Source organism: Malus sylvestris, chromosome 15 (assembly GCF_916048215.2).
Source record: "Malus sylvestris chromosome 15, drMalSylv7.2, whole genome shotgun sequence".
Taxonomy (NCBI): domain Eukaryota; kingdom Viridiplantae; phylum Streptophyta; class Magnoliopsida; order Rosales; family Rosaceae; genus Malus; species Malus sylvestris.
Window position 1 is genome coordinate 9492619 of NC_062274.1, and position 113608 is coordinate 9606226.

Consider the following 113608-nt stretch of genomic DNA (forward strand, 5'->3'; position numbering starts at 1 on the left):
TGTTTTGCGCATATTGAAAAATCTATCATTCTAAAGATAGCTTTTCATAAAAATAAAAAAGAAAAGGACAATATATTGATTCTAGAAAGTAATAACTTAACTCACTGATTATAAGTTTGCAAATGTCATTAAATAATGAGAACTGTTATTAGCACTCTAAAAATCTTATTTTACACTCCTCACAAGTGTATTTTTCTTTCTAATTATAGAAAGTTTGGAGTGCCCAATGAGATTTTTGGAGTGCTAATAACAATTCCCTAAATAATAAGTAAAAACAGATTCAAGCATAACCTTCACTAAATAATCAAAAGCAACTCAATTTTAAACAACCAAAAAAGAAAAAAGCTTCAAAAAATCTACATTTAAAGTTTCACTTGAACATATAGCATTATTATATAATAAAATTGAAAGAAAAAAAAACTTTTTTTATGGTGTTGTTATTGACACTCCAAATATCACATTGTGCACTGCAATTTTTTATATTTAGAAAGAAAAAAAATTACACTTATAAGGAGTGAACAATGAAATTTTGAAGTACTAATAAAATCAATTTTTTTTTTAAATACCACTTTTACATAGAAATTTTTTTTTTGAGCAAATGGTAGCATCTACACTAAGGTGGAGGGGTAGGCTATACCTCACAATGGACTAGCAATCATATGATTCAAATTGCCTTTGGCGAGATCGAACTTAAGACTTCTCACTTACAAGTGAAGAAAAATACTATTAGACCGTAATACTAAGTGACTATCACATATAAATTTTAGATGGCAAAAATTTTTAGTAACCCTTCAAATTTGGGGCTTTGTATGATTTTACCTTTCGCTCTCCCACAAAAACCGCTTTTGGAATTGGTCGCCGGAGGAGAGTGCACCACGTCCTTACCTCCACACAAAACATACTCACTGCATACGGTCCCTTCTTTGTTAGGGTTTTTTTTTTTTTTGGAACTTTAACAAAAAGCTCCCGGTACTATTCACTTTAACGAAAAGTCACATTTTCAAACTAAAAAGTCAATCTTGATACTATTTACTTTACCATTTATTTTATCTTTATCGTTAAAACTCAAAGTTTTCAAGCTATTTTCATTAATGGTTTTTTTTTGGTTGGGCTGTGTTAAAATAGCAGATTAAAGAACAGAAGCCTACATGCTACATTGGGCCCAATTACGTGTTCGGGTTTAACCGTGCGGGTATTTATTACAATCGGGCGAACCCGAAACGAAAGAACAGAGGAGTTGCGGTCTGGAAACTCTGGAATCGAGCGCGTCTGCCTGAGTGAGGAGAGAGAGATGAAGATAGCGTGGAAGAACAACAAGAAGCGGCCTCTGGGGATCGTATCAACTTACCCAAATCTCCCTTTCGAGCGGCAAAACGACGAACCCAGCAATCAACCGCACCCAGCAGAAAAGCCCAGCAATAATATTCAAAACAACACAGAGCTCGGCAAGCTAGCCGATGAGAGCGAGCCTTCCGACGCTGCTGAACTCTTCCACTCCTTTCAAGCTCAGGGAACTAAGCTCGCCGAGGTAATAAATATTAAAAAACCCAGTTATTTATTTATTTATTTTTTGGTATTATGCATTGCAGAAGGAAAATGTAATTGCCCAAGTTATGTTCTTTGATATGTAATTTCGTTTTGATGTGATAATTGATGGAACCCAGATAACCAATTTAGTCTGCCTGCTCAATAACTGTGATTGTTAGAATTATGAAGATTTTTGTAGCTGCCCAAATTGTTGAAATCGAAATTTGATGAAAGGAAAAGTGTAAAAGTGGGAAAAACTAGCTGCCGGATTCATAAAACATGAAAGTTTTCAGCTAGTGATTCTTAGTAGTAGATATAACCTTGTCGAAGTGGAGTGGCAAGCACTAAGCAAGTAAATAAGCTCGACAGAATTCTTAGTTAGTGTTTGCTATTGCATATTGTTATGGGAAGGATTTGACACTACTTACATCAGAAATCGACTATATCAACACAAACAAAATCTTGAATTGCATATAGAAACAAAAGAAAACGAAGCACTTATATGCTCGTGGTTGAGATATATGAAGAATGGTTATTTGGTCCCTTTTGTCTGTAGGTGAGGACATGGTCTTTTCACGTCGAATACAGTAGTTTGATTATTGTAAGCGATAGGTACTCACTCCTGGCCCTTTTCAGTTACTGGCCGAGTGGCATATAATATTTTAGTGACTAATTTCTTGCTAGAGGAAGAATGCAGGAAAAACAAAAGAGAAATCTTCTCATTATGTACAAGATATTACACGTATGACTAAGATCGTGGTGTGAATGAATTTCTGCTGATTCCTGATCTGGATGATTTAATGGCATTTTCTCACATTAAACTGATGTTTGAAGGATGGGAAGTACCGTGAAGCATTGGGAAAATGGGAGGCTGCTCTTATGTTGAGGCCTGAAAATGCAGTTTTACATGAACAGAAGGCACAAGTATTACTTGAAGTTGGAGATGCATGGAATGCGGTGAAGACAGCGACTCGTAGGTTTCCCTTCTATCTCCCTTCGGGGTATATTATTTTCTATATTTGCACCAGTATGTCTAGTTCTTAATAGGTACATATACGTGATATGACTATTTTGTTCTCAGGTTGCCGTCAAACATATATTTTGTTTCCACGTGCATTATTTGGTTCCAAAATCTATTACACTCTTTTTCTTTCTGCACTTTTGGGTCCTCATTCGCTAAATTATGTTCACACTTTCCAGAAGCTGCACGCACAATATACTTTTTTCAAGCTTAATTTTATGCGTATTGCAATTTCTCTGGTTCAATTGCAACTGCTTTATTGTACTTATCTGTTGATTAAAATTGGCAGGAGCTACTGAGTTGGAGCCTTCATGGGCTGAGGTATGTCAAAATTTTATACTTCTGAAATTTTTGTCACCTTATTATTTGTTCATGTGCCAGTGCCAAGTTATGATGGTGCTCATTGCTCTAGGAAAATTGGGAGGGGAGATTTTCATTTATATGCTTTGTAGAACCTTTGATGCAACTAGCATTTTAAATTTGACTCCTCCCATTAATTCTTTTTCTTTCTGATAAATTTTGTTGTAATCTATGTGTGTTGCTGATGAAAGAAGACAAAGGTTTAGCCGTCATCCTTAATGGTCCCTGAAACTTAGATCCGTGTCGATGGGTACTTTCACTTGCTATGCATGCGGTGATAATTGTGGCTGATGCTTTTATGATTCATAACTAGGCAATTTCCTCTCATATTTCCTTTGGTTGTTTAATGATTTTCTTTTGGCCTAACTTCACTTGCCATCATATATTCAGGCTTGGGTTACCCTTGGTAGAGCACAGTTAAACTTTGGGGAGCCTGATAGTTCCATTCAAAGCTTCGACCGAGCATTAGCCATCAAGGTATCGTTTCACCCTTTGAAGAAATTATAATTTGTAGTTCTCAAAGCTTCTTACGCTGTTTTCTGATGCGTCTTTGAGCCACTGACCTTAGGTGGAGTCTGATACTGCAATATTATGTGCTAACCTAATAAACCCTGCAACTTATTCGTCTTCGTCATGAGTAATTTTTGGTTTTTTCATTGAAATAGGGATTTAGTGGATGATTGTTTTTAATGCATATTAGTTAAAATGAGTTGAGTATTGGGTGCCAATTCTATGTCTGCGAATCATAATACCCTAAGGAAGAAACACTGTCTGCACGATCTATAATACCTGTTCAAGCAAGAATCTTTTCCCAAACTAAAAAGCTTACATTTCAAAATGCGTAAGGGATGTGCCATTATCATCTTACTTTTTCATTACTTATAAGTATTTTGTCGTTCACTCATATTTGATTGTTTGATTGAATATTGAGGTCATTATATCAAATTCAATAGGGTGCTAACACACAGAACTATAATTTTTTGGTATAAATCTCTATATATTTTGTGTTAAGAATATAAGTTCAATTTGAACTGTATGTACAGCCTGATTCTGAGGAGGCTCGAAATGACAGACATACTGCAATGCAACTGGTGACAAAGCGAAAACAGCTCCATTCATCAGGTTTAAGTCCTACGAGGAAACGTTATGCAGTTGGTGATAAGGCATGAAACCTCCCTAGTCTGGAGTGTGTATATAAAGAGGAAAAGTGAGACTTCAACTTCGTTTTGGTTCATGTTTGAATTTCTCCCCCTCCGTCTGCGTCTCTGGTTAGCAGGAATATATCCTTTATGCATCTTGTACCTTATGAAAGTGAATATAAATAATTCTAAATTTTAGATTAATTACAAAACATTAAACTATGTTGTTCTTAACAAACAACACAGCTCAGCATGTTTCAAAATTTTAAGAGAGGAAGCATTCACCAGTTGAAACAAAGTCATAACATGTTTCAATGTTTAGTTCCTGAGCCCGACCGTACTATTACCGGACTTTTGGAATTGGACTGTACTTGTTACTAGATTTGGTTAAACCGCCTCAATAAACTATTTTACTTCGGATTTTCTCTGGTTTTCGGTACCAAGACGAGGCTCCAGAGAGAGATGGTTGCGGTCGTTACATTACTGAATGGTGCCAACAAAGTGTGCGTTTGTGTGTATGTAGGTTGCACATTTTTTAACTTGTAAATGAAATGATTGTGCTATGAGTGGGATACTGGTTCAGTTTAGTATTTTCCTGTACGTCAAGTAAATACTGTTTGAAAATCACTTCTTTTTCTTGAAATGCTTGTCAATTCTTGCAAGTTGAGGCTTCCACCCGGGCTTTGCATCATCAGTTAAGTCCTTATGAATCCTAAGCGGGCGTGGAAGTTTAATCAACTTTTGCTTATCAAACTCATCAATAAACATTCAAAATTAGGAATCTATATTGTAAATAGCCGGTTAGAACGTATTTCGTAAACAGGTGAGAAACTTATCTACAACTGCGATGCCACTCTAAATCCATCGGTGCAATGAAGTTCATCTCATTATCTAGGCATAATGCTCACATAGATGATTAGGTCAAAAACCAAACGGAAGCCAACTGAAGAAGATATGAACAACTGCATTTTCATGTTTATAACCCCAATATGTATTATTTCCAATTAATTAGTATAAACGTGTGTGTGAGTTTGATTATGCGTTTGTATTGAAAATTACATTATTATATGTCTCAGCGTAAATAAACAAGTTATTCAACAATTTCACACATCTTCACCTATCAAGAGAAATATTATATACAACCATAAACATAACTTAAGTATTACAAATTAATTACAAGAGAAATACTAAGGAGACTCTTTTAAAAATGGAACTCTCATGGACTCTCTGCCACCTTATGTATTTGGCATAATGTTTTATAATGTTAATATGAAACTTAACGTTAAACTCTGAGATGATAGAGAGTCTATGGAGATTCCTACTTTGAAAGAGTCTCTTTAGCATTTCTTTAATTACAAATATGCACATATGCCCACCAAAATTTATGAAAATTTAGGTTTAATCTTCTAAGTAGATTGAATCTATATGAACCTCGTCCATATATATAATAACATAATGCTTAAGTACTCGCTAGTGAGTACTTTATTTATTTCCCATCCAATATTACCTCCGACGGAGTTAAATGAAACTTCTCATAAATTAACTAATATATATAAATATTATATACCTCGTTGCTTTCACTACCAGATGACAACGATGGCGTTCAAAAGTTTCTCACGAAATTAACTAATATTTAATAACGCCGTACGTCGCTGTGTTCATTACAAGATTACAACGACGGATTCTCATGAATTAGTTACACACACACACACACATATATATATATATATGCTGTTAAGAAGATTTTTTCAAACCCTGTATATATTTTATTACGTTGTTTCAAACCCAGTAAATATTATATATATGCTGTTAAGAAGATTGTATTTTCTTGGTGGAATTGACGAGCAGCCACCCACCAACGATGGCGTATTTCCTTCGTCCTCCATGCTGGTGTAATTTTGTTTAAGTTAACGAAGCTCTTCCGTTTGACAAAAACAATAAAAAAAGGTGGATTTTAAGGATCAACCTATGGAACTCTAGTATATCCTTGGCTCTTGAAATTCAAAGGGAACATGTTCGTCCCTGTAAATAATAAACAAAGCCAACTGGCAAGTTGTGATTTTGGTCTTTGTAGTTTTGGGAACTATGGTACTTGTTCAACTTCCGCAACTAATGCTTTTTAGTTTGCCAATTCCAGTTAGAAGATATTACATGCGTAGTGCTAGTTTGGTAATATTTTTAGGTCAGTCGGATAACTTATATATATATATATATATATATATATATATATATATATATATTTTTTTTTACTATCTAGAAATGCATGAGAACCAAAAAACAAAAATTGACAAAAAATTTAGGTTATTTTCACTTATTTTCATTTCATACTCGTTCATTTCTCTCGCTCCATCTCTTTCAGCATTCTTTTGCCACTCCTTTTACCTCAAAGACAATAAAAAACAAAAACTAAAAACATACTGGTTACCAGAGCCACAATTTAAGTGGAAGAAGTGTATATGAAATGCAAACTAGAAACAATTTTAAGTAGGTTTTATGTTCTCAAGTTTTTGTTTCATTTGTATCTACTTCATTTCCCCCCCACATCCCTCCACCACCCTCTTTACATCGTTTAGTCACTCTTTATATATATTTTCTAGTTTCTTCAATGTGTTTCACCATAATCACCAATCTAAACAAGCATTAGAACAGATGGTAGAGTAGATCGAATAACAAATGCAGACATAAAGTTGACAACAAATTTCAAGCATAAGGGCCCGTAATACCATGTTTGAGCTTTTTAGTTTAAATTCTTTCGATAAACATAATATTAAGTTTTGATTATAATCTTGAAATTTTATTACTTTAATGTTTTGTTTGCAATTAGAATTACTAGCAAGCCAATGGATTCAGGTAGTGTATAAACCAGTTTATTCAAAGTTTGGGTTGTCATCTTTCAGTTTATTCTATCATAAAGTGTAAGAAGTAGTCAATCTAAGGGATATTCTCTTGACATGTGTCATAAGATTAGGCAATTAGTTAAGGGTTTGTTATATCTGTTAGCTTAGTCTGTAAGCTACCTTAGTTAAAACTTACATATATATACTACAATGTAAATGTACTGTGTAAGAAAGTGAAAAGATTAATACGAACAAGATTACTTCTCTCTCTAAGTTCTCTCTCTCTCTCTCTCTCTCTCTCTCTCTCTCTCTCTCTCTCTCTCCGTTTCTGCATTCTCTACTGCACTCATCTTCTCTACTGCAACAGATCACTCTTGGTTAACATGGTATCAATCGCCGTTCAAGCTTCATCAGCTCTCTCATCGATACAGGCGTAAAGACTTGACGGTTCTTCGATCTTGTAATTTTTTTTGCTTCCGCTACTGCTCCAATCTTCTCGTGCTACCTTCTTGTTCTTCGATCGCATGTTCTTTCTTTCTGATTTAGGGTTCTGCATATCTAATTTTGGGACAATTTCTTCGCTTCAAGTTGTGCACACCAACTGTTTGTGTTTTGTTCTGTGTACATCATTTTCTTGAAGATTAAACAATGGTGACCACCAATCAGTTACAGATATTGCAATCTCCTAATACTTCTCTAATTTCATCGGTCTCAACCTCTGTAACCATGAAATTGGATGATACCAATTACTTGACGTGACATTTCCAAATGCAGCTTTTACTGGAAGGTCATGGAATTATGGGGTTTGTTGATGGTTCTACACCATGTCCATCTCGGTTTCTTACTCCAAATTCTGGTGATACCGAACTCTCTTCTGGACAACAGTCTGATCAGTCTTGTGCTTGCAAGGAATTTGATGAATATTTAGTTTAGAGGATGCATGATAGAGCATTGATGCAGCTTATCACAACTACTTTATCACCACCAGCCATTTCCTGTGCGATTGGAAGCACAAGTGCTCAGGACTTGTGGACTCGTCTTAGGGAACAATTTTCTACTGTTACTCGGACAAGCATATTTCAGATGAAATCTGAGTTGCAAACTATCAAGAAAGGTACTGATTCCATTAATGTGTATCTTCAAAGAATCAAATAAGCTAGGGATTATTTGTTTGCTGCTGGTGTCTATTTTGAAGATGATGATATTGTGATCTTTACGCTTAATGACCTACCATCTGAGTATAATACAATCAGGTCTGTGATAAGGGGGTGTGAATCTGTAATTTCTCTGAAAGATCTTCGGTCACAATTGCTTGCTGAAGAAGTGATGATTGAGACTCTTCATACTGCTCCAATGCTTAATGCATTAGTGGCTCATTCACCTAATTTTACTCAGAGACCTTTAAATTTTCAGTCTCCGGTGCAATCTGGCCGACCATACACTTACTATAACTCCAACTCTGGTTACAAATCTTTCAACAATAAGAACAAGGGCAGATTTAATTCGAATAACATGTTCAATCACTCAAAGCAAGCTTTCAATAATGGTAATCCTGGTTATGGAATCCTTGGTTCTGCTCCACAGTTTGGCCATCATCCTGTCATCCCTTGTCAAATTTGTGGGAAAACAAATCATTTGGCTGATACTTGCCGATTAAAAAATGTATCTCACGGGTGTCAAATTTGTGGCAAGAAAAATCACATTGCTGCTCCTTGCAGATTCAGAGGTGCATCTCAATCTCATGGTTGTCAAATCTGTGGGAATTCAAATCATAGTGCTGAGTTCTATTTTCAGAAAGGATCCTCCTCTCCAATGACTGCAATGTATGTCAACAATGCTTCTGGGAGTTCAATATCAACTCAATTGCCCTATGCACCACCTTAACAAGTTTGGATTACTGATACGGGTGCTATAAATCATATGACCACCGATTTGAATAATCTTTCTCTTGCTACATCATATCCATTTCATGAGACTATTCAAACAGCCAATGGTGAAGGTTTATCCATCTCTCACATTGGCTCTTCCACTCTTCAAACTCCACTGTAGTCATTTCAATTAAAATATGTTCTCTATGTTCCAAAGTTGACACAAAATTTGCTATCTGTCCATCGAATATGTTTGGATAATAATTGCTGGTTAATTTTTGATGCCTTTTGTTTCTGGATTCAGGACAAAACCACATGGAGGATTTTGTACAAAGGGCAGTGCCGTAATGGGTTATATCTGATCATTTCTCCAACACATCCAGTTTCAACACAAAAGGCTTATGTGGTTGCATATATTGGACAACAAGTTACATCAAGACTTTGGCATCACAGATTAGGTCATCCCTCTAATACCATTGTATCTCAGATTCTTAGAAAATCAAATGTCTCTCATACCTCTGATTCTTTACCTATTGTTTGTTCTCCATGTCTTGAAGGAAAAGTTAGTAAACTTCCATTTCCCGTGTCTTCATCCAAATCTGTAAAAACTTTTAAGATAATACATAGTGATGTTTGGGGCCCAGCTCCTTGTATTTTTATTGAAGGCTTCAAATACTATGTTACTTTCATTGATAAGTGTACTATGTTTTGTTGGATTTTCCCAATCTGCAATAAAAGTGAAGTTGGCACTACATTCTCTTTCTAGCACTTTGTTGTCAACCAATTCAATGATTCTATTAAAATGTTTTAGAGTGATGGTGGAGGGGAATATATAGGCAAACCATTTCAAAATTTTCTGGTGGACAAAGGCATTATTCACCACATGTCTTGTCCACATACCCCAGAACAAAACGGGCTTGCCAGGAAACATAGACACATTATCGAGACATCCATTACCTTATTACAAACAGCTTCTTTACCACCTTCATTTTGGTCCTATGCTTGTCAAGCTTCGGTCTATCTCATTAATTGGATGCCTTCATCAACATTGGAAAATAAATCACCTTTTGAGGTCTTGTTTAACTCCATTCCTGAGATTAATCACCTTAGAGTATTTGGTTGTTCATGCTATCATTTGCTTAAACCTTATAATCATACTAAATTGCAACCTAGAACTACAAAATGTATTTTCTTGAGGTATGCCTCAAAGTATAAGGGCTATATCTGTTTTGAGGTTCACAAAAGAAGAGTGTTTATATCTTGTCATGTTCTATTTGATGAGACAAAATTTCCATACATCACTCTGGTTTCTCAGTGCTCCAAAGTACGTACTCCATTGCCCATAATTTTCACATCCACACCTGTGTTCACCCCCAATCTTAATAATGTTATTGTCACACCTCAGTCTAACTCTGTGCCTACTATACTATCGGTCTCTCATACACCAAGCCTAGAATCTGTGCCTCTACCAGCTACAGTTAGTTCTACAAATTTGCATGATCACAGTTCTGCAACTTTAAGTGATTCAAGCTCCAGTTTCTCTACTGATACTCCACCCATTACTGGCACTGCACATCAATCATCTCCTTCACTCTCTGTGGTTCCTGAATTTCAGGGAGAACAATTTCAAGTGATTTTATCCATACCACCATTAAATATTCATCCCATACAGACTCGGTCTAAGAATGGCATTTCTAAAAAGATTGCTTTACTAGCTTTTGTTCATGAAAATGGTGGTGCTGATCTTACCAAAGTTGAACCTGCCACATATAAATCAGCACTAAAATCTCCAGTATGGTTGGCTACAATGCAAGATGAGTTGAGTGCTCTTCATACTCAAGGAACCTGGTCTCTTGTACCTCTTCCTCCTTACAGAAACTTGGTAGGCTGCAAGTGGGTGTTCAAGATTAAAAAGAATGCATATGGTTCTATAGGGAGGTATAAAGCTCGTTTGGTTGCAAAAGGGTTCAATCAAGAGGAAGGTATAGACTATGGCGAGACATTTAGTCTCGTGGTTAAACCAACTACTGTGCGGTTAGTGCTTGCTTTGGCTGCTCATTTTAATTGGAATATTCAACAACTTGATGTGAAAAATGCTTTTCTGTATGGTGTACTACAAGAGGAAGTCTTTATGGCTCAACCTCCTGGTTTTCTTGATTCCACTCATAGTGACTATGTTTGTAAGTTACATAAGTCCCTATATGGTCTCAAGCAAGCCCCAAGGGCTTGGAATGACAGATTCACTCGTTTCTTGCCGACTTTGGGTTTTAAATCCACCTATAGTGATTCCTCTTTATTTGTTAAAGCATGAATAGTACAGTTGTGATTCTCCTTTTATATGTGGATGACATTATCATCACAGGGAATGCATCTCAAGCAATATCAGATGTTATACATGCTCTTACTCAAAAGTTTGATATCAAAGACCTTGGACCTTTGCATTACTTCCTTGGTATTCAGGTCGTTCATAAGAAGGATGATTTATTCCTCTCTTAGGACAAATATGTTACTGATTTGCTGATTAAGTCTGGAATGGAATTGTTTAAACCGTGTGTTACTCCTTGCCTACCTTACAATAGATTGTTGAAGGATGATGAGAAGCCCTACAATAATCCAGCATTATATAGAAGCCTTGTAAGAACACTACAATACCTCACTTTTACTCGACCTGATATTGCATTCGCTGTGCATCAGGTTTGTCAGTTCATGCAGTGTCCTATGGAAGCTCACTTTGTGGTAGTTAAACGAATTCTGAGGTATCTCAAGGCTACTAAAGGTTGTAGACTTCATTACACCAAAGGAGGATTGGATTTACAAGCATTCAGTGATGCTGATTGGGCAGGAGATCCCAACGATAGGCGATCCACTATAGGGCTAGTTGTTTTTCTTGGCTCAAACCCTATCTCATGGTCCTCCAAGAAACAAAATATTGTCTCTCGCTATTCCACTGAAGCTAAATATCGAGCACTGTCTACAATGGATGCTGAGATTGATTGGATTAAACAATTGTTGTAGTTTCTGCAAGTTCCTATTTCTGGAACACCTACTCTATATTGTGATAATCTCTTAGCCATTGCTCTTATGTGTAATCATGTCCAACATCAGCGAACAAAACATATTGAAATTGATGTTCATTTTGTGAGGGAACGGGTGGCAAAACAGGTGTTGTTGGTCTAATTTGTTTCTTCACTTGAGCAGTTTGCTGATATATTAACTAAAGGATTATCTGCACCTTTGTTCAAGACTCATTGTGACAATCTTAGACTCAGTTTCACTGTCCCTGAGTTTAAGAGGGGATGTAAGGAGTAGTCAATCTAAGGGATATTCTCTTGACATGTGTCATAAGATTAGGCAATTAGTTAAGGGTTTGTTATATCTGTTAGCTGAGTCTGTAAGCTACCTTAGTTACATATATATACTATGTTGATGCACAAACCGGAGGTCTTGGTACAATGTAAATCCGACCGTGAATCTGCAAGTAATGTAAATAACACAAGATGTATCGTGGTTCACCCCAAGGTTTAGGCTACGTCCACAATGATTGTATTTATCTGAGAGTATTTGTGAGGAAGAGAGTGAGAGCTTTGCTCTAGATCGGAGAAACTTAGGGTTTATGAGGGTGATGAGGCATTTTTATAGAATAAGGGCTTCTCCTCTAATTACATATTTGCCATTTCCTTTATTACATAATTATATTTAAGTCCCCTGAGTATTTATATGAGGTCTAAATACGAGGCCCTAAATATGGTATAAACAGTAGTCCCCCAAGTCTTCAGTCAAAATAGTCTTTTGGTTGGAGACTTGAAATTCAGTCCATGTGTGAGCCGAAATAATTAGATGTTGTCTTGAATTGATGCTCGATATGAGGCGGTGCTCAATCTGAAATGACGCTCAACTAGAAGTAGCACACACTGCGAGGCTGCTCGGCTCGTGGCTTATGTTGCCTTGGTTAGCTCAGCATGTAGCGTTTGAAGGTGAGGGAGTCCCTTTTATAGAATAAGGGCTCACTCCTCAATACATGAATGATGGGCTAGAGTTGATGCTCTCTAATGATGGTGAGGGAGTCCCTTTTATAGAATAAGGGCTCGTTCTTCAATACATAAATGATGGGCTAGAGTTGATGCTCGCGGCGAGGCGGTTGCTCAGTAGGCGACGATTTTCTCTAATGATGGTGAGGGAGTCCCTTTTATAGAATAAGGGTTTGCTCCTCAATACATAAGTGATGGGTTATGAGTGATGCTTGCGGCGAGGCGGTTGCTCAGCTGGTGGCGTTGCTTTCTAATGATGGTGAGGGAGTCATTTTTATAAAATAAGGGCTCGCTTCTCAGTACATGAACAATGTGTGCTCTCTAATGACAGTGAGGGAGTCCCTTTTATAGAATAAGGGCTCACTCCTCAGTACATAGATAATGAGCTAAGTCCCCCAAGTATTTTTCATGAGGCCCAATATATGGTACATAATGTAGTCCCCCAAGTCTTCGGTCAATAGAGTCTGTTGGCTGGAGACTTCAAATTGAATCCATGTATGGGTCGAAGTGGCGGTTGTTCGGAGGCGGTATTTGTATACCTTGCACTGAAGCTTTGTAGGTGATGCTTTACAAGTGAAGCTTTGAAGCTGGAGCTCTGTAAATGAAGCTTTCGAAGCTAGAACTTTTGTAAATGAAACTTTTGAAGCTAGAGCTCTGTAAATGAAGCTTTTGAAGTTGATTTGACATGAGTGATGCTCATGAATGTTTGATTGACATGAGTGATGCTCATGGATATTGACATAAGTGATGCTCATGGATGTTGACATGAGTGATGCTCATGGATGTTGACATGAGTGATGCTCATGAATGTTAACATGAGTGATGCTCATGAATGTTGACATGAATGATGGTCATGAATATTTATGTATGATTGTCATGAGTGATGCTTATGAATGTTTATGTATGAATGACTAGGCGTACTTTTGATCACTTGGTTGGTGGTATGAAGAGGAGTACAGGTTGTACATTTCATCACCTGGTCGGTGGCATGGATGGCTAGTTGCCAAATTAGAGTACTGGTTGTACATCTTATCACCTGGTTGGTGGTAATAGCGGCGGGTTGCCGAATAATTGTGGAGTACTGGGCGTACTTTTGGTCACCTGGTTGGTGGTAATAGCGGCGGGTTGCCGAATAATTGTGGAGTATTGGGCGTACTTTTGATGACCTGGTTGGTGTTATTTTGGGCTTATGAGCCTTCGCCCTTTACACAACATTCCAGCCTATTTATTTTGGGCTTTGCCGTTTTTTTATTTTTTTTATTACCCTCTGATGGGGTTTATACAGATGTCTCCGAAAGATAAGAAAAATAAATCATGTCATACATCTGCCAAGGAAAGTAAATCACATCATTCTGGTGGGGTGTTTATTCCTTGCTTTTGCTTTCTCTTTTCCCTTTTTGGCAGATGGCAGACAACGCTTCCGTATTGGTTGAGGAAGTGTGCAAGCAATTATCAGTTATCACAGCTGGGTTTCTAGGGTCATCCTTGAGAATATTTCTTTCAACCTTGTCGACAAGATCTGCACTGATATAAGCAGCTTTGGTATATATGCTTCATCCTTTTTCCTTTGTTTGAACACAAGCTGGTGTACTCCAGCCGTAAAAGGGAATGATTCCACATGTTGCTGACACTTGAATTTTTTCAAAGAGATCCCAAACCTATCCTTTACACATTTCCTGTGATAGACTCACAGAGCATGAGACCACTTCCTCGGGGTAGGCAATTTTATGGCGAACAAGACATTCAACCAATTTCTTTGCGCCATAAAGAAACGGCAACGAGCACCAGGATTCAAGAATGCCCAATTCCACTCTTGTGCTAACCCAGTCCCTTACATGATCCTTTAAACTTTTGCCGTTGGAGGCTTTCTTGGACGGGCCTGCCAAGGGGCGGCTCCGGCGGAAAACCCTGATTGCATGACCATTGCTGACCTCGCCATTGTGCAAAGTCAGGAGCCTGAGCCTCCGGTCCCAATCGCAGTCAACGCCTAGGGTCTTGATTGAACCCTTATCCGGTGGGTCAGTGAGCAATTTGAAGTTAAGGCAGGTAGTGAGGGTTAGAGAAGCTGAGAGAGAAACAATTCCGAGGTCTAGCATTGTTTCTAGAGAAAAGAAGAATCTTTTAACAAAGGAAGAGGAATTGTATGCATTGGGGGACTACTTGTGGGGTTGATGGGGTTGAGCTTCTTGGCGTCGGTGACGCCGCTTCTGCTTATTTTCAGCCCACTTCTGTTTTTTGCTGGGTTTGTGTTTGTCGGAGTTTTTGGCTGGGTTTGCTCTGGCTGCTGCTCTTTCTTTCTTCCGCCTAGCCCTTCCGCCCAGGTCGTTTGACAACTCTGAATCCATTTCCAGATCGGAGCCCAATTTTGGATTGGTTTTTGGTGTGCAGAGTGTTGGGGTTTGATTTAGACTGGGAAAGAAGTTTGCATTATGTGGGATTGCACTGTAGCATTGTACTTTTTTGAGGGATCAGTTGTTTTAGAAACGTGTAAAGGGCTCAACTTTAAGAGCTTCAGTAACACAAGTGGAGTACTAGAAGCCGTCTCATTGTTCCCAGATTTCAAAGATGGCTCTTCGGACAGTGGCTCGAGTGCGATATTGAATGAAGATAACAGTCCAAACTTGACTATGTCTTCATCTGGCATCCTCCAAACCATTACCTCATCAAGTCTCTGGCTTTCACTTCTCTCAAATTCAACTGCTCCTCGTCCTCCTCGCTGTCATCATCGTCGATGAATTACTTTCCGTTCCAGAAGAGCTACTAGCCTTTGGTGAAGGTAGATGAACACAATATCTTTAGCAGTGATGAGGCATGCAGCTTCTTCTCTGATGAGCAAGCACCTTCACTTCAGTGGTACTGTCAGAGAGCCCACAGGGGTCCGAGGAGGGAGATTTGCAGGACCGCCCAGGAGGCGAGCTCGATGCTGCGAATTTTGAGGCCGGAGAAGAAGATGAAGATGAGGATCTGGATGCCGACGGCTTCGGAGAACAAGAACTAGGAGACGATGACGAGCAGGGGGGAAAGAATGAGGACAAGGCCGCGGAGGAGGTTTCCAGCTTCGATAGCCACCAGTATAAAGTAAGGGAAGAAGCTCCAGGAGATGAGCAGCGTCTTGTCCAGGTCGGCGACGATCGACTTGTATGATGCCGTTTCATCCACGTTGCAGGCCACAATCGACGAGAAGCTCCGTCGTTGCTTCTGCGACGATATGGTCTCTCTCTTACTCTCTCACTCTCTTCACATAGATCATGGGCGTTTGTGATTCAGTTGGGAAATCAAATAGCGGTCTGATGGAGTTTAATCTAAGCAAGAGAAGGTGGATTGGAAAGTAAGTGGAAAAGCACTGGCAGTGAGGAGGACAAATTAGAATATTGGTGTGGTGTTTGGTTTTCTTGGGTTTTTTTTGTGCAGATTTTGCATATTCAAGTGGAGTGTGGTGAGGTCTCACGGTGGTGAGATGAAAAAATGAAAGAGAATCGACATACCTTTTTGTGTCGATTCCCATAGACGGCGCCAAATGTTGATGCACAAAACCAGAGGTCTTGGTATAACGTAAATCCGACCGTGAATCTGCAAGTAATGTAAATAACACAAGATGTATCGTGGTTCACCCCAAGGTTTGGGCTACGTCCACACTGATTGTATTTATCTAAGAGTATTTGTGAGGAAGAGAGTGTGAGAGCTTTGCTCTAGATAGGAGAGACTTAGGGTTTATGAGGGTGAGGAGGCCCTTTTATAGAATAAGGGCTCCTCCCCTAATTACATATTTGACCTTTCCTTTATTACATAATTAAATTTAAGTCCCCCGAGTTTTTATACGAGATCTAAATACGAGACCCTAAATATGGTATAAACATACTACAATGTAAATGTACTGTGTAAGAAAGTGAAAAGATTAATACGAACAAGATTACTTCTCTCTCTAAATTCTCTCTTTCTCTCTCTCTGTCTGTTTCTGCATTCTCTACTGCACTCATCTTCTCTACTGCAACAGATCACTCTTTGTTAACATAAAGTTGGAGATTTTTCCATCCTCTAGTGGATTCTAATTTTCTAATCTTGAAGGTTATCATTTGTTTTAGAAACATTCTCTTAATTTCTTACTTTTTTAATTACAAATGAGCATCGGAATCATGTGATGAGAATTAAAATCATACTTTCTGAATGTGTGAAACTCAATCGTTCACTCACATCTCTCGTGTACCCAATCACAAAAAAAAAAAAAAAAAAAAAAAAAAAAAAGGCGAAAAAACTGTGCATCATATGCATCAGATTCTCCCCTCACATAGAGAACTCCCAGTATATTAAAATGAGAGTTCATCTAAACTACAAAACCAAACCTCTTAATCTGCTAATGGAGTATTTCTTTACCGCCCAAAACAAAAAGCTCAAGCAAGAGGTTGATGTATTATCCTTTTCGAGCCAGACTAGATCTCTTCTCGGTGAGAAAATTTTCAGTATTTCTAGAATATGGATTGATACACTACTTATCATGACATAATGTGTACAAATCATATTTAAAGTACACTGAAAATTTTCTCGTTCTTGGCCAAACAATCTAATCTATGTTTGACCCTCCCTCATTGAGACAATAAGTGCACCAGAAATAGATCGTAACCTTAACTTGTTTTCTGTTACTATAATACTCTAGGGACCAGTTAATTGATAAAGATTCCAGATTTCTCAGCTTAATAAGACAAACCCTTGCGACCTTATCAACCATTTTACTTCATAATAGTTTATTAATATGCTTCTTATGATCCCGGGTCTTGGAGCTTGCAACAAAACGGATACCTTAATTTCTTTTGTTAATGTCTCAAAATCTTACAATAATGCATGCATATTTGCATGTACTCCAAACCAAATACAACAGAGTCTTATTGATTATATGAAAAACAAAGTCTATGGACTAGCCGTACATATCTGGGCCCTCTAATCCAAAGACTATTATTCTTATGTATATAAACTGAAATAATCGCAATAACTGTGATCGTGAAATACTTATTTGACTGGAAGAAAACTCGATCAGTTGCAGCAGGGGTGTCTATACACTGGTCATGCAGTACTCTTATCTCATCACATGAAATGCATAACCAATGTATGAATCGTTTCATGCAAGTATTTAGCATCTAATAGATTCACTACGCAGCACGGCTGTCTCGACAGTGAGTCCCGGTCCGATTCCAATCACGACACCCCATTCCAAACCTTCACCAGTAGTGGTTTTGCCTTCCTCAATCGACTTATTTCTCATCTCATCCAAAATAAAGTGCACAGTTGGAGCTCCCATGTTGCCATACTCACTCAACACATGCCTTGTTGCCCTAAGCTTCCCTTCCTTCAAACCCAATTTCTCCTCCACCTGGTCTACAATGGCAGGTCCACCAGGGTGCACACTGAAAAACAAGGAGTTCCAGTCCTTTTTCTTCCCATCTACCTTTTCAAAAGTTTTAGTCATAAAATCCACAACATTTCCACCAACGAATTTGGGGACATCTCCTGATAAATAATAATTAAACCCCATTTCACGAATGTTGGCCACCACACCATGCTCTGAGTTTGGTAGGATCGTTTGCCTACAAGCCACGATTTCAAATAGTGGCCTCTCAATTTCACGCTCTGGATTGGCCCCAACTATCACAGCAGATGCTCCGTCAGCAAAAAGAGCTTGACCCACCAATATGTCAAGGTGGGTGTCAGTGAGTCCGTGGAAAAACACGGTCGTGATCTCGGCGCACACCACAAGGACTCGTGCGCCCTTATTGTTCTCTGCGAAGTCTTTGGCCATGCGGAGGACTGTCGCACCAGCATAGCAGCCAGCTTCATAGATCATGGTTCTGGTGACGGATGGATCAAGGCCGAGGAGCTTGATTAATTGGAAGTCACAACCTGGCATGTCAACGCAAGAAGCTGTGCAAAAGATGAGGTGGGTGATTTTTGAAATGGGCTGGCCCCACTCTTTGATGGCTTTCAATGCTGCTTCTTGCCCTAGCTTTGGGACCTCAATGTTACAAATGTCTTGGCGCACATCGAGTGATGGGGCTCCATAGGTGTATATGTTTGGGTTAGCTTTCAACATCTCTTCTGTTAGATGCAAGTAGCGCTTCTTTGTTCTTGATTTCTCACCTATTAATTAGTAAATTAAGTTAGGATATGCTTTATATCATTCTTCATCAAATAATACAATGTAATCTGAAGAAAACCTGCAACAAAAAAAATGCACATATATACAATGGCGGATCCAGGAAATAATATTAAGGGGGTCAGTAAGAATAGCGCGTAGCGCGCAAATTTTTTTATACCAGAAATAGCATGCATATTGCCATTTCATCGAGTTTTTGTAGGCTTGAAGTCATTTGAAAATGCATACTACAGACATGTTAATGTATGCAAGGGGCAATTCCCAAGATATTCACGAACATTTATCAGGTTTTGGTAGGTCTGAAGTCGGTTGGAGGGCAAGTATGAAGCCAACTTTAATCTTCAAAATGGCAACACTCAAGGTATTCATGGACATTCACCGAAGTTCGGTGGGTCAACACCTAAGGTATCTATGGAGGTTCATCGAAATTCGGGGGGTCAGCTGACCCCTCATGCCCCTTAATGGATCCGCCAGTGCATATATATATATATGTATATATCTTTCACATGTCCAAGATGACTATTTTCTTGTGCTAATAACAGTATGCTTTGAAATAAACACGCCGTGTGGCGCCTTGGGTTTGGGATATCATCCATTTTAACCTCATAATATGATAGAGTTGGAGTTTACAACTCAAGATCAAAGTCAATTCATTGAGAGGTAAAAATCTTTCATATGATTTCATGCATGATATGTTTTATTAGTCATAAAATATAAGGTAACCTGGTGGATGCTCATTATATATGTGCACGAGTAGTAAAAAGTACACTTACAAATGCGATCGAACTTCTCTCTTAAATCTGTTCTGTGCTCATTTTTGGTAACTCGAAACAAGAAATCAGGATAATCCTTTTGGTGGTAGACGTTGGGTGGATTTGCAGTGCCAATGGCTAGGATTTTGGCATGTTGAGGCTCATTCTTAACCAAAGGCGCCATTAAGCTAGTTAAAGAGCAGATATAAAGTAGGGATTTGTTGAAACTTGAAAAGAGAGGGGAATTGAAAGGTTGCGATAAAATGAATGGCACTACCCCATTCCTTATATAGCAATTAGAGAACCTACTAACTTGTGGAATCTTCAAGGTTAGGATATTTTAAAATGCACATAAATACTATACAATTCATTATTTCTCTTGGGAGGGTCCAACATGTTACAATTTGAAAGTTTCAAACTTTTGTATACACGCACGTAATTCAATGTTTTTATTTTTTTTTATTTTTTTTTAGAATATGTTGGCGTCTATTTATAATTAATTTTATAGTATTATAAAATATGTTTTGATTCTATCATACATATATATGTGTGTTTGTCTATACGACAAAATGGTTGTACTCACATGTGAGAGAAATTTTTAGTTGTAATGGGAACACGGATGGTACACCACGTGTTTTTATGTAAGTGGTGGGAAATATTATTTTTTAAGATATTAACATTTTAACACACATATCTCACTATTTATATAACGACACGTGGTGTATCATTCCGTGTGACGGTCGCACTGCAAAATCTCTCCACATGTGGAAGGGGTTGGTGGAAATCTTTGGATTCAAGCTCACGGTGCTCCTCTGGAATCTGCAACCGATTTGAACGGAATATTTAATAGAGTTTGATGAAAATGATTATTGTTTTACTGTTTTACAAGTTCAAGAACTCACACTCTAATTAGGTTAAACTTCATGATTCATTGCTCTAATTTTTTTTTATTGTGATTATGAAGTGCTCTTGACATTTCAAAACATCACTATCCACTCCTCCAGAGTGAAAAAAAAAAATGAACAAGAGTTAGATGACTTTTTCTTATTACGACTAGCAACAATTCTTTAAGTTATCATATGAATTATTTTGAGTGAGTGAGAAAATAAATTATGGTAAAAAATAGGCCAAGGTTTTTTTTTATGGACAATAATAGGCCAAAGTTCAAAGGCTTTGCATTGTAACAAAATGAATTACTTTCGCACCAAAGGCTGCGGAACAAACATGAGACTTTGGAGAAATTTTGAGGAGTTCCCTGCACTTGTTTTAGGTGTTGTTTCCTACGTGTGAGAAGTTAACATCTAAATTTATTTAATTAAAAAGAAAGAAAAAAAATTTAAGTATCAACTTTCTATTGGCGAGAACACCACATAACAGAAGTGCTAGGAACTCTTAAGAATTTCTTGAGACTTTGAAAGGTTGATTAATGATAAGGAGAACACTTTATTTTAACCACCGTATATTACATGTAAATGTCATTATAGTCTAGTGATATTCTTCTTCACTTGCAAGTGAAAGGTTTTAGGTTCGATTATCGCCAAATGTCAATTTGAACCTTATTATTACTAATCCATTGTGAAGCTTAACCCATTCTCATATTTTCTTAGTATAGATAATAACTTCTGTTTAAAAATAAAATGTCACATCATTAAAATTAATGAGGCAATACTTTAATATGTATTTTATTTTAAGTTAACATATATAATTTATTCCAACAAGTCTTGCTTCTAGTTTCATCTCCAACCCCGTCAGCCACCCACCCCCATCCCCATCGTAATCGATCTCCCCGGTGAACCACTTTGGTGCCTTTTTCTCTTAACGCTATGTTCCTTATCACTTCCATTTGTTACTCTCTCATTAGATAGTCTAGGTTTTAAATAATTGAAAATGCCTAGGGATTTTTTAGACTGAACACCAACCCATGTATCATGAGGAAATAACATTACGTCAAATCGAGGGACTGCAAGAGAGAGAGTAGCCTGCAAGGGCTGACGCCGGCGACAGAGGGTAAGAGGAAGGCAGCTGATGGGTTGGAACAAGGATTTTCTCCTTTTTTTTTTATTCCTCTCCTTCCCTCTCCCCTTGTTTGAATGCTCATGATTTCATCTAGTAAACAGAGAACGAAGAAAAAAGTAAAGAGAGAAGGAAGAAAAAAAACTATGAGAGAAGGGGAGGGAGGGGAGGGAAAAAGAGAGGAGCGAGTTCCCATCCGATGGATTGGCCAAGGTTGTTGGGGACATCGTAAATGGCAGGAAGGTTGGTGCTAGGGTTTTCCACGCTTTGTTTAGAAATTGCGATTAAAAAATTAAAACAAATTTAATCACATAAAAATGACTTCCCATGCCTCATAGATGATTTATAATTATGGTTTAAAAAGATGATAGCCCTGCTACTTAGTATTACGGTCTAAATGTATTTTTCTTCACTTGTAAAGGAGATGTCTTAGGTTCGATTTTTGTCAAAAACGAATTTGAATCACATTATTGCTAGCTCTTCTGAGACCTAACCCACCACGTTCCTTTTAGTGTAGATAATATATTTTGGTAAAAAAAAAAAAAAAAAAAAAATTGTAGCTCTAGCATTTTTATCTTGAAAAAGGAACGCGGTCCTCTTTCAACTTGTAATGAAGCACATCTCTATTTGTTTTTATTTGTTTCTTTAAGCAAACTTATTCAGGACAATAACTAACTGTGAGATGTTTTAGTATTAAATACTTGTAAGTATTGTAGTTAATTTCACACTTTTTCTCGTCTATTTCACTACCAACGTTTCAAGTACCTAATTTCGTGCAAAAATAGAAAAAAATTAAACTCAATATAGTGAAATAATTTCCTCCACCCACCCTTAAAGTGAATATATATCGTTGCATAAAAAAAATTGTATACTTTCTTCTATCCACCCCTTTAAGTAGATATGTCATTGTAACATCCCACATCTATGTATATTCTCATCTCTACCTAGCACGAGACTTTCTAGGAACTCACACGAGAACTTCCCAGTGGGTCACCCATCATGGGATTGCTCTCGCGCGAACTCGCTTAAATTCGGAGTTCCGATGGAACCCCCTAAGGGGGTCCAGGGGAGTGGATCCTGTAAGCCTTATATGTATATTCTCATCTCTACGTAGCACGAGGCTTTTTGGGAGCTCACTGGTTTTGGGTTCCATTAGAACTCCGAAGTTGAGCGAGTTCGCGCAAGAGCAATCCCATGATGGGTGACTCATTGGGAAGTTCTCGTGTGGGTCTCCAGAAACAAAATCGTGAGGGCATGGTCGGGGTCCAAAGCGGACAATATCGTGTTACAGCAGAGTCGAGCCCGGGATGTGGTGAGGCCCGGGCAGGGATGTTAAACACATTAAGTATGGCTATGTGATGTCACTATTTCACTTGGTGTTATTATTTTGTTTAATTCATAACATGTGGATCGATGTTACCATTTCACTCAAATCATAAAGTATTTTTTATTTATTTAAGTCTAAGAGTTAAGTATATTAATCATGCATATCGTTGATTCTTATTATGGCACATAAAATAATACGAGGCCTGATTAGATATTCCAATAACCATAAAAATTTATCCACCAACTAAATATTATAATCGCATGAAGCACCACGACACCACAAATTGCACTCCCCGCCTTACAATGTGATTCCATAGTCCGCCATCATATGTATAATTTTACTTTGACTTATTCAGCTACCGTTTGTACCACTACATGCATGCATATAAGATAACATCTCTTTTTATATCAGTATAGAATAGCGCCGTTCTGATAACGTAATGCATCTTATTATTGTTTTTTTTTTTTGAGTACATTGATATTTTTACACTAAGAGGAGTGGGAGTTCGGTTAAGCCATACGATGAGCAACCTAATTTGATATCGAATTCATCATTCACGAGATTCGAACCTAAGAAAGTGAAAAGGAATACCACTAGACCGTAGCACTAAGTGACATCTTACTACTGTTTGTTAATTTTCTAATTTATATAAATATATAGGTGCTTGGCATTTTTGGAAGTTACCTTATTTTGAAATATATGACCATAATGAATATTAAAACCAATTGTAGTAGGTACAGTCCATATTGAAAACGGTAGGTTTAGAGTGCTGGCACTAAATTTCTCTTATCATATTGTTATGGTCTTTAGTTTGAAACGTCTCGTTTTGATTTTCTTTTTCAACGGCCTTTCCCGGTGGCTTACTCTTTTATTTTTCTTTCTTCATTTCAGTCAATCGTCGATGCAATTTTTGGTTCTGATGCAAAAGCAGTGGCTGTACTAAAACTTCCAGCACGTTTTGAAATAATTAAACAAAGACTTTCATGTACATTTGACAAAAATACATTCATATGTAATGTACACCAATTCTTCAAATTGTTAACCAGATGAATGTACTGTGGACAACAACGGGCAAATATGGCTATCTCTCTTCTAGTCTGCTTAGTCAAAAACATTATATTCTTTTCTTGTATGATAAAAATTTAATATTTGATCAAACAAAACAAACAATTTGCCTCGCAAGTCATGACCACCAACCCAAATCTCATTGAAAGGCAGAGTCATGCATAAAGAAAAAATAAATAGAAGAGGATATATATGCAAAAGTTTAAGAAGGAAAATTGTTAAAATATTCCTTGTTGAATAGAGGTCCGGTCTTAGGATTTTTTTTTTGACCTCGAGCAACACAAGAAAAATTTTACCTACGTTGTGAAACTAATTTAAAAAGTGGGTGAGAGAGAGGGAATGATAGAAAGAGAGAATGTATTATGTGTATGAGAATCGTATTCATCTCTTTGTTTTATACCTTTATCTCTACTAATCACTACTAATTAATAAAACACTTATTGTCAATCAAAATCCTATGAAATTACTAGTTTAACTCTCTAATTAAAATAGAATATGAATAAGAAATATGGGGCAGAAATGTAATTTCACTCAACCAAATTTTGTTGTTTTTTTTCTTCAAAGCCTCACCTACAAGTAATCCTAACAAATCTCTAAACTACTCCCACATTCTCTATCAGGGCGCGCGCTTACGTAACCGTAATCAAAATAGAGGAATTGGATTAAGGAGGAATTGAATTGAGGAGGAATTGGATTGAGGAGGAGTCAAAATTGGATTCCTGTTGAAGCTGTTTATTTAAATGTTCTGGAATCGAAGTAAAAATGAAACGAAATTCATATAAGTTGTTTACTAATTCACCTGAATCGGAATAGAAATTAATATGATTACTAAAATGCCCTTATTCTTTTTGTTTTATTTCTTTCCCATATTTTTTTAATAATATTTTCATTAGTTATTTTTATTAATTTGATTAGAGTGAAGAGTTAAAATGGGAGAGAGAGGGAGTTGTTTATATGCTGGAAATGGTGAGGCGGTGAGTCAAGCAAACAGACTCTCATAATCACCACCCTCGCTTTCATCTTCCCCAACAGAAGGTAAAAACTCCTCTTTCCCCTTTACCCCCTCACTTTCATCTTTCCCACTCAACCTCCCCATAATCACCACCCCTCCTACCTGCCAAGTATTTCAATTTCAAGATTTTCTAGGTTTTGAGTGATTTCTTCACTGGATTTATGGGTTTATTATCTGGGGTTTGGGTTTTGTGAGACAGTGGCAGAGGAGTAAGGCATGGCTACACGGGGAGATGGAAGGTGTGGCGCAAACGATGAAGGTGAAGTGCATGAGCGATGGAAAGGAGTACTGAAGGTGAAGGGCATTTTGGGAAGAATGATTTGATTCCGGATGAAGCCTTCTCCTCGGAATCCAAATACTACCTTCGTCCAGGTAATCCAATTCTGGCAATATCAGGAATTGAATTCCTGATTTTACGTGGGGCCCGCAGAACTGTGCATTCAACTTAAGTTGGTAAACGAAGGAATAATCAGGAATGAAGAATGACTCCCATTCCGCCATATCCTTTCCCCTTATGTAAACACGCCATCACTCTCTTCATCTCTCCTTCTATTTCAAAAACAAAAATAAAAAAATTTCTCACACACTTTGTGTGTGCCCATATGCTAGTTTATATTAATCATGATGATTTTTCTTGCTTTGCAAATAATACAAACCTATGAGAATTTGATGTAAAAATCCTATTGAAATTCTACTTGACGTTTACACAATCACATTCCTAATTAATAATTATGTTCATAACACTCCCCCTTAAGTGTTTACAACTTAAAAAGTAGTTGTTGCAATAATTGCTACTACGGGTCTCATAGTAGGGGGTGCATATCAAAAGAAAAGTCTCACAAAAATCTTGCTAGGTAATACAATGGGTCTTAAGGAGAAAAATGAGTTATGTCAACGTTTCACATCTTTAGGATGACCTGGGGTAGTGTTTGGTACGCAGACGGGATGGAACGGGACGGGACGGGACGGAACGGAACAGGACGGGACGGGACGAGACGGAATAGATGATGTAAATATTGAAAAAGATAAGGAGAAATTTTGTCATAAAATGTTATAAATTTGTGTTCCACGGATGTGGAACGGGTCGTTCTAGGGGGAAGAGGTGGAACGAAAAATCAGCCAAATTTCGTCCCATGAGACAACCCGTTCCATAGTTTTTAGGCGCACCAAACGTGGGACGGAACGACTCATCCCGTTCCTTCCCGTCCCGTCCCACGTACCAAACGGTACCTTAATGCATGCAAGGGTATGGACAACCGAGTGTAAGTGCCTCATTAAAACCTCATCGGGTTATTAAATACCCTATGGAAAAAAGTGCTCTTAATTGTAGGAAAAGATTACGTTAAGATCATTAGAGTATACTTCAGGATTCTCTCATTGAGTTTGACAAAACTCCCTAAGATAACTACCAATAATGCAAATTTGAAAGTTTACACAATCTAATTCCATGAGCAAGTTTCTAAAAAGTATAATTCGGCAATGACTTCGTGAATAGGCCAGCAAGATTGTCTTGGCATCAGATCTACTTAACTTCGTTATTTAGATGTTGTTGCTGATGAGTGAAGAAAAAACTTCGGAGCAATATGCTTGGTATTGTCGCCTTTGATGTATCTTTTCTGTAATTAGTTGATATATGCAACGTTGTCTTCATAACTCGTTGCGGGATCATCAATAATGGAAGAAAAATCACATGAGGTTCTTACGTGGCCAGTCACACCCCTCAACTAAAAGCATTCACGCGATGCTTCATGTAAAGCATGAATCTCAATGTGATTTGAAGACACAGTAACTAACTCTTGTTTAGTTAATCTCCAAGATATTGTGGTATCTCCAATGGTAAAGACATAAATTGCTTGAGAATGTGTCTTATATGAGTCAGATAAATAACCAATGTCAGCATAACCAACAAGGATGACATCATTTCAAGGATGAGGGAGGTTGGATGATCGGCGATGTGTGGGGATAGAATAAGCACATATCCATTGTACCCCTAAGGTAACGTATGATGTATTTAACATATGTCTAGTGTCTATGTATGGGTACATTGTTGTATCTTGTCAAAAGATTAACAACAAATGAGATGTCTGGTCTAATGCATTGAGTCAAGTACAATAAAGCTTTGTTTGCACTTAGGTAAGGAAATTTAGCCCATGAGAGTACTTGAAGGCTTCACTTTAACTTCATTAATGCAGTGCAACACCTTTTGGTTGTAGCTCAATTAGTGGGCCAATATACCATCCGAATAATGCTTTATCTCCAGACCAAGAAAATATCTAGTTTACCCGAAATCTTTCATCTCAAATTTCGGCTTTAGGTGTGTGACAATTTTCTCAAACTCTTAAGGAGTCCCAATGAGATCCAGATCATCGACATAGACTGCAACAATTGCAAATCCGGAATATGACTCCTTAATGAATACGCAAAAGCATAACTTGTTATTCACACATCCTGACTAATCAAATACTTGCCAAGGCGGTTATACCACATCCTTCTGGATTGCTTTAATCCGAAAATCGAATGTCTTAAATCTAATAGAGAGTGTGTAATGTGGTCAGAAACTATTTAAGGCAGTCAATACAAAGTCCTTGATTGTAAATTAAGGGTATAGATGGAAAGATAAATATAGTTTTATAAACTTTAAATATTTAATTAGTGGAGTCGACATGTTAAAATTTGAATTGGGAATATAAGTAGAGAATGGTAAATGGACCAATTATGAATTTTTGTATTTTGTTTGAATAATACTAAGGACCTGCAAATGGAGGACCAACTATTAGGTCGTAAAAAGTAAGTGTGATCAAATATATTGAACTCATAAATAATGATTTCTACAGTGGGATGGAAAATTTAAGTGTGATATTTATAACCTAGTGGGTTCTACATTTTGTAAAATAGTATGGCTCTTACAGTTATTGAACTCACACTAATATATAATAGTGTTATAAGTATCAAACTCAAACTGTTTGTTTTTTATAAACTAGTGTGAAGGACCTTAATAGACAAACCCTCAGTTCAAACATTATTCTTACAATAATGTATGCATATTTCGCATGAAACTCGAAACAAATACAAAACCATCTCTTATTATTTACATGAAAGATAACATATTTTGAGATTTAAAAAAAAACCCCAAAGTCTATATGAGAAATGTGGTTCTCTGAAAAATAATCCATCAAGCAAAAAACCATCTCTTATTATTTGGGGTTAATATTACACTTTGGAATAAGGGTCAAGGGACAAAACCCCAGCAAAGCAACAGACATACAACATAGGAAAAAAAGGAAATAACAAAGCCCTCCAACTTTTATTGTTATGCATATGAATTAATTTTTTTATTTCCAGATGCATATTAATTAATTAGTCCCAATATAGTCTGATCATCTGACAAGTAGGGGAGAAAACTGAGTCGGTGTATACACCGGTTGTGTCATACTCTCGCGCATACATAATTGGTGTATTCATGAACCGTTCCATGTAGGTTTTTAGCATGTAATAGATTCACTGCGTAGTACGGCTGTCTCAACAGTGAGTCCTGGTCCGATTCCAATCACGACACCCCATTCCAAACCTTCACCAGTTGTGGATTTGCCTTCCTCAATCGACTTCTTTCTCATATCATCCAAAATAAAGTGCACAGATGGAGCTCCCATGTTGCCATACTCACTCAACACATGCCTTGTTGCCCTAAGCTTCCCTTCCTTCAAACCCAATTGCTCCTCCACCTGGTCTACAATGGCGGGTCCACCAGGGTGCACACTGAAAAACAAGGAGTTCCAGTCCTTATTCTTTCCGTCAACTTTTTCAAAAGTTTTAGTAAGAAAATCCACAACATTTCCACCAACAAATTTGGGGACTTCTCCTGATAAATAATAAGTAAACCCCATTTCACGAATGTTGGCCACCACACCATGCTCTGAGTTAGGTATGATTGTCTGCCTGCATGCCACGATTTCAAACAGTGGCCTCTCAATTTTAGGCTCTGGATTGGCCCCAACTATCACAGCAGATGCTCCGTCAGCAAAAAGAGCCTGGCCCACCAATATGTCCAAGTGGGTGTCAGTGAGTCCGTGGAAGAACACGGTCGTGATCTCAGCGCACACCACAAGGACCCGTGCACCCTCGTTGTTCTCTGCGAAGTCCTTGGCTAGACGGAGGACAGTTGCACCAGCATAGCAACCAGCTTCGTAGATCATGGTTCTAGTGACAGATGGGTTAAGACCGAGGAGCTTGACCAATTGGAAGTCGGCACCTGGCATGTCAACACAGGAAGCTGTGCAAAAGATGAGGTGGGTGATCTTTGAGATGGGTTGGCCCCACTCTTTGATGGCTTTCAGTGCTGCTTGTTGCCCTAGCTTTGGGACCTCAGGGTTCAACATGTCTTGGCGCACATCGAGTGATGGGGCACCATAGGTATATATGCTTGGGTTAGCCTTTAGAATCTCTTCTGTTAGATGCAAGTAACGCTTTCTAGTTCTTGATTTCTCACCTGTTAATTAGTAAATAAGTTAGGATATATTTTATATCCTCATCCTTATGCATCAAATAATACAATGTCATTTGGAAAAAAAAAACTTACACATGGCATCGTATTATTGGATTGGAACGTCACAATTTCTTGTACAAAATACATATATATATTTAGTTAAATATGTCTAGAATGACTACTTGCTTGTGATAATAACAATACATATTTTGAAATGAACACGTCCTGTGGCACGTTGGGTTTGGGATGTGATTCACTCTAACCTCATAATATGATAGAGTTAGAGTACTTACAACTCAAGATCAAAGTCAATTCATTGAGAGGTAAAAGATCTTTCATATGATTGCATACATGATATGTTTTATTAGTATGTATTACTTGTAAAAAATATACTTACAAATGCGATCAAACTTCTCTCTTAAATCTGTTCTGTGCTCATTTTTGGTGACTCGAAACAAGAAATCAGGATAGTCTTTTTGGTAGTAGACGTTTGGTGGATTTGCAGTGCCAATGGCTAGGATTTTGGCATGTTGAGGCTCTCCATGATTCTTAACCAAAGGCGCCATTGGGCAAGTTGAAGAGCAGATATAGAGTAGGGATTTGTTGAAACTAGAAAGAGAGGGGGAGTCGAAAGGTTCCAATAAAATGAATGGCACTACCCCTTTCCTTTTATAGCAATCAGAGATGCTACTAACTTGTGGAATCTTCAAAGTTTAGGATATTTTAATGCACATATATTTTCACACCAATTAAGGCTGCGGAACATACATGAGATTTTGAAAGGTTGAATATATTTCCGCCAATTTTGTGCTAGATAAATGTTAAACTTTCTCAAAAGTGAGATTCTTCATGTACTATCTGTCAATTCATATTTTTTGCCTAATGTTTTATAATGTGGCACGTGAATTAACATTAAATTTTAAGGTAAAAGAGAGTTCATAGACAATCTCACCTTGAGAAAGTTTCATTTTGAAAAAGTCTCATTAGCATTTCGCTTTGCAATCTTTAAAGAGTACGGTGACCATTTTATTTTGATCACCTTTACATGATTTGCGAGATGTCATGTAAATGCTGCATCACTAAATTTAATGAGTTAACACTTTAGTTTATATTTTATTTTAAATAATATGATTTATTCTAAAAAATAATTTAGAGAGTCTTTCTTCTGCTTCTCATCCCCAACCCAACCGTTAGCCACCAACCCCGATCCCACCAACCCAAGTACCATTAGGAAATGACATTGTGCCAAATCAAGGGATTGTAAGAGAGAGGGAGAGAGTAGTCGCCGGCAAGTGGTGACACCAGAGACAGGGGATGAGGAAGGCGGCTGATGGGTTGGCGTTGGCCAATGTGCTTGGAAGTACATCGTTGACCGCGGGAAGGTGGGTTGCTAGGGTTTTCTGCATGCTTTGTTTACAAATTACGATTTAATTAAAAGATTAAAAGATTAAAAAAAATTATATATATATATATATATATATATATAAACGATATTATCTACATTAATAATGAAGCACATCTCTATCTTTGAGCAAAAACTTATTCACCACAATAAGTAATTACCTATTGGTGATTGTACTAAATACTTATAAGTATTGTAGCCTCTCATCCTTTCTCTCCCCTATTTCATTCGCAACGTTTCAACTATCTAATTTTGTGCCAAAAAAAAAAAGTTTCAACTCAAATATAGTGAAATGCTTTCCTCCACGAGTAATGTTATTCATACCATGTTTTTATATCACATTTTTATAACACATTAGGTGGCATCTGATGTGGACAGCCACATCATTTGAAAAATTTGCAAAACCCAAGGAAATGAAGGAGAAAGACTCCTCGTATACTACAATCATCATTTAATCAACTAATTTTTCTTAATTATTAGTTTATTAAATAATGAACTAAATTTAAAAATCTGATTAATTCAAATGATATGGCTATCCACATCAAATGCCACTTAAGGTGGTATGAAAATGTGGTACAAAAACATGATATGAATATCATTACTCTTCCTCCACCCACCCTTAAAGTAAACATATCGTTGCATTAAAAAACAAATAAAGTAGTAAAATACTCTCTTCCATTCACCTCATAAGTAAATACATCGTTGCATTAAAAAAAAATATAGTGAAATACATATTATTGTAATTGAATTTAAGATAAAAGAGTATCTTGTTGAATTGTATATATTTATAAATAAATATGAAAAATATAAAAATATGACAATACAGCTACAATGTAATAAGGAACTAGGAAGGCATCTTCTTATTAATTTTAAGTTTAAACATACAATATTAGACAAAGTTGAGGTTTTGGACTACAACAGCAACAAATTGTCGATCCACAATAACAATTTTTTGGTCTGGGTTACATATAAAAAATGATTAGTGGTACTCCTAACCCTTCCCAGGGTCAGCATATTTATAAATAAATATGAAAAATATAAAAATATGACAATACAGCTACAATGTAACAAGGAACTAGGAAGGCATCTTCTTACTTATTCCATGTTAGTGTAATATTTTAAGTTTAAACATACAGTATTAGAGAAGTTGAGGTTTTGGACTACAACAGCAACAAATTGTCGATCCACAGTAACAATTTTTTGGTCTGGATTACATATAAAAAATGATTAGTGGTACTCCTAACCCTTCCCAGGGTCAGCATATTTATAAATAAATATGAAAAATATAAAAATATGACAATACAGCTACGTGTAATAAGGAAGTAGGAAGGCATCTTCTTACGTATTCAATGTTAATGTAATATTTTAAGTTTAAACATACAATATTAGAGAAGTTGAGGTTTTGGACTACAGCAGCAACAAATTGTCGATCCACAATAACAATTTTTTGGTCTGGGTTACATATAAAAAATGATTAGTAGTACTCCTAACCCTTCCCAGGGTCAGCATATTTATAAATAAATATGAAAAATATAAAAATATGACAATACAGCTACAATGTAATAAGGAAGTAGGAAGGCATCTTCTTACGTATTCCATGTTAATGTAATATTTTAAGTTTAAACATACAATATTAGAGAAGTTGAGGTTTTGGACTACAACAGCAACAAATTGTCGATCCACAATAACAATTTTTTGGTCTGGGTTACATATAAAAAATGATTAGTGGTACTCCTAACCCTTCCCAGGGTCAGCTAGATTGGTGAAGTGCATGTAGTTGGAAAAATGAGTTAAGAATTATTAAACTAGGTTGGTATTTTCTTCGGTGATGATAATCCTATGTACATATGCAAAATGAATAGTCGTACTCCTAACTCTTTCTAGGGCAGCTGGATTGGTGAAGTGAAAGTGGTTGGAAAATTGAGTTAAGAATGATTAAACTAGGTTAATGTTTTAATTCTATCTAAGAGCAATTCCACCCCAGTGGAATTTGCCCAGGACCCAGCACAAAAACAAGGCCAGCACCCTGTCAACCAAGTCCACCCCCTCAACTTGACTGGTACCCAGCCCGAGCTGGGCTTTGGCCCAGCCCAAACGAGACTGAGCAAGAAGCTGGGCAGTTTGCCTAGCGCGTGCGCTTCACGGAGGCGCTAGCGCGAGTGCCCGACAAGATTTCAGAGGGCGGGCCCGCGTGCAGGCGCACTCAGTTCCCCCCCGAGTTGGCGACGTGGCTCCCTTTGTGCCGTTGGATTTCCAACGGCTAGTTTTCTAGACCGTTGGATTTCCAACGGTAAAAAAATTTAAATTTTACTTTTAAAATATACCGTCGGATCAAAGATCAATGGTCCACGTTTTTTTTTCACAAAAAAGTAAAAAAAAAAAAAAGGCCCAACGGTCAGAAATAATCGTTGGCCACGTGGCAACTCCCTGTCTCTTGGATTTGAATATTTTTCAAATCCAACGGTCCAAATTAATTAACTATATTAAAATTCATTAAAAATTATTAAAAAAATACAGAAAAATTATTAAAAAATATAGAAAATTTTGAAAAATGTTAAATTTTTTCCTATAAATACCTAACCCTCATCTTCCACCTTTACACCACATTTCAATATTTTCTACACTTTCTATACTATCTACATTTCAATATTTTCTACACTTTAAGAGAAAAAAATGTCTTCGTGGAAGCTCATTGAAGATATTACGTTGTGTGAATGTTGGGTTCACACTACTCATGACCCAATTACGGGTAATGAGATGGATAAGCGAGAAATGTGGAGTAAAATTACGAAAGCATTTTGCGATGTACATGAAGAAAACGCCAGAACTAGTCAAGGTCTTCAAGGTCGGTAAAATTCTACCTGTTGTGCCAACAACCTTTGTTGTTGCTCCTGCAACTGTTTATACACCCTTCTTGAAGAAGACATTGTAATAAGAACTCAAGATTTGAAAACGATGAACAAGGATTCTGAGCTAAAAAGAAGGATTGAGCTTGGTGTGAGGATGGATGTAGGGATGTAGGGTTTATATGGACAAAAAAAGAAAGGATGAAGTTCTGGACAATGCCACGTGGCACTACGTGATTGGTTGAAAATCTTATCGAAATCTTGGCTAAATTATTGTAAACCGGAAGTGACACGTGGCGTGTCGGGATTGGTCGAAAATATTATCGGAAATCTATCCACAAAATAGTACATTCAGATAATGACACATGGCATGACGTGATTGGTTGAAAATCTTATTGAAATCTTGGCTAAATTATTGTAAAACGGAAGTGACACGTGGCGTGTCGGGATTGGTTGAAAATCTTAGCGGAAATCTATTCACAAAATAGTACGTTCAGATAATGACATGTGGCGTGACGAGATTGGTTAAAAATCCTATCCGAAATTAAAACTATTTTATTTTTTTATTCTTTTAGACAAAATTTAAAAATATTTTAAATGGGTTGGGTGCCAGCGCATTTTGTAGGGATGGAGATCGTTTGTGCCAGCGCATTTTTTCACTAGGTGCCAGCGCATTTTTTTAGAGGTGGAGATGCCTTGGCCTATTACTGATCATTGGAGTCTGTTACTGTTCATTTGAGTGGATAAATGCGTTGGGTGCTGGCGCAAAGTCCTTAGGGGTGGAATTGCTCTAAAATGATAAAGCAATTAAACACACAAAATAAAATTATATGGTACCCAAAATAACATTGACGAAGTAAAAAATAGGTACAACCATGTGATGTTACTATTTCATTTGGTATTATTATTTTACGTGTTACTATTTTTGCTTAAATCATAACACATATTTTTTTAAGCCTAGAAGTTGGATATATTAATCATGCCGTTTACTCTTATTACAACACGAAGGATTGATACACCGCTGATTTGTTATCTCAATAGCTAAAAAAATTTCTCCACCAACCAAATATTAAACACGTCAAGCAGTAGACAGTTTCTCCATACACACCACGACAGCACAAATTGCACTCTCCACCTCACAATATGATTTCATAGTCTCATATGTATCTTACTTTGACTTATTCATGCACCGTTTGTTTGACTACATGCATTGCATGCATATAAGATAACATCTATTTTATGTCGGTATAAAATATCGTAGTTCTGATAACGTAAAGCATCTCACTAGGTTAATTTTCTAATTTATATAAATAGTATACCTATCTAAGTGCTTGCCATTCTTGGAAGTTGCCTTTTTTGAAATATATGACAACAAAGAATATCAAAACCAATTGTAGGTACAGTGAGTCCATATTGAAAATGGTAGGTTCAAGGTGCTGCCACTATATTTCTCTTATCATATTGTTATGTTCTTTAGCTTAAAATGTCCCTTTTTTTTTTCTTTTTCTACGGTCTTTCACGGTGGCTTACTCCTTTTTTTCTTTATTTCAGTCCATGTGAGACTTTAAAGAGTTTTCACGGTGGCTTACTGTTGTTAAGGTTCTTCCAAGTTGGTTTTAAGAATTATAATTTTTTTTAGTAGGATACTAAACATGTTCTAAAAATTTTACTATCCTTTGTGTGAGTTTACAAATTAATTACAGTGTATTTTTGCTCACCACTTCATGTGGCAGTAATGCTTATTACTCTATTTATCATTGTTGGATGAGTTTAAATTTTGAGATTTGTGTTTATTTACTATATTGATCTAAAATGTAAACTTATCTAATGGTGGTAAATAAGGTGGTGAGCAAAAATATTCCCCTTTTTTGTCACCACCCTAAAGTGGTGGTAATGCTCACCCCCTACTCATTACCATTGGATGAGTTTAAATTTTGAGATTACTATACAAATCTCGATTTTTTTAGCACGACGATATATTTTACGCTAAGTGAAGGGGGAGTTCAGCTAAACCACACAATGGGCAACCTAATTTGGTATCAAATTCGTCATCCATGAGATCCGAACCTAAGACCTCTCAAATACAAGTGAAGAGGAATACTATTAGATTATAGTACTAAGTGGCAACAGATCTCTAAATTTAAACTCATATAACGATAAGCATTACCATCACTTAAGAGTGATGAGCAAAAACATTCCCAAATTAATTAATAGTTAATAGTAATTTGACCCTATTATTCCACATTTTTTTGCAAAAATATTCTTGATCAGGTTTTTTTATTTTTATTTTTTTTAAACGATATTATCTACATTATGAGGGAGCGAGCTAAGCCTCACAATGGGCTAGCAATAATGTGGTTCAAATTCACCTACTGTCTAGTGGTATCCTCATCACTTGTAATGGGAGGTCTTAGGTGCGATTCTCGCCAAACGCGAGTTTGAACCACATTATTGCTAGCCCATTGTGAGGCTAAGTCCACCCCCTCCCCCATACACCTACTCCAACCCTTGGAGTAAAACTCCAATTTTATGTTCTAAACTTACCCCAACTTACTCCATCCCTTAGGACATAATATGAGTTTTAACCCAAAACCACTTCCAGGGCAAGTTTAGCCCAGGATTTCCCCAGGTTAGTAGGGTTGGCCCACTATATATGTGTATTTTTTGTAGTTTTATATTTATTAATTCATTGAATCCAACAACTAAGATCTAATATGATCAAATTCAATGGTAAAAAAAAATCTAACGTCCAAATTTAAATCCAACTGCTAAAGTAATTATAAAAAATTCTTTTATGTGTTTCATGTTCTTTTATATTGTTCCACGACTTTTACGGTGTTGGTTAAGTGATTTTTCAATATTTATCGGAATCTAAATATTTTTAGGTTAAATGTTCATAAAATTAAATTAGTATAGTCTACATAATTTTTTTTTTTAAAGTTACTTTAAAAAAAAACTATCCTAAATTTATTTTTTAATAATCTCGGGCTAAAAATTTAACCTAGAAGGATTGGAGGAGAAAAACTGTATTTGGGTTAAAAATTTTAAATTTTAACCCAAGGGTTGGAGATGGTCTTAGTGTCGATAACATCGTTTGTTCAAAAAAAAAAACTTAATTTTCTTTACATCATAACATATTTTTCTAACGAATGCCTTATGACTAGGCTCCACCTAAGCAAATTACCTATTTGAGACTGTTTGTCATATTTAATATTTTTCGAGTTCCCTAAATTACCTTAAATTATATTATTATAGCATTTATGTTGATATGAAAATTAAAATGTAAAGCTTTTTTATTTGCTTGTAACGTGTATAGTGGCTTTGTAATTGTAACTAATGTAGGAATAAATTCAAAAAGTGTTTTGTGAGACCATAATTTTTAGGGTTGAAGTAAGACTAATCGGAACACGTACTTATCTAAAAAATTCGGTCATGGACTCAACAGCTTTGGATTCTCATAGTTATTAAACTCAAAGTATAACAATACTATTATAAGTATTAAACTCAAGTTGTCTAATTTTTATAAACTAATGTGGAAGACCTTAATAAGACAAACCGTTGGTTGGAACATTGCTCTTACAATGATGTATGAATATTTCTCATGAAACTCGAAGCAATTACAAAACCCCATCTTTTATTATTTACATGAAACATTTTTTTTTTTTTTTTTGAGATTTGGAAAAAAAAATACCAAAGTCTATATGAGAAATGAGGTTCTCTGGAGGATGATCAATAAAACAAAAAACCATCTCTTATTATTTGGGGTTAATAGTACACTTTGGATAACGAGGGGACAAAACGCCCAGCGAAGCAACAGACATTTTTTTTTAACAGACGTAAACATGGACAGAAAAAGCAGGAACAGACAAAGCAACAGACTGCATAAAAAAAAGAGGAACAAACAAAGCTCTCCAAATTATACTCTCTCGCATACACAATCAGTGTACACCGTTCCATACAAGTATTTAGTATGTAATAGATTCACTACGCAGTATGACTGTCTCGACAGTGAGTCCCGGTCCGATTCCAATCACGACACCCCATTCTAAACCTTCACCAGTTGTGGCTTTGCCTTCCCCAATCGACTTATTTCTCATCTCATCCAAAATAAAGTGCACCGATGGAGCTCCCATGTTGCCATACTCACTCAACACATGCCTTGTAGCCCTAAGCTTCCCTTCCTTCAAACCCAATTGCTCCTCCACCTGGTCTACAATGGCAGGCCCACCAGGGTGCACACTGAAAAACAAGGAGTTCCAGTCCTTATTCTTTCCGTCAACCTTTTCAAAAGTTTTAGTCAGAAAATCCACAACACTTCCACCAACAAATTTGGGGACTTCTCCCGATAAATAATAATTAAACCCCATTTCACGAATGTTGGCCACTACACCATGCTCTGAGTTAGGTATGATCGTCTGCCTGCATGCCACGATTTCAAACAGCGGCCTCTCAATTTTAGGCTCTGGATTAGCCCCAACTATCACAGCAGATGCTCCGTCAGCAAAAAGAGCCTGGCCCACCAGTATGTCAAGGTGGGTGTCAGTGAGTCCGTGGAAAAACCGGTCGTGATCTCGGTGCACACCACAAGGACGCGTGCACCCTCATTGTTCTCTGTGAAGTCCTTGGCCAGGCGGAGGACAGTCGCACCAGCATAGCAACCAGCTTCATAGATCATGGTTCTGGTGACGGATGGGTTAAGGCCGAGGAGCTTAACCAATTGGAAGTCGGCACCTGGCATGTCAACGCAAAAAGCTGTGCAAAAGATGAGGTGGGTGATCTTTGAGATGGGCTGGCCCCACTCTTTGATGGCTTTTAGTGCTGCTTGTTGCCCTAGCTTTGGGACCTCAGGGTTCAACATGTCTTGGCGCACATCGAGTGATGGGGCTCCATAGGTATATATGCTCGGGTTAGCATTTAGAATCTCTTATGTTAGATACAAGTAGCGCTTTCTTGTTTTTGACTTCTCACCTGTTAATTAGTAATTAAGTTAGGACATGTTTTATATCCTTGTGCATCAACTAATACAATATAATTTGAAGAAAAACTCACATATGATAATGTACTATTGGACCGAGATGCCACAATTTAATTAGTGTAACATGTCTAAAGTGACTATTTTCTTCCGTTAATAACAATGTATCTTTTGAAATGAACATGTCGTGTGGCGTGTTGAGTCTGGGATGTGATTCATTTTAGCTCATAATTTGGTAGAGTTGGATTTTACAACTCAAGATCAAAGTCAATTCATTGAGAGGTCAAAAATCTTTCATACAATTTCATGCATGATATGTTTTCTTCCTACATATAAATATAAGGTAATCTCGTGCATGTGCAGTATAAATGTGCAGGAGTAGTGTTTGTAAAAATTATACTTACAAATGCGATCGAACTTCTCTCTTAAATTTGTTCTGTGCTCATTTTTGGTGACTCGAAATAAGAAATCAGGATAGTCTTTTTGGTAGTAGACGTTGGGTGGATTTGCAGTGCCAATGGCTAGGATTTTGGCATGTGGAGGCTCTACATGATTCTTAACCGAAGGCGCCATTGAGGAAGTTAAAGAGCAGATTTAGAGTAGGGATTTGTTGAAACTTGAAAGAGAGGGAGAAGTTGAAAGGTTGCGATAAAATGAATGGCAATACCGCATTCCTTATATAGCAATCACAGATCCTACTAACTTGTGGAATCTTCAAGGTTAGGATATATTTTAATGCACACATAATATTCAACTCGTGATTTCTAGTGGAGGGTCGACTCTTAACCACATTGAAAAAGTCAGCAAAGAGGGTTCCGGTAAGCATATCAGTCACTCCAAATTTGGAATCTTCAAGGTTAGGATATTTTCTCTTTCGACCCCAACGTAAGTTTACAGTTTCCACTACCCAGTTTCGTCCAATAGAAAGTTTCAACTCAATATAATAAGGTACATAAAATATATATGACAATATATGAGGAAGCCATCTTACGTACCATGCACATGTTAATATATTATTTTAAGTTTTTATTAACATACTATGTTGGAAGTAGAAGTTGAAATTTTAGACCACAAACAGTAACAAATTGTCCGTCCAAATTAGGCTTCCTCTAACATCTCTTGGCCTGGGGAAAAAAACATTATGTTCTGTTATATACATGGAAGATCTAGTTCTACCCCAAGCAGCTTACATAACAAAATACTTTTTGTATCTCAGCTTGCTTGATTTACTCGGGACATAGCTCGCACCTCACCCCAAAAGGTTACAAAATAAGTTAGGAAAAAAAAAAAAAAACCTAGCTACAATAGTTCTGGAATCAACTTCTCGATATATTATTTTCTCTTTTGTCACAATTATTTCTCAATGGTATGTATAATTAGTGATATGTAAAATAAATGGATGGGATTAAAAAAAATCTAACAATAATGAAAATCAAATTTAACAGCTAAAATACTCATAATACTAAGATGCATAATATTGAAGACGGACCTCTTTTGTCATGTATTTTAGCTCGTTTTCTGGAGTTGTACATACACGAATAGTCGTACTTCCAAACCTTCTCAGGGTCACCTTGAGTGGTGGAGTTAAGGTGGTTAGAAAAATAAGTTAGAATTAACATAGTTATTGCTTTCATTATATCACCACTTAGTATAACAGTCTAGTAAGTGAAAACGAAAAATCTAACCAAATTATTATGATCTGCCAATGTTACGACTTAGTCCTCTCTCATATCCTTTAGTGTAGATAATATCGTATATATTGGACATTTTAGGTCCCCTTTGAAATTAGAGGCAATGTATTATGGTAGTTTAAGTGCTAGAACTAAGGCCATCTCCAATTGAAGGAGGGCCATAGGGCTCTCTTTAGCCTTATAGCCCTCCAAGAAATTATATTTTAATGAACAGTGTTAGGCCATATTTCATACCATCTCCAACCGAGGGGGCCAAATGGCCATAGGCCAAACATAACCTTGTGACCAAAAACCATCTCGAACCAAGGGTGCCAAATGGCCATGGGCCAAACATAATTTATTATTTCAATTTAAAGACTACAACAACTTAAATTTAAAAACTACAACTTAAATTTAAAAACTACAACTTAAATATTAAAAACTACAACTTAAAAACTACGGCTAGCTTAGGTATTTATAGGAAAAAATTAGAATTTTTTTTTTTAAATTTTGTTCGGAAAAAAAAAATTTCAAATCCAACGGCTACTAGCGTCATCATTTGAATTTTGGGCCAGCCGGTTGGCCTGATTTGGTGTTTTTGGCCCGATGGGGTCCACGAGCCATTTGGCCTAACCCTCGGTTGGAGACGGTTTTCGTGTCATTTTAGGCTATTTTTAGCCCTATGACCCTCTGACCGGATCGGTTGGAAATGGCCTAAATATCTCTTATCATGATGTTACGGTTTCAATCTTAAAATTTTGTCCCATGTAAATTTTTCTTTTTGAATGGTCTTTCATCAAGGCCTACTACTTTCTTTTATTTTTTTTTCTTTCATTCCTTGTGATATTTTTTAAGCAGAACTACACAGATGGACCTTTTGATGGTTATATTTACATTGAGTTTTTGGATTGTGTTTTTTTGTTTGTTCATCCATTGTATTATGATAAATAATTCAATATTTTATAATTATAAAAAATGCACGTTTTCAAGAAGATAAAAAAAAAGATTGAAATAACTTCCATGCACGTTTTCAAGAAGAAAGACTTTTCATGTACATATGACCAAAAGAATTGGAAACAAATTCCTACATCAAATTTTCAAGTTATTATAAGCTAGAAAAATGTACTACTTGGACAATTAACGGTGGCTTACTCTAATTCAGCATTACTAAGACATTTTTAGAGAGAATTCATGATATTGCATTATTAGACTGAGACGTCATGTGGTAGTGAATTCATTTCATGTAAGTGTTCCTCTAAATTTTGGCCCAACTAGAACTTTAGACATTGAATTAAAAATGCGGGAGTATTAGTCCAATTATCCTTTTGGGTAGTGTTGTAAGACCTTCCGTCTATTTTGTAATAATAAGCCACTTACCTTTTACATGGCGGCTTATTTGAAATTTGAGTTTTATTTCATTGTTTAAATTAGGTGAGTGTCGTTAAGAAAATAGGATTTGCAAGCACCTATCTCTAAAGAATCATTCTTCTCAACTATTCTTAATATAGAATTCAAATACATCTTGCACAACTTATAAATTTACAAATTCTGTCGAAAAAGAACTAACATGAAATTGATTCATCACCACATCACGTCCTGATTCATATAAGTTATTCTTCTGCCACGGTAGGAGGGAGGGATTTAGGATTTGATTAATGTGGGGAGATGTACAATGTCACCTGCATCGGGCCAACTGCAAGTGGAATTAGATCATCCCTTAAGCAACTACGTTGACCGTGCGAAGTTGCATGTACCCAAGACTCTACAGACAGAGACAAACCAATTCGACGGGAGAAAATTCAAAATTGTTGTACGGATGACAAATCTGACTATCGGATGGATGCAAAGACTTGAACATTTGCATATATTTGTGGAATTGAGGTAGAAAGAAACGGCAAGGAGTTGGGGACATGTGAATATCCACAATGTCCGAAGGATAATATGAGGTGATAAGCACTAATCTTATTTAGCTTCTAGTTTAGTCTTTATTTATAAATATTAGAGAAATATATATTGAGAGATGAATAAGAGCAAAGGAAACTCTCCAAAAATTAAAAAAAATAAAATTCGATTCCAACTGTTAATCTTTTAAACGATATTAGCAGTTTAGAATCCTAACGGTTCAATTTTGATTTAAAACTGGACAATTGATGTGTGCATTTAAGTAAAGGAAATGTTGACGCATCGAGTCTATCCACCTTGGCCTGCCCTAATCGATGTTGTGCATTTAAGTAAAGGGAAATTTGGTCAAACAAAGCTAGATGATCATATATTTGTGGAAGCAAGTTTCTTTATTTTCTGGTCAAAGGAAGTAACTTGTATTAGATAAGAAAAGGTAATAAAGCAATCCAAAAAAGCCAAGTACACTACAACAAAGAAGAACCGAATACGAAGTTCCAAAAAAGAGGCAACCCACCCCAACAACAACAACAACAACGACATCGATTGAAGGACACCGCCTTTCACAGCAGTTGTTTTTTAATGATTCTAGTGTTTAGTGTTGTCCTAGCACGAGTTCAATTCCAAGCTTCGTGGACGTTTCTTTTATTTTTTATTTAAACAGCACTTTGTATTAGTTTGTTGTTATCGATAAAAAAAATGCCTTTCAGTTTAGTATTTCAATTATTTTTCCTTTCTTTTTCGGCGGCCAGGGTTTTCTTTGTTTTCTAGGTTTTTCGTTCTCATACAAGTCCACAGGACTGGCTGGCTGCCCACTTACCACGATTTTAATATTCCGTGGTCGTAACATTTTCATATAAGGCAAAAAAGTCGGATACATGCCGTTTTTTATCAAGATATCCGGTTTGGTTGTACGAATTAGACTAGTGATGCCAACTGACCGAAACTACCAAAATATAACAACATAAAAACAGTTATTATTAGCTAAAGAAAGTGACTGGAAGTTTCAAATTGTAAGAAAAAATGTGTGTACATTACTTATCTTAAGCGCCGGGCACCCGCGCTTTGACACAAATTGAAATCATGTTGTCAAACGGTAGATTGTCCAGGGTGCATGCACGCACTCAAGTAACCATATTTTTCTACGTCCTTCATTTCACCCTTTTTATCGTTTGGTCCCCCTAACTTCTGGATTTAAGTCCTTTTGTTACCATATATATTATCGGGTGTTTCAGAGACATATTTTGACACAAGTTTTTAGGGGTCTTACGCCGTATTTATTTTAATTATCCAACCGTTTATCTTCTATATCTTCTCTCAAATATTATCTCTACAAAAAAATCACTCAAATCTGAAGTAATATGACCATTCGATAATACTTTATCATTTTTTCACAAAATTTATTCAAATTTATTAAATTACACTTCTTGAAGTTCTAATTTACTTTCATATTACTCTCTAACGTATTTACACCTATAACTAATTACTTAAAATTAAAAAAAATTTCATAGATTAAAAAATTGCATTAAACATGTGTCAAAAATATGAGGAAGCAGATAGTCCATGAAGAGTCTCATTTTTAAAAAGGTCTCCTTAACATTTCTCTCCCTTAAATTCCAGCAGCCATCCCCATAATATATTGAAGCCACTATCCTTTTAATATTCCACAAAAAAAACCGCTATGGATCATCTTCCTCCCTTACAAGCAGCCATCCCATAAAATATGGAAGCCACTAACCTTGAAAGATTCCACAACTAACGATCTGATTGCTATATAAGGAACGGAGTAGTGGCTATCATTTTACTCCAACCTTTGAACTCCCCCTCTCTTTCAAGTTTTAACCAATCCCAATTCCATCTGCTATATCTTTAATGGCGCCTTTGGTTAAGAATCAAGTAGAGCATCAACATGCCAAAATCCTAGCCATTGGCACTGCAAATCCACCAAATGTCTACTACCAAGAAGACTATCCTGATTTCTTGTTTCGAGTTACTAAAAACGAGCACAGAACGGATTTAAGAGAGAAGTTCGATCGCATATGTAAGTGTATAATGCATGCATGATATATATGATACCACATATTTATACATTGTAACAAAACATATCATACATGAAATTATCTTACAATATGTAAGGTTTTTTATTTATTTTTTATCTCTCTATGGAATACTAATTGATCATGGGTTGTATACTATATTTCTAGCCTGTTATGAGGTTAAAGTGAATAATATCCCAACACCAACTAGTGTGTTCATGTCACAATATATGTTGTTAATTATGTTATAACGATACCTTGGTACTGTATCATGCTGAGAGAAACTCAAACATAACATTATATTTTGACTGTTACCTTATTTTAATGGTTTGCCTCAGACGCATAAGGATGTAGAACTTAACCTAACATAAGTCTTAATTTACTAATTAACAGGTGAGAAATCAAGAACAAAGAAGCGTTACTTGCACGTAACAGAAGAGATTCTACAGGCTAACCCAAGCATATATACCTATGGAGCCCCGTCACTCGATGTGCGCCAAGACATGTTGAACCCTGAGGTCCCAAAGCTAGGGCAACAAGCAGCACTGAAAGCCATCAAGGAGTGGGGCCAACCTATCTCAAAGATCACCCACCTCATATTTTGCACAGCTTCTTGCGTTGACATGCCAGGTGCCGACTTCCAATTGGTCAAGCTCCTTGGCCTTAACCCATCTGTCACCAGAACCATGATCTACGAAGCTGGCTGCTATGCTGGTGCGACTGTCCTCCGCCTAGCCAAGGACTTCGCAGAGAACAACGAGGGTGCACGTGTCCTTGTGGTGTGCGCTGAGATCACGACTGTTTTTTTCCACGGACTCACTGACACCCACCTTGACATACTGGTGGGCCAAGCTCTTTTTGCTGACGGAGCATCTGCTGTGATAGTTGGGGCTAATCCAGAACCTGAAATTGAGAGGCCACTGTTTGAAATCGTGGCATGTAGGCAGACGATCATACCTAACTCAGAGCATGGTGTGGTGGCCCACATTCGTGAGATGGGATTTGAGTATTATTTATCAGGAGAAGTCCCCAAATTTGTTGGTGGAAATGTTGTGGATTTTCTGACTAAAACTTTTGAAAAGGTTGATGGGAAGAAGAAGGACTGGAACTCCTTGTTTTACAGTGTGCATCCTGGTGGGCCCGCCATTGTAGACCAGGTGGAGGAGCAATTGGGTTTGAAGGAAGGGAAACTTAGGGCAACAAGGCATGTGTTGAGTGAGTATGGCAACATGGGAGCTCCATCTGTGCACTTTATTTTGGATGAGATGAGAAACAAGTCGATCAAGGAAGGCAAATCCACAACTGGTGAAGGTTTGGAATGGGGTGTTGTGATTGGAATCGGACCAGGACTCACTGTTGAGACAGTCGTGCTACGTAGTGAATCTATTGCATGCCAAAAACTTGCATGAAACAATGAGTACATTGGTTATGCATCTTACGTGTTGCAAGAGAATACAGCATACCCACCCGTGCTGCAGCTGAGTTTTCCTTCTGGTCTGATAATCATTTCACGATCACAGTTATTGTGATTAATTCTGTTCACATACATAAGAATAAGTCTCTTTGGATTAGAGGGTCCAGATATGTACTGCTAGTCCATAGGCTTTGGTTTTTCATTTAATTAATAAGATTGTGTACTTTGTATTTGGTTTGGAGTAGCCGCAAATATGCATGCATTATTGTAAGATTTTGAGACACTAACAAAAGAAATTAAAGCATCTCTTTTGTTGCAAGCTCCAAGATCCGGGATCATGAGAAGAATAATAATACACTGACATGGAATAAAATGGTTGATATGTCGCAAGGGTTTGTCTTATTAAGCTGAGAAAACTGGAATCTATACTAATTAAAATAATTAGGTGGTCCCCAGAGCATTATAGTGACAGAAAACAACGGTTTACGATATGACTCTGATGCGCCTACTGCCTCAATGAGGGAGGGTCAAACATAGAAAAGATTGGTTGGCTATGAAGGGGATTTTTCAGTGTACCAAAATGATGGACCGGTATACAACGTACGATGATATAAGTAGAGGAGCACTTTGAATAAAAGAAAACTCTCTTTCATGATAGACCCTTGATCAACCTTGACTCTTAAGCTGTCATAGAAGTCGAGAGAGAATATGAATAAGAAGGAAACAATACTATTTTCATCATACCCTTTGTATCTTACAATTCCTCCTATATAGCTACTGACCACAACAGCCTTTACCAATTACAACAAACTAACAACTTTTACAACTAATACAATCTTATTCACTAATATGACGACACTTGGCACTATCTCAATTGACATACAACAACCATTTATCCCCCAGATTCCTATCATTTCAACTGTATTATGAAGAAAGTTGAGGTTCTACCATAAAATCAATTGACAATATAGGGAGTAGCTAACCTCTTATAAGCCTATACAAGGTCCTTGACTCATTCTCAACACGCCCCTTACGTGTGGTGAATTTTCAAGTCTAACACGTGTACAACATAACAGGGTGATGTGGAGTGCATATGGCCGTTTGGCTTTACACGTGGGACAAACGGCTCTGATACCCTGAAGAAAGTTGAGGTTCCATCATAAAACCAATTGGCAATATAGGGAGTTGCTCAACCTTTTATAAGCTCATGCAAGGTCCATCCTCCCATCAATGTGGGACTTATTCTCAACATATTATAACACGTACTACATAATGTATCAATTCATGTTCCAAAAATCTTTGAAAGTTTTCTCACTAAGAAAGGGTCTAGTTTGGCTTTAAGAGAAATACTTTATTGATAACAAAAAAAGAATAATGCTAGGTAGATCATTTATTGAGACTAAATTTACAGGCCATGTGTAATACCCTGAAAATTTTTAATATATGAAATAGTTATTCATAATTATGAATATGTGGGAAAAATAAAAAATAAATCGATTTATGATTATGGAAATAGAATTGGGAAATTTTAAAGTTTTGTTTCCGACATTTTATATTATTCATTGAGAAATTATATTAATTTATTTGAATCTAGTTTTAAATTAAACTAGTTACGAAGTTTGAAGTTGGAAATTAATTATTTAAAATCCGTCAACCTTTTTAGGTCACAATTTATATTTGAGAATAGAGCTCGACCTCACGAACACGTGGGCACAAACTGTTTGTGAAACGGAGTTATAACGAAAGAGTTATTAACGTTTAAAGTTAGGGACAAAATGGTAAATTGGTCATTAATTTGGAAGGCTCCAGATTTCTGGAGAAATCTGATCAGTCACGTGGACATCTGGGATTAAAAGGCGAGGAGGAATAAGGAGGGAGGAGGACCAATGAGGGGGAGGACCAAAGGAAAGGAGAGAAAGGGGAGAAAGATGGGGAAACCGGGTTTTTCCCCCAACTCGTGACCCGACCCGGCGTAATCTCCCAACTCCGATCACCATTCATGACAAGGTTGGTGTCAAAATGACCCTTACCTCGAGAAACATCGATTCGCTTCCATTTTCATTCGAAAATGTAGGAAAATTGGGTGGATTTTAGGTGAAACCCGTACGGAGGGGTGCACAGGTTGGGCTTAAATTCGCCACGATCTGAAACTAACTCCTCCCATTTACACTACCAAAACACTCTCCTTAAACCCAGGAACAAATCTCATGATTTGGTTAGGGCGTCAGAGTTGTTTTAGAGCCGAATCACGAACACCCAAAAATAAGGGTTCCGACGGTTCGTGGACAATTTGAGGTGTTTCCCGGCCAAATTGGCTTTGGCCACAGGTATGAAAGTTGTTCTACTCATTAAGATCTACTTGACTGTAAAATTTGGAAATTTTTGGAAAAAGTTGATTTTCCGGCGAGTCGGGGGGCCGACCGCCACCCGCGGCGGCGCGTGTGGCAGCGCCTGGCTAGTGGGCTGACTCTACCATTTTTCATGCTAATTTTGATGTTCTGAATCCATAGTTTATATTTCACATGGTGAAAATGTTTGGACTGAATTTGTGATTGTTGGTCACTAAGATGTTAAAGTTAATGGGAAGTGTATGTGAACTACGAGAGGCTTGATCCCGCTCAAGGATACGTAGGCAGTCTAACAGTGTTAGATGCAGCCTTAAATACCCGAGAATTTTATTTTTAGTTGAGAATTATTCTTAGATCGTAAATTTATTTAAGTGCAGTAAAGGTAGTAAATTGACAAATATAATTGTTATGCTTTGTTAAGAGAATTCAGGTTATAGAATGTGTGGAATTAAGGAACTTAATGGCCTATCTCCGATAATTATTGCCGAAAATAAAAATTTCCGTGGCGGGGTGTTACACCATGTGATGTTTCACCAATAAAAAAAAATAAATACGATTAACCAACACTTAAGTAATAATCTAATCATCAACAATTACGTCTTATAATTTACAAAATATTGTTTAAATAGTTGATATCCACAACATTACCCTTAAAAAACATCTGAAAACGATGACATCAATCTTGCTTAAGCATTTCGTTGTCGGGGGTGAAAAATATACTTTATTAGCAAGTAATGAGGTTTGTTTCTGTAGTTTAGGTGAAGTCTCGTTTTAATATCTTGGGAGTTCTTTATGTAAGGGGGGAATCTATGCATATAACGCACAATTTATGTGGCATATCTTTTATTTGTGATTGATATAAACTAAGAGGAGAGAGAGAACAAGAAAAGAAAAGGAAAAATCATAATCACTCATCAACAATAAGAAACAATTTGCAGCTGTTGAGGTTAATCCACCAAAAGCATTGGCCATCTTAACTCTGGAATCTGAATATTTGCCAATTTCATTCTAGTCCAGCCCAGTTCGTTAGTCTGCTTACTTGACGGAATTTGCATCCGCATATGCTTGTGAACAAACTTATGTCATATATCGTCATGAGTTTGACGAAGAGTGTTGAGATTTTAAGATTTTATTAGCATTTCTTATTAGCGTTTGCTTCAGAGTTTACTATTTATTTAAACAGTACTTTATATTAGTTTGTTGTTATCGATTAAAAAAATGCCTTTCCGTTTAGTATTTCTTTTCCCTCTCTTTTTCGGCGGCCAGGGTTTTTATTGTTTTCTAAGTTTTTCGTAATCTTACAAGTCCACAGGACTGGCTGACTGCCCACTTACCACGATTTTAATATTTCGTGGTCATCATATTTTCATATGGGGAAAAAAAGTCAGATACATGCCATGTTTGATCAATAAATCCGGTTTGGTTGTACGAATTAGACTAGCCAACAGACCGAAACTACCAAAATATAACAAACTAAAACGGTTATTATTAGCAGAAGAAAGTGACTGGAAGTTTCAACTTGTAAGAAAAAATGTGTATACATTACTTATCTTAAAGCGCCGGGCACCCACGCTTTGACACAAATTGAAGTCATGTTTTCAATATGGGGTGTGTCGGAGACATATTTTGACACAAGTTTTTGGGAGGCTTACTTTGTAATTTGTTTTAACGATTCAACCGTTTATCTTTTATATCTTCCCTAAAATATCATTTCTACAAAAAATCACTCACATCTAAAGTCATATGACGGTTTGACAATACTTTATCATTTTTTCACAAAATTTATTCAAATTTTTTAATTTATGTTTCCTGAAGTTCTAATTTACTTTCGTATTACTCTCTAACGTATCTACCCCTATAATTAATTACTTAAAATTAAAAAACTTTATAGATTAAAAAATTACATTAAACATTATAAAAACATTGTCTAAAAAATATGAGGTGTTAAAAAGTCCACGAAAAGTCTCACTTTTGATAAAGTCTCCTTGACATTTCTCTCTCTTAAATTCCAGCAGCCATCCCCATAAAATATTGAAGCCACTATCCTTCTAATATTCCAAAAAAAAAACCCCTGTGGATCATCTTCCTTCCTTACAAGCAGCCATCCCCATAAAATATGGAAGCCACTAACCTTGAAAGATTCCACAACTAACGATCTGATTGCTATATAAGGAACGGAGTAGTGGCTTTCATTTTACTGCAACCTTTGAACTCCCCCTCTTTTTCAAGGTTTAACTAATCCCAATTCCATCTGCTATATCTTTAATGGCGCCTTTGGTTAAGGATCAAGTAGAGCCTCAACATGCCAAAATCCTAGCCATTGGCACTGCAAATCCACCAAATGTCTACTACCAAGAGGACTATCCTAATTTCTTGTTTCGAGTCACTAAAAACGAGCACAGAACGGATTTAAGAGAGAAGTTTGATCGCATATGTAAGTGTATAATACATGCATGATATACATGATACCACATATTTTTATATTGTAACAAAAACTTATCATGCATGAAATTATCTTACAATATGTAAGGTTTTTGACCTCTCTGTGGAATACCAATTGATCTTAGGTTGTATACTTTGATTCTATCTTAGGTTGTATACTCTGATTCTATCTTGCTATGAGGTTAAAGTGAATAACATCCCGATAGCAACGGGCGTGTTCATGTCAAAATAAATTATGTTAATTTATGTTATGAGGATACTTTACTACTATGTCATGCTGAAAGAAACTTACAAATGACATTGTATTTTGACCAAGAATCTCATTTTAGTGGTTTAAGGATATATAACCTAACCTAACAAAAGTTTTAATTTACTATTGAACAGGTGAGAAATCAAGAACAAGGAAGCGTTACTTGTACCTAACAGAAGAGATTCTAAAGGCTAACCCAAGCATATACACCTATGGAGCCCCATCACTTGATGTGCGCCAAGACATGTTGAACCCTGAGGTCCCAAAGCTAGGGCAAGAAGCAGCATTGAAAGCCATCAAAGAGTGGGGCCAACCTATCTCAAAGATCACCCACCTCATCTTTTGCACAGCTTCTTGCGTTGACATGCCAGGTGCCGACTTCCAATTGGTCAAGCTTCTCGGCCTTAACCCATCTGTCACCAGAACCATGATCTACGAAGCTGGCTGCTATGCTGGTGCAACTGTCCTCCGCCTGGCCAAGGACTTCGCAGAGAACAATGAGGGTGCACGCGTCCTTGTGGTTTGCGCAGAGATCACGACCGTGTTTTTCCACGGACTCACTGACACCCACCTAGACATACTAGTGGGGCAAGCTCTTTTTGCTGATGGAGCATCTGCCATGATTGTTGGGGCCAATCCAGAGCCTGAAATTGAGAGGCCACTATTTGAAATCGTGGCATGCAGACAGACGATCATACCTAATTCAGAGCATGGTGTCGTGGCCAACATTCGTGAAATGGGGTTTAATTATTATTTATCAGGAGAAGTCCCCAAATTTGTTGGTGGAAATGTTGTGGATTTTCTGACTAAAACTTTTGAAAAAGTTGACGGAAAGAATAAGGATTGGAACTCCTTGTTTTTCAGTGTGCACCCTGGTGGGCCCGCTATTGTAGACCAGGTGGAGGAGCAATTGGGTTTGAAGGAAGGGAAACTTGGGGCAACAAGGCATGTGTTGAGTGAGTATGGCAACATGGGAGCTCCATCTGTCCACTTTATTTTGGATGAGATGAGAAAGAAGTCGATTGAAGAAGGCAAAGCAACAACTGGTGAAGGTTTGGAATGGGGTGTTGTAATTGGAATCGGACCGGGACTTACAGTCGAGACAGCCGTGCTGCGTAGTGAATCTATTACATGCTAAATACTTGCATAAAATGATTCATTCATTGGTTATGCATTTCACGTGATGCGAGCGAGTACTGGATAACCGTATACACACCCCTGCTGCAGCTGAGTTTTCTACCTAGTCAAATAATCATTTCACGATCACAGTTTTTGTGATTATTTTGTCATTTCACATACATAAAAATAAAAGTCTTTGGATTGGAGGGTCCACATATGTACGGCTAGTCCATTGACTTTGGTTTTTCATTTAATTAATAAGATTGTGCACGTTATATTTGGTTTGGAGTGCCTGCTTATTATGCATGCGTTATTGTAAGATTTTGAGACATTAACAAAAGAATATTAAAGTTTCGTCCCAAAAAAAAGGCTTAAATGTTAAAATGGTCCTTGTGTTTTAGTCATTGAGTCAATTTAGGCCCTGTGTTTTCAATTCGGTCAATTTGGTCCTTGTGTTTATCTCCGTTAACCAATTAAGGACATTTTATCCAATTTTTGAAAAAAAAAATTTATAAATTATTATAAATTATTATCAACTTATTTATTTAATTTAAAATATTTAAAAATGAAATAAAATTAAAAATTAAAAAAAAATCTCCTCCCAACTCTCCGACCTCCTCCCTAACATTAAAATAAATGGGCCTGATTTAATAATCCGGTGCTTATTTAATACAAGGCTTAAATGTCAAAATAGTCTCTGTGTTATAGCCATATAGCCAATTTAGTCTCCGTGTTTTTTATTTGGCTAATTTAGTCATCGTGTTTGTCTATGTTAGCCAATTAAGGACATTTCGTTCAATCTCTTTTAAAAAATTCATAAGAAAAATTATATGAGATATAGTTACCTTTTCTCTTTACAGAAAAATGAAAGTCAATGAGAAATCACACATATAAGAGATAAAACTTCCAATCTGAAAAATGGTTAAGGTTGTGACATAGAAAAGAGAGGGGGTAATGTTAGGGAGGAGGTCGGAGAGTTGGGAGGAGAATATATTTTTTTTAATTTTTAAATATTTTAAATCAAATGAATAATTTTATAAATAAGTTTATAATAATTTATATTTTTTTTTTTCAAAAATTGGATAAAATGTCCTTAATTGGCTAACAGAGATAAACACAAGGACCAAATTGGCCAAATTAAAAACACATGGACTAAATTGACTCAATGACTAAAACACAAGGACCAAATTGGCCAAATTGAAAACACAGGAACTAAATTGACTCAATGACTAAAACACAAGGACCATTTTAACATTTAAACCCAAAAATAAAATAGAATATTAAAGCAGCTTTTTGTTGCAAGCTCTAATTAAGCTCTGGGATCATGAGAAGAATCGCAAGGGTTTGTCTTAATAATAAGCTGAGAAAACTGGACTCTGTATTAATTAAATTAATTAGCTGGTCCAAAGAGTATTATAGTAACAGAAAACAAAGGTTTACTATCTGATTCTGATGCATTTGTTGACTCAATTAATTAAGGAGGGTCAAACATGGATTGTATTTGGTTGGTTAAGAAGGAGAAATATTCAATATACTCAAAACTTGGATTGGTACTCAAGGTGTGATTATATAAGTAGAGAAATACTTTGAAGAGAATTGTTATTAGCATTTCAAAAATCTCATTTGGTACTTCAAACTTTCTATAATTAAAAAGAAAAATACACTTGTGAGGAGTGTAGAATGAGATTTTTGGAGTGCTAACAACAATTCTCCACTTTGAAAAAAAACAAATTTTGTAGTTATTTTATGACAATAGGAAATAAGCATAATTAATCAACATTTAAGTAATACTGTAATCATTAACAACTACATCATATAATTTATTAAAATATTATTTAAATAGTGGATCTCGTAGCTTTACCCTAAAGAAAACCATCTGAAAAGGATCACATCAATCTTGCCCGAGCCTTTTGTTTTCGGGTGGTAAAAAATATACATGATTAGCAAATAACTAGGTTTGTTTTTGTAGTTTAGGTGAAGTCTCATTCTAATATTTTGGGAGTTCTCTATGTGAGGGGAAAAACTGATGCATATCCACAATTTTTTGTGGCATATTTTTTATTCGTGATTGGTATAAACTAAGAGATGAGAGAGAAAAAGAAAAGTAAAGAAAAAATAATAATAACACTAAACGATAATAAGAAACAACTTGCAATTGTTAGGACTAGGACACCGAAAGTATTGGCCATATTTACTCTGGAATCGTCAGTTCGTTCCAGTCAGTTCAGTTAGTCAGTATGCTGGTTGACAAGATTTGTATCCGCATATGTTCGTGGACAAACTCATGTCATATACCGTCAAAAGTTTGATAAAGAGTGTTGAGATTTTAAGGTATTTTTAGTATTTTACTTATTAGGATTTGTTTGAGAGTTTACTATTTAATTAAACAGTACTTTGTATTAGTTTATTATTATCGATTAATGAAGGGATAATGATAGAAAGACTAAATTTACAAACTAAATTATGTGTGACCAATAAGAATAAATAAATTTATCAACGTTTAAGTAATAAATCAATCATCAACTTTCATGTCCTTTAATTTTTAATTTTTTTTTTATAAATTTAATCTTCATCGCATTACTCTTAATAAAGTACCTTTTCCATTTAGTATTCAACTCTTTTCCCTTTGTTTTATATATATATAAGAAAGAAAGGAAGAAAAAAAAAAAAAGCTGTTTTCCCTGTCTCTTTTCGGCGGCCAGGATCTTTTGTTTTGTTTTTTTTTTTTTTTTGAAGAATTGAGCTTAAGAAGAAAACCCAAGGCTAAGAAGCCAAACAGAAGCAAGAGAGCCTACAGCGAGGCAAACACAACGAAGTTAAGCACCAAGTAAAGCAGTGAGCGGGGATACAACTACCGACACAATCACTAAGAGAAAGTGTCACCCCAAACCCACCACAACTTGCTAATGAGGACAAGGAAGACCATCATTACATAAAACATGAACTAACGAAGATGGGGGTTTGTCAACCCACACAAAATCACACATCTTTTTAAGACCAGCTGACGCAATAACATCCGCTGCCATATTGGCTGATCTTGGAACCCAAGACCAGCGACAGTTCTGGAAAGCCGAACCCAAACTTTGAGCCCTAGCCAAAATGGGGAAAGCCTCCCAACTGCCATTTGCAATAGAACCATTTAAACAGGAAATAGCCTGAAGAGAGTCAGATTCAATGATAACAGAGCTGAAACCCAACGAGGCACCCAATTCACATCCGCGCAGAATCGCAAAAGACTCAGCCACAAAGGAAGAATGAGCCAAAATAGAAGACCTAACCGCTGCCAGAAAAAGCCCACCGTCTTGCCTAGCAACCACCCCCGCAAAACCCTTCCGGGAAGACTTAGACCAGCTAGCATCCATATTGATCTTAACAAAAGGAGAAGAATGAGGACACCACCTGACTGCAGCATCCTCCCGAGAACCCGAGACAGGCCGCGCAACACCCAAATAGGACACAGCATGCAAAAAATTCCCGAAAGCGGTCGACAACGAAAAAAGAACCTTAGAAGGGTTGATAGAAACCTGATTAAACAAAAAATCACATCGAGCTTTCCAAATGAACCAGCAAGTAAATGCAACGTAGGCCTGGAACCACTTCCTATCAGCCGAAGATCCCCTAGGAGAAGAGAACACTGTCAGCAACCAAAGGGCCCACGAATCAATACCGACAGCGTCAACTTTATAGTTCAAAGCTCCACCAAACCAAACAGCCGCCACCCAAGGACAACGAAGAAAGACATGCTCCACAGTTTCATCAGCACTCCGACATAGAGGACAGGAGGGAGAGGGGGATAACCTCCTTTTAAAAAGAGCCATACCAGTAGGCAAGCCAAGATGCAACGAAACCCATAAGAAGTGCCGAATTTTGGGAGGCACATCCAGCTTCCAAATACAAATCCACAGATTTTTAGAAATCTAGCGAACCGCCGGCAGACGATGATCCTTGACAGCAATAGAACGAATTTGAAGCCACCTGTACCCCGATTTCACAGAGTATTTACCATTCCGGTTAGCAGCCCAAACAAGCCGGTCATTCCATCTCGAGTCGCCAATAAGCGTTTCCTGAATAGCCCTTTGATCCACCATAGATAGGAACGGTCTTAGAAAATCAAAATCCCATTGCCGGGAAGAGGAGTCAATGAGGGAGCTAACCCGTAAGTTAGGCGTAACTGAAACCTCACCAAGCGGCATAGGGTGCCCCGAATGAAGAAAGGGCAACCATCTATCCACCCAAACCCTCACATCTTCCCCACCCATAATTTGCCAATGAGATCCGCTGGCAAGAAGCTCCCTGCCCGAGAGAAAACTGGACCAAGCCCATAACGCCCTAGCCCCTTTGTTAGCCTCCCAAAAAGAGCAATGCGGAAAGTACCGGGCCTTAATAACCCGAGCCCACAACGAATTCGGCTCAGTAATTAACCGTCAGCACTGTTTAGCAAGTAACACATCATTAAATTCTTGAAAATTTCTAAAACTCAGGCCACCCATATCCTTAGAAAGGCCTAAAACCTCCTTAAACACCTAGTGAATCTTTCGATCATTACCATGGCTTTCCCACCAAAACCTCGCAACCAAGGCATCCAATTCCTGACAAACAACAGCAGGAAATTTAAAAATGCTCATAGGATAAGCAGGAATGGCCTGGACCACAGCCTTAATTAAAACTTCTCTTCCCGCTCGCGACAACGCATTCTGCTTCCACCCTTGGAGCTTCCCCAAAATTTTGCCCTTCACATAAGCAAGGCCACGCTTTTTGGAGCGACCCCAGATGGCAGGGACACCCAAATAAGTGCCAGGATGATCCACCACAGACACACCAAGAATGCCACCCAAATTGGCAGCCACCACCTTCGGAACATTCGTCCCAAAATAAATATTAGATTTCTGCAGATTAACTTTCTGCCCCGAAGCTTCACAATACCTTTCAAGAATAGAGAGTAAATTCCAACAATACTTTACCTCCGCTCTAAAAAAAAGAAGAGTATCGTCCGTAAAAAACAAATGAGAGATAATTGGCCCCGAGACACCAATCCGAACTCCCTCCAGCCTTTTATCATCAACCGCTGCTTGAATCATGCACGAAAGAACCTCCCCCAGAATAATAAACAAATATAAAGATAAAGGATCTCCCTGCCTGAGACCCCTAGAAGGAGCAAACTTATCACCTGGCTGCCCATTGAGAATGACTGCAAAATTAACAGAAGAAACACATCTCGTAACAAGCTTTCTCCACATACAATAGAACCCCATTTTCTCCATAACCGCATCAAGAAAATCCCATTCTACTCTGTCATAGGCTTTCTGCATATCCAATTTGATACCCATTTCAAACTTCCGTTTCGCTGTCCTCCCTTTCAAAAAATGGAACATTTCATGAGCAATTCCGATATTATCTTGAATTTGACGTCCCGCCACAAAAGCATTTTGGGAGGGAGATATAAGCATTGGAAGAATCACCTTTAACCGGTTCGCCAAAACCTTGGACAACACTTTGTAAGAATAATTACACAGGCTAATAGGCCAGAACTGCGAAACCGTCTCAGGGTGTGGAACCTTTGGGATCAGGACAATATGCGTAGCATTAAGAGTAGACGGACTACTCGTTCCCTGCATCAACTCCCTCACCAAAGCACAAACATGCTCCCAAAAGGATTGATAGAATATACCTTGAAAACCATCCGGTCCCAGCGCTTTAAGACCACCCATTTTAAAGATCGCTGCCTTAATTTCATCCTCGGAGACCGGCTTAAGAAGCGCCTGATTCATATCCTCTGTCACCCTCGGGCTAATACATTCCAACAAAGATCCCCAATTCCGGGCTCCTCCAGAAGTAAACGTTTGCATAAAATGATCCTCCACCAACTTCCGAACACAACCAGGTTGCTCCACCCAATTCCCAAGCTCATCCTTAATTTTGATAATCTGGTTGCGTCGTCTTCGTTGCAGAGTAGAATTATGAAAGAATTTTGTATTTGCATCCCCATCACGAAGCCATTTAACTCTAGACCGCTGCATCCAATAACTCTCCTCATGAGCCCTCAATTCATCAACAAGCTGAGTTTTCTGCTTAATGACGTCAATATTAGAACGCCAATCCCTTTGAAGCTCCTGCAACTGATGAATGAGCTCCTGAATCAGCTGACCCCTCTTCTTGAATTTATTACGGCTCTACCGTATGAGACTGGATTTGCAATCGTTTATTTTCTTTGTCCACCTCACCAAAATCTCACCCGAATCCGGCCTATTCCAGCAAGAGCTTACCACCTGATTACATTCATCCTCCTTAGCCCAGAACGCCTCAAACTTAAACGCCCTACGCCCCCGAACACTCTCCGAATCAGATTGAATAATGAGAAGACAATGATCAGACCCCATAACCGTCCCATGCGTAACCAAAGAATTAGGCCACAAATCCTGCCATAGCCCGTTGATCAAAGCCCGGTCAATCCGTTCCTCCACTAGCTGACCATGGCGCGTACCGCGCCAAGTGAAAGCAGGACCATTAAAGTCCAAATCCCACAAATTAGTAGCCTGCATGAAATTCTCCAAATACCTAGGTCGATTGTAGAGGACCTCCACACCCCCGGACTTCTCATGATCCCAAAGAAATTCATTAAAGTCCCCGGCACAAAGCCACGGAATATCATAAGGTGTAAAATAATTCGACATCCAATCCCAAAAAGCAGCCTTATCCTCCTTGTAAGGAGTTCCATATACTCCAGTAATCCGGACCCAATTACTGTCTCCATCCTTTCGCAAGATAACATCAATAATATGCTTAGAAGAAAACAGAGTTTGCACCTCCACAGAATCATCCCACCACAAACTTAGCCCACATGCCCTGCCAACCGGAGAAACATTGAAACCATTCAAAAAACCCATACGTTGCCTAACACCATATAATCTATGATCTTTCATTTTAGTTTCAGATAAAAAGATCATAGAGGGTCGTTTGTTTCTAATAAGACCATGAAGGGCCCTAACTGCCGTGTCCGACCCTAGACCGCGGCAGTTCCAAAACACCAGAATCATGGCGATCTTGCGGCTGTTGAGGGCCAGCCGCCACCACCCCGAGCCAGATTGCCCGCACATGCAGCCAAAACACTGCTCTCTTTCTCTCCCGAGACTGCCTCCACATGATCCCACAAATCGCGTGCTTCCATAGTGCCTTCATGTAACACTGCTTCATCATAGCGAACCCTATCAACCAAGAGACAACTTTCCTTTAAGCTCCTGACCTGCACCAATTCCACCATCTTACCTTGTCTATCAGCGTCCGGGTTAGGCCCTCGAGTTTTCTTTTGCGGGGAGGGTATTAATTCCATACTCGAAGGCTTAACTCCTCGCTTGATACCACCAACCTCATGACACAAAAGGCTTGAACTCTGTCTAGAGTTACAAACCTCGGTCCCCGTTAACCCCTCTAAATCAATAGCTGGTAGAGTATCAGAATATGCCTCACTGACATCCCGAATCCGAACCGAAGGTCCTCCTTCTCCACCCTGAAGAGCCACTTAGTTAAGAACTGGCGAGAAACTCCCACCGCCACAATCCCATCTGAGCTGACAACGAAGCTGAGGCACAACCACCTGAAATTGACTAGAAGGACATGTTTGTCGCTGAACTCTACGCCATTTCTTCTTGTCACGGGTGTGAGAACCATGCTCCCCTGCATTCACCCCAGATGTGTCTTGCCTACTCGGGGCCTCACTGTGGATCGGACGCTGCAACCTCAACTCAGGACGATCACTGCCCCTAACCATTCCAACCATCCTCCTTTCAGCTACTCCCAAATGCGTCGGACGCACGGGCTCCACAAAATCGCGCACTGGGGGAGCTTTTATCCAATCTCCATAGCCCTCCGCCCCACCCATGTTCGCTGCATAGGAACACTCCGTATTAACATGATTCATACGCCCACAACGATAGCAAAAGTCTTGGAGCCTCTCGTACCGAAACTCAACCCAAGTCTCACGGTTTACCTCCATTTTCAACCAACATCCAAGAACAAGCGGGTTCTCCGAATTAACTAACACTCTAACCCTTAAGAAACCACGAGCTTTTGCTGGATCCTCCATCTCCAAATAAACACCAGCAGTCCTAACGAGTCGAGTAACATTCTCCTTGGAAACCAAACTTAAAGGGACACCACGGATTTGAACCCAGAAAGGAACAGTCTTCATGTCTACTTCCTCCAGAGCGAGGTCCGGGGGCCAAGTTTTCACCACAAAATTCTTCTTCATGACTGCCCACGGCACCTGCGCCAGGATTTTATTAGCCATACTCTGATCCTGAACCGAGATAATGAACAAATTCTCTCGGACCCATTTAATTCCCACTTCACCAAGTTCCTTCCACGCCGAGTTAAGAATGTTTCTAATACCCCACCGATTCAATGTTCTCTGCGTCAAAGCCATACCAACCAGTTTAACACCAATCTCCATCGTAGACAGATCCAGCGAACGATCCAGATGAACAACAAGCTCATCCACACCTTGATTTTCCATAAATATCAGACTCCTCACCTTCGACAGCTTCAAAGATGCCGCAGAGTACTTGGAATACGCAGAAAAAACCTTAGGAACACTCGCCGGTAACAGGCGTATATCTTTTATCTGTCTCAAATCTTCTTTAAGAACCAAAGGAAGTACAATACCATTGGCATTAAAAGCATAAACCTGAACATACCTACCATTTGGGGGCAAAAGGGGGTGAACGCCTTTAAAGCTGCCAACCAAAATCTCAATAGACCCATAAATACAGTTCCAGCATTCAATTCTATGAGATCTAATTGTACCCATATTTATTCCATCCTCACAGAGCCCACGTTTTTTCCGGACTACCATTCCCACATCGAGACCAGCCGTACAGAGGAATAAAACCCCAACCCCCAAATTGAACAACCAGTGTAACCCTAACCCCCAAATAAAAGAATGGAAGGGATAAAAGCCCTGCCCACTCTCCTCCATACTAACCCCCCCCAACCAGAAGAAACACGAACCCCAATCGAAGAGAATCGAAGAAGAAAGGAAAGCTCCACCAACCCCACTTTGTCAAAACCCCAACAAAAGAGCCCCTCTCATAAATCGCCCAAAAAGTGATCCACCACCACCCAAGACGAACACAGAAACAGCAAGGAGAGAGCAGCCCAATCCCGCACGACGACACGCACAACGGCGGATTCTCACAGAGGAGAAAAGGCTCTCACGACGGAGAGAAAAAAAATCTAAGTTGAAAAATCTTATCCAGATAGTTACTTTACACGGGTCTTTTGTTTTTTAGTTTTACGTTCTCTTACAAGGGCTGGCTGGCTGCCCACTTACCATGATTTTAATATTCTGTTGTCATAAATAGTAATGTACCCCAATAACGCAAATTGAACATTTTAAAATATGCACATTAATTTATGATACTGCTTGGAACTACATATATGCACATATAAATAGTAAAAAAAATGGAAAACTAGATTTTAATCTTTAAATAAGATGAAGTTTAGAAACATGTTTTATATAAGATTAAAAATTGATTTTAGTCCCTAAACTCTATTTAATGTCAACATATGTATTCAATTTCTCTCTTTTTTATTTATATTTTATGGTGTTCATAAATTAAATTTTATGAAAATATTATAAATTTTAATCTCATTAGGGTAAGTATCTTATATAAGAAAATATTTTCGTAGAGATTTTTCGGTACACTTATGTAACATCCCACATCGCCAGGGGAGTGATCCTTAAATATATATTCACATCCCTACCTAGCAAGAGGCTTTTTGGGAGCTCACTGGCTTCGGGTTCCGTATGAACTCCGAAGTTAAGCGAGAAGGAGGCCAGAGCACTCCCAAGATGGGTGACCCACTAGGAAGTTGCTCGTGAGTTCCCAAAAACAAAATCGTGAAGGAATGGTAAGCCAAAAGTGGACAATATCGTGCTACGGTGGTGGAGCGGGCCCGGAAAGTGGTCCACCTCAGGTCGACATGTGACAAATGGTATCAGAGCCAATCCATGGTCGAAAGTGTGCCGACGAGGACGTCGGGCCCCTAAAAGGGGTGGATTGTAACATCCCACATCGCCCAGGGGAGTGATCCTTAAATGTATATTCTCATGCCTACCTAGCACGAGGCATTTTGAGAGCTTACTGGCTTCGGGTTCCATAGGAACTCCGAAGTTAAGCGAGAAAGAGGCCAGAGCACTCATAGGATGCGTGATCCACTGGGAAGTTGCTCGTGAGTTTCCAAAAACAAAACCGTGAGGGAATGGTAAGCCCAAAACGGACAATATCGTGCTACGGTGGTGGAACGGGCCCGGGATGTGGTGGACCCAAATCAGGATGTGACAAATGGTATCAGAGCCAATCCCTGGCCGAAATTGTGCCGACGAGGACATCGGGCCCCTAAGGGGGTGGATTGTAACATCCCACATCGCCAGGGGAGTGATCCTTAAATGCATATTCTCATGCCTACCTAGCACGAGGCTTTTTGGGAGCTCACTGGCTTCAGGTTCCGTAGGAATTCTGAAGTTAAGTGAGAAGGAGGCCAGAGCACTTCCAAGATGGGTGACCCACTGGGAAGTTGCTCGTGAGTTCCCAAAAACAAAACCATGAGGGAATGGTAAGCCCAAAGCGGATAATATCGTGCTGCGGTGGTAGAGCGGGTCCGAGAAGTGGTCCGCCCCGGACCGAGATGTGACACTTATGTTTTTGCATATTTTCTTATGTGCCACTAATTTATTATAATATATTTAGGTACAAACATTTCGGTACACTAGATTAGTATAATATGTTTAAGTATGGACATTTCGGTACACTAATTTAATATCATATATTTAGGTATAGAATTTTCGGTACACTTGTGTTTTTACATATTTTCTTATGTGCCACTAATTCACTACAATATATTTAGGTATGGACATTTAGGTACACTAATTTAGTAAAATATATTATGATATGGACGTTTAGGTACACTAATTAGAGGAAGTTAAATAAAATTAATGAATTAAAATGTGTATAATAATAAATTTAAAATTTAAAGTAATGACATTAAATAAGATATCTATTTTTGTTTTATAATAGAAATTTGAATTAAGTACACATTAAATGACTAAAATCAATATCCAATCTAACACCAGATTTTTATTAAATTTTAATCTTTTTCAAGGATTAAAGTTCAAAAACCCCTAAAAAAATTCAGATTCATGCATGTTTGATCAAGAAATCACGTTAGTTGTACAAATTAAACTAGTGGTGCTAATAGACTGAAACTACACAAATACAACAAACTATATATATGGGAATTGGATCCTCTCCTAAGCACAAGCTCAGGATCCTGCTAACCAGTCCACGTGAGCCGTTGAATTCTGATCAAATGGCTACAAACAGAGGGTCATTTTAAAAGTTATAATCATTGTAGTCGTTGGATCAAAATCCAACGGCTCACGTGGGCTGGTCAGGAGGATCCTGAGCTTGTGCTCAGGAGAGGATCCAATTCCATATATACGAATAAGTTAAAATGAGTAAACTACAAAAATTATTAATGTAAAGAGAGATTTTAATTTTATTAATGAGAGCTACAAATTTTGGGTTCATACCTACGAGTCTACGACTTTTGTTCTTTTTTTTTTTTTTTGAAAAAGTATGTTTACTACTACGCCTACATTCTAGTGCATACACATTTTTTCTTACAAGTTGAAACTTCCAGTCACTTTCTTCAACTCCAATTTTCAAACATGGCGTAGTTTTAGAGGTTATTCAAGGGGAGAAACAGAGGGGGGTTACATGGTTAAAGTACGATTAGCAGTTTTTTCGAATATCGAAATTCGGGATGGATGAGATTATTAACGGAATATTATGGTTTTACTGGAACTCAGGAAGCTGTATACATTGCCTAATCCATGTTGTTCATCTAATGGGAAGGATACAGAGTGTCTCGATAGGCTAATTAATGAAGAGGAATAGGTTTTGGCATGAAGTAATGGAAGTAAGGCTCTTGGATGAAGATGATTTCGTTACGAAAATCTTACAAATTAGATGGATGTGAGTTAGGAATGATGGTTACTTATACTAGACTATCATACTTTTGCTTCACATTTTCTTGTTTAAGATATATTCATATTCACGTTATTATGGTCGTTACTTATTTAAAACAAAAATTTATGAGATCGAAATTGTCATTACATATTATTGTATATAAGTTATTCAATAATAACTTTTAATGTGGATGTATCCAACAATATATGAGGTGCTAATAAGAAACCCTTTTAAAATTTACAATAGATTGAAAGATTTCTTCTTCGTAACCACTATAACAGAACACATGACAAATTTAAAAGAGAAGTTCAAACACAATCCAAGTGGAATTCTACAATAATGCGTATGTAATGATGTATGTATGTATATACATAGAGAGAGGAGAACTCAATTTAAACACTATTTTTGGCTTCTCAATATTCTTATTTATTTTTTGCTATTAAATTGAATAAATTAATTAAAAAAAACAACAAATAAGGTTAATAAATGGTGCGCATCAAGAGAAAAATGGTGTGTTTATCATTTTCTAATGCTTGCATTAAATTACCATATCCATATCATGCATGAAATAAATTGAATGCATCTAAATCTCAAAGTAAAACCTCACATTTTGGATTATGTTTTCGCAATATATATGGAGAGATTTTACCCACCTCCAGGAAAGTATAGTTTTATTTAAACTAATTAAGATTTTGGCCCTCTACATACATTATCAACTAGTGTTGAGTTGTGCCAGTCGTATAATGCTTTATTGAGTTTAGTCTTCTTTTTCAACTCATCGTATTTTAATGTCACATCATTTCTCTCTCATTTTAGTATAGATTAATAAAAAATATAGCGTACAATAAAAAAATTAATTTTAAATTACATATTTTAATTCCATCATTTTACTGAAGTCAAGTGGATTATTTGGACCAAAAATTCATGCGTATCCAAAACATCTGTAATCGCGGGATGTTTGACTAAAGAGTCAAGGCTTTTTTTTTTTTTTTTGCTCGGGAACGTCTTAAGACCGGACCTGTTTTCTACGAGGGATATTCGAACCAATTTCCCTTTTTAACTTTTTCACCTGCTTTGGGCCCGTAATCAACTTGTATATTAACATAATATACAACTTGACATGAATCTGCCCATCGCATTCAATGAGATTTCGGTTGGTGGTGCACTGGTCATGGAGAAGGAACTTGCGAGGAAATGTCTTGATTTGGTTTTGTTGAATAAAATATCAACCGCATTATCAAAAAATAAAACAAAAGTATGATGTTTTGGACTAAGCAAAGAGTAAAGGCTGCACGTCTACTAGGTGGCCGAAAGTAAACCACCGTCACTTGTTCCAGCAGTACATTGAACTATCAACCATCATATCTTATAATTAAAACAGAAGTATAATGTTTTGGACTAAGCAGAGAGTTAAGGGCAGGCAGGTCTGCTGGTGGCCGAGAATCTAGTCCATCACAAACCTTTTCAAACTATAAATAAATAAATAAATCAATGCTCCAATTTCTCATTAATATCTACATAAAATATACAAACGTAGAACATAGGTTGTCAGACCCAAGTGTTCGTTTTTTTATTTTCTTATCAAGACTTCTATGCATTATGTAAACGAAATGCTAAAAAGACTTTCTCAAAATGGAACTTTTTATGAACTTTGTGCTACCTCACACTTTGAAGTTTATTCCTTTCAAAGAGCATCTCCGAAACTATACAAAGCGCCAAGCTATAAATAATTATACACTCAGTCTGTACAAGCAGATTAGCAATGAATTTTTTATAGCTGATAGAAAATGCAAAATGTTTAAAAATAAAAAGTTCACTTTTTGGTTGGCCAAAAAACTTTCTGCTCTGCAAGATGTAAAATTCTTCGCCGCAAAAAGTAAATAAATATGTGAATTTACATCCTACTTTCACATCTTAGGAGGCGGGCTTGCGAATTAAAGAGAGAAAAGTGAATGTAATTCTAAGTTTTTTTTTTCTTTATATAAATTGAGATGTAAATGGAAATGTACATCTCAAATTTATATTTTTTTTTATTCAAAAAGATGCTTCAACTAACCCTATTCTTCTCACTAAATAGCCAGAGCATCTTTAATATAAAAAATGACGATGTAAGTTCTATGTAGTTTTTAATGTGTTCGGTTTCGGGGCACTTTGAAAATCTTTCAAGACTTATGTTCACAGCTTAGATTAATCGGACGGGATGATATGCCATGCTTTATTATACAAATTGAGAAAAAAATTATTTTAAATGTCTCTCCACTTGTATAATTATATATAATATAGGTACTATATTTCAGACACATTGAAAAATCTCTCCAAAAGCACCAACACCAATCCTTCCACTCCACTCTACCCATCGAAACGAAAGAACCAAATTCACTTTCTCCTTTGTGGGTTCTCTCTCTTTTGTACCACATTTGAAACAGCGTTTGAAGGAACTTGGAAGTTAACTTCCAAAACTTTCACAAGTGATATGTAAAAGCAACAGAGGCAGAGCATATCGAGGGTCCTCAAATTGAAATACAAATTTAATCATATGAAAGGGTGGTGTCAAAGTTCCGAAAGGTTATTTAATATTTCGTCTTAACAGGTGGAGTTGCTCTAAGGGATACATAAAACAAAAGTTCAGCTTGCAGTGCATTATTGGAAAAACTAGCACGCTCAAGCGCATGCAGAAGGCATTTTGTGAATCACCGCGTGCTACGTGCGACTTACATGTTTTAAATGTATTTATATGCGTAAATTGACAAAAAAAAAAAGTCAAATATTTGAAGTAAATGAATAATCTTAGATCATGCTAGAAGAAACCCCTCATAAACCAATTAAAGCAGCTGAATCCACATAATAAAGTCGGTCTCTATTGAATTTATATTAAGAATAGAGAAAAAAATATTTAATAAACAATTGATTAAATCATATTATTGCTAGCTCATTGTGAGACTAAGTCCACCCCATCCCCCTTAGTGTAGATAATATCGTTTGTTAAAAAAAAAAACAATCATTTGACAACTAATTTAATCACATTATTATCCAGTGCGTAAGACCTTTTTTTATAACCAGCATTACACGTATCTTAAGATGTTTTGCATGTGTTTAAAAATAGAGAAAATAATATTTAATGAAGAACTGATTGAATCACATTATTGCTAGCCTATTGTGAGATACCAATTATTTATTAAAAAAAAAACTGTACGAAAAAAAAATTATTAAAAAACACTGTTAAAATAACGAAAAATACCTCTACTATATTTAATGCATTATTTTGTATTGCTTTTGAAGTTTTTTGTTTGAAGGCTTGGATCAAGAAATAGTCCAAATTTTTATCAAACCTCCTGCATTATTGGAAGTAGTATGACCTTTTGCTAAAAGATAGGGCATGGATCAAGAAATAGTCCAAATTTTTATCATTTCATACAAATTTTTTAGTCATTGGAGAAACGTCCAAAGTGGCATTTCTGTATTCGTTTGTGGTGAGATACCACTTTATCGTTTCTTGTCGAGAAAAAAAATGTATCATCTTTTAGCATGTTATCATCTCAGCCCATTTTTTTTATTTTTACAAATTGCCCACCATGAGAGATTGTTGGTAACGAGGCCCAAACCTAAAATTTGGATTAGCGTAGAAAACAACTCTTACCAACTTAAACAATCACGTTGATAGAGACTTTGAAATTGTATAAAACAGTAGCTCAAAAACAAAAAAAGGTCGTACCCAGTGCACAAGGCTCCCGCTTTACGTAGGGTCTGGAAGAGGTGAATGTCGGCTAACCTTACCCCCATTTATGGAGAGGCTGCTCCCAAGTCTCGAACCCGAGATCTACCGCTCATGAGCGAAGGCACTTGCCATCGCACCAAATGCGACCTCTAGCTCAAAAACAAAAACAAAAATAAAAAACATCACAAGTTTATTTCTTGGATGAAGTCCATGTCCACCAAACAGAATCTCAATGAAGAGCAGATTCGTGCATAAAGAAGCATTTGCAAAAGTTAAATCAAGCATCATGTACCAAAACATAAGACCACAAGACAAGAAAGACCCGACAAGGAGCTTAAAATGTTCAAAAAAGTGTTCCATTAGTTATCGAAATTTGATCAACTTTCATCGTCTTACAACATAAGCGCGGAGAATTACATTCTGATACCTTTCAAAAATAACTACTTACAAAAGTAGAAACCACCAGTATGTTCAATGGTGGCTGTTAAAATGGTCATTTTACCAATCTGCCGTCCTGTTTTCTCAAACTGTGCACTTCTAGCAAGAACGAAACTAAATTTACAGCCATTTCGGAATCCTGTCTTTCGCTGAGTTAAGTATCCAAAAGTCAGCAGAATCTAACAGAGTTTACAACCTACCAAAATATTGCCTCCAACGCAGACTTGTTAGCCATGAGATAGACCTACAAAAATCAAATCCGTTACTCAAAGAAAACATGTCATTCCCTGAAAACCGTCTCATTCTCATTTACTCTTCATTATCTAGAGTATGGACTGCACAGAGAAGGACCTCCATTCCCCCTCTACCTTGTTCTGATTCCCTGTCATCCCCTTTTTCCTTCAACTTCTTTAAACCTTCACAGTTCGCTCTCTGTGTCTTTTCTTTCTTATCATAAGCCTTTCTTGCCTTGCGTATGGCCTTAATTCCGGTATCACATTTTTTGCAAAACCATTTTCCAGCTGGAATGGAAGTGCGTGGTGGTTCCATGCAATAGAGGTGGTACCCGTGATCACAACCGTCACAAAGCACAATCATATCATCATCTTTATCAATGAGACAATTTCTGCATAGGCAAGAATAGCAGTACCAACAGGGGCCGTAAGATCTTAACTGGTTAGTTGTCAGACACCTCACATGGTAGTATTTCTTGGGGCAGTATGGATGACCACATGTCCTCAAACTATCATTGGTTTTTACCTCAAGTCCACAAGTTTTGCAAATTGTTTTGCTTTCTTCCGATAGCTGGATTCCATCATCTGCACTCCATTTTGAATTTTCACCTGTCTCATTGATTGTTTCTTCTTCTGTAGAAACACTTTCACCTCCAACTCCATCAACTACAGTCTTGGCCACGTTCAACTTCTCACACACGACACAGTTCTCATGGGGTGATCCAATACCACTTGCAGTGCACCTACTACAATACCAACTTGGAGGAATTTCTTTGACAGCAGGCTCAATGCAAGAGATATGGTACATCTCCTCACATGAATCACATACTAAACAATCCTTCCCATTTGCATGGCATCCGCAGCACCTGCAAGTGCATGCACTGTGCACACCACAATCCTCTGTTTGCTCCAGTTTAGCATCAGGGTCAGATCCCAAGTGGTAGAACTGTTTTAAAGTGACAAACGTTAGTATACTACTAAAAACAGCTGATCAATGCCTTGAAATAAAATCGTAAGCATGATAACTGAGATGCATTTAACCAGACATGAAGTAGATTGACAATGAAAACCACATAAATTGTTTTCAGAATTCTTTAGTTGTCAGGTGACTCCATTCTCATCACAATAATTAAACAAATCACTGTTTTCACATATCCCAGAAGACATGAAACCTTAAATATGCTGAGAGGGCAAAATCCTACAAGTGACAAGTATGCAAAAGGAAAATAGGCAATAGTTAGAAAAGTGAAAGAAACAACTAGCTTAAAAGCATAAAAACATAAGAATATTAGGAGATTTCTGAAAACGTTTCCTAAATTTCTATTTCCAAGGCACCACATTTCATCAGATGTCTCTGATTCAGTAAACTCAATTCTATGTTAAAATTTGAAAACTCTTGTACCTCATTTTTTCCATATTTCAATGTATTGCGGATTGAACCTCCCACCTGAGATGACAGATAAAATAATTTGTGAGATCAGGCTTACAACACCACAGAGTGAACATACAATAAGTTATTTCTAGAAGTAATAGATTTCTTTAAACTACATCTTCAGGTATTTGGACTAGACATCTCTTCAACTGAATCACCTAACCTGTTCATTGTAAGAAGCCCTAGACATGTCCGAGAGGTTTCTTGCAAGAGAAATCAAGTCCGTACCGATCACTTGAAGTTTTCTCCATACCTGTAAAATATTCAGGTTCGGAATATGTAATTGACACACCAAAAAAAGGCGGAATATGATGAGACAATTTAGACTTTAAGACATAATTAGTGAAACAGGTGGGAGAATTTCAAAGTGTATATCATTCACACATATACATGTCAAAAAGAAACAACAATTAGAATCATATATCATGTATATCAAGCATCAGAAAGATGGTCATTCAAAAGGAAAGCAACCAAAAATGTTCACCTGTCTCCAGGTACCTATGCCTCACCATGACACATACATTAGCCAATAAAATTTAAGACCACCAAAACGTTGCAAAAAATTTAAAACTAATATCCAAACCTCGCTTGTACAAATAGTTTTCTGGTACTTTCTAACATTTACAGAATCTTTTTCACTCATAAATATGCCAAGTGATGGGATCAAAATTTTCATGTACCAGATCATTTCACTATCAAAATCACCTTTTAAAGAATTAGAGTCGATGAGTGTTTTCACAAAGCAGGATTTTAGAGTTTGTATTTGTATAGCAGTAAATCTCATTCCATCAACATGATACGCCTTACTAAAGCAGAGTATCCAATTGACTGTTCTTTTCAGCACACATTAAATTCAGAGACCATAATATTTAAAGAGATTTCACCAACCAATACCTTCAACTTGAACCAAATAACGAAGAGCATCCTGAAAATACGTCAATCATATGTTCATAATCATCCCAAAATGGTAACCATATGAAAGTATTACTTTTAAAGTTATCTGTCGTACCAAACATGCTTTGAATCATTAACCACATATTATCACATTCACACCATGATATTAAGCAAAATATAAGCATGTATTATCATGACAGCTATAACATAAGACTATCCAACTTGCCTGTTGCATATCATTTGAGAAGAGCATTGGAGAATGCTCATAATCTCCCCCTTTCATCCTTGAGTTTATGAGACTAAAGTCGAAAACGCTGTCAGCCTTGATTCCTTGAAAATTTTGCAGCAGGACTTTGCACAATGAGGTGAACGTTTCGGAAACTAAAACATTATAAAAAGCACGCTGACACATCGCTGTAACTGTATGATGGTTTGATTTATTTGAAAATCCATTCGATACAACACCAGCATTCATGCTGGCTGCCTTTTGAGATCCATTCAATATAGACTGTGTCAGAAAACAGCATCGGTGCCTATCCTCATGATCACCAGATTCCTGCAAAACAATAAATATAACAGAATTTAAAAATCAAATTATCTTGAAACTCAAAAGTATGAAAGCAATGGCCAATAGCCTATAAATCTGGCTATTATATGTAGAACACACGAACTCTTGGTTGCAGCACAAACCTTAACTCGCGTTGTGTGATCAATCTCTCGAAAATGTGCAAGTGCTTCTCGGATGCACACTTGTACACCACCTTCATCATCGCCTAATGACTGATACATGTTCTCCAGCACAGCTTCTGTACAGTTCCTCTCTGAGCATGCATCTGAACTGTTCATTCGAACATGGACTTGCTCACAAGAGTTACTGTGTATATCTGTGCCCACTGGTTCCTTTAGACGCTACAGAAATCAAACATGTTGAATGAGAAAAAAAAAGACCAAATAGTCCCATTGGCTGGATTGAAGGAAATGTAACCGAAGACATACATATATCTCTATGTGTGTATATACAACTTTTTATTCCAGGACAGCATAGATTACATAACATTTGTAGCACATTGTAGCTAAATTAGCCATATTGTAAAGCACCACAATGAGGTATTCGTGATCCAGGGAAGAATGCTCATACATTGCTCCCATTGTTAATCACAATTTTCAAAGCTTCAAGTAAAATGATTAACCCTTTATAAATCACAAAAATTCAACTTGCAATCGATAAATTCTCTTTCACAATTACCCTGAAAAATAAACCTCTCTCATTTTCCTCCTATTAGCAGTGCCCCCTAAATAGCCTAATGAGTTCTCAAATGCGTTAATGAGAAAAGTAATATGTGGTCCTCCCTAAGTCTTCATTGTTCCGAGTTAAAAACTAAACTTTAAACTCATTGGGCGCTCAAAATTTATGAGCCTTGTTATAATTTTTACATAAGGATGTGATTCATAAGCTAATTTTTCTGTCTAAACTAAGTACAGCTTACCAGTGCTCAAGTCAAATTCCGTTAAAATTCAACACAAAAAATTACAGGGGAGAAAGGAGATCAGCAAACATACTAGAATATTACAGTCCTGCTTTACAAATTGTCTAAGTAATAAAGAATATGGTTTTTGTCAACATGAAATAATAGCGCAGAGAAAGAGCTACAGGAAGCACCTGGTTTGCCAATTGACTCGATGATTCCACATCAGCTCCCCCACCATCCTGTGACTTGCTATCCCAACTGAACCTCGCCTGCCTCCGCCTCTTGTAAGTTCGAACACCCTCACTTGCGCCAGAGCTGCCTTTGGCAATGTCAGTAGAATTCCCAAAACCAAATCCATTGGATTCACTCTTCAAGCATTCAACTTCCTTCTCGCATTCCATACTACCACCATTGCTTTTACCTTCTTCAACTCCCATTCCGAATCAAACCTACTTTTCTCACACTTCACAGTGCGAAAAATAGGGTTTCACAGCAGCAACCTAGGTTACAAATTCCAATGTTTTCAGCACTTGGAAAATTTCAGAAACCCAAAAAATGAAAATACCAGAAGACATACAAACCAAACCGGTCACAGTAAAATCCCCCATTGTTTGGTAGCCGAGAAAAATACAAAACTTCAAAGTCTCTAGCTTTCAATCTCTTAAGAAACAAATCTAAAATTCAACTAAGCTAAACCAACCCAAATCTTCGAATCCTTAGTAAAACGCAATTTGTTGCTTACATCGAGCAAACTGAGAATTTAAAGTTCAAGACTTGGTTTTCCTTTTCCTTTCTGTTCATACACTTTCTCGGCCACCAAACAGAAAACAAAACTCACAAACAATACAAAGTGCAAAAGAGAGAGAGCGAGAGAGAAGAAAGCTGACCTGAGGGAACAATTTGGAGCACCCAAAAGAGAATCGAAACCCTAGAAATCTGAGGAGGAGCGGGATGTTATGACTTGTGGGAGACCTGGTTCAGTAAGATGAGATTACAGATTACTCTCTTATCTGGGAAATTTTTAACACACGGAAAGAGTTTGCGACTCGGACTGTAGAAATAGGTTATTGAGTGTTTTTTTTTTTTTTTTTTTTTTTTGTGTGTCAAAAGAGGTTATAGATTTTTAAATAAAATTTTTAATTGTTTTGCGTGTTGTAAACAGTGGGTATGTTTGCCCACATGTGTATAGTAATATGTATAGTAAAGTTTCACTTGCTAATAGTAAATTTTGTAAGTTTTCGTTGAGGTGGCTCTATAAATAGAGCACTTCGGTTGTTCAAAGTGTGACGAACATCAAGAAGAGAAAATGAAGAAATATAATACTCTCAGTATCCCTCATTTTATAATATCTGCAATACTTTTGTCAGTGTGATATTTTGCACCACTTCGTCTTCGCTCTTAGCAAAGGTTATTTATCTATTTTTGCCTATTTATAACACGTTATTAGCACGACTCTCTAATCATTTCTCATTTTCTCTTCGCCAAAAAAAAAAGAAAAAAAAAGTTTCCTTTAAGGATTTTACTGTTCTTCTTCTTCCTCTGCCTCAACTGCTGGATATACCCTCGCGAAGAATTGTTTGCACCATGTTTACTTCTGGTTCTCAAACTAACAGTTACTTATATCTGTGATTTCTTGTTTGGTGTAGATATTGACTACTAACCCACTGATTATTTATGCAATCCAAGATGGTGCGGTACTATCGCCTATTTTGGACTGCAAATCTAATTTTATAGTAATTTTAGGTGGTGTGGAATAATCACCCACTATGCTCTGATATTTAAATTTTATCGTAATTTTAGGTGGTGCGGTATAATCGTCCACCCTGCTTTGCATATTTAAATTTTATCGCAATTTTAGGTGGTGTGGAATAATCACCCACTTTGCTCTGTGTATTTAATTTTATCACAATTTTAGGTGGTGTGGAATAATCACCCACCTTGCTCTGCATATTTAAATTTTATCGCAATTTTAGGTGGTGCGGTATAATCGTCCACCTGCTTTGCATATTTAAATTTTATCGCAATTTTAGGTGGTACAGTATAATCATCCACCTTGCTCTACATATTTAAATTTTTCTGCTGTTTAAAGTGGTGTGAAATAATCGCATATCCTATACCTGTTTCGATGAGAATGGTGCAGTACAATTGCCCTTCTCATTAATCATGTAAATCTCGAACCTGAAGTTTCAAGTACTTATCATTTTGGCCTGAAGATCAAAAATTTGTAAGAACCAGAAGTTCTAACAATATATTCCTCCAGAACATATATTATTGCAAGTTCTTACACACATCATTTTTCTTTCGGAAAAGAAAATGGCAAACTTGGCAAAGCTTGATTTTGCTGCCCTGGACATTACTGGAAAGAATTACCTTACCTGGGTACTGGATACCAAGATCCATCTGGAAGCAGCGAATCTTGAAGATACCATCAGGGAAGAGAGCAGCTCATCCTCTCAAGATCGAGCGAAGGCCATGATTTTTATTCGTCGCCATTTTGATGAGGCACTAAAAAGCGAGTACTTAACGGTTGAAGATCTGTTAGCCCTCTGGAAGGCCTTGAGAAACAGATACAATCACCAGACAACGGTGATTCTTCCAAGAGCTCGCTATGACTGGACTCACCTAAGGATCCAGGATTTCAAGTCAGTGGCTGAGTACAATTCGGCATTGTTCAGAATTACCTCTCAGATGAAGCTCTATGGGGATACTATTACTGAGGAGATGTTATTAGAAAAGACTTTCAGCACATTCCACGCCTCTAACATGCTTCAGCAGTAGCAGTATAGAGCGCGAGGCTTCACTGAATACAACCAACTGATATATGTGCTCCTGGTAGCTGAATAGAACAATGAGATCCTGATGAAAAACCATAATTCCCGACATATTGAATCAACACCGTTCCCAAAAGTGAATGTTGATTCCCTTTAAAGGAATACCATATCCTCCCGTGGCAATAATTACAAATGAGGATGTAGCGACAAGCGAGGCCGGTGGAATGGGAAAGGCAAGAACCATGGTGTCCAGTTTCACAACCAGGTTCCAAGGTATAATCCAGGCCCGAGCTTTAAAAATACAAATCGGCAAAAAGGAAAAACTCATATGAACACTCCTAGAAATCCTGAAGGAGTTTGCCATAGGTGTGATAGCAACGAACATTGGGCGCGTACTTGTTGCACCCCAAAGCATCTGGTGGAGCTGTATCAAGCCTCCTTCAAGGAAAAGGGTGTCGAGATCAATTTCTTCGACCAGGCTCAACCAATGGAAACCCCTGATCCGGTGACCAATTTATCAGGACAGTTAAACACAACTCATCTGGATGCTACATACTTTATTAATGAAAGAGGGAATGAAGTTTATGGGTCCGATTGAATTATTTATGTTTAATGTACTCTTGTTATTTGTACTTGTGATTTAATGCTCGCATTTTCAATTCAATAAAAGTAGTATACCAGTATGAATAAACTGCTTTTTCTTTACTCAAAGAACATGGATAAAAATTATGGTTATTCTTAAAACAAGATCAATGGCGGAGACTTTTGTCTTGCAAACAACGCAACCACGCATTCAATACTTCGAGATCGATTTGGTACTTGCAAAAGTAAAGGTAACAACAATATCAGGGCAATCAGATGTAATTGAAGACTCAGTAAAAGCCCAAATTATGTTACCAAATGTAACAATATTGTCCATACATAATGCATTATACGTTACTCGATCCATTCGAAATTTGTTGAGTTTTAAAGACATACGTCTAAATGGATACCACATTGAAACGAAAAGTGTAGAAAATTTGGAATATTTATGCATTACCTCCAATGATACCCAGAAGCGTATATTAGAGAAGTTGCATGGTTTATCGAGTGGATTGTATTATACATACATAAAGACAGTTTAGGCATATACTATCATGAACCAGAAGTTCATTAATTCAAAGGTTTACATGCTTTGGCATGACCATCTAGGTCATCCAGGATCTACCATGATGCGTAGAATCATTACCAACTCTAATGGACATCCATTATTGAGTAGACACATTGATGTCTCAAATGATAACCCTTGCAAGGCTTGTTCCTAAGGGAAGTTGGTAATTAGACCATCACAACTAAGGTTGATGATGAATCCCCATTATTTTTACAAATAATTCAAGGAGATATTTGTAGACCTATTCAACCACCTTGTGGACCATTTCGATATTTTATGGTTTTGATTTATGCATCTACCCAATGGTCACATGTTTGTCTATTGTCTACTCGAAATGTAGCTTTTGCGATACTTCTTGCTCAGATAATTAAGTTGCGAGCACAGTTCCCAGATCATCCCATTAAGTCCATTAGACTTGATAACGCTGGTGAATTTACATCTCAAACCTTTGATTATTACTGCATGGCACTGGGCATTGATGTTGAACATCCTATTCCTCATGTCCATACTCAAAATGGTTTAGCAAAGGCATTTATCAAGCAGCATCAATTAATAGTCCGCACTCTGCTCATGAAAACAAAATTGCCAGTCTCTGCATGGGGACATGTCATCTTACATGCAGCATCATTGGTTTGACTGAGACCCATAGCCAACCACCAAAACTCATAAATATAACTCATGTTTGGACAGCAGCCAAACATTTCACATTTACGAGTTTTTAGTTGTGTTGTTTATGTGCCTATTACACCGACACAACGAACTAAAAAGAGGACCTCAACGCAAACTGGAAATTTATATGGGTTTTGATTCACCATCTATCATTAGATATTTGGAACCTTTGACTAGTGATATGTTTACAGCTCGTTTTGCTGATTGTCATTTTGATGAGATAGTTTTCCTATCGTTAGGGGAGAAAATACCGTTCCAGAAGAACGGCAAGAGCTAACATGGATTGTTCTCACCTTATCTCATTTTGATCCACGAAGCACTCAATGTGAAAATGAAGTGAAAATGATCGTTCATCTTCAAGGTATTGCTAATCAAATGCCAGATGCATTTAATGATGCTTCAAAAGTGACAAAGTCGCATATACCAACTGCAAACACACCTGCAAGAATTGATGTCCCTGTTGGACAAAATAAAATGGCAGCGAATGATTCATCCAGTGCACGTCTGAAGCGTGGTAGACCCCTAGGTTCAAAAGATTCAGCCCTTCGAAAGAGAAAGATGATGGCACAGTTGAACCCACATGAAATCATTCGGGAACAGAAAATGAATGATAAATCCACAATTCATGATTTTGTACTTCCAGAAAAAGAAAATGTCATTGATGAGACACATGTCCCTAAAGAGACAGAAGTACATGAAAGCAAAGAAATATCCATAAATTATGCATGTACTAATGAATTGTGGGATCGAAATGAAATAATCATTGACGACATATTTGCATTTGCAATAGCCACTGAAATTACATTTAGCAATGACATTGAGCCCCGCTCTGCTGAAGAATGCAAATAGAGACAAGATTGGCCTAAGTGGAAAGATGCAATCCATACAGAATTAAATTCCTTGGAAAGGCGAAATGTGTTTGGACCAGTAGTCTAAACCCCTCCTGGTGTAAACCCCGTGGGTTACAAATGAGTATTCACAAGGAAACGCAACGGAAAAACGAGATTGCAAGATATAAAGCAAGACTCGTTGCACAAGGTTTTTCATAAAGACCTGTAATTGATTATAAAGAGACGTATTTTCCTATAATGGACGCAATTACGTTTCGTTACTTAATAAGTTTGGTGATTTCAGAAAAAATTGACATGCGACTTATGGATGTTATCACCGCGTATCTATATAGAGAATTAGATACTGATATATATATGAAAGCCCCATAAGGACTTAAGTTGCCTGAAACAACTAACAAACCACGAGGTATGTTCTCAATCAAATTAAGGCGATCACTGTATGGGTTGAACCAATTTGGGCGAATGTGGTATAACCGTCTTAGTGAGTATTTGATTAAAAAAGGATATGCCAACAATGTCATATACCCTTGTGTGTTCATTAAGAAATCAAATACTGAATTTGTTATAGTAGTAGTATACGTCGATGATATAAACCTAGTTGGAACCCCTGAAGAGCTCAATAAAATTGCTGAATATCTGAAAAGCGAATTTGAAATGAAAGACCTTGGGAAAACAAAATATTGTCTCGGTCTGCAGATCAAGCATTATGCTAATGGAATTTTGGTCCATCAATCAGCTTACATTGAAAAGATACTGAAGCAATTTGGCATGAACAAGGCTTATCCACTTAGTACCCCAATGGTCATTCGTTCTTTGGACATTAAGAAAGATTCATTCCGTCCAAAAGAAGATGATGAACTGGTCCTTGGTCCAGAAGTATCATATTTGAGCGCAATAAGTGCTTTATTGTATTTAGCACAATGTACTATACTAGATATAGCTTTTTCAGTTAACTTGTTAGCCAGGTACAACTATGCTCCAACAATTCGTCATTGGAAGGGAGTCAAAGATGTTCTACGATACCTTCGTGGGATAACAGATATGGGTCTCTTCTACTCAGACAAGCCCACAAATGATCAAATCCTTGTTAGATACGCAGATGCTGGTTTTCTCTCCGATCCGCATAAAGCCCACTCACAAAATAGATATGTGTTCACTAATGGAGATACTGCAATTTCATGACAATCAACAAAGCAAACGCTAGTTGATACATCTTCCAATCACTCGGAAATAATTGCTTTACATGAAGTAAGTCGTGAATGTTCTTGGTTAAGATCACTAATCCATCACATCTGGAATTCATGTGGTCTACCTTTAAATACACACACTCTAACTGTCATCCATGAAGAAAATGCAACATGTGTCACCCAGATGAATGAAGGATTCATCAAGGGTGATAAGACTAAACACATATCTCCAAGATTTTTCAATGCACATGAGCTTCAGAAGGGTAAAGTTATTGAAGTCAGACAAATCTGTTCCAATGAAAATTTAGTAGACTTGTTCACCAAATCTCTACCAAAGTGCACATTTCAGAAGTTGGTGCAGGGAATCGGATTACGTCGGCTTACAAATTTGAAGAATGCGGAATCAGAGGGAGATACAATTCAGGATGAGCATCCATGATACATGCATGTTGTACTCTTTTTCCTTCAATTAGGATTTTTCCCACTTGGTTTTTCCTATCAAGGTTTTAACGAGGCAACATAAGTATGCTCAACACCATCCGGGTAAAGTTGTACTCTTTTTCCTTCGCTATGGTTTTTTTTTCCTGCTGGGTTTTTCCAAGCAAGGTTTTAATGAGGCAATTGATGTTGATATGTGGGCATCCAAGGAGGAGTGTTGTAAACAGTGAGTATGTTTGCCCATATGTGTATAGTAAAGTTTCACATGCTAATAGTAAATTTTGTACGTTTTCGTTGAGGTGGCTCTATAAATAGAGCACTTCGGTTGTTCAAAGTGTGACGAACATCAAGATGAGAAAATGAAGAAATATAATACTCTCAGTATCCCTCATTTTCTAATATCTACAATACTTTTGTCAGTGTGATATTTTACACCACTTCGTCCTCGCTTTTAGCAAAGGTTATTTCTCTAATTTTTTGCCTATTTATAACATTGCGCATATAAATGGTTAAAAAAAATCTCTAAATTGAATAGTTTTGTGCATATAGAGTTTTTAGGTGATCATAAGGAAAATAAATAGTCTAATTATAATGTTCGGACAGTAAAAATATATTATTTGTAAATAGGGAGAAGTAAGTCCCTTATGTGAGGGACACCAGCATTATCCTTACTTTTTTTGTTTGCTCATTATATATTTGTATTTTTAATCATTATTGGCTTTTTTTTTTTATGTTTGTTAAAACTCTACTTTGTTCTCATTTTGCTTCTTAAAACTTAAGTTGCGCTACTTTATTCCCTAGAAGTCCATTTTCATCTTAATTTTGTTATATTCTGTCAAAAGCCTTAAAAATCTATTAAATGTTTGACGTGGCATGAGTGAGGCTCACCTACTTGTTAATATGTTTGTCGCATTAGTGTTGCATCAACTTAAAATATTTTTATAAATTAAAAAAAAAAAAGAAGAGTGCATGACGGGTTTTATGAAAAATTAAAATGAATGTGTAAAACAATATTTCAAAGTGGCTATGGCAATTTCTTTTAGGTCGACGTTTGTTGGTTATTTACAACAACTTCTTGTTGCGTGGAACTTGTAAGACCGTCTCGTCAATAATTTGAAACTATTTATATAATTCGTAAAGTAATCAAGTCGTGGCACATTAGTTCATATTAGATGAAAAAAAAAAGAAGCAATCAATATAGATTTATTGATTTCAAAATTTTCAAACATGATACGTCATTAAAAATTGGGATGCCAATAAATCAAATTGTTTTGAAAACTCAATTCCTTAACTTTAATGATGAATTTGATACCAAATTAAGTTTACATTATGTGACTTAGCTGAATTCTCATTTTCTTTAATGTAAAATTATATCGATGTACTCAAAATTAAAAAAGAAAAAGAAAAAGTAATTATATAGATTATTTGACAATTATGGTTTATGAGAGGTAAACTGGCGACAACATTAATCACTCTCTTGCGACAACATTAATCATTCGACTTCGCCACTATCTCACTCAGTCTTTCTTTAATTTCATCCGACGGAGACGATGAAGTGCATATCGTGCCTGGAGCACTACGAATCCGACGACGCCGGCACCTGCAAGGAGTGCTACGAGGAGGCCAACGAGACCGAGGAGGAGCTCAAGCGCGAGATCGACGACCTCAAGGCCAAGGTCGCCTTCCTCCGCATCACTCGCTCCCTCCCCACCTCCTTCTCCGACGTCGTTTTGGTTGCCTCCGAGGATGCCTCCGCCGGCTCCCCCGTGCCCGTGCCCGCCCATAAGGCCGTTTTGGTCAGTCCCCATTCAGATTTACCTTGTTTTTGTTGTGAACTTGTTGGTAGCTTTGTGATTGTGGGTCTTCGAGCTTGCGCACAAGTTGTTTGCTTTATTGCCTGAATGAAACGTAGGTACTGGAAAATGGTTAATTTGAGAAGAGAATTTACATTCAAGTTCCTATTTACTAATTTCTTTTGGGAAAAGTGTTCTCCTTTTCAACAATTCCATCATTTGGGTAAGTCTTGGGATTTTCATCAATTGGTAAATTTGGTTTTAACTATTTAGTTGCATTATATTATAGTCTGATTAGAAATATTGTTCTAATGACTCAGTTTGATTATATATAGGGTGTTATGAATCTATGACTCAGTTCATATATCATTCATTGAGAGGCATTAAACAAAACTTGTTTGATTATATATAGGGTGTTATGAATCCGTGAGCATTGTTATTCCATTTGTGTTTGATGTAGTTTATTGTTCATGTGGAAAGCTTTATGCTTTGAGTAGATCAAATGTTCGTGGGAAATATAGCTCTGTTTTAGCGTTTCCGTCTTTGAATTTCTTTCAAGCATTTGGTCGCTTTATCCAGGTGAGCCGTTCTCCGGTGTTCAAAGCCATGCTTGAGAATGAGATGGAAGAGAGCCTGAGTGGCACCATCAAGATCAGTGATGTGTCCTATGACGCCCTTCGTGCCTTCGTCAGCTACCTCTACACGGCAGAGGTATGCCTTGACGAGGACATGGCGTGTAACCTCCTAGTACTGGCTGAAAAATACCAAGTGCAGCATCTCAAGGTCCATTGCGAGAAGTTCTTGGTGTCAAAACTGAACTGGGAAAATTCTGTTTTGAGCTACACCTTTGCGCACCAGCATAATGCGAAGCATATCATTGACTCAGCATTGACATTGATCACAGACAACATGGACAAGCTTACTACCCGGGAGGAGTACGTGGAGCTAGTGGAGAAAGATCCACGACTTGTAGTCGAAATCTATGAAGCTTATCTCTCTAAACAGGTGAATACTGCTGCCCAGAAGGATTCTTCCATGAAGACATAGGTGCTCGTTATCCCGACCTGAATCTAGGATTATTCTGTGAAGATATGATCATACGAGTTTCAAATTGGTCTTCTCGTTTCTTTGTATAATTAAGTAGAGGAACTAGCTAGTGAAGATACAAATATCAAGTGGTAAACTGTTTGTGGTAGCACATGGTGCATTTTGGCGTGGGGCATCACTTTACTAATCTCCAAGGCCCATGGCATCTGCCTTTCTCGCTGTGTTTTCATTGGCTTCTCTCTCTCTTTTGAACTTTCTTTTTTTTTTGTTGATGCAATGGGTCACATTGGATACGAAACCGGCATACGCAACACAATCGGCTAGTCATGATTAATTATCAAACAAACCATACCAAAAGAAATATTATTATACCGTAGTAGTAGTGACATTTCCTCAATGCCATTAGCTAGGACGGGCCCACAACCTCATTCTTAAAACTTTCCACAAGTTGCACAATAATTGAAGTGGCAAGACTAGTACTAGTAGAGAGTCTACTTTTGTCTTTTGGTCAATATAGTGGAGTTGAGGTTCGCATTCGTGTTTGATCATCCACTCGGAAGAATGCGAAGGCAACGGTTCATTTGCAAATCCTGCGAAGGTAGTTCCGGCGGACATGGCGTCGGCATGTACTGCAAGGGGTGCTACATGGAGCTCAAGGATAAGATTGAATTTCTCAAGTTGTGCTCGCCGTCGCCGACCACTTCTACTACTACGTCCACTGGCGGATCCATTAAGGGGCATGAGGGGTCAGCTGACCCCCCGAATTTCGATGAACCTCCATAGATACCTTAGGTGTTGACCCACCGAACTTCGGTGAATGTCCATGAATACCTTGAGTGTTGCCATTTTGAAGATTAAAGTTGGCTTCATACTTGCCCTCCAACCGACTTCAGACCTACCAAAACCTGATAAATGTTCGTGAATATCTTGGGAATTGCCCCTTGCATACATTAACATGTCTGTAGTATGCATTTTCAAATGACTTCAAGCCTACAAAAACTCGATGAAATGGCAATATGCATGCTATTTCTGGTATAAAAAAATTTGCGCGCTACGCGCTATTCTTACTGACCCCCTTAATATTATTTCCTGGATCCGCCATTGACTACGTCCCTGGCAGCTTCCTTCTCCGACGTCGTTCTGATTGCCTTGGACTGTGACAACTGCTCTTCTGAGCCTCCGCTGCCCGTTCAGGCTCATAAGGCCGTTCTGGTTAGTATCATTTTGCCAACCTTATGCTGTTTTACTGAATGAAGATATAAGCATGTCTAAGGGACGTTTGCTGCTGCTTTTCTAGAAAGCACTTAGGCTCATAAGTGCTTTTAATAAAACTAGTGTTTCTCTTAAATTTTCAAGTGTTTTCTAGAAAAAAAGCAATTACTTGGACAAGTTGCTTTTCCAAAGGGCATATTTGTCAATTTACCCCCCAACTTGTCTAGAGTTGCCAATTTTATCTTTGAAATTTAATTTAAGCCGATTAACCTTCTGAATTTTTATAATTAGACAATTTTCCCTTTGAACTCTAATTTTAGCCAATTATCACCGCTAAACTTTTATAAACAGTCAATTTTATCCTTGACACTAGATTTTAAAAAATTTTATCCAATTTTCCATTCATTTTGATCATACAGACAACACTTGACAACTATACGGAAGCAAAAAGAATGAAAAATTGAATGGATGAAAACATGATGAAATTTTTTTAAATATAACGCTAGAGAAGAAATTGGCTATTTATAAGATTTTAGAGAGGTAATCAACTACAAGTTAAAATTTAGGAGGAAAATTAGGGGAACATTGGTCAATTATAAAAGTTTAAGGAGGTAATAGGCTACAATTAAAGTTGAGGGGAAAATTAGAATCTCACTTGTCTAAAATTAAAATTCAAGAAAAAATTGAAACACTTGAGAGTTTTCATACCCAACGCAATTAGGAGTTTTTATTGTCGTAAAGCACTTTTAAAGCATTATCAGCATTTTTAAGATTGCTAAAAGTGTTCTTACAATCAAAAACGTTTTTAACTAAGTTAGGTAAAAACATTTAGAAGCACTAAACAATTTCAGATTTAGCCGGTTTTTCGTGTGGATAATCTTTGAAAGAGAATTTAAAAACTGAACGGTTCTATTCGATCAACGAATCAGGTGAACCGCTCTCCGGTGTTCAGAGCCATGCTTGAGAATGAAGAGATGGAAGAAAGTCGGAGTGGTACCGTTAAGATTGCCGATGTGCGCTACGATGCCCTACAAGCTTTTGTCAACTACCTCTACTCTGCTGAGACATGCCTTGACCAGAACTTGGCATGTGACCTCCTAATACTGGCTGAAAAATACCAAGTGCAGCATCTCAAGCACTACTGCCAGAAATTCTTGGTGTCCAAGCTCAACTGGGACAATGCGCTTACGACCTACACCTTCGCTTGCTGCCATAACGCGGAGGACATCATGGACGCGGCCTTGGAAGTGATCACAGACAACATGGACAAGCTCACTACCCAGTTGGAGTACGTCAATTTGGTGGAGAAAGATCCCCAACTCGTCATCAAAATCTACGAAACTTATCTCTCCAAACAGGTTAACACTGCAGCACGTAGGAATCCATCAGTCCGCAGAGATTCTTCGAGTGGGAGTGGGATTGGGGGAGGGTCGAGCGACGGGGGAGGGAGTGGGAATGTGAGTGTGAGTGGGGGAGAGTGGAGCGACAGGTATTAGCTTTTCTTTCCCCTGTGAAAGTCTTTGTGAGAGGTTTCATTCTCATCGATTTACGTCGGCGCCGGCCCATGGTTTTGCTGTCTAATTTGCTTTTGTGGTTAGTTTTTGTTTTCAGCTTTGTCTAGCTTCTCCTAAGCCTACAATTTCCCTTCCCCTTCCCTGCAACCTTCACAATCTCTTCCTTCCTTTTCTGGTTTTGCCTTTGTTCTCACCATTCTGAGCCCATTTCTCCAATCGCCCGTTTCCTCCCTTCCCATCCCCTCCATCATCTCCTCTTTTGGCTCCATCAGCTTTATCCTCAAGTCTTAACGAATACCGCCTCTGTTTGCCGCGATTTGTCGCGAATTTATGGGAGGGTGTGTAGAGCTTTGGCTCGGGGATCACACGACCACCCTTGTTGGCCCCTGTTGGACTTTTCAGTTGTTCACCCTTGCCGGTGATGTTAAGGTCTACTCCGGCGTGCCTTGTTGGTCTCGTGCTGGTCCATGGAATATGATGCGGCCTCTTTCTTCACAATTTCAGGTTTCTTCATGGTGTGATCCTTTTTTATCATGGAGGGAGGCGGACCGTTGTGCGGATTTTCTGGTGGCCATCTGCAGTTTAGGAGGTCTTTTTGTGTGGTTTGTTTGTGTGCTGGTCTCCAAGGTTGGGCTTGAGCCATTTTCTTTATGTGTTTGTGCCCCATTTTTTTTTTTTTTTTTTTTTTTTTTTTTTTGGTGCTTTACTTGTTTGGGCCTTTGTTGTACTTATTTTGATTGGTAATGAAACTTACCTTTTATCAGGAAAGAAAAATAAAAAATAAAAAAACTAGATGGCTGTATTTTTTTTTTTTTAAGATAACTGTAATTTGTCATTATTATTATGGTCTAATGATATTTCTCTTTACTTGTAAATGAGAAATCTCGTCAAAGGCGAATTTGAACCATATTATTGTTAGCCCATTATGAGGTATTAACTCACTTCTCCACTCCTTTACTATAGATAATATAGTTTGTTCAAAAAAAAAAAATTAAAAAAAAGATGGCCGTAATTTGAAAAATCCATGATTAAAATTTGGATGTCAATAATGTTTTGAAAACTCAATTCCTAAACTTTAAGAAATCAGTTGGAGTACGTCGATTTGGTGGAGAAAGATCCCCACCTCGTCATCAAAATCAACGAAACTTGTCTCTCCAAACAGGTTCATACTGCAGCATATCGTAATCCTTCTTACTGGGACGTTGATACTACTGCTGCATCAGACTACAGAGAAGCCTCCACTGATGACTAGATCCGGGAACCACACAGCCCCGCCCCTTCACCGCCGGTAGATATTTTGCTGCCTAACTAGACGGCCGTAATACTTTATCGTAATCGAAACACTGAAGCTACTCTTCATTTCTATGTATATTTATGCAGGTCATGGGCAATAAGTTAAAAAAAAGAAGCGAGATTGTTTATTTGTTCTTGCTAATCTTACAAATTACACAGCATAAAACAATGGCAATAAGTTAGTTGCAGTGCCTTCTCTTCAATGGTGCGATTTCAGGTAGATTTCCACCCTTTTACAGAAAAATACATCGACTTGTTTGCACCCGAATCCGATCAAAAACGCTTGTCGCCGATTAAGATCTTCCAGCTTGCATGGGGTCCTTCTCCGGTGTCATGTAGCGCAGGCACCCATCCAACGGCGCTCGTGATTTCTTGAAGCTCAGCAATTACAGATACCGAGTCACGTATGTAAACGCGTCTGCCAGGCCTCAGTATTCGATCCATCTCGAGCTTGATGGTTGAAATATTACACCTGTTCCCAACACAAGCAGGTTAATTGAAAATATATCTACTCTGCACCGCATGTAGGCAGACAAACAAACAAACACAATAGGCTAAAACTAAAGCACAAATTTACACCTCGTTTTCTCAATAGAGAAGAGACCGGCTGCCTGTATCAAATCGTATGTTCTCGGATAAGTGTCAAACGGCGTGTCACCTCCTAGTACTGGCTGAAAAATACCAAGTGCAGCATCTCAAGGTCCATTGCGAGAAGTTCTTGGTGTCAAAACTGAACTGGGAAAATTCCGTTTTGAGCTACACCTTTGCGCACCAGCACAATGCGAAGCATATCATTGACTCCGCATTGACATTGATCACAGACAACATGGACAAGCTTACTACCCGGGAGGAGTACGTGGAGCTAGTGGAGAAAGATCCACGACTTGTAGTCGAAATCTAAGAAGCTTATCTCTCCAAACAGGTGAATACTGCTGCCCAGAAGGATTCTTCCATGAAGACATAGGTTCGCGTTATCCCGACCTTAATCTAGGATACTTCTGTGAAGATATGATCATACGAGTTTCAAATTGGTCTTCTCTTTTCTTTGTATAATTAAGTAGATGAACTAGCTAGTGAAGATACAAATATCAAGTGGTAAACTGTTTGTGGTAGCACATGGTGCATTTTGGCGTGGGTGGCATCACTTTACTTAACCTCCAAGGCCCATGGCATCTGCCTTTCTCGCTGTGTTTTCATTGGCTTCTCTCTCTTTTGAACTTTCTTTTTTCTGTTGATGCAATGAGTCACATTGGATATGAATCCGGCATACGCAACATAATCGGTCAGTCATGATTAATTATCAAACAAACCATACCAAAAGAAATATTATTATACCGTAGTACCAGTGATGCTCCCTCAATGCCATTAGCTAGGACAGGCCCACAACCTCATTCTTAAAACTTTCCACAAGGTGCACAATGATTGAAGTGGCAAGACTAGTACTAGTAGAGAGTCTACTTTTGTCTTTTGGTCAATATAGTGGAGTTGAGGATCACAATTCATGTTTGATCACCCACTCGGAAGAATGCAAAGGGAACGGTTCTTCTGCATATCTTGCGAAGGTAGTTCCGGCGGACATGGCGTCGGCATGTACTGCAAGGGGTGCTACCCATCAAGGATAAGATTGAATTTCTTAAGTTGTGCTCGCCGTCGCCGACCACTTCTACTACTACGTCCCTGGCAGCTTCCTTCTCCGACGTCGTTCTGATTGCCTTGGACTGTGACAACTGCTCTTCTGAGCCTCCGCTGGCCGTTCAGCTCATAAGGCCGTTCTGGTTAGTATCATTTTGCCAACCTTATGCTGCTTTACTGAATGAAGATATAAACATGTTTAAGGGACGTTTGCTGGTGCTTTTCTAGAAAGCACTTAGGCTCATAAGTGCTTTTGCTAAAACTAGTGTTTCTCTTAAATTTTCAAGTGTTTTCTAGAAAAAGCAATCCCTTGGACAAGTTGCTTTTACAAAAGGCATATTTGTCAATTTACTCCCCAATTTGTATAGAGTTGTCAATTTTTCCTTTGAAATTTAATTTTTACCGATTAACCTACTTTTTATAATTAGTCAATTTCTCCTTTAAACTTTAATTTTAGCCAATTATCACACCTGAACTTTTATAAATAGCTAATTTTATCCTAGACGCTAGATTAAAAAAAAATCATCCAATTTTTCATCCATTTTGATCACGTATACAACACGTGACAACTATACGGGAGCAAAAAAAAATGAAAATTTGAATGGATGAAAACATGATGAAATTTTTTAAAATCTAACACTAGGGGAGAAATTTGCTATTTATAAAATTTTAGGGAGGTAATCAACTAAAGTTAAAATTCAGGGGGAAAATTAGGGGAAAATTGGCCAATTATAAAAATTCAAGGAGGTAATTGGCTACCGTTAAAGTTCATGGGAAAAGTGGAAGTCACTTGAGAGTTTTCATACCCAACACATTTAGGAGTGTTTTTTATTGTCATAAAGCACTTTTAAGACATTCTCACCATGTTTAAGACTGCTAAAAGTGTTCTCACAATCAAAAGCGTTTTTAACCACGTTAGGTTAAAACATTTAATTTAGAAGCACTCACTTGGACTAGCTAATGTCACAAAACTAATTTGGCTTATTGGTGGTTTGTTTACGTAACTCCGCCGTGTAAGTTTATCTTACATTGCCGGTCCCAAGCCCGGATAAAGGAGGAGGGGGAGGGCGTCAGGTAGTCGACAGCCGGCACTCCATGATCACGTCGAATCCTTATGAAAATGAATCCAGAACGAAATCGCGCTAAAGCTAGGGCGTCACCCGTAAGTGGCGCGCTGTGTGGCCCGAGCACAGTGATAAGTGAGCAAGGGTCGCTGTATCTCCATCGGCACCCGGATGCAGTGTTAAATGAGCAAGGGGGCTATAGAAACTTCTTTTCGAACGACTCCACTCAAAGTTGTTTGGGAGCATATGCTCCTATCAACTTTACACGGGACACACAAAAAAAGTACTTTGATCCTATTAGACGAGGAAGGGTGAAGAAGCTAGGACAGAAGGGTAGAGTTCAAGAGAGCAAAATGCGTTTAGGAACGTGGAATATAGGAACCTTGACGGGAAAATCTATGGAAGTAGTAGAAGTTATGGTGAGGAGAAGGATAAATATTATGTGCCTACAAGAAACTAAGTGGGTTGGGCGTAAGGCAAAGGATCTAGAAAACTCAGGGTTTAAACTATGGTATTCGGGCACAAATAGAACGAGAAACGGTGTTGGCCTCATCGTGGACAAGACCTTGACACAAGATGTTGTAGATGTCAAGAGGGTAGGAGATAGAATCATGGCAATCAAGATTGTAATAGGACAAGAACTTATCAATGTGATTAGTGCGTACGCACCTCAAGTAGGGTTGGATACGAGTTCGAAGGAGAAATTTTGGGAAGACCTTGGAGACTTGGTGCAAGGAATTGCTCAGACGGAGAAGTTATTTATAGGAGGAGATTTAAATGGACACGTGGGCAGGGAGACAGGCAACTATGGAGGTTTTCATGGTGGCCATGGTTTTGGGGAGAGAAACAAGGATGGGGAAGCTATCTTGGATTTTGCAATGGCATATGATCTCTTCTTAGCCAACACCTTCTTTAAGAAGCGGGAAGAACATGTGATCACCTACAAGAGTGGGTCGTCAAAAACACAAATAGATTTTCTTCTAATGAGGAAAAGGGATCGTATAACTTGTAAGGATTGCAAAGTTATACCAGGAGAGAGCGTGGCTAATCAACATCGCTTGTTGGTGATGGATGTACATATCAAAAGAGTGAGAAAAAAGAACAAGACTTGGAAGTGCCCAAGGACTAGATGGTGGAATCTAAAAGAAGAAAAACAAGCTATTTTCAAAGAGAAAATAATCACCCAGTGTGTGTGGGATAGAGAGGGGGAAGCTAACCAAATGTGGGATTCCATGGCTAGTTGTATCCGAAAAGTAGCAAAAGAGGTATTAGGAGAGTCCAAGGGCTTTGCCCCACACCAAAAGGAATCTTGGTGGTGGAATGAGGAGGTACAAACAAAGGTGAAGGCTAAGAAGGAATGTTGTAAAGCCTTATACAAGGATAGGACCGATGAAAATGGTGAAAGGTATAGAAAAGCGAAGCAAGAGGCGAAGAAAGCTGTGAGAGAAGCTAAGTTAGCGGCTTATGACGATATGTATAAACGACTAGATACCAAAGAAGGAGAGTTGGATATCTATAAACTAGCTAGAGCAAGGGAAAAGAAGACAAGAGACCTAAACCAAGTGAGGTGCATCAAGGATGAGGATGGAAAGGTTCTTGCTACAGAGAACGCGGTTAAAGACAGATGGAAAGGTTATTTTCATAATCTTTTCAATGAAGGACATGAAAGGAGTGCTTCTTTAAGGGAGTTGAGTAACTCAGAAGAGTGTAGAAACTACTCTTTTTATCGTAGAATCCGGAAGGAAGAAGTGGTTGTAGCTTTGAAGAAGATGAAGCATAGAAAAGCAGTAGGCCCAGACGATATACCAATCGAAGTGTGGAAAGTTTTGGGAGAGACAGGTATAACATGGCTCACTGACCTTTTCAATAGGATTTTGAAAACGAAGAAGATTCCAAATGAGTGGCGAACGAGCACTTTGGTGCCTATCTACAAGAATAAGGGCGATGTACAAAATTGCATGAACTATAGGGGTATTAAGCTAATGAGTCATACAATGAAGCTCTGGGAGAGAGTCATTGAGCATAGATTGAGGCAAGAGACATGGGTTTCGGACAACCAATTCGGGTTCATGCCAGGGCGCTCAACCATGGAGGCAATCTATCTCTTACGAAGATTGATGGAAAGATATAGAGATGGGAAAAAGGATTTACACATGGTCTTTATAGATTTGGAAAAAGCGTATGATAGGGTCCCAAGAGACATTCTTTGGAGGATTTTAGAGAAGAAAGGAGTACGAGTAGCATATATCCAAGCTATACAAGATATGTATGAAGGAGCAAAGACTGCCGTAAGAACTCATGAAGGACAAACCGAAAGCTTTCCCATAACTGTAGGATTACATCAAGGCTCATCCTTAAGTCCTTACCTTTTTGCGTTGGTAATGGATGAGTTAACAGGACATATTCAAGATGATATTCCTTGGTGTATGCTTTTCGCAGACGATATAGTGTTGATAGATGAAACTCAAGAAGGGGTAAATGCAAAGCTTAACCTTTGGAGAGAAGTGTTGGAATCTAAAGGTCTTCGCCTAAGCCGATCAAAGACAGAATATATGGAGTGCAAGTTCAGTGCAAATGGAGGCCAAAACGAGTTAGGGGTGAGAATCGGAGATCAAGAAATACCAAAGAGCGACCGTTTTCGTTACCTAGGATCTATCTTGCAAAAGAACGGAGAATTAGATGGAGATCTCAACCATAGAATACAAGCTGGATGGATGAAGTGGAAGAGTGCATCCGGCGTGTTGTGTGACCGCCGTATGCCACTGAAGCTCAAGGGAAAATTTTATAGGACGGCAATAAGGCCGGCGATGCTGTATGGCACAGAATGTTGGGCGGTGAAGCATCAACACGTACACAAAATGGGTGTAGCGGAGATGAGGATGCTTCGTTGGATGTGTGGGCACACGAGAAAGGATAAGATTAGGAATGAGGATATTCGGGGTAAAGTAGGAGTAGCCGAAATTGAAGGAAAGATGAGAGAAAATCGGTTACGGTGGTTTGGACATGTGCAAAGAAGGCTTACTGACGCTCCGATTAGAAGATGCGACTATGGGACAGAGGTTCAGGGCCGAAGGGGTAGAGGAAGACCCAGGAAAACTTTGAGAGAGACCCTAAGAAAAGACTTAGAGTACTTGGATCTAACGGAGGACATGACACAGGACAGAACACAATGGCGTTCTAAGATTCATATAGCCGATCCCACTCAGTGACTTGGATTTTCCAAGTCTCCAACCGAGAAGTTGTCCTCGCTCGGGAAATTAAGGGAACACTACCTCAACCTACATGCTCCACTCACAAAGCTCCAACATACAAGCTTCAACAAAAGAAAATTCAAAGAACTTAGCGAAGAAGGCTTTGGTGATTTAACACAATACGTTGAAATGAAGGAAAGCTTATTTATTGATATCCCCGATAAATTACAAATATGTACATATACTTAAGTCAAAATAAACAAACAAGAGGGAGCCTTCACAAAGGTTGCTTAGGAGAAGTCTCGGCAGTCGGTAGAGCCCCAGAAAGAGAAGGCACCGGAAGGGGATCATTCGGAGCCTCAGTACTGGGCAGAACCCTAGAAGGAGGAGGCATCAGAGGTTGATCATTTGGAGCTTCATTACGCGGCACAGCCCCAGAAGACGAAGGCAATAAATGCCTTTGGAACAAACCCACAAATCTTTGATGATCAAGTAAAACCTGACCATCAGATTCCTTCATCTGGTCAAGCTTCCTCTTCATGTTTGTAGCATAGTCATGTGCGAGCCGGTGCAACTGTTTATTCTCATGCTTGAGCCCTCTAATCTCCTGTTTGAGACTCATCACTTCAGCCGCCAATGATTCAACTTGGCGGGTTCGAGCAAATAGGCGTTGGGCCATATTAGACACAGAACCTGCACACTGAACACTAAGAGCCAGAGAATCCTTAACAGCCAACTCATCAGACCGTTTGGAAAGTAGTCTGTTATCTTTGGGAGTGAGAAGGTTCCTGGCCACTACCGCAGCGGTCATATCATTCTTCATCACGGAATCCCCAACGGTAAGAGGACCAGTAGGGGAGACGAAGGATGGGCGCCATATGTTGTCTGGAGAAGGCGAGGCTGCCTCTTCAACAAGGTTCAAGTCAAAACGACGGTCGGAGGGGCCAGACATTTTCAAAGGTGTAGAAGAGAGAAGAGGTCGGACAAATCAAGATCTTAGAAGTGCAAGAATGGAGCTTCTACTGGTGGATATTCAAGTGTGCTTTGGAACTTAATGTCAGCCTCTATAAAAATCTGCACTCGACTAAGCTTCAGAAATCGAAGAGGCGTTTGCTTTCTCAAAAGCTGGGTTGCTCAGAGACCACGAGGGTCGATCTCAGAAATCGAAGAAGCGTTTGCTTTCTCAAAAGCTGGGCTGCTCAAAGACCACGAAGGTCGATCTCAGAAATCGAAGAGGTTTGCTTTCTCAAAAGCTGGGCTGCCCATAGACCACGAGGGCCGATCTCAGAAATCGAAGAGGTTTGCTTTCTCAAAAGCTGGGCTGCTCAGAGACCACGAGGGCCGATCTCAGAAATCGAAGAGGCACCAACTTTTCCAGCCTTGTCAGCACCTGTCACACGCACATTCAGCTTTGCGGAAATTATGCGCATTCTGTCGAAGATTTCTGGCGAAGTAGAAAGCACATGAATCGTACTGTTCAATCATCCACTTCCCACACGCAACAGTAGCTCATGGGTACCACATATAACTTTGCCAAAGTTCTCTGACAAAGTTGAGACTACTTTTCCAACCTTGTCAGCACCTGTCACATGCACACTCAGCTTTACGGAAATTATGGGCACTCTGTCGAAGATTTCTGGCGAAGTAGAAAGCACATGAATCGTACTGTTCAATCACCCACTTCCCACACGCAACAGTAGCTCATGGGTACCACATATAACTTTGCCAAAGTTCTCTGACAAAGTCGAGACACGTGAAGCTTGCAACTCTCACTACATCGCTCTGACCAAGAAGGGTAAAAGAATAACAAAGAAACAACACTAACAAAGTTTAGACACATAAATTTTGAAGGCTTAGCTACCATATTATTACCCACAAGGGTAAAGGAACAATACCACTGCTGGATAATTGGAAAGTCTCGGTGTGTCAACCTCTGTGCTTCATGGCAAGGTAGACTAGCAAACATGCCCAACCTTTACTCACATTCGAGAAAACACTCCCAACAAGATTGCTTGCCCCAAAATCGAAGAGGCATCGCCCTCCGAATCTCGAGAGCCAGACTCCCAACATGATTACTTTCTCAAAAATCGAAGAGAGGGTAAAGGAACAGTACCACTGCTGGATAATTTGAAAGTCCATGTGTGTCAACCTCTGTGCTTCGTGGCAAGGTAGACTAGCAAACATGCCCAACCTTTACTCACATTCGAGAAAACACCCCTAACAAGATTGCTTGCTCCAAAATCAAAGAGGCATCGCCCTCCGAATCTCGAGAGCCAGACTCCTAACATGATTACTTTCTCAAAAATCGAAGAGAGGGTAAAGGAACAGTACCACTGCTGGATAATTGGAAAGTCCCAGTGTGTCAACCTCTGTGCTTCGTGGCAAGGTAGACTAGCAAACATGCCCAACCTTTACTCATATTCGAGAAAACACTCCCAACAAGATTGCTTGCTCCAAAATCGAAGAGGCACCGCCCTCCGAATCTCGAGAGCCAGACTCCCAACATGATTACTTTCTCAAAAATCGAAGACACCGCTCTCCGAATCTCGAGAGCCACACCCCCAGCATGATTGCTTTCTCAAAAATCGAAGAGGCATCGTTCTCCGAATCTCGAGAGCCAGATCCCCGACATGATTGTTTGTTCGAAAACCGAAGAGGCACCACTTTCCCAACTTCAAGAGCCGGATCTCCTTGGATAAAGCTTGTCTGTAATCTTCACACGCAACATCAGCTTTCCAGATACCACTGACCACTTTTTCAAAGTGCTCTGACAGAGTTAAAACTTGTGAAGCTGGCAGCTCCCACTACCGTGCTATGACCAAGCAGGGTAAAGGAATAGCATTATTACTTGATGTTAGGGAGACTCCTATATATGTCGACCCCCATCCCCAACGGACAGGCAGACCTGTAAAAATGCTCAACCCTTCCTCTTATCTGAGAGGGCACTCCCAACGAAGCCTTTCGAAATATTCAGCTTTCTTTCCCCCCGATAATACCTCTGTAAACAAGCTATACTAGAGCAAGAATATCTCATATCATCAGGGTTAAAAGCAAGAGTATCCCATATCATGCTTTTTCCCTGTCTTTTCCTTTGGCCTTGTTCTTACCTGCAAGACAAGGAGAAAGAGAGCAATCAGTTAGCACTTGGAATCAAGCTTCCAGCCAGGAACTGACTGCCTGGAACCCCCTACCCTGGCATTGCTCTCGAGTACTCATCTTCAACATCTTATGCTTCCAGGGAAGATACCGCATCTGCCTGAGGAACAGATAGGGCAAGTGAGAAGGATACAAGGAAGCATGTGGAGACAAGCGTAACAGCACACGTGCCGATACATCCACTACTCTGTCAAAAGCAAAAGTATCCCATATCAGCAGGGTCGAACGTACTCTAGATTTGATGGACTTGTTTTGACCCTCAAATTCTTCAGTCGGCCTTATACTTTGGAGGAAACCAGAAAACCCTCCAGCCCAGTTCAAGAATAAGCCTGTGGAAAGTTACTTCTTCAAAAGCAAAAGTATCCCATATCATCTCTTCTCATTTTTCTTCTCTTTATCCTTCATGCTGCCTGCAAGATAGGGAGAATGTGAACAATCAGCCGGAGCTCTGATTGCTTACCTTGTCTGTTATCTCTTTCAGCAGATCCCCTAGCTCGGCGACTTGGGGGACTCCTACTACATGGTTTGTATCGCGCTTGACCAAGCCTGAAACTACAAGTAAGCTTCAAGTGACATTGATACATTACCTTGTGCATCTCCACCAGTTACAGATACCACCCCTGGATGGAGGAAGAGTACTTCCAGAGAAGATTCCACATCTACCTATGAGACAGATAAGGAAAGTCAAGACGATACCACACTCCGGTACTTAGAAGTTTCGTGGTTACGAGATCATTCTCCCACAATATTTCCTAATGTCCTTTGTACTAAATCATTCACTTGTACTCCCTAAAGGAGAGTTTGAACCTATGTACTTGTGTAAACCTTTCACAATTAATGAGAACTCCTCTATTCCGTGGACGTAGCCAATCTGGGTGAACCACGTACATCTTGTGTTTGCTTTCCTATCTCTATCCATTTATATACTTATCCACACTAATGACCGGAGCAATATGGCGAAGATCACAAAAAGTGACCGTTTTCGCTACCTAGGATCTATCTTGCAAGAGAACGGAGAATTAGATGGAGATCTCAACCATAGAATACAAGCTGGATGGATGAAGTGTAAGAGTGTATCCGGCGTGTTGTGTGATCGTCGTAGGCCACTGAAGCTCAAGGGAAAATTTTATAGGACGGCAATAAGGCCAACGATGTTGTATGGCACAGAATGTTGGGCGGTGAAGCATCAACACGTACACAAAATGGGTGTAGCGGAGATGAGGATGCTTCGTGGGATGTATGGGCACACGAGAAAGGATAAGATTGGGAATGAGGATATCCAAGGTAAAGTAGGAGTAGCCAAAATTGAAGGAAATATGAGAGAAAATCGGTTCCGGTGGTTTGGACATGTGCAAAGAAGGCCTACTGACGCTCCTGTTCGAAAATGTGACTACGGGACAGAAGTTCAGGGCCGAAGGGGTAGAGGAAGACCTAGGAAAACTTTGGAAGAGACCCTAAGAAAAGACTTGATTACTTGGATCTAACGGAGGACATGACACAAAACCGAGCGCAATGGCGTTCTAGGATTCATATAGCCGACCCCACTTAGTGAGAAAAGGCTTTGTTGTTGTTGTTGTTGTTGGTGGTTTGTTTACGTGTTTTGGAAAGATTTTGGTAAAAGTGACTGAAGTAGCTATGGCTATTTTGTTAGGAGGTGCTCTTAGGTGTAGAAATGGCTAAACAATTTCAGATTTAGCCGGTTTTTCGTGTGGATAATCTTTGAAAGAGAATTTAAAAACTAAACGGTTCTAATCGATCAACGAATCAGGTGAACCGCTCTCCGGTGTTCAAAGCCATGCTTGAGAATGAAGAGATGGAAGAAAGTCGGAGTGGTACCGTTAAGATTGCCGATACGCGCTACGATGCCCTACAAGCTTTTGTCAACTACCTCTACACTGCTGAGACATGCCTTAACCAGAACTTGGCATGTGACCTCCTAATACTAGCTGAAAAATACCAAGTGCAGCATCTCAAGAACTATTGCCAGAAATTCTTGGTGTCCAAGCTCAACTGGGACAATGCCCTTACGACCTACGCCTTTGCCCACCGCCATAACGCGGAGGACATCATGGACGCGGCCTTGGAAGTGATCACAGAAAACATGGAAAGCTCACTACCCAGTTGGAGTACGTCAATTTGGTGGAGAATGATCCCCAACTCGTCATCAAAATCTACGAAACTCATCTCTCCAAACAGGTTAATACTGAGTTACCCGAAAAAAAAAAAAAAAAAAAAAAAAAACAGGTTCCTTCCATTTATTTTGACTTTTAGTAACCATACAGCCGAGGTCTTGGAGTCGGATTTTCTCTTCTCTTATTTCTATCCGCTTCCCTTCCCTCTCATCCTCTCACACTTTTCTTTTAATCTTTTTTTTTATTTATAAAATATTCAAAACAAAATGTTTAAATAAAAGAGGAGAGAGACGAGGAGGAGGGGAGAGAATCCTCCTCCCCAGCCCTCCCCCCCGGTTGCCCTTTTGCTGCCTAAGTACACGGCCGTATTATTTTGTGGTCCCGGGTTCTCTCCCCTCTGAGAGCTTTTCTTTCCCCCGGTGAAAGTCTTTTTGAGAGGTTTCGTGGTCATCGATCTGCGTCGGCGCCGACCCATGGTTTTGCCGTGTAAATTGTTAATTTTGTGGTTAGTTTGTTTTCAGCTTTGTCTAGGCTTTCCTGAAGCCTGCAATTTTCCCTCCCCTTCCTTGCGGTCTTGCGTCTCTTCCTTCCTTCGCTAGTTTTGCCCTTGTAATCATTCTGAGCCCTTTTCCCAGTCACCCGTTTCCCACTTCCTATCCCCCTCCATCATCTTCTTTTGGCTCAATCATCTCTATCCTCAAGTCCGAGCGAATAACAGCTCTGTTTACCGCGATTTGTCGCGGATGTATAGGGCTTTGGCACCACCACTCTTGTTGGTCCTTCCCGCTGCTCGCCCTTGTCAGCGATGTAAAGGTTCACTCCTGCGTGCTTCATTGGTCTCGTGGTGGCGGTCCTGGTGCTGGTTCATGGAGGATGATGCGGCCTCTTTCTTCACAATTTCACGTGTTTTCATGGTGTGATCCCTGTTGATCGTGGAGGGAGGTGGATCGTTGTGTGGATTTCTGGTGGCTGTCTGCAGCTTCAGGAGGTTTTTCTGTGTGGTTTGTTTATGTGTGCTGGGCTCCAAGGTTGGGCTTGAGCCGTTTCTTTATGTTTGTGCCCCATTTTTTTTTTCCTTTTATTGTGCTTTACTTATTTGAGTCTTTGTTGTACTTGTTTGGATTGATAATGAAATTTACTATTTATCAGAAAAAGAAAAGAAAAAAAAAACTAGATGGTCATATTTTTTATTTTTTAAGATGGCCGTAATTTACCATTTACCATTTAATATTATGATTTAGTGGTATTTCATTTTATTGGTAAGTAAGAGATCTTAGATTCGATTCTCACCAAAAACGAATTTAAATCACTTTATTACTAGTCCATTGTGAGGTTTATCCCGTTTCCCCACCCCTTATAGAAATAATATAGTTTGTTAAAAAAAAAAAAAAAAAGTGGCCGTAATTTTTTTTCTTAAGAAAAAAAATCCATGATTAAAATTCGGATGTCGATAATGTTTCGAAAACCAAACTCCTAACTAGGGGTGGGTTCAAAAAACCGAAAACCGAACCGAACCGAATTCTTTTGGTTCGGTTCGGTTTTAGTGATCTAGAAACCGAACCTAACCGAATTAATTAAATTAATTTTTTTATTTAATTATTTGTTTTGGGTATTATTTTTTAAACCTAATTTGTAAGTTAAAATGTGCTAAACCCAATGTGTTGCCAAACTTTAAGCTCAAAATATTAAAAAAATGCCTATAAAAACTCTAAACCCTAACCTATTATTTCTCCCCCATATAAGGTTCCGGAACCAAACCTCCTCCTGAAATACCTACATCCATCTCTATAGCACTGTGTACTTCTACCCCAGCTTTCTTTTCCAAATCTACTCTCATATAACATGTAACATAATCCATAAACATTTATTTCGGGTAGATTACTTGGGTAATTTGTGATGGAAAAAAATCCAATACACACTAAATAAATCCACCCACGTATTACTTTTACTAATGAAGTTGTCAACATGCAGTTACAAGCAAACAACCCTGATCTTTGAACAACATCATATAATTTAACTTTTCTAAGTCATTTGTACGATTTTTGTGTTGTGAGGTTGTTAGTTTGGACTTTGGAAGACTTGATTGATGATTTTAGTTCAACTTTAAATGTTTATTTTCATTGTCTTTGATTCCAGTTAGAATGCTTATGTTATGATTGTGTTGGATATGTTAAAATTTAAAATTTCAATGTTTTTCATTTTTTGAAAAAAACAAAAAACAAAAAACCAAAACCGAACCGAAACCGAACCGAAAAAAAAGAACCGAACCGAACCGAAATTTCGGTTTTGGCAAAAAACCGAACCGATTTAAACCGAACCCACCCCTACTCCTAACTTTAAGTAATCAGTTGGAGCACGTCGATTTGGTGGAGAAGGATCCCCACCTCGTCATCAAAATCAACGAAACTTGTTTTTCCAAACAGGTTCATACTGCAGCATATCGTAATCCTTCTTACTGGGACGTTGATACTACTGCATCAGACTACAGAGATGCCTGACTGATGACTAGATCCGGGAACCGCACAGCCCCGCCCCTTCGCCGGCGGTAGATATTTTGCTGCCTAACTAGACGGCCGTAATACTTTATCGTAATCGAAACACTGAAGCTACTCTTCCTTTCTATGTATATTTATGCATGTCATGGGCAACAAGTTAAAAAAAAAGGTGCGAGATTGTTTATTTGTTCTTTCTAATCTTACAAATTACACAGCGTAAAACAATGGCAATAAGTTAGTTGCAGTGCCTTCTCTTCAATGGTGCGATTTCAGGTAGATTTCCATCCTTTTACAAAAAAATACATCGACTTGTTTGCACCCGAATCCGATCAAAACCGCTTGTCGCCAATTAAGATCTTCCAGCTTGCATGGGGTCCTTCTCCAGTGTCATGTAGCGCAGGCACCCATCCAACGGCGCTCGCGATTTCTTGAAGCTCAGCAATTACAGATACTGAGTCACGTATGTAAACGCGTCCGCCAGGCCTCAGCATTCGATCCATCTCGAGCATGATGGTTGAAATATTACACCTGTTCCCAACACAAGCAGGTTAATAGAAAATATATCTACTCTGCACCGCATGAAGGCGGGCAAACAAACAAATACAATAGGCTAAAACTACAGCACAAATTTATACCTCGTTTTCTCAATAGAGAAGAGACCGGCTACATGTATCAAATCGTATGTTCTCGGATAAGTGTCAAACGGTTCACACCTTAGAAACATAAATTTGAGCATCATGACCATGTCCGAAGGAATTAGTAAACAAATAAAGCATAACATCGTTTGCATAAATTAATATCACACTAAAAAGAGACCCAAAAGGGGCGTTCAGAGAAAAATTGTGGCTAGTGTAGAGGCAACCACACCGTAAAACCAAGTTTTATGTGAAAATATGGTATAAAATCCAAGAAAAGAGAGTTAAAAACAGAAAGCAGGTGTGTTTCCCATACCAGTCATGCATAACTCCAATAAGTCCGCGATCATATATGACTGGCAAAGTATTGAACCCAGAAACAGGAACAACGTTCATAACCCAGCAATCCATCTGGTGATCAATCAATCCTGCTGCAAACCTGCCAAGGCCAAAACAATTTTTACTGTTTCTTTCTGGATTCGAAAGACCACTGAAATAGAAAGCTTTAAGGTCTATGTAATGGAAAGGTAGAAACAATTATTTGAACATATACCCTCCATATCCAGCCCTCATGTCCAAAATGTTTCTAAAGTTTAACTCTCTCCAATGGTAAGCGCCGATATAACCAGATAATATTTCATGCCAGTACTTTGCCTCTGCCCTAAAGATTTCCTTTCTCGATATGTAGGCATCTAGCTTTATGCTCTGGAGCCTTTCTGGTGGATCTTGAAGGCGTGCAGGCCACATGCTAACATTTGCTCCAAAACCATTCTCAGGTAATCGACTGATGCATGCCTTTAAACTAACATTCCTGCAAAAAGTATAACTAAGGGTTACTGTGGTTATAACATACATATACTTTATTTATTACTCAGCAGCTAGGTAGGGCTTGTGATCTTTTTGTGAGATATCAAATTTGAATAGGCCATAGAGTATACCCAATAATGAGACTAGAAGAACCACTACTACAAGGTTTTTGTTAAATTTATTAGCTAAGTGTACGTGGAAGGGGCCATTATATTCAAAGTGTTAACTTTAGATGAGAAACTCAATCGAATTAGATTAATCACCAGGTTTTCACATCTTTCCTTCCACAACCTTTATCATATATAGCAAAAGCCTTTTGGTTTGAGCAAATTTGATCAACTCTCTCTCTCTCTTAATGCCTCAAGACACGAGATAAGGTTTGCATTGCCCCTCAGGAAATATGTTAGATTATCATTACGAATTCTACAAGAGTCGGGATAAAGGTCCACCTGAACAACATAACACATTTTTGACAAAATGTATTGAACTAGGTATATGGATTGACATTTGAAGAATTCTACCAAACCAAAGTGAACCTTGAAGTAGGACTTACCAGACATTATCTGGATCGTCATTTGTATCACATAATGGAGGCTGCACACCAGCATCACGACTAAGATAACAGCTATTGTTCAAAGGCTTCCGCCATATAGCAATATATCCTTTCTTACTTACAAGCTCCCAACAAATGCGAGTAGTCAGGTTCTCCATTTCTGTTAATCGGTAAAAACAAACATTAGTTTGAGAGCTCAAACAGCAAAAACTTAATAATTCTACTTTCTTGTCAAATGGGAGAGAAGATGAACTGATGCAAATGAAAAAGAACAATATATATAATAGAAAAATTTCGCTCAAGCTTTCAATGTGCATAGATATAGTAAGTAGGTATGAACCTAGAATATATATTACATAATGAGCTACCTTTCCATTGTTCTTGTAGGGCATCTTCATGTTTATAAACGGGCTGTGCTGCCCAAACAAAGTATCCTCCTGCTCTTAGCAACCTGTCAGCCTCGAGAAGCAAAATTCCATCTTCATCACATAATCAAAAGAACAAAGGATTCTTTGAGTCAAAGAGCTTTTGTGAACCAGTATCAAATGCATTACATATATATTCCATTCCATATCAGATAGAAAAGCATAGAAACAACTAGCAAGTGGTGACTGATACGCAATTTAGAAAGACCCCTAAATCAGTAAGACTGGATCATAATGAACCTTTAGCTTATGTTAAACGTTTCAAGATCAAGGATTATGCCATTAAATATCCATGAAAGAGAAAAGGATTACCATCTCGGGTCCAATTAATTCTACATCTTGAACAATGGATCAAGTCAAAAGCCTGGCTTGGATACAACAAGCGGTGAGTAGCAAATACTGCCACCATTGCAGGTACACCACGCTCTAATGCAAACTGTATCTGATTCTCATGAACATCTTTTGGTGCTATTGACAGAGTGGTCACATTCCGCTGCATCAAAAAGGCACCAAAACTCGCAACTCCACAACCAATATCTAAGGCAACTCGAGTTTTGTGACCAAATCCAATGTCAGCAACCATCTGCGCATTCAATTAGAGAGGCGGTAATGAATATCATGTAAACAGATGCAAATACTAAATGAGACTTGTGCAAGAAACTAACATCAGAAATCTGATTCAAGTATTCATCCGCCCCATGAATGAACTGCGTTCCACCTCCTGGAAAAACAAATTTATCTTTTTCTACCCGTATCCAATTCTGACCACCTTTATCATCAACTAGTCGAGTATGGGGTACATTACTGAACCACACCTGTAATCATATCCTCATGTTAGCCAAAAAGAACACTCATTCTTAACCAAACCAGGTGAAAGAGTAATATGTTGCACATGAAGAGCTACAGAATGATGGAATTTTGTCTTCAGTTCTGGAGGAAGATGCAAGTCAATGCACAAATATTCAAGTCATTTCAATGCCAGAATTTATCTTTCTCTACAGGAATTACAAGTTCAGTTAACATGTGCATATACAGCTTAAAAAAAAAAACGAAAAAAAAAAACAGATTACTTGGAATCAAAATCCAATGAAAACAGAATGAAATCAGAACTATTAGTTCATTACTTCTCATTTGTTTCTAAAAGAGAAGCGAAAAGTGAACGGCACATTGCCATCATCACTCCTCAAAGTCTTTCGTCCAAATTTCCGGAGCGAATCCCAACAATCCATTTCATCTCATCCACATTTGTATATCATGAGTGCAAGAATTAAACCCTACTAAAATTTACACGTACACTTCTTCCCTTTGTCGTTTACAATTGCAAATTAACAGTTGAAATCAATTGCTGTATTTTCACTCACATAACCAAATGAAATGCAACAGCAACACTTAAATCCATTCAAATTTCAAACAAAGCAAGAAACATTACCAAAAACCGAAATCAAACTTTTGCACATTTTCGAATCCAAATTACCTTATCTCGGCTCTGAGGCCACGGTATTCGAGTCTGATAGCCTTTCGGCCTCGGCACCACGCAATTCAACTCCTTGCCCTGCCCAGGACAATGCCTCTCGTACTTTTCCCCCCTCTCACTCGAATTCCACCTCTTAATCTCCTTCACATTGTCCAAACACGGTATATAATCCGTCATGCGCTCATTGCACGCCTTATACTTCCCAACCCTAACCCTAACACCACCACCGTCCTCCAGTTTCTCCTCTCCTCCACTCACGTTCCTCAAATCCTCGATCAAACTCGGGTCGAACTCCCCGACCTTGAACTCCTCCGACATCGCGCCGTTCTCGTCGACTATCCCCATCCTCTCAACCTCCGGCGGCGGCGGAGGCGGCGGTGACGGCGGAGGAGGTGAAGGAGCTGCCGGAGGATTCGGAGGATGCGATTCCGGCGGAGGAGACGCGAGAGACGGAGTCTGCGGGCCGGAAGACGTGGCGGTGGAGGAGAAGAAGGGGAGGGAAGGATAGGCAACAGAGTAGTGGTTGGCAAGTAGGAAGAGGGAGACGGAGAGGAGGGCAATGGCTGTAATTTTGATGAAAGTCGGGGTCTTTAGGATGTCGGTGGCGGTGGCCGCGAGGGCCTTCATGATCGGATATGAATTCGATTTTCTCGGGAAAATGATGGAAGGAGGAGGAAATTCTTGAAGGGAAAAACAGAGGATGGACGTCAATGGAAATTTAATAATTTCATTAAATTAAAAATTAAATGGAAAATGAAATGAATGCGATCGGGTTTGCAACTTGTGATGCAAAGTGAAGAGCTTCGCTTAAGACGTACTTAAACGTTGGGGAGAATTATATTATTAAGAAGATTGGAGCAATGAATTATAAAATTTTGTCTGCTTGGAGCCTTGAAGAATAAAATTCTGTGAGAGTAGTAATCTCTGAGTTTATTATAATGCAGAGTAAACGCCTTTTTGACTAGGTCGGTTAAAAATTTCAACCAAAATAAAAGGTTTTAAATTACAACAAAAGGAGGAAGGTTAATAAAAAGTTAGGATAAAGATTGTCTGCTCTTTCATTTTCTGTGCCTTTACTTGTTATCCTGTTTATGTGGTCACGGTTAAGCCGCGTCAACATTTTATATTACTATTTATTTTTATCTTATTATTTTTATAAAAAAAAATATAAAATGTTAACGTAACTTAACCGTGACTACACAAAACAAGAAAGCATAAAAAGTAAAAGGGGTAGACAATCATTGTCGAAAAAGTTAACCATACTAGATCAAAGAATCAATTAGTAGATCAAACTAACGTTTCTTCAGTTATCTATAATATTATTAGAACGTGACACTCAATAGTAGCATACACACAACATATAATTTGTTTATACCGGGGTTTGTGCCACGTGGAATTCATGCAGTTGTCTCACTCATTGGATTATATTCACATTGCTTTGTCTTTTGTGTTCTTTGACTGTTTTTTCTTCTTTTTTTTTTCTTTTTTTTTCTTTTTTTCTTTTTTTTCTTTTAGTGGTCGTTGGATAATTGGATGAAGATTGGTGGGGATTTAAAGATTAATTTGTTTGTGTACTTTTTCTAACTGTTGCAATTAATTGGAAATCCAAATTGTCTTTTTTCATAATGATGCCCCAATCTCATTCTTTTCCGGAGGTCGTAGCTATTAACTACTTATTCATTTCTCCTATGCTTAAAAAAATAAAATATTTATCAAAATTCAAATAACTATTAATCCATTAGTTGCTTTATTTTTTTTATCAAAGGTTGTTATAAAATTTTGCACAAAAAAACGTTGTTATAAATTTTTAAGAATTTTAATAAAACACTTCCGGCACTGTTTACTTTTAACGAAAAATTACATTTTTACATTTCCTTGGTACTATTCACTACACATTTATTTATCATTTTTCATTAAAACTAAAGTTATTTTGGATTTTTTGTCAATTTTTCTTAAATTTTTTTATAACGGTTTTATTTTATTTTATTTTTTATTTTTTGAAGTAAAAGAAATGACTACATGCTCACCTGTGAGTGTCTTTAAAATATGGGAACTTTAACGAAAATCTCCTGGTACTATTCATTTTAACGAAAAACCACATTTTTACACTAAAAAGTCAATCCTTGTATTATTCACTTTACCCTTTATTTTGTCTTTATCGTTAAAATTCAAAGTTTTCAAACTCTTTTTCATTAGTTTTCTTTTAAAATATTCGGATATTTTATACTTTAATCTGTTAAAACAAATTCAAGTCAAGCCAAATTAATTTGCATCACAATTTAGATAAACACTCAAAGAAATCATCATTATGTATACTTTTTTTTTTTAGTACATCGATATTTTTACACTAAAATGAGGGAAGTTTGGCTAAGCCAAATAACAGGCAGCCTAATTTGATATCAAATTCGCCATCCACGATATTTGAACCTAAAACCTTTCACATCCAAGTGAAGAGAAATATCACCATACTGGAGTACTGACTTACATCATCATTATATACTTTAACTAAAGTAAAATATGTGGCTCTTTAAGAATCATTCTTTATTACATGTAGTATGTGTACAAAAACTTTTATTTTATAATTTAAATGAGATATTGTAATATATGTGTAAAGATAAATAACTTTATATATGTAAGGAGTCATACAACGCTCTTAGCTAGTTAGTACGCTACGATTATTTTGTTTGCGAAACATAAGTAGTGAAAATGTAAATGCCAGTGAATTGACCATAGAGGAGAATCCCCTTGGATCCAATTGTAAGAGCTAAGGCCTAGCTAAAAAGAGATCAATACTTCGGCCCATCTCATAAACCCAATGTCAAATTTTTGTCACCACCAGGCCCTAATTCCACTGCCACGGGCACCAGCACCACCCCCACGGCACAAAAGCAACCACCAAAGGGTAACACAGTTATACAATTATACAGTTCTTCAGGCAAGTATCAAACAGTTTTACCAGTTACCACCCAAATTACTTAGACATTATTTATTGTAATCATATGATAGTTTGTTTACGCAACACATCATCACTTTCAACGTTGTGTGGAGAGTTATAATTTTAGTAATGTAGAACTTACCTTCTCACATTCACGACAAAAATTGAACTCTTATTCTCCCATTTCCTAAAATATGTGAAGTGGCATACCTCAATATTCTTTCTCACACCTCATGTATCACGAACTTTATGAGCATATTTATGTAATCGCAATTCATGCATACATTCTCTCCAGTTTTTTTTTTATAAGACGGAATTTTTAATTTTCTCTACTTTAGGAAAAAATGAATCCTAACTTAAGTGCAAGACGGTAGACACATTTACCTGACTAATCGGCTCGGTCTTTCTCTAGTCTATTTTCCTTTATAAATGCTTTTAGTACAAGATGATCCCAATTACTGCCATGAAAGAACATTGTGTAACACTGTAACTTGTGTTTTCTATAGAAAAATATGGATTGACCCCTTATTTTCCTGATTAGAAATAAAGGAAAACTAATGAAAAGGGTTTGAAAACTTTGAGTTTTAATGATAAGGACAAAATAAAGGGTAAAGTGAATAGTACCAGGTTTGACTTTTTAGTGTAAAAATGTGGTTTTTCATTAAAATGAACAGTACCGTGAACTTTTCGTTAAAACTCCCTTAGAAATAATTGGTTGAATTGTACGATATAAACAATCTTCTCATTGCCCTTTTTGAAATGTCCAAGTCTCCTCTTAAAACACAAACCCTTCCGAATAATTGGTTGAATTGTACGATGTAAACAATCTTCTCATTGCCCTTTTTGAAATGTCCAAGTCTCCTCTTAAAACACAAACCCTTCCGTACGAAGCAAGCAAAAGGACATGCACTTGTGGGGTTGCTTTCAAAAGATTATTCAAAAGAGTATTTGAATGCTAGGAATTTGATTAAAAATTGTTTTTCTTTTCTGTCAAAGATTTGATTAACAATTAATCGCACATTTCTAGGTCAATTATGCAACTTCCAAGAACGGATGCATGATGGTCGAGTTGGTTTTTGTACGAATCACGTAGCGCACTTTCTCAAAAAACTTAGGTTTACGTTTTGAACTTTGAGCAAATGAAATAATTAAACACCAAACAAGTCAATATAATAATATGTAATTAGTGAGCTTGGATTAATTTCCCTTAATATTGATCAGATAAAATTATTTTCATCACTAACTGGTATAGTTTTGATCAGAAAAATCGAACACATAACTATGAATTCATAGGTAAAAGCCTTATAATAACTTGAGTTACAAATTCCTTGCCATTCTTATTGTCTTAAGTGAACCCATATAATATTAATAATTCAATGACGATAAGTGACTTGACCCATTTAATCATTTTAATATCTTAATAAAATTTGTTATCTGTTAACACGATCAGGACACAGTTTTATTCTTTATTGTATAATATACATATCATAGTCCTATTGGCTATAGCTTGGTCGACATATCTACCTAAAATGATATGTTTCCTTGTAAGTCAGGCTAAAAAATGTATGTTTGACGTGTTAATCATGTAAAGCCAAACGTTGATTAACCGATAAATTATTACATGCATTAAGTCGTGCAATTGTTCAATAATCAAGTCCAATCATTTATATGACTACCTTCGAGTTTAAACTACAAGATGAATATACATTATAAGCCTGTATACTTATATATTATATACGATTTTTTTAATAAAATTTGGAGATACAGGGGACAAAGGGGTCATTCTATCAAGAAATTTGCCTTTTCTACCGCTCTGAGTGGGAATGAAATAATCTACTTTGTAATTGATGGCTAAACCCTAACGTCTTCGTTATTTCTTACTGCAGGAATAAGACTACTTTTATAGACGATGACCATATTATTTATGTAACTCAACTCGTCAAATCTATTATCGTTTTTATTGTGGTATACGAGTTTGCCACTATGCCAGATTAGTTTTTACAGATAAATTAGTTGTTTTCTTAAGTCCTCAGCTTGTTATATTGGACCATACACGTGCAGTTCAATTTTAAATGAAGTCAAGTGGGAACTTCGTAGTAACCCGCCAAGGTCCAACCGTACAAGTCTTACCATGCAGACTCAATGCATGGCAGTCTGTTTTCCAGGAACCGTTGTTGTTAACCGCATATAGCCGACTTTCTTGTTGTAAATTGTGATGGGGCTACATTCCTAGAAATATTATATGCAGTTGAAACTGGTGTATTTTTGTGTACTTTTAGTTAGGTGGAAAATATTGTTGATAATATTGTTAATATGTTTTATTTTTTAACGTGTTATAGTATACGTGAATGACATGATTGATATGTATCATTTTGAATGTATATTAATAAAAAATAAAGTTGTATTATAATTTGAGCAAAATTGACACGACGTGACAATGTTTTAAGTATAGCGAAAAATCTCTCCTAATTTTGAGGTAATTTGAAAAGATTTCGACATATATTGATAGGTGGAATTGTCAAAGTACATTAGTCCTTCCATATACATCATTGAACTTTCTTAGAAGATCTTGCTTAAGACCATGGGAATTCTTGCTTTAGCTGTTGCATTAATTTCTAAACATTAATTTGGTTGCTTGGTTTTCCTATGTATGTTCCTTCCTAGTAGTTGTTAGTTGTTACATTTAGATTAGGTGGGAGGGTTGACGCGTAAAGGGCAATAAAAAGAAAAGAAATTTGATATGTTTCTTATATATATATGACACACCCCAACCGGAGTCGAGATGTGCTGGCCGTCACGTGAGAGTGACGTAGCCATGAGCGCAAAGCGGAAGCAATAAAGAGTAAGAGAAATACTAACAATTTAAAACCAAGCAACTAACAATCCCAATTAAGAAAGGATACTAGTGAGAGTTTAAGCGTATAAATACACTTTCAGAGCAATAGGAAAGTCTAGTTGCAGTCAAGTAGGACAGTTACTAAGATACAACACCAGAGGGTGAATCCTACTTTTTCAGGATCTGTCAAAACACCGTTGAATTCCTCGTGGCCGCCAAACTCTGCTAACTAAAACCTGGAGGGGCGAAAAACAAAGTTGAGTGGGTCAGTAATACACATTTACATGAAAACCTTATTTTCCTTTAAATATACTAACCTCTCGCCGTAAAACAAGTATAGTTTTTCCCAGAATGAAGATATAAGAATATACATAAATAAATAAATGTAATTATATCATTTCAATCATGCTTCACATAATCATAAACCTATGTATGCCATGCCACGATATAATAGAGTAAGCAAATCAGGTAAGAATAAATTCATAGAAATATAATATGTTAGCCGGAACCCCTGTAGTAGTCCGTACGGCTGAATTCATAGCTCAAAATCAATCTAGTCGAAGTCACTACAATGACCTATACTACATACTGCACAAGAGTCGGAACCAAATGCAAAGGTCTGTACGACGATAATGGGTGTAATATAATTATGCTCAACACTCCCCTCACATAATAGCCGGGCGATAAATCGCTAGTCATATACGAGTCGGAACCATAAATAAGGTATGTACGACAATACTGTGCACCTAAATTGGATCCAATGTGAGCATATGATGCGGGAGGTGACATAATAAACAAGCATGTATCATATCTCTAGCTAAATCACAATCACCCTAGGTGTAGTTTTATGAGCTCAACATTATTCAATCACATATCACATCATTGACAATTCACATAATCAAAACAAAACTCACCTGAGCTTACCTGGGCCTCCACAGCACCATGCGACAATATGCATAATTATGATAATGCATATACTAAAATAAAATATAGGCATTGGCATAGCATGACATTTAAATCACATTTCCTTTCTATAAGTTTTCTGGGAAAAACGTCAAGTGTATATATATATACTGAAAATAACTGCTCACTCACAGATATGTCGATGGGTCGTAGCCCCCGAGCCTCAATTGATTACTCAAGTCCTGAGAATAGGTCTCACCTATAGGCGTAATAACCGAATAAACGTTATTTAACGCACATAACCAACAATAAGTAATAACTTCTCATATATTGCTCAATTTAGGTATATGAATATACCTACACAACCTCAGGATCATCCCCAAAATTTTAGAATATTTTTCCTAGCTCCCACGTGCCGCCACGCGCCGGCCAAGGCAAGGCAAGACGCGCTCCCCACGCTCGGCCATGTGCCAGGCACACTGACGGTGTCAACTGACGTCGTCAGGTATATTCCAGAATATTCCGTTTATTCCTTAACAAAACTTAACGGCGTGACCTAACGGCGTTAGAATATTTCGTTAAACTTAACAGAATATCCTCTCGTCTTCTACCTTCAGCTCCGACGACCGTTGTCGTTGCCGAAAACTGGGAAATTTTCATTTCTTTATATCTTCTTCGTTTTTAACGCAAAATTTATGAAACTTGAACCATTTTAAAGATCTCACAAAGATGAACAAAACCATACCTGATTCGAGCTCTGAAACCACCGAAATCCCGTTGGAAAAAGCTTCGATAATCCAGCAAACCTTAAAACTCGTCGTTCTCACTATTTCGACGTCCAATTTCTTTAAACGAAGTACTCCAAGCTTCGTAAGGACCTCCTTAAGCTCCCTATGTCCTTTAAATTTCCTAAAAATCAACATTTTACGTGAGCATGAATAGTACCCCAAATCGGGTTTTGTGGTTCGGCGTGAAATCGAAGGTAATCTTACCTGTAATTGGTACCTTTGAACTCGTGAGGACCTTAGGAACACAATGGTACCATTTTTCTTCTTCGATCTGTCACGTTTACAAGGGTTTCTGGTTGTGTCCGTATAAGAGAGGAAGAGAGGGAGAGTGTGAGTCTGAGATAGAGAGGGCACGAGAGTGAGAGAGAGAAAGTGAGGTGTAGTGTGTGGACCAAATCTCTCCAACCAATCAAAATTTAGTCTTTCTTAGTTCCTAAGTGGTTCCAAAAACTTAGGAAATCATAATTAAATCCAACTTAAATACAAGTCATACACCACACAACTTAACGTCCAAGGGTAAACTAGTAATTTCATGTCAACGGAAATTATTTTCCGGAATGAGCTGTCACATATATGGCAGGTTCTTCTTCTAAAAATAATTTTTATGTACGATGAGCACACTGTATCGAAGTCTCACAAAATTGGCAGTTGGTTTATAAGATGCTTAAGAGCCTAGATTATTAAGTTTAATTGACAAAAGAAGTTAATAATGTATTAGCAGTCGTTCTGTTTATGAAACCTAACGGTAGATGCTCGTTCCAGATTTTCAAGTTATTTCACCAAAATGCAATAAAAAGATTATAAAAAAAAAAAAAAAAAAAAAAATGATAGAGATTAACTTCCACACCATTAAAGTCATGCATGGCTAATAGCTCAATACCATTACTAGAAAAATGAGTGATGAGTTCAACAATGTTGTCAATGATGTTGCCCCACCCCTACCCCCAACCATCCCAACCCACACTTGACCGACTCCCTCCCAACCATACCGCCCCAGATGTGGTTCTAAATCGAACAAAACCCATTTCAATTTGAAATTTTAATTTTAGAGGAATAAAATATGCTTGGATTATGTCAAAGGGTTATGCAACTGAAGGATTGGTTGGGTGCTCTTTGCACACGCCTTTAGTTAGGTTTTTTTTGTTTTTTTTTGTTTTCTTTCTCTTGTCTTTATCATTAAATAAAGTTATATGATGGTTTTTGGTTAAAACTCAAAGTTTTGAAATCTTTTTCATTAGTTTTCCTTATTTTAATATGTTCATGCAATTACTCTGATACTAGGAGCCTTGCTAGTAGGGACGGGCAACGGTTATGGCCGGCTGGTAACCGCGGTTATTTACCCATAACCGTTTATACTCATACCCGCATAACCGTTTACCCATTGGGTAATTGCCTAAACGGTTATACCCATACCCATAACCGTTATAAACGGTTAACCATACTCATAACCACATATCCATTTAACCGTAACCATTTAATACCCATTTACCCTTTTTAACCCGTTTATTTTTTTTTACCATTACCTCTTTTTCACTCGTCTACATGTTTTTTAACAACTTGAAAATAATAAAAATTTGTCATAATTTTCTTTTTTACCAATGTATACATTTCCGTATTTTAATTTTTTAAGTCCTTATACCATTCCAATAATTGAAATAATAGTTTATGGACAATATTTTTAATTGTTACCAATGAAGGTAAATATAACTGTAGACATCGAAATTTCGGTAAATAAATGTTGACCGATAAATCAAAGTGTCAACGCTCATGTATTGCATAAATTTTACACGTAGCATGTGACTCAACGAAAATTGAAATGAGTTGGAAAAGTCATCAAATAAGACACGTGTCAACACCTGGCAGAAACGACTTATTTCATCTGGGATATTATATTCAAAATTAGGTCTTGGAAAATTCTATAAATACAAGCCCATTTCATTCATTTGGGGGGACCAATTCATATTACACCTTGAAGCTCTGAAGCTCTGAAACTCCAAAGCTCTCAAGCATCCAGGTTCCCGAAGAATCAAGAAAGCCTTCTTCGTTCTTCGTTCATCGTTCTTCCAAGATCAAGCCCCAACGGCCATTTGGATCAACAATCATCCACCAATTCAAGATCAAGCCCCGACGGCCCTTGAAGAAAGCACCATCGTTCATCATCCGTTCATTCAAGATCAAGCCCCAACGACCCTTGAAGAAAGCACCATCGTTCATCATCCGTTCATCCAAGATCAAGCCCAACGGCCCTTTGGATCAACAACGTCGGCGAATCCACACACATCCAACCGTTCTTCAAGATCAAGCCCAAAAGCCCTTGAAGATCTGTTCATCACTGTTTCTTCAAGATCAAGCCCAAAAGCCATTGAAGATCCACTCATCACTGTTATTCAAGATCAAGCCTCAAACGGCCCTTGAAGAAACATTCATCCTCAAGATCAAGCCCCAACGGCTCCTTGAAGATCCGCTCAAATCCACCTT

General features: G+C 37.9%; 10 protein-coding genes and 2 pseudogenes across 12 annotated transcripts; 6 read left to right on the forward strand and 6 right to left on the reverse strand.

Annotated features, from left to right (window-relative positions):
- The first annotated feature begins 1211 nt into the window (after window positions 1-1211).
- LOC126606045 (uncharacterized) lies at window positions 1212-4690 on the forward strand. 2 transcript variants are annotated; one of them, XR_007617097.1, is made up of 6 exons: window positions 1212-1528; window positions 2362-2500; window positions 2838-2869; window positions 3299-3385; window positions 3952-4188; window positions 4292-4690. XR_007617097.1 is itself a non-coding variant. In XM_050273511.1 (5 exons), the coding sequence occupies exons 1-5, from the start codon at window positions 1292-1294 to the stop codon at window positions 4075-4077; spliced, it is 621 nt and encodes a 206-aa protein (XP_050129468.1). In that variant the 5' UTR covers window positions 1212-1291; the 3' UTR covers window positions 4078-4690. The 2 variants fall into 2 exon arrangements, 1 of the variants encoding a protein (XP_050129468.1); XM_050273511.1 differs by having other exon boundaries at window positions 3952-4690.
- A 12881-nt stretch (window positions 4691-17571) lies between these two features.
- On the reverse strand, window positions 17572-19951 carry LOC126605164 (4-hydroxycoumarin synthase 2). The gene is made up of 2 exons (XM_050272526.1): window positions 19696-19951; window positions 17572-18906 (listed from the first exon to the last, which is right to left on the reverse strand). The coding sequence occupies exons 1-2, from the start codon at window positions 19856-19858 to the stop codon at window positions 17903-17905; spliced, it is 1167 nt and encodes a 388-aa protein (XP_050128483.1). The 5' UTR covers window positions 19859-19951; the 3' UTR covers window positions 17572-17902.
- An 8314-nt stretch (window positions 19952-28265) lies between these two features.
- On the reverse strand, window positions 28266-30229 carry LOC126605162 (3,5-dihydroxybiphenyl synthase). The gene is made up of 2 exons (XM_050272525.1): window positions 29972-30229; window positions 28266-29577 (listed from the first exon to the last, which is right to left on the reverse strand). Exons 1-2 carry the CDS (start codon window positions 30138-30140, stop codon window positions 28574-28576), a joined length of 1173 nt encoding a protein of 390 aa, XP_050128482.1. The 5' UTR covers window positions 30141-30229; the 3' UTR covers window positions 28266-28573.
- Window positions 30230-37555: 7326 nt separating this feature from the next.
- LOC126605163 (4-hydroxycoumarin synthase 1-like) lies at window positions 37556-39438 on the reverse strand (annotated as a pseudogene).
- A 4452-nt stretch (window positions 39439-43890) lies between these two features.
- LOC126601534 (3,5-dihydroxybiphenyl synthase-like) lies at window positions 43891-46119 on the forward strand. The gene is made up of 2 exons (XM_050268255.1): window positions 43891-44404; window positions 44793-46119. Exons 1-2 carry the CDS (start codon window positions 44236-44238, stop codon window positions 45806-45808), a joined length of 1185 nt encoding a protein of 394 aa, XP_050124212.1. The 5' UTR covers window positions 43891-44235; the 3' UTR covers window positions 45809-46119.
- A 4137-nt stretch (window positions 46120-50256) lies between these two features.
- On the forward strand, window positions 50257-52247 carry LOC126601535 (4-hydroxycoumarin synthase 1-like). Its single transcript, XM_050268256.1, has 2 exons — window positions 50257-50595; window positions 50988-52247. Exons 1-2 carry the CDS (start codon window positions 50427-50429, stop codon window positions 51989-51991), a joined length of 1173 nt encoding a protein of 390 aa, XP_050124213.1. The 5' UTR covers window positions 50257-50426; the 3' UTR covers window positions 51992-52247.
- Window positions 52248-54875: 2628 nt separating this feature from the next.
- LOC126602643 (uncharacterized) lies at window positions 54876-55790 on the reverse strand. Its single transcript, XM_050269559.1, has one exon. It carries the CDS (start codon window positions 55788-55790, stop codon window positions 54876-54878), a length of 915 nt encoding a protein of 304 aa, XP_050125516.1.
- Window positions 55791-68053: 12263 nt separating this feature from the next.
- On the reverse strand, window positions 68054-73222 carry LOC126605251 (PHD finger protein EHD3-like). Its single transcript, XM_050272623.1, has 7 exons — window positions 73067-73222; window positions 72371-72679; window positions 71401-71619; window positions 70937-71266; window positions 69980-70069; window positions 69787-69831; window positions 68054-69330 (listed from the first exon to the last, which is right to left on the reverse strand). The coding sequence occupies exons 2-7, from the start codon at window positions 72614-72616 to the stop codon at window positions 68461-68463; spliced, it is 1800 nt and encodes a 599-aa protein (XP_050128580.1). The 5' UTR covers window positions 72617-72679; window positions 73067-73222; the 3' UTR covers window positions 68054-68460.
- A 7457-nt stretch (window positions 73223-80679) lies between these two features.
- LOC126602580 (BTB/POZ domain-containing protein At4g08455) lies at window positions 80680-82314 on the forward strand. Its single transcript, XM_050269478.1, has 2 exons — window positions 80680-81041; window positions 81618-82314. The coding sequence occupies exons 1-2, from the start codon at window positions 80796-80798 to the stop codon at window positions 82083-82085; spliced, it is 714 nt and encodes a 237-aa protein (XP_050125435.1). The 5' UTR covers window positions 80680-80795; the 3' UTR covers window positions 82086-82314.
- Window positions 82315-82357: 43 nt separating this feature from the next.
- Window positions 82358-85731, forward strand: LOC126602578 (BTB/POZ domain-containing protein At4g08455-like). The gene is made up of 3 exons (XM_050269477.1): window positions 82358-82793; window positions 83190-83297; window positions 84227-85731. The coding sequence occupies exons 1-3, from the start codon at window positions 82647-82649 to the stop codon at window positions 84791-84793; spliced, it is 822 nt and encodes a 273-aa protein (XP_050125434.1). The 5' UTR covers window positions 82358-82646; the 3' UTR covers window positions 84794-85731.
- A 475-nt stretch (window positions 85732-86206) lies between these two features.
- LOC126602577 (probable methyltransferase PMT10) lies at window positions 86207-104554 on the reverse strand. 2 transcript variants are annotated; one of them, XM_050269476.1, is made up of 10 exons: window positions 103669-104554; window positions 102860-103009; window positions 102507-102777; window positions 102138-102248; window positions 101770-101929; window positions 100963-101220; window positions 100726-100848; window positions 100442-100487; window positions 86684-86715; window positions 86207-86576 (listed from the first exon to the last, which is right to left on the reverse strand). In XM_050269476.1, the coding sequence occupies exons 1-10, from the start codon at window positions 104293-104295 to the stop codon at window positions 86378-86380; spliced, it is 1977 nt and encodes a 658-aa protein (XP_050125433.1). In that variant the 5' UTR covers window positions 104296-104554; the 3' UTR covers window positions 86207-86377. The 2 variants fall into 2 exon arrangements, with proteins under 2 accessions (XP_050125433.1, XP_050125432.1); XM_050269475.1 differs by lacking the exons at window positions 86207-86576; window positions 86684-86715 and adding an exon at window positions 99932-100302 and having other exon boundaries at window positions 100410-100487; window positions 103669-104551.
- On the forward strand, window positions 87492-98490 carry LOC126602579 (BTB/POZ domain-containing protein At4g08455-like; annotated as a pseudogene).
- Window positions 104555-113608: the final 9054 nt, after the last annotated feature.

Bases quoted from the DNA above. Each gene is read 5' to 3' on its own strand.
- LOC126606045 (XM_050273511.1), top strand. From the start codon at position 1,292: ATGAAGATAGCGTGGAAGAACAACAAGAAGCGGCCTCTGGGGATCGTA. The intron at 2,870-3,298 runs GTATGTCAAAAT...TCATATATTCAG, and splicing joins TGGAGCCTTCATGGGCTGAG to GCTTGGGTTACCCTTGGTAG. The intron at 3,386-3,951 runs GTATCGTTTCAC...CTGTATGTACAG, and splicing joins ACCGAGCATTAGCCATCAAG to CCTGATTCTGAGGAGGCTCG.
- LOC126601534 (XM_050268255.1), top strand. From the start codon at position 44,236: ATGGCGCCTTTGGTTAAGAATCAAGTAGAGCATCAACATGCCAAAATC. The intron at 44,405-44,792 runs GTAAGTGTATAA...ACTAATTAACAG, and splicing joins AGAGAAGTTCGATCGCATAT to GTGAGAAATCAAGAACAAAG.
- LOC126602577 (XM_050269476.1), bottom strand. From the start codon at position 104,295: ATGAAGGCCCTCGCGGCCACCGCCACCGACATCCTAAAGACCCCGACT. The intron at 102,778-102,859 runs GTTAGTTTCTTG...TTGAATGCGCAG, and splicing joins ACTTGAATCAGATTTCTGAT to ATGGTTGCTGACATTGGATT. The intron at 101,221-101,769 runs GTAAGTCCTACT...TACTTTTTGCAG, and splicing joins GACGATCCAGATAATGTCTG to GAATGTTAGTTTAAAGGCAT.
- LOC126605251 (XM_050272623.1), bottom strand. From the start codon at position 72,616: ATGGGAGTTGAAGAAGGTAAAAGCAATGGTGGTAGTATGGAATGCGAG. The intron at 71,620-72,370 runs GTGCTTCCTGTA...TGATTTCTGTAG, and splicing joins CGAGTCAATTGGCAAACCAG to CGTCTAAAGGAACCAGTGGG. The intron at 69,832-69,979 runs GTTAGGTGATTC...CTGTCATCTCAG, and splicing joins GGGCTTCTTACAATGAACAG to GTGGGAGGTTCAATCCGCAA.
- LOC126601535 (XM_050268256.1), top strand. From the start codon at position 50,427: ATGGCGCCTTTGGTTAAGGATCAAGTAGAGCCTCAACATGCCAAAATC. The intron at 50,596-50,987 runs GTAAGTGTATAA...ACTATTGAACAG, and splicing joins AGAGAAGTTTGATCGCATAT to GTGAGAAATCAAGAACAAGG.
- LOC126605164 (XM_050272526.1), bottom strand. From the start codon at position 19,858: ATGGCGCCTTTGGTTAAGAATGAGCCTCAACATGCCAAAATCCTAGCC. The intron at 18,907-19,695 runs GTAAGTGTACTT...ACTAATTAATAG, and splicing joins AGAGAAGTTCGATCGCATTT to GTGAGAAATCAAGAACAAAG.
- LOC126602643 (XM_050269559.1), bottom strand. From the start codon at position 55,790: ATGGCTCTTTTTAAAAGGAGGTTATCCCCCTCTCCCTCCTGTCCTCTA.
- LOC126605162 (XM_050272525.1), bottom strand. From the start codon at position 30,140: ATGGCGCCTTTGGTTAAGAATCATGGAGAGCCTCAACATGCCAAAATC. The intron at 29,578-29,971 runs GTAAGTATATTT...ACTAATTAACAG, and splicing joins AGAGAAGTTTGATCGCATTT to GTGAGAAATCAAGAACTAGA.
- LOC126602580 (XM_050269478.1), top strand. From the start codon at position 80,796: ATGAAGTGCATATCGTGCCTGGAGCACTACGAATCCGACGACGCCGGC. The intron at 81,042-81,617 runs GTCAGTCCCCAT...CGCTTTATCCAG, and splicing joins CCGCCCATAAGGCCGTTTTG to GTGAGCCGTTCTCCGGTGTT.
- LOC126602578 (XM_050269477.1), top strand. From the start codon at position 82,647: ATGCGAAGGCAACGGTTCATTTGCAAATCCTGCGAAGGTAGTTCCGGC. The intron at 82,794-83,189 runs ACTACGTCCACT...GATCCGCCATTG, and splicing joins CGTCGCCGACCACTTCTACT to ACTACGTCCCTGGCAGCTTC. The intron at 83,298-84,226 runs GTTAGTATCATT...TCAACGAATCAG, and splicing joins AGGCTCATAAGGCCGTTCTG to GTGAACCGCTCTCCGGTGTT.